At 41.7% G+C, this 144,179-nt stretch overlaps 2 long non-coding RNA genes across 3 annotated transcripts; one reads left to right on the top strand and one right to left on the bottom strand.

Moving 5' to 3' along the window:
• Positions 1-23,504: 23,504 nt before the first annotated feature.
• Positions 23,505-129,039, bottom strand: LOC142747955 (uncharacterized). The gene is made up of 3 exons (XR_012882105.1): positions 128,980-129,039; positions 24,935-25,026; positions 23,505-23,719 (listed from the first exon to the last, which is right to left on the bottom strand). It is a non-coding gene; the product is annotated as an uncharacterized LOC142747955 (long non-coding RNA).
• Positions 129,040-129,149: 110 nt separating this feature from the next.
• On the top strand, positions 129,150-143,079 carry LOC142747953 (uncharacterized). Of its 2 annotated transcripts, none has more exons than XR_012882103.1 (3): positions 129,150-129,244; positions 142,265-142,365; positions 142,918-143,079. It is a non-coding gene; the product is annotated as an uncharacterized LOC142747953 (long non-coding RNA). The 2 variants fall into 2 exon arrangements; XR_012882104.1 differs by having other exon boundaries at positions 129,150-129,248.
• The last annotated feature ends 1,100 nt before the right edge of the window (positions 143,080-144,179 follow it).

The following is a 144,179-nucleotide window of genomic DNA, read 5'->3' as shown; positions in this document are numbered from 1 at the left end:
TTTAAAAACAAAATTATGATATAATCACTAGTTTTGGCAACCACAATTCTCTTAAAATCTTTCAGGGTTATATGTAGCTGAAAATTGTGAACAAGTGCCCTTGAAATGTTGGTAGTGAAAGAAAGTGAGACAAATACCAGGTAGTTTTAAGAGAGCCATCTCATGTGGAATATTTCCACCCTTTTTATATGTCTTGGGTTCTGGGAGCAACAGATCCCTGTGGAAAGAGTTGATTTTCGTGATTTTAACTAAGAGGACTACATCAGAGTTCTTGCAAGGGTTTGCCAACTCCAGCCATTTATTTAGTTGTATAGCCTTACAACAGGAGAAACATCCGGAAGGCCAAGGCCACCAGCCTCTCTACTCTGAATAAGCAAAGCATGAGGCCTCTTTGTTACCAACGGACCATCAAAAAGAGTTTACAAACAGAGTGGAAGAATGATTGCGGGAGAAATATAGGATCTATTTGTAGTATAAATAAGGTAAGTCTTAAGTATAATGTATGTCTTCAATTAATTCTTCCTCTTTATCCAGGAAAACAACAGAATATCATAAGTTTTGTCAATCGGGCAATCTCCAAGATAAGTGGTGTGTATTTCAGTCTGAACAAGTCAGAGTGGTTCTTAGATAGGTGGATACCTAAATATTTTGACTGTTTGGACCACACAACGGGAGAGGCGGATCGCAAAGCCAAGGCTTCTGTATGTGAAAGGGTTATGTTTAACACTGTTGACACAATCATGGCCCAAAATATATATATTAGAGTGAAATTTGTATTGGGTATGTCAACTTTTACCCGCCCAGTGAATGTATCCAATTTCAAATCATAGGTCATAGGTTATCGATATATCGGAGAGAAGAGAGACAGAGACATTGTTTGTATGCTCAAAATCCAGACCGCTCATGGATGTATTTTCCATACCAGAGAGAGACTAAATAAAAACATCTAGCTTAGAAACAAAAACATAGAATTGTTTCAGACAATGCTGAAACAGATATATTAGCTTTAAAGCAACATGACTTATTAATCTCAAAATGGTTCTTTCTGGCCACAAAATTGATTCCAGCTATCTAAAATGGTCGCCACCATACAAGATGGAGTCCACAAAAAATGTAATCATTTAAACATGTTCTAATCAATTTCACAAATACTTCCGATTGTTTAAGCTTTCGTTTCAAATTTGATACTCTACTAAAATTTTCAAGTAAGAAGGTAAGATGTGTAGGGTCCAACTGTGGATTAGCAATCAGGAATAGGAGGCCATCTGCAAAGGCCGCTGTCTGCAACTCATATTGACCTGCCTCCCACATTGAAGCATTGTATTTACAACCAAGATAAATAGGGTCGAAAGAGGGGGAATCCCTGTCTTGTTCCATTGAGATCACAAATGCAAAATGACAAAGTCTCATTTACTGTCATTCTGCCATGAGGTTGGGAGTATAAAGTAAATATTGCCCTGATAAAGTCTGTTGGTAAGTTACATTTTTCCAGTGTGGCCTTCATGAAGGACCAATCCATCCTATCAAAGGCTTTCTCTGCGTCTATACCACGAAGGGCCAATGGGGGTTTTAGTTTTGTGGGCTAAATGTATGGGATGAAGAAGGCAAATGGAGTTGCCCCTACCTTCTCTGCCAGCTATAAATACTGATTGTTCATATTTTACTAGAGAGGGTGAAATGGGTGAAAGCATAAAGGCCAGTATTTTTGCCCATATTTTCAGGTCCAGGTTTAACAGTGATATGAGCTTGTAACTGCTGCACAATTGGGGGTCTTTCCCCTCTTTTGGTATAAGAGGTACATGTGCTTCTTGTACCTGTTTGTATAGGAGGCAACCTATCATTAAAGCATGACATGTCAGTGCCAAGTGAGGTAATATGACATTTTTTATAATAAATCAATGAGAACCAGGTCCTGGGCTTTTTCATGGGGGGGAATTTATTAACAACGGGGACATTTCTTTAGACTTAGAAAAATCACAAAAGACCGAAAAGTCGCAATTTGTGGGGAAAATTACGATTGTTAGGCAGCTTACACTGCTTTCGCCCCTTTTTAAAAAAACAAAGCCGGGTTTAGCTGAAATGAGCGGAACAACCCACGGCCCAATAAATTTTGCTACTATTTATTCCAGAAACTCGCATATTTTGTAGCAAAAATCTATGCAAACTGCTAATCGGTGTAGATTTCTCTCTATAGGGCCGCGTACCTTGCCCCCCCAATCAAAGAATAAAGTAAAATAAATAAAAATTTGTACTCGCCTCACCCTTTCACTCCCCCCTCCCCCAATCCCCTCAGGCTCTCACAATGTGTCACATCTGACTCCAGCGAAATGTTTAATAAGACTGGCATATGAAATCTAGGGTAATTGAAGACATTAGTGTTTCAGCAGTTTGATGATCTAAGGAGGGTAATTGCAGTGATGATAGGAAAGCTTTAATGGACTCGTCTTTATCAAAGCTGGAATGCAAAGACTGTGAGTCCTTTAAATTATACAGTTTGGAATAGAAGGATTAAAATGCCTGAGCTATCTGATTGATCCCTAGCTTTTTTAAATAATGCAGACATAAATGTCCCTCCTTAATTACCATGGGCCTAAATTATGTGTGCTTTTTGGTAATATTATATATATTTTTAATTAAATAAGTGATTTTAAGAACATATGATAGGAGTAATTAAATTAGATTTTATTTGATAAATTGATGTATAAAGATCCATTAGGCTTGGCTTACACTGTGCGTTTCTCTTGCGTTTTTAGCTAGTGTTTTTTGTTTTAGTTCATAAATTCCCATGGAGAGACATGGGAGTTTTGTCTACTAAAACAAAAAAAATGCATGCTTAAATTGCAACAAAAACGCACAGTATGAATCCAGTCTTAAAGAAGGAGTCACCTTCTATTTGGATATTAGAGCTAAATTAGCATATTTAAAAAAAAATGCTCATAACATTTAAAATAATAAACGTTTTTTTAAAACAAATCACACTGTAGTTATCAGCATCATAGCGCCTATTTAGTTAGGAGATAGGGAATTAATAAACTGGTGACAGATCTTCTCTAAAGGAGTTAGAATAAATACACACCTGAGTTATAGAAATTTATGAAACTTTCTCATTCTTTTAGATGGGACTTGCAGAAATCCATGCAAATGCTGCTGAAACAGCCGCATTTAGATGAGTGGAATGGATTTTTATGTCGCAGAAATTTCTTCAACAAAACTACCACGTGAGGTGAGGCGTATAAGTAAAAGAGATAAAATGCAGTGGCACACTATTGTTAAGATGTGAAAGTTCATAAATATCACCAGTTAGAGTTATATATAAATATTAAAAGTGGCAAGTCTTATCTAGTTTTATTATAATTTGTGCAGACAAAAAACTGCTAAATATTTAGTAAAAATACATTCAAAATATGTAAAAAATATGTAAGATTATTGAAAATGAGGACATTTTAACTTTAAACAATCTGATGTTTGATAATAAAAGTTTAAAAGTATGCAAAGTTAGTTCAAATTAAACCAGTAAAACAGGACAGGAATATAATTTTTTTTTACATTTCTCCCAGTATACAATACTAAATATTAAATTATCTAAAAATTTACATGAAAAAATTGAGAAAAAGTTATGGCAGACATAAATTGATTTTGAAAGTAAATTGTAATTTAAAAAATTTATTCCCTTGACATCTTGACTTTTATATATTATTTATTTTAAAGGTTTCACATTTCATACAGAATGCACTGTAGAAGTGTAATATAGATGTTAACTTATGTTAACAGCTGTCACTGTCAATAAGTATGTGTGAGATCTTGAATTGCTTAGTCTATGGAGAAATTGAAAATGCCTCTCTTTTGATTTTTAATGATCATATTTCTTATAATGTATTCCTCTATTACATATAAATTATTGTTGTTTATTTCTATGGCATCTTTACATCCATTTAAATTAGTTTAATGTTGTTTTATCGCTATTTTTGCATTGAACAACCCATTTTTGTTGGCAGGTTCCCCTGATGATCAATTGCGGGGAAATCTGGCAGCAAATGTTCAATTTTTAATTTTAAATTTAAAAATGTATTTTCTTAATTTCAATGGTCACTAACTTTTCAACAAACTTTTCATAAATCAATAATACATGCGATTATAAGAAACTTTGTATTTTATCTTCTTAGAGAAAAATGTCTCTTTCTCCAAACTATTAGCTCACTGAAGGATCAGGTTAGAAGTTGCCAATAGAAGTCTATGGAGAGAGTAGGGGCAGGAGCAGAGGGAGAGAAAGGCGGAGAGACACACAGACACTGCTGCAGCTTCTAGTATGTGTTATATCTCACCCAGTGCATATGTAATGATGGGGGTAAGGAAACAGACAAGTGAGCCCTAATCTACCCGCCACTCAGTCCCTGCCTACTTGCAACAACCCGCCCTAGGCGACGGGGTACAACTGGGCGACGGTCCCTACGCTCAATAAGTGCCCGACAGACAAACAGACAAGGGTACACAGAAGCAAGGGAAAAGGGGCAGTTGCCCACGGCAACACCGTGAGCAACTAGAGTGGTGAACGAGCCGAGTCAAACCAGGAGTGTACGAGGTACCAAACGCAGAGCAGGAGAGTAGTCAGTAAGCCAGGGTCGATATGAAGCAGGGTCAAATGGTTAAAGAAGCTGCAGCAGGGCCAGGAAACAAAACAAGAATCACAAGCAAGGAGGAACAGGAAAGGCAGGTATAAAAAGACAGAGGGCGGGAGCTAGCTCCGTCTGGCCAGGCTGTGATAGGCTCTCCCACTCCTAAGCCTGCCATCCTGAGTGGTGGAAGATGGAGTCAGTCTCACAGACATAGAAGTAGGTGCAGACTGATTACCTATGGGCGTGGATACAGAAGCTGTGCCTGGCAGATCCTTAACAGCATATTTACAGCTGAATTGCTCATTACTGCTGTATAATGTCCTCTATGTCGCTGTTGCCTCAATATGTGATAGATATAGATAGGAAATCAGGATTCTCCTTTTATCTGTATCCAGTGTATAGAAGACATGATAGCAGTTAGGCTCAGAGTTAGCTGAGAATTACAGATAAAGCCTGTGGAGGGGAAAAACTGCTGAAAAAATGCAGAATAAAAGTAATGTAATGAGTAGAAATAATTAGTTACTCCTCATGTATAAACATATGACAGCTTATTCTGAAAAGTCATCTAAAAGGTTTGGTGTGCTTTCAATAGATGTACATTGCCTTCTATATAAAACAGGTTTTCTAAACCAGAAAACTCCCTTTAACTGATTCAAGACCAAGACCTTTAGATGCCTTGATGTCCACAGCAAAATTTTACCTTTTGGAAAGCTCACATTGTAAGGGTTACATTTTTTTTTTTTTATTTTATACTTTTGCCAAACATTTCAGTTTTTTTCTGTTTTGAGGAACTGTTGGGGCTTTAATATTATACCAAAACACAACCAGTATCTTTTAATTTGTAAGTTATATATAGGAGAAAGTAAGAAAAAAATGCTAATTTCCTTTTTTTTTAAAAATGTCCTTTTATTTTTAAATATTCCTAATATTTGTAGTTAACCCCTTAAGGACATGGATTAGTTGGCACGTTCAGGATGCAGCCTCATTTTTCATATCCGACATTTAGTTTTTTTTTTAAAACCTTCAGGTTTGGATTAACCCCTTAATGACCAGCCTATTTTAAACCTTAATGACCAAGCCATTTTTTACGTTTTTCCATCGTCACATTCCAGAGCTATAACTTTTTTATTTTTGCATCGACATAGCTGTATAAAGTCTTGTTTTTTGCTGGACAAGTTGTATTTTTGAATAGCAACATTTAGAGGTACATATTATTTATTGATTGATTTTCGCGCCCTAAATCTACGCCGTTTACCGTGTAGTATAAATAACACAATAACGTTATTCAGCGTGTTGTTACGATTGCAACGATACCAAATTTGTATAGTTTTTGTATGTTTTACTACTTTTACACAGTAAAAAGGCTTTTTTTTTCAAAATTATTTGTTTTTGTGTCTCCATATTTGAAGAGGCATAACTTTTTTATTGTTCCGCCGATGCAGCTGTATGAGGGCTTTTTTTTTTTTGCGGGAAGACTTGTAGTTTTTATTGGTACCAGTTTGGAGTAGATACGACTTTTTGATCACTTTTTATCACATTTTTTTTAAGTCATGATTCACAGAAAACAGCAATTTTTCCATCGTTTTTTATTACATTTTTTACGGCGTTCACCGTGCGGGTTAAATAATGTAATAGATTTATAGTTGGGGTTGTTACGGAAGCGGCGATACCAAATATGCTTAACTTTTTTAACTTTACTTTGGTTTTTTAATAGTAAAGCATTTTGTAAGGGGAAAAAGTGGGTTTTTCATTTTTGTTCACTTTTTTTTTTAATTAACTTTATTAAACTTTTTTTTACTTTTTTACTAGTCCTACTAGGGGACTTTAATATGCGATTTTCCGATCACTATAATAATACACTGCAATACTTTTGTATTGCAGTGTATTACTGCCTGTCCGTTTAAAACGGACAAGCAACTGCTAAGTCATGCCTCCTTCAGCAGATTTTCGATCAAATATAGTTTTATCCAATTCATCATCAGGTTTTTAATATACACAATGCATATTAACAAACAATAAACATCACATATATTCGAAGTCGCCATCACTCTCTATTTATACCCTCACTACATACTTCCACTTCAAAAATGTCCACGTTCCATCAGCATCAACCTCTCCAAACCTCTTTTTATACCACCTATATATAGTGTACAATCTATCCAACACCATCCTCACACATTCTTCAACTGACACATCTTTTCTCTTAAAAACATATAGATTCCTCACATCCCACAACACTTCCTTAATAATAGCTAATATTATATACATAACCCTCTGATTTTTACCCCCTACCACCCCCACCCCAAACATGATAACCTCAAAAGACAACCTCCTAACCCCCACCAACTCTTTACATAAATGGTCCCAACCCTTTCCAAACCCGCTGCTCTAAATCACAATTCCAAAAAAGGTGCATAACACTCTCTCTCCCCCCACACACCCCTCTTGGACATACTTCACTCCCAATTCCACGCTTCATTTGAAATTCTCTCACCATTAACGCCCCATGCAAACTTTGCCGCACAATCTCTCTCTGTCTACTCGTTATCTACTCACGTTTTGACCTCTCACCATATTAATTGGACACTGAACTACTTTCTCGCTAATATGCTTCATCACACTTTTCTTATCCTTCAAAATGTCCTTACTCCCACCGTCTAAATCAAGATCTTTTATAAACTTCACAACAAATAAATGCCACTTTGGACTAACAAAAGCACAAGGCACTTTCAAATCTCTCTCCATCCACCCTAGTCTGTGCAAAACACACCCACTCAAATATCTCAACATGCATGCAAGTTTCTTCTCACCTCCCATCATCCCCTTTACTGCAAAAATAATATTAACCCCTAAATACACCTCAATTTTTGGAAAATTCTTTCATCACAGCCTCTCTCCTCACTCTTTACATTTTCGTACCCCAAAAAAAACACAAACAAAATCCTATTCAACTTCCTCAAAACCATATATCCAAGTGGAAACACGACCGCAATATACAGTAATATTGGCAAAATCACACTTATAATCGCCATCACTTTCCCAACAAAAGACAAAGCTCTCAATCTCCAAAAATGTAACATTTTTGCCACTCTATTCCCCACATTCTCCCAACTTTTACTTCCACCCAATTCCTCATTTAGCTTAACACCCAAAATCCGAATCGCACCTTCCACACATTTCACACCCAAATCTTGCACTGTTCCAATACTTCCAAACCTTTTATACCAAATTCACTCTAAAAGCGGATGCACCACAAAACAAGGAAACCAGTAACTTTCAATTTTTAAGTTATACTGTATATCGGAGAAAGTAAGAAAAAATGCAATTTTCCTTCTTTTTAAAAAAAAAAAAATTCCTTTTGTAATCTAATATTTTTAGTTAACCCCTTAAGGACATGGACTAGTTGGCACGTTCAGGACACAGCCCCATTTTTCAAATCTGACATGTGTCACTTTATGTGGTAATAACTTCGGAATGCTTTTACCTATCCAAGCGATTCTGAGATTGTTTTCTCGTGACACATTATACTTTAAGTTAGTGATAAAATGTTGTTGATACATTCAGTATTTTATTTTATTGTGAAAAACACCAAAATTTTGTGAAGAACTTCAAAAATTTGCATTTTTCTAAATTTAAATGTATCTGCTTGTAAAACAGATAGAAATACCACACAAAATAAATGCTAATTAACATTTCCCACATGTCTACATTAGATTGGCATAGTTTTTTGTACACCCTTTTATTTTTCTAAGACGTTTACAAGGCTTAGAACTTTAGCAGAAATTTCTCAAATTTTCAAGAAAATTTTATTTTTACAGGGATGAGTTCAGTTGTGAAGTGGTTTTGAGGGTCCATACAATGCAAACCCCCATAAATCACCCCATTTTAAAAACCGAACCCCTCAAAGTATTCAAAACAGCATTTAGAAAGTTTATTAACCCTTTAGGCGTTTCACAAGAATTACAGCAACGTAGGGATACAATTTACAAATTTAATTTTTTGTGCATTTTTAATCCTTTTTTTTCTGTAACACATGAGGTTTTACCAGAAAAAAGCAACTCAATATTTATTGCCCGTATTCTGTAGTTTTTAGAAATATCCCACATGTGGAACTAGTGTGCTAATTCACTGAAACACAGACCTCCGAAGCAACGAGCACCCAGAGGATTTTGGGGCCTCTTTTTTATTAGAATATATTTTAGGCACCATGTCAGGTTTGAAGCGGTCTTGTGATGCCAAAACAGTGGAAACACCCCCAAAAAGAAACCATTTGGCAAACTACACCCCTCAAGGATTTCATCAAGCGGTACAGTGGGCATTTTGACCCCACGTTTTTTTTTTGCTGAATTTAGTGGAATGAAGCCGTGAAAATGAAAATCTAAATTTTTTCCAATAAAACAAAGGAATTTTCTATTTTTACAAGGCATAAAGGAGAAAAAGCACCCCAAGATTTGAAAAGCAATTTCTCCCGATTACGGCATTACCCCATATGTGGTGATAAACTGCTGTTTGGACACATGGCAGGGGTCAGAAGGGAAGAAGCACCATTTGGCTTTTTGAGCTCAAGTTTTGCGGCAATGATTTTTGGGTGCATGTCGCATTAGCAAAGCCCCTGAGCGACCAAATCAGTGGAAACCCCACAAAAGTAACCCTATTTGGGAAACTACACCCCTAAAGGAATTTATTGAGTGGTATAGTGAGCATTTTCACCCCACAGTTTTTTTGCTGACTTTAGTGGAATTAGGCTGTGAAAATGAAAATCTAAATTTTTTCTAATAAAATGTTGAAATTTTGAAATTTTACAAGGCATAAAGGAGAAAAAGCACCCCAACATTTGAAAAGCAATTTCTCCCGATTACGGCAATACCCCATAGGTGGTCATAAACTACTGCTTGGACACACGGCAGGGGTCAAAAGGGAAGGGTCACCATTTGGAGCTCAAATTTAGCTGGAATGTTTTTTGGGTGCCATATTACATTTGCAAAGTGCCTGCCAAAATAGTAGTAACCCCCCAAAGTGACCCCATTTTGGAAACTACATCCCTTAAGGAATCTATCTAGGGGTATAGTAAGCATTTAGACCCCACTGATCTTTTGCAAAACTTATTTAGGCCGTAAAAATGAACATCAGCATTTTTTCCACTAAAAAGTTGCATTTTTTCATTTTCACAAGGGATAAAGAGAAAAAAGCTGCACTACATTTATAAAGCAATTTCTCCAGAGTACGGAAATACCCAATATGTGGTCATAAACTGCTGTTTGGACACACGGCAGGGCTCAGAAATGCAGGAGCTCTATTTGGCATGCAGATTTTGCTGGATTGGTTTTTGGGTGCCGTGTCGCATTTGCAAAAGCCTGAGGTACCAGAGTACAATGAAAGCCCCCAAGAAGGGACCCCATTTTGGAAACTACACCCCTCAAGGCATTTAAAATTTGCCTGGACATATGATAGAGCTCAGAAGTGAAGAGCAACATGCGCATTTGAGGTCCATTTTGGTGATTTTCACAGCATTGGCCCGCAATTGCAGGGCTCTGAGGTCAAACAGCAAAACAAACCCCTATATTGGAAACTACATCCCTTAAGGCATTTTAACGACTGATGTCGCAGGCTTGGCTTCTAAACTGAAACTGTCTTGAAACTGCAGCCGGGCGCCTTTTAGGCGGGACCTAGCAGGCTTCCGTTCTAGGCAGATAGGAGGCCATTGTTAGGCTTCTGCCGGAGCAGTCATCAGAACCCCGCAATTTCATTGCAGGGTTCCGATCGGCTTGTAAACACCATAGATGGAGGTCTCGTTTTTTAGGGCTGCATCTAAGGGGTTAATCGGCCGGATCGGAGGCTTGCTCCGGTCATGGCCTTGAAGCAGTGATAGCATTAAGCCATCACTGCTTTAAAACTGTGTCTGCAGACGTGTAGACACAGTACCCTGTTAATGCTGTGATGTAATAGTCCATCAGTTTGCGTTAACAGGATAACTCCTGTGACGTCACATAGCGGGAAAGGGTTAAACCAGGCAAATGTATTCCAATAAATAACACCCTTTCTCTCCCATGTATAACCATATAACATTTGTATACCTTGCCCAACCTACATCATCCCCATGATGCCTGAGAGCACTGGTTTTCACCTTTTTTCTAGTACGCCTCATGTCTTTATGTCGTATGTGGGATCTGTAACTTGGTGCAATGTACCCGTGTACAGAAGCGGCTAGGGAGCCCAAAACAAGTGAGGAGCCCAAAAAAAGTGCCAGGTAATTTGTGTGGATTTCATATAACATACACTCCTCACCATTGAAATTTGAACACCAAGAAGGAAAAGTTTTGGAATTGTGGAAATCACATGATAGACATGTTAATGATATGCAAATAATAAAAAAATGAAAACAAAATATTCCAAACATCTTGATTTATTCAGTGCCGAGTATGAGCACCACGCGCAGACATACATGTACTTTCACGCCTTGGCATGCCATCAATGAGGTTATTAATGATTGTCTAAGGAATGTTATGCCACGCTGAATGCACTTGGGAATTCACATCATCAAGATTGGCTGCTGGCAACTCCCTTTGCAATTGCCGACCAATGACATCCCAGATGTGCTAGATGGGAGACAAGTCCGGAGACGCTGCAGGCCATGGTAGGACATTTAGGCCACATATGCTGCTCACTGTAGCATGAGCAACATGCGGAATTATGTTGTCCTGTTGAAAAACTACTTCTGGGACAATGAAATGGCAGGAAATGACCGTACCACTGGTTCCACGACCAAATGAATGTGAGGCTGAGACTGGAGGGTTCCGGCTACCATATGTTATGCCACCCCACACCATAATCCCAGGATTATGTTATGCCCACGTGGTCTCCTGACCAATCTCCGGCTATTATTGCGTCTGAGACAAAAGCGGGACTCATCACTGAGGAGGATAAACCTCCATTCCAACCTTCATTGCCATCTCTTGTGCACCATGATAGCATTTGAAAGCGGTGGCGTGTAGTCAAAAAAACTTCTGTAGCTGGACGTCTTGCTGTAATGAGATGATCCATCCGTGCAGAGGTTCGCCTCCCCGCACCTCTTGCTGTCATTTCCTTTTGTTGTTCTCCAAATCTCCGGGACACGCAACGTTGAAGAGTGCTGACATCTCGGCCTAGGCGCGTATTGATTTCCCGTAGTGATAAACCAAGGTCTCTCAGTTCAAGGATTCTTTGAGGTATCGTGTGACTAAAGAAACGTTGCTTTAAATCTGGCTTTTATGCCCCTCCCACATGTCACAGCTTGGAGCTAGGTACTTGAAAAGTTGATCATTTACAGATCTTAGCGACACCTGCTGCAATCTGCTATAACCTTTCGGCTTGCAATTCCAACGTTGAGGAGTGTATATTGTGTGATATGAATGCATTATTATATGAATTCACGGCGTCCATGTCACATAGGATGGTTCCTGATGGTGTATTAGAAAAAAAAAATCACAAGCTTTTTATTTGTTCTATTATTGTTTTTTAATTGTTCATTTTTACTTTTTATTTTTTTTATTTCTGGGATTGGATGCCGGCATACCATAATCAGTGTTATCTCAGCATTCCTTTGTATGCAGGTCACAGATAATAGTGATCTAATGCCTGCTGGCCATTAGATTACTAGTAGCAGTAATCTGTATATATAGAAATACTGGAATGACACAGGCCATGTCTTCTCCGCATGCTCCTCTCCCCATGTGAGAATTCCGGGCCATGTTACATCATAGCGATGTCATGGGTTTCCATTCCAATGGCCGAATGCGGGAAGAGAGCTTCCTGCATTTGGGTCCTAGTGATGAACACAGTGCTCACTTTGAGCATTGTGTTAATCATTTTCTTGTGACAGAGAGCTGATCATTTCAGAGATCCTAGTGGTTTAGTATACTGAGGTAATTGAATATGTCTGAAGTTTGCAAATGAACATCTGGATGATTCTGAGAGTGATTGGGAGAAGGTGCTGTGGTCAGATGAGACTAAAATTGAGCTCTTTGGCATTAACTCAACTCGCCGTGTTTGGAGGAAGAGAAATGCTGCCTATGACCCAAAGAACACCGTCCCCACTGTCAAGCGTGGAGGTGGAAACATTATGTTTTGGGGGTTTTTCTCTGCTAAGGGCACAGGACTACTTCACCGCATCAATGGGAGAATGAACGGAGCCATGTACCGTCAAATCCTGAGTGACAACCTCCTTCCCTCCACCAGGACATTAAAAATGGCTCGTGGCTGGGTCTTCCAGCACGACAATGACCCGAAACATAGAGCCAAGGCAACAAAGGGGTGGCTCAAAAAGAAGCACATTAAGGTCATGGAGTGGCCTAGCCAGTCTCCAGACCTTAATCCCATCGAAAACTTATGGAGGGAGCTGAAGATCCGAGTTGCCAAGCGACAGCCTCGAAATCTTAATGATTTACAGATGATCTGCAAAGAGGAGTGGGCCAAAATTCCATCAAACATGTGTGCAAACCTCATCATCAACTACAAAAAACGTCTGACTGCTGTGCTTGCCAACAAGGGTTTTGCCACCAAGTATTAAGTCTTGTTTGCCAAAGGGATCAAATACTTATTTCTCTGTGCACAACGCAAATAAATATATATAATTTTGACAATGTGATTTTCTTTTTTTTTAAAATATAATCTATCTCTCACTGGTAAAATTAACCTAGCCTAAAAATTCTAGACTGTTCATGTCTTTGACAGTGGGCAAACTTACAAAATCAGCAAGAGATCAAATACTTATTTCCTTCACTGTATATATATATATAGTGCAAGAAAAATGATTGCTGCACCCTAGCAAGGTCCAGTAAAAAATCTGTGGTTTTATCTGACGATGTTTAGAGCTAAGCGACGTTTCAGTTCCACCATGAAACTTTTTTCAAACTCTTTCAATAATTCTTATATACACACAGTATATATATATATATATATATATATATATATATATATATATATATATATATGTTATCCAAGCTGGAGATACACTAAAAAGATACACTAAAAATATTATTTACATAAATTAATTGCCATGAATTGGTTACATTTTTATAGATTACCATATATGAAAATGTGTTTTTTCCCTTAAGAGTCAGCAGGGTATATACAGGACAGCAGGCTATATAGGGGGCAGCAGAGTATATATGGGGCAGCAGGATATATAGGGGGCAGCAGAGTATATGGGGCAACTGGGTGTATAAGGGGCAGCAGGGTATATAGGGAGAAGAATAGTTTATAGGGGGCAGCATAAATATCTTCATTTTATCTGTTCTTCTGTAATATCGAACACGCACAAAGAAACATAAACAAACACACACACACACACACCAGGATTACAGGCTTCGTGCAGGACAGACAGTGGGCATAGCTTTCTCCTCTTCTTTTGCTCCTCAGTTCTTATTTACTCTATGTGTAACTAAGAGCAGAGGACAGAGCAGAGGCAGAGCCCAGTGGCGCCCCCTACATGCTGGGAGAGTCCCCCTTGCCCTTTTATACTGAGGGGGTTATCCTGCTGAAGCTCAACCTCTTTCATCTTTTCCTATTTACTGTTTGAAACTAATATGGATTTTATTTTCATGAGTGAAGTTGTTTGCGAACATTGTTTACATAAGTCTGCATGCAGTAAAAAGGAAACTACTGGCTGCTGGAAGGTTAGCAAGATGCCAGTTTCTCTTATTATGACATGTTTTAAAATTTCATATATTAACCCCTTAAGGACGCAGCCTAGTTTGGGCCTTAAGGCTCAGAGCCCATTTTCAAATCTGACATATTTCACTTTATGTGGTAATAACGTCGACAAGCTTAAACCTATCCAAGCAATTCTGAGACTGTTTTCTCGTGAAACATTGGGCTTTATGTTAGTGGTAAAAGTTGGACGATATATTCAGTGTTTATTGGTGAAAAATTGCAAAATTGAGAGAAAATTTATAAAAAATAGAATTTTTCAGAATTTAAATGCATCTGCTTGTAAAACAGATGGTTATACCACCCAAAATAGTTACTAGTTCACATTTCCCATATGTCTACTTTAGATTGGCATTGTTTTTTGAACATTCTTTTATTTTTCTTGGACGTTACAAGGCTTAGAACATAAACAGCAATTTCTCATATTTTTAAGAAAATTTCAAAAGCCTTTTTTTTTAAGGTACCTTTTCGGTTCCGAAGTGGCTTTGAGGGGCCTATGTATTAGAAACTCCCATAAAACACCCCATTTTTAAAACTAGACCCCTCAAAGTATTCAAACCAGCATTTAGAAAGTTTATTTAACCTTTTAAAGCAGAAAATTACCACAGCACTGGACCACAAGTGGGTGCACGCCTCAATAGGACCGGATCCGTGGTCCCCAATATCAGATAGACAAAATAGACGAGGAGACAGCACTTCCAAAATATGTCAGCTTTTTAATCACCCGTGCGACGTTTCAGTCCAGCAGGACTTTTCTCAAGCATAGTGAACACAGCAGTACAGGAGTATTTAAGGACTCACAGAGTCAACAGTAATAAAAAATGTGTGATTAATACAAAAACAGTTTAAAAGGATCTGTGTATAATAAAGCAGTGTAATTTTAAATCACAATCAGACCACCTAGGTGCTTATGCATAGAACTATATAAGTTTTAAGGGACTGGTACATCAATAAGCAGTCCGAATAAACAAAAAATAATAATGAATAACAAACTCACCAAGTGTGTGTATAATCAAAAACGATTACAGGATATTGTATCAAGATGCCAGATGGAACTACTTCTAATGGATAACGGCGTCCTGGAAGTCCAGATATCCACGTGTATAGGTTGAATAACATTCTATACTTCCTGTATTCAAAATGTGCATACTCTCGCGAGACTATGCTAATTAGTTCCTGTACATGTGCAGTGCATCTAGTGACTGCACGGCGGCCATTTTGGAAAGTGGCAATGACGAACATTAGAGGAAAATAGGGAAAAATTGTCAGTATCATTTAAAAAGGGGGGGGGGGGAGAGAATACTCTGTAGGACAACTAGGAGTTAGGGACAATGATATACTAATCAGTATTAAATTGTAAAAAACAGCACACACATGCTAATGTATAAACATTCTGACAGGGTGTGTGTGTAAACCAATATCATTGAGTATATGTCCCACATAATCTCACAAAAAGTGTCTAATCCCACCAAAATGACAATATATATTTATATCCCTTGGCCTCATACGTATGGAAAAAATTATTATATCTAGCCACACATGTTTCACAAATATGGTCGCCACAGGAAGAAATGTATTCGCAGGATTCCGAAAACCAGAGAAAGCAGTCCATTCAACAAATCGAATCTGTAATAATAATAAAAAAAAATATGTATATGTATATATAGTAATAAGACATCATTAAGAATGTGTTCAATTCACATAAAAAGAGATGATGCATAAAAAAATCAAGCAAGGTACATAAGGGAAAAAATTTTGGCACCCATAGTATGCCTCAGGGTAGTGGGGCACAATGTGAATTTGCGTTGAATAAAGCAGGGCTTTTTAAAAAATCAGTTTGGCAACCATATGTCTGTGAACCAATTATAGATGCATTTACAACTATAGTCAAACAAAAAGTAAACAAACTTCGTGATGAGTTGGGTGAATCGTCATTGTTTCACCCTAATTTAACCAGTGCCGAATTGAGTGCTTTGAAGGACCTGTCTGGTGACGTGTCCCTGACGATCAAACCGGCCGACAAAGGCGGGGCCTTGGTCGTCATGGATACGTCGCTATACTTGGATGAAATCAGAGGCCAAGTTCATGACATTAATGTATACACAAAGGTCTCGGGTGACCCCAAGTTCAGGATCCAAAATAGGATCACACATATTCTCTCACAGGCTTTGTCAGTAGGGATTATTGATAAAGAGTTGTCAGAATTCCTTGTCGTTACACATCCAGTTACTCCTGTCATCTACTGTCTTCCCAAGATCCATAAGTGTCTAAATAAACCCCCAGGACGTCCTATAGTTTCGGGGAGAGATTCTATCTTTAACCCTATAGCAATATTCTTGGATAAGATACTTAGAGTGTATGCCATTTCAGCGTCATCATATATACAGGATACATCTGATTTTATAGTGAAATTAACACACATTTCCCTGAGTAGTGAGATCATTTTGGTGTCTTTTGACGTCTGTAATTTATATACATCCATTAACCATAGCCGGGGTCTTAGTGTAGTGAAGGACGCCCTGGGGAGGTCAGAACACTCGGCTGAAGGCATACAATTTTTGATGGACCTCTTGGAGGTGATTCTCACAGAAAATTATTTTCTATTTGCTGACTCCTTCTATGTTCAGAGGAGGGGGACCGCCATGGGCTCGAATGTGGCTCCCACATATGCCAACATGTTCATGGCGGCCCTCGAGGAGCGCCACGTCTATGTATCCCACCACTTCAGCCATGTTCTGAGGTGGTGGAGGTACATAGACGATGTGTTCGTGATTTGGACCGGTAATACGTCACAATTGGAAGACTTTTTTGGGTTCCTTAATTCCATCGATGATGACATAAAATTTACGATGGAATCATCAACTACACACCTACATTTTTTGGATACCCTAGTTTATAGGGAGGGTGACAAGTTAATTACTGATCTTTACAACAAAGTGACTGATCGCAACAGTTTATTGCGATACGATAGTCAACATCCCCGCCGAATGGTACAGTCCTTACCTTTTAGTCAGATGTTAAGGGTTAAACGTATAGTGACTGAACCCCAACAACTTACACTACGTTTAGATGAAATGAGTGACAAATTTGCCAGACGTAAATATCCTTTGTCCCTCTTACAAAAACAGAGGGACAGAGTTCAAACCATCACTAGGGAAGAATTGCTTATACCACATAGACGAGAATCATCTGATAGATTAACTTTTGTCTCTACATATTCAGATATTAGTAATAGAGTTTCTAGTATTATTCGCCAGGAGTGGCATATTTTTACAAATCTTACTAAATCTGGTCCTGAATTTGGTTGTCCTCCTAGGATGGCATTTAGACGACAAAAAAATCTAAGGGATCGTCTTGTTCATGCTGATGTCGGATCCTTTCAAATGAACCGCCAGTTGACTCTGGCTCCCAAAAAATTGGGATGTTTCCCGTGTCTTAATTGCGTCAATTGCAATAATATGATTAAAGGGAACACGTTGGTTCATCCGACTAATGGCAAGACTTACCCCATTAAACATTTTCTGACATGTGCATCATCTCATGTCATTTATGTTTTACAGTGTCCATGCAAGTTGCTATATGTGGGGGAGACTACCCAGGAATGTCGGGCTCGTCTTAATAAACATAGATCGACTATTAGAACTAAAAAATTGGATCTCCCAGTGTCCGCACATTTTGTATCAGCGGGGCATGTGGTCAGCGACCTTAAATTTTGGATCATTGACCATATTCCCCTACATCGTAGGGGTGGGGACAGGGTCTCCAGACTCAAACGGAGAGAACTTGAATGGATTTTCAAGTTAAATTGCCTTGCCCCACATGGTTTGAACATTGATTTTAAAGTCGGTGTAGTCACTTAAGTATGTCATATATTGTAACGTATTTTTCCCTTATGTACCTTGCTTGATTTTTTTTTTATGCATCATCTCTTTTTATGTGAATTGAACACATTCTTAATGATGTCTTATTACTATATATACATATACATATTTTTTTTTATTATTATTACAGATTCGATTTGTTGAATGGACTGCTTTCTCTGGTTTTCGGAATCCTGCGAATACATTTCTTCCTGTGGCGACCATATTTGTGAAACATGTGTGGCTAGATATAATAATTTTTTCCATACGTATGAGGCCAAGGGATATAAATATATATTGTCATTTTGGTGGGATTAGACACTTTTTGTGAGATTATGTGGGACATATACTCAATGATATTGGTTTACACACACACCCTGTCAGAATGTTTATACATTAGCATGTGTGTGCTGTTTTTTACAATTTAATACTGATTAGTATATCATTGTCCCTAACTCCTAGTTGTCCTACAGAGTATTCTCTCCCCCCCCCCCCTTTTTAAATGATACTGACAATTTTTCCCTATTTTCCTCTAATGTTCGTCATTGCCACTTTCCAAAATGGCCGCCGTGCAGTCACTAGATGCACTGCACATGTACAGGAACTAATTAGCATAGTCTCGCGAGAGTATGCACATTTTGAATACAGGAAGTATAGAATGTTATTCAACCTATACACGTGGATATCTGGACTTCCAGGACGCCGTTATCCATTAGAAGTAGTTCCATCTGGCATCTTGATACAATATCCTGTAATCGTTTTTGATTATACACACACTTGGTGAGTTTGTTATTCATTATTATTTTTTGTTTATTCGGACTGCTTATTGATGTACCAGTCCCTTAAAACTTATATAGTTCTATGCATAAGCACCTAGGTGGTCTGATTGTGATTTAAAATTACACTGCTTTATTATACACAGATCCTTTTAAACTGTTTTTGTATTAATCACATTTTTTATTACTGTTGACTCTGTGAGTCCTTAAATACTCCTGTACTGCTGTGTTCACTATGCTTGAGAAAAGTCCTGCTGGACTGAAACGTCGCACGGGTGATTAAAAAGCTGACATATTTTGGAAGTGCTGTCTCCTCGTCTATTTTGTCTATTTAACCTTTTAGGCATTTCACATAAATAAAAGCAAAGTAGAGGTGAAATTTGCAAATTTAATTTTTCTGTCCGAATTTCAATTGTATTCAATTTTTTTCTGTAACACAGAAGGTTTTACCAGAGAAACACTACTAAATATGTATTGTCCAGATTCTGCAGTTTTTACAAATGTCCCATATGTGGCTCTAGTGCGCTCATGGGCTAAAACACAAGCCCTAGAAGCAAGGAAGCACCTAGTGCATTCTGAGGCCTCTTTTTTATCAGAATATATTTTAGGCAGCATGCCATGTTTGAAGAGGTGTTGAGGTGCCAAAACAGTTGGAATCCCCCAAAAGTGACCCCATTTCGGAAACTACACCCCTCAAGGTATTAATTTATTGTTGTTATTACCATTTTGACCCCACAGTTTTTACACAGAATGTATTTGAATTGGGCTGTGAAATTTAAAAAATGAAATTTTTTCCAATAAGATGTCATTTTTCATCAAAATGTCTTATTTTCACAGGGAACAAAATACCCATTTTGTTGCCCAATTTCTTTTGAGTGCAGAAATACCCCATTTGTGGTGATAAACTGCCGTTTGGGCCCATGGGAGGCCTCAGAAGGGAAGGAGCGCTGTGTGCTCTTTGGAGTGCAGATTTTGCTGGATTGGTTTTCGGGTGCCATGTCGCATTTGCAGAGCCCCAGAGGTATCAAAGCAATGGAGACCCAGCAGAAGTGACCCCATTTTGGAAACTACACCCCTCAAGGAATTCAGTTATTGGTTTTATGACCATTTTGACCCCATAGTTTTTTCACATAACTTATTTGAATTGGGCTGGGAATTCAAACAAAATTTATTTTTTCTAATAATATGTCGTTTTGGCTGAAGATTTCTTATTTTCACAAGAAATAAAATACCCCATTTTGTTGCCCAATTTGTCCTGAGTGCGGCAATACCCCATTTGTGGTGATAAACTGCCGTTTGGGCCCATGGGAGGGCTCAGTAGGAAAGGACCACCATTTGGCCTACTGGGGATTTTCTGGTGTGAATTCATGTATGCAGAAGCCCCTGAGGTACCAGTACAGTTGCAGTACAGTTGAAACCCCCAAGAAGTGACCCTGTTTTAAAAACTACACCCTTAAAGCATTCATCTAGAGGTGTAGTGAGCATTTTGGCCAGAGACATACACCCCATAAACTGTAATGTGGGTTCTCCCGGGTATGGCAATACCCTCAATGTGGCTATTATCAGCTGCCTGGGCATGCAGCAGGGCTCAGAAGGGAAAGACGAGGGGGATAAGCTGTGCGGAGTGCATCAGGGTAAGTAAAACTAGGGTAAATTTAAAATCAAGGGATGTATGATACATTTTAAATCACTTTTTCATACAGAGCCTTAGTTTTTCGGGACACGTGTCACATTGATATATTGTGTCCTCCCTTATCCCCCTCTTATAGCAGACTTTGTATCTCTTTTGACTTTTTCCCTTCTTGCCAGTTTGGGGAACGTCTCCTTGAAAGTGTTGCCCTGGTACGATGTGTGTGGCCTCGCTTCCAGAAGTACTGGGTGCCTAAAAATTATTTTCTTGATAACCACCTATTGAAATTCCAGGAAAGTTCCCCTCTGTCCTGCACATCGACTTAGCAGTACAATGCCATCTGTATGATGTGCACGGCCAGCTTCTTATACCACACCACATGGCGCTTTAGGACTTCAGGACTTGATCTGACAAGTCCACCCCTCCCATGTACCTATCGTACGGGTACATGGGTACTGGTGTGGCCATGTATTGATGTCAATACAAGGACATCTCTCTTGCCCTTGTACTTGACACACAATATGTTGCTGCTAGAATGTGCCCTGCTCTCACCCATTCTTGTTTGCCCAAGCAGAGTCTTAGGGAGGCCTCTTAGATTTCTTCTAGCAGTGCCGCATGGCGCAGTACTTCTGGAAGCGAGGCACTTGAAGAGTGGGATGCTGGTATAAAAATTATCCAGGTAGAGGTGGTAGCCCTGGTCCAGCAGTGGGTGCACCAAATCCCACAAAATTTTTGCATTAACTCCCAGTAAGGGGGGCATTCTGGGGCTGAATACTGGTGTCCTTCCCTTCATATATCCTAAATTTGTACGTATACCCTGATGCACTCTCGCACAGTTTATACATCTTCACACCATACCTTGCCCTCTTACCCGGCAGGTACTGGCGGAATTGAAGCCTCCCTTTAAAATGTACCAAGGACTCATATATATAAATACAATTCTCTAGAGTGTATGCTTGGGAAAACCAGGCACTGAAATGGTCTAATAGGGGTCTCCGTTTATACAAACGGTCAAAACTGGGGGTCATCTCGGAGTGGGCGCTGCTCATTAGGAGAAGCGAAGGATTGCCTCATTTTTATTTTTTTTTAGGTTCCAGTTCAGTTCTGAAGTTGCTTTGAGGGGCCTATATATTAGAAACCCCTATGAAACACCCCATTTTAGAAACCAGACCCCTCAAAGTATTCAGAAAAGCATTTAAAAAGTATATGAACTCTTTAGGTGTTCCACGGGAATTTAGAGCAAAGTAGAGGTGAAATTTCCATATTTGTTTATTTTTGTCAGAAAATTATTTTTATACCATTTTTTTCTATCACACAAAAGGTTTTACCCGAGAAACGCAACTTAATATTTATTGCCCAGATTATGCAGTTTTGAGAAATATCCCACATGTGGCCCTAGTGCGGTAATGGACTGAAGCACCGGCCTCCGAAGCAAAGGACCACCTTGTGGATTTTGAGGCCTCTTTTTTATTAGGCACCATGTCCGGTTTGAAGAGGTCTTGTGGTGCCAAAACAGTGGAAACCCCCCAAAAGTGACCCCATTTTGGAAACTAGACCCCTTGAGGAATTCATTGTAGTTTTCATGGGGTGCATGCAGCTTTTTGATCAATTTTTATTCTATTTTTAAGTGGCGTGGTGACTAATAAACAGCAATTCTACTATTGTTTTTTTATTCTATTTTTTTACAGCGTTCACCGTGCGCTATAAATGACATATTCACTTTATTCTGCGGGGCGATACAATTACGGCGATACCAGATGTTTATAGATTTTTTATGTCTTATGGCATTTGCACAATAAAAATACTTGTAAAAAATCATTTACTTTTTGTGTTACCATATTCTAAGAGCCAGAACTTTTTTTATTTTTCCATCAATAAAGCCGTGCGAGGACTTATTTTTTGCGTAACGAACTGTAGTTTGAATCGTTACCATTTTTAGGTACATGCGACTTTTTGATCTCTTTTTATTCCATTTTTTGGGAGGTGAAGTGACCAAACAATTGTGATTGTGGTAAAGTTTATTATTATTTTCTTTTATGGCGTTTACTGCGCGGGATAAATAACAAAATAATTTTGTAGTTCAGGCCATTTCGGACACGGCGATACCAATTATGTATAATTTATTTGTTTGTTTATATATTTTTATTAATAATAAAGGACTGATAGGGGAAAAAGGGGGATTTTTACTTTTATCACTTTTAAAACTTTTATTTTCTTATTTTTACACATCTTTTTTTTACTTCTTTTTTACTTTATTACTTTGTCCCACTAGGGGACTTGAGGGCAGGAGGCCCTGATCGCTATTCTAATACACTGCACTACATGCGTAGTGCAGTGTATTAGAGCTGTCAGCTACTCACTGACAGCAAGCATAGCGGTTCCTGACTTTGTCAGGACCCACTAGGCTTCCGTCGATGGCATAACCGGACGCCATTGTTTGGCGTCCGGTTGCCATAGTCACCATCGCTGGCCGCTATTGTGTAGCAGGCCGGCGATGGTAGCTTAACCCCTAAAAAGCTGCAATCCCTATTGAACGCAAATTTTAAGGGGTTAATCAGCGAGGACACAGCAATCGGTCCTCGCTGTAGGAGCTGCGGCAACTGCTGTACGAGACAGCAGCTGTCACAGCTCCTGTATGTGTCGGGAAGACGGCCGAAACGGGCGTTACTCCCGTGACGTACTATTATATCATGGAGCGTGAACGATACAGCTACCATGACCTAATAGTACGTCCAGGAGCGGGAAGGGGTTAACACATACTACTGATTTGTATGCTTTATGTTATAAAAACAATGCAGAAATAAATAAAAATTATTTCTTTACTTTGAACATCATCTGACATTTATTTACTCATTTTAATTTATGCGTATCCCACTTTAGAAATAATAAATGCTGTACAGACATTAGTACTCTTTTAGCAAATTGTTTGAAGTATATTTTAAATGCAATTGGGACACAATAAGACACAGTTTATAAAAGTTTAAAGGCAATCTGTCAGCAAATTCATGCTGCCCTAACCATGGTCAGCATGAAATACTGACAGGCTTCCTCATAATGAAGAACTGGATGGCTCCCCTCTGTCTTCTCTATTCCTGGTTTGGCTTAATTGTGTCAAGGTCTGGAGAAGGTTTGGAATCCAGTGGCTGCAATGATCTGGCAGAAGGATAATAATAGAAAGAGTAGTCAGGGGTTGTAGCGTGAGGCAGAGATGTGGTCAGGAAACTATCCAAGTTTGGTACACAAATGACCAGCAACTGTTTGTAGCATGAGGCAGAGATGTGGTCAGGATACAGCCCAAGTTCAGTACACAAATGAGCAGTAACAGTTTGAAGAGTAAGACAGAAAGTAACTAGACTACAGGCATGAAGCTCAACAGTCTGGCAAGGAGGAAGTGCGAGGGCCAGACTTTCATAGTACGCCAAAATCTGTAAAATCCTGACAGATTGACAGGTCTGTCCCTATTTGCTTATAGAGAAACCAAGCCGATGTACATATATTCATATTTCTAATAGCTGACTTCCACTCAAACATCTTCTGCTGAATTGTGCCTGATGTGACATTTTAGTGTCTTACTATTCTCTCTTCCAATACACTCTACTAATGCTGCTTATTATTGTCTGATCTCCATTGTATAACTCTCAGAAAGCCACTTCATGTCCAAACCCTGGACCAACGAAGTACCTGTGATCGTAATGAGTTTTGTTTGTGATAACAAAATATTCTAGGTGAAATACATGACATACTTAATATTTTCCTTTATTACTTGGTGATATCACATTGTATCATGTATGTTACAAGCAAAGATGATCTGCAGGTTGCTAATGAAATGATACAATCATAAGTTCTTGGTACTCCCTATATTAATGCATTCCCTCCACATCCTGCTGATGAATAAGCAAGTGCTTGTGCTGATGTCATTTCTAGAAACTCCAACTGCAGTAACCCTCCTATACTAGGGCTCTGTTCACATTTGTTATGCTCTTTGAATCAGGGGTTGTTATATATTTGTTGGCAAAATATTGTATTGCACCGTCTATAGCATTATTCTTGCCACCAAAAATATTACAACCCCAATGAAAACCTGACAGACCCTAGTATAAATCAATGGATTAGTTGGAATATGCTTGAAAATGGATCTGTCATTGCTGACATGGCCCCATTATGAATGGAAGCCATGATGCTAGTATGAACAGATCCTTACATATATGGTTACTATAGTATAAAATAGTAAAGTACCTGCTGAGGTTTAATTAACATGACCAATACCACTGCCCAAACTAGACATTTACTTTTATTGTTGGGACATCAGACACGAAGTACATTATTACATAAGCCAAAAAAGAGAACCCCCTATTCAGTATTCTGTACCTGTTCTTTTTCCCTCCGTTCAAGCTAAATTAGGAGACATACACACAAAGAATAGTGTCTCATGATCATAGTCTCAAATGGATATGGTTGATCTAGAGGACAAATAGATTGATATAATGTTAGCAGAGTTTACTTTATTTTCCATTTCAAAGCTACACGAGATAAACATTGTCATTATGTTTAATATGAAAATGATTCGGTCAAGGGATACTTGACCGAATCAAATTGTTGCAAATGTATATTCAAAGAACAATGCCCATGAGACCACAATAAAATGTAACATAGTCGTACATAGAAAAATGTAATACAAAAGAACTTTATTTGCATGTTGCTTTTTCCTTTTACCATTTATCTTTGGCAGCATTTCTGAAATAGCTTTGACATAAACTTTCCACAATAAAACCAATTCAAAACGTGAAAAAAATCTATTTATCTTCACAATATACCATAAAATAAATCTGTCATTGCACACCTTGTAGTTTAACCCCAATACACCTTTTCATGGCAGCCGTTAAGGGTACTTATGGCTGAGTTCCGCCTTTTCACGGCTCTGTGTCATAAGCCCGGCACAGGTGTCCTGTGCCAGTAAAAGCGGGTGTCGTGCGGGCTAAAGACAGCCGGGCACCTGCTCTAATGAGCAGGATCGATTTCAACATCGATCTCACCCATTTAACCCCTTGGATGCGACGCTCAATAGCAAGCGCCACATCCAAGTGGTTTTGGAGGGAGGGAGCTCCATCTCTCATCCCACTGGCACCCTGCAATGGCAATCGCAGGGTGCCGATGGCTTCTATGGCAGCCGGAGGCTTAATAAAGGCTTCCAGATCTGCCTGTGATGGATGCCTGCTAGGCCATGTCTGAGGCATGACCTAGCAGGTACCTGTCAGTTTTACACTGACAGGCAATAATACGCTACAATATAGAAGTATTGCAGTGTATTATGAAAGCGATCAGAAGATCGCATAGTAAAGTCCCATAGTGGGACTAAAAATAAAGTTATCAAAAAGTTGAATACATTTTATAATAAATGAATAAAAATCCCAAATAAAAAAAATGAAAAACCCACTTTTTTCCTTATAAAATACTTTAATATGAAAAAACTAAACAAATATTAAAACATTACACATATTTGGTATCCTCGCATCCGTAAAAACCCCACCTATAAAGCTATTATGTTATTTAACCCGCATGGTGAACGCCGTAAAAAAATAAAATAAAAACCAATGTCAGAATTGCTGCTTTCTGTTCATCCTGCCTTCAAACAAATTTGATAAAAAGTGATCAACAAGTTGCATGTACTTGAAAATGGTACCAATAAAAACTAGAAGTCATCCCGCAAAAAATCAAGCCCTCAAAAACAGCTGCATCAGTGGAAAAATAAAAATAAAAAAAGTGTTTTTACTGTGTAAAAGTAGTAAAACATACAAAATCGATATAAATTTAGTATTGCCATAGTCGTAATGTCCCACTGAATAAAGTTATTATGTTATTTATACCACACAGTAAACAACGGAATTCTAAGATGCAAAAAAGAGTGGCAAAGTTTATGGGGTTTTTTCCATTACCCCCGCAAAAAAGCTAATCAATAAATTATATGTACCTGAAAATGGTGCTATTAAAAAATACAACTTGTCCCGTAAAAAACAAGACCTTATATAGCTATGTCGACACAAAAATAAAAAAAGTTATAGCTTTTGGAATGCGATGATGGAAAAACGTAAAAAATAGCTTGGTCATTAACTGGTTGCCGACACAGGACGAGAATGCTCGTCCTGAGCGGCGGGTACGTCGTGCATTAGGACGAGCATTCTCGTCCTGTGTCACAGCCATCTCTGCGCGCGATCGAGAGCGGGGCAACGGCTGTAATACACAGCCACGCCCTTGCTCTGACAGCGGAGAGAAGAGAAACATCTTATCTCCGTCGCTAACCCCTTGAATGCCGTGATAAATGCTGATCATGGCGTTCAAGGAGGGGGGAATTCACTTTGATTGCGTCACAGAAAATAACTGTGATGCGATCAAAGCCCATAACTTGTATGGCCAGACAGCCCAGGGTCCATTGAAGGACCCCAGGGCTGTCTGAACATATTTCCTGTTGTTAGGGCATACTGAGGTATGTCCTAACAACTGCCTGTGTACAATCAGTACACAGGCTAATGTACTAGCATATAGATATATTCCAGTACATTACAGTTCAAAAATCAAAATGAAAAATCCCTTTATGGGATTAAAAAAAAAAATTAAATGAAAGTAATTTTTTTTTAATGATAAATAAATAAATAAAAAGTAAAAATATACACAGAAACAAACATTTTTTTTTATAATAAATAAACTTTTTAAAATATAAGCCCCAAAAAATGAAATATAGACATATTTGGTTTCGCCACGACCGTAACAACCTGTACAACAAATGTATAACATTATTTATGATGATCGATGTATGGTGTAAAAAAAATAATTAAAACTGCAGCGGCACTGCTTTTTTTCTGCATTTTCGCCAAAATAAAAATTTACATAAATTAAACGATAATGTATTTGTACCAAAAAATGGTACCTCCATAAAGTACAACTTGTCACGCAAAAAACAAAGTCTCATACAACTACGTCGTACATAGAATTAAGAAGTTATGAGTGTCAGGATGCAAAGAGGGAAATATAAAAAAATTGTTCTGTCCTCAAGGACAAAATAGGTCTAAAATATGCCGGTTAAATATAATAATTTGCCGAAGTTATGAGAGAAGAAAATTTAAAACCACATGGCACATATAAAATAGTTAAAAGAGTACTTGATTTTGCTGTTTATTGATAAAATGCTACTGGCAGTGTACTACCAAAAGGTGAAAATAAACAATCATATACAAACTAAAATTGTATGTAAATCATCAATACATCACGTCAACCATCCATCTTTGTCCCCTAAAAAAATGGGGAAAAAGAAAAGAAAAAACTCTATACTTATAACTCCACTGTGAAACTATGCAGATTACTTATTGATAACATACACCCTAAAAAATAAAGGTTTGCTAGTCCAGTTTTCCCACCTTATAGCTAGTTGTGCATTATGAGAGTATCTAGAATTACTGTCTATCCAGAAATCATATAAAAGATATTCACTGAATATATCACCTCTTTAGAGCTCATTCCACTACCTCCTTTCCATTTCTTAGAAATTAATAATCGTGTAGCGGCTGATATTCTTGACACCACCCTTTTGGCTTTGAATGGAATTTGAGTGAGGCCTATATCCAGCAAAGCTAGCTCTGGTTTTGTCAGGATAATTGTGGAGGGAATGACATGCGCTCATCCCCACCACATTTGAAAAAGAGTACCTTCCTGTGAGCAGCCCTTAAAGCACAAGTTGGAATTGCCAATTGGAAACTGTGTAAATTTCAGTTGGTGAATTATGCCAGCGTAGTTGAATCTTACGAGCAATTTCCATATGGTTAATAGATTGCCTCATGGCAATTCAGTATAGTGAAGGCAATACCAAGATCTCTCTCCCATCTCAACATATGCAGTGTTTTTATGTTGCTCACTTTGTTTGATAGATGCTTGTATATTAAAGCTAATCCCTTCGGTTTTGAACTTACTTTTCGACACCAGGCGTCATTACTAATCAAACTTCTCAGTTGTAAATACTGATAAAACATATCTATTTTGAGATAATTAATTTTTTCCAGCTTTCCCAGTTTGAATGAACAGAAAGTATCTTTATCAAAAAATGTATTTAAAATTACAATGCAAGCCTACGTCCAGGAAAGGATTTTAAAATTCTGAATTTTTCATGTAATAACTATTAATTTGCAATCTTTGGGGGAATTTAGCAACCTTGCAACACCGGATTTCTAGCGTAGAAAACTTGCAAAAAGGGCCAAAAAGTTGCAATTAGTGGTGCAAATTGTAATTTTTTTTTTTGCCTTTTCATGCTGCCCTTGCCACTTTAGTGAAAAGGGGGTGTTGCTTCCTAAAGGAGGATGGGGCCACAGCGGCCCGACAAATGTATTATAATTTACGTCAGCAAACTGGCGTAAACTATAGTGGAAATATTTGCCAGCTCCTAGCTGGTGTACATTTCACTCTATGGAACGTAGCAAGGTAGAGGCTCGTGCTGGGTCCTGAACCTTGCTCCCCCTCATTACACTATCTCCCTCCCCTTCAGACAATTAAAGGGGAATGTAGCACCTATTTTTTTTTCCTATTTATAACCAGATAGTGAATTATAAATCTTTTTTTCTAATCTATTTATATTTTTTGATTGTAGATTTTTTTAAATTGTATTTTCTGTGCATGATTATGGGCGCTGCCAATTTCCCTGATCTGCTGTTAACAGCATTTAGAGATATGCTTTACAGCAGTCACATGGACTAAAGGAACCTGTGCCAGAAGGGGTAGAAAAGGAGCTGTGTCCCTCACCTAACCTATTGTCAATGGTGGATCCTGTGTTATCTATTTAGAGGTGTTACTTTTCATTGCAATCCTGCCTGTGATAATGATAATATGATGACTGCTGAGAAGTGATCTCTACAGAGCATGAATTTCAGTCTTTTGTGATGCTCAGTGACCAGAGTGAAAATTTCAGGATTATTTTTTTATATAGACAATGACAGAAAATTAAAAAAAAAAATCACAGCAAATTCCTAAAATATATGTTTAACATAAAAACTTGATTTAAGCAATAGGTCATTTTCTGATGATACATTCCCTTTAAACAGTAAAAAATTGTATAGAAAATATCTATATTCTTATCTCATCACCAGGAAATGCCAGTCTTAAAGACTGTGTAAACCTTCAAAAGTTGTTTTTTTGTGTGTTTTTTTAATAAAAAGTTCAATCAGTGTGATTGGTGCAACTTTATAATTCGTTTTTATTAAAAATTATTTTCACTTTTTGATATACAGCTGCTCTGTATTCTCTATACAAATAAGCTGTATTGTTCGCTAAATCCTGTTCCCGTCAGGTCCGCAGGACTGTTGGGTTCAGTAAAAGCGAGTCCTGCATGTCTCTGTCTAAGTTAGATGTGATGGATTACAGGTGGATCTTGCGTGTCAGGTCCGCGGGACTGACGGATTCAGGTCTTAGCGAACGGTACAGCTGCTTTGTATGCAGAATACAGAGTAGCTGTATCTCGAAAAGTAAAAATAATTTTTTAATAAAAATGAATTATAAAGTTTCATTAACCACACTGATTGACCTTTTTATAAAAAAAATAAACCCTTTCAAAGGTTTACATAGTATTTAAAATATTATGTCCTTTGTTTTTAAATAAAATCCATTTTTTCTTAACCACAATATCCCTCTAGGTTTCTTGTACAGATTGCAGTACGTACAAAGCCTGGTAGGGGCAAAGCATGTTGAGAACCAGTAGATCTCTAAACTTTTTTTGCCAACGGTATTCTTGTTCAATCTGCAGCCATTTCTGAGAAGGTGACTTCCTCCACCACTCCCTAATAAGTTCCAATAAAGCTGCCTCTTATTATGTACTATTAAGTACCCCCCATACCTGCTTTGCCTATCGGTATAAATACTATTTTTTTTTATGGACTCTAGGTTTTTCAAATAACCAAATAAATTTTAGCAATAGAGTCAGTATATCCGGGATGATATAAGACAGGGTTTTTAACCAATATTGTGCGTAAGATATAAAGCACCTTGGGCAGAATATTTATATTAATACTACTATTTCTTGCCACCCATTAAAAGTTTATTTTCCTTATATTCTAGTAACTGGTTCTTAATCCGCCTTTTAAGCTGACACCAGTTCACTTCTATTAATTTATTTATAGACAGGGCTATAAAGATCCCTAAGTATGGAAAACCCTTTTCTGACCATATATACCATAACTAAATATACACAGTCGAGTCACATTATTACGACCACCAGCTAATATCCAGAGTTACCGCCGTATTCAGCCCGGACATCAGCTTAACGGGCTGGGATTGACTCAATAAAGTTATTGTAGATTGTCTCAGGTATCTAGAGCCATGCTGACTGCAGTGCATCCCACATTTGCAGGAGGGTGCGTGAGGGAGAATCCATAGAGCGAACAAAACGATGGAGGTGGTCCCACAGATGCTCAATTGGGTTCAAGTCTGGTAAGTTAGGGGGCCAGGAAAGTACTTGGAAGTCTTGGTCGTGCTCTTCCAGCCACTGTCAGACATTTCTAGCCGTGTGCCATATCGAATTGTCTCGCTGGAAGATTCCATCTGCCCCAGGGAAGACAAACAGCATGTATGGGTGGACGTGATCTACCACGATGGATTCATACACAAAAAGGTTCAGAGTGTCTTCAACATGGATAAGTGGGCCCAGAGAATGGCATGAAAAAATTCCCCAGGCCATAACGCTGCCGCCACCAGCTTGTGTTCTACCAGCAATGGTTGCATGGTGTTTGTTCTCTGATGTTTCTTGCCTGACACGTCAACGTCCATCCGGTCGATTAAGCAGAAAACGTGACTGATCGGAGAAGGCAACCCTTTGCCAATCATCGGTGGTCCAATTCTGATACTGCAGTGCAAATGTAGGCCTTTTTCTCCGATGCCCTTTTGTTAGCATAGGAGCAGTGAACATCCGTCTACTTCAAAGCCCCATACACAGTAAGGTTCGCTGAACTGTCATATTAGACACACATATGGTAGCCCCCTGGTTGATTTTCACTGTGAGCTGTTCCACTGTAGTGTGTCGTTCGGCCCTCGCGCACCTTCAAAGCCGACGGTCACCTCTCACATTAATGCCACGTGGTGCTATGCAGTTTCCACGTCAGTTATTCCCAATGGTGCCATATGTCCACTAATGATACACTTTCACCACAGCAGCATGCGAACAGTTCACAAACTGCACTGTTTGAGAAATACTGCCACCCTTGACCCGAAAGCCAACAATCATCCCTTTTTGCAACTTTGATAAATTGTCCCTTTTACCCATGACAACAATGAGTGATATGTGTTCAGACAGCCTATTGCACAGCTTATATACCCAAAAAGCCAGCCCATGACACATCACTTCCTTCATGGGCTACACACTGCCGACGTCAAAAGTAGGAGGTGGTCATAATAATGTGACTTGACTGTGTATATTCCGTAATGATATACATCTAAATTACTAATATTTGCTCTATGTTCTTTCCATCTTCACTTCGTTACCCTTTTTGTAAGTTTATGTGTAAAGGGTTAAATAAATATTGCCTGATGGGAAAGTATAAACTAGCTTTTCTCATGTATCATTTGTCTGTTGTGCAACATATTGTCTATCTTCAGTTTGTCTCAACTCATTGTATAATAAAACTAAGCATTCTCCTATCAACAGGCGTGGTTTTTAAAGAAAAACTCTACTATAAGATACTTAATAAAATAAAGAAATAATATGGGAAAAATTAGAACATAGTATGACACACTAATAGAGCAATAAAAGTGGGTACAATCATACCCATTGAAAATCCCCCCAAATTGGGAAACAATGTGGCAAAAAGTGATACACTCCATGACCAATGTTCCCTCTAAGTCTTGGCAGCTCCTGAGCGGGGCAATTAGGGAGCAGGGCAAATCTCCATCAATGGTGGGCGATCTGATGACCAAAAGTAATATCCCCAGTAAACGCTAATATAGCGACTAAATAATAGAATAAGAAAACTTATTTTAAATTAGTTTGAATTACTTTTTAAAATACTATAATGTTACAAGTACAACTGTAAAATAGACGACAGTTATATACACAAATTACAGGCATCACTGAAAGAATCCCTCATTACACCACTGTCCCTGTAGATAGCGCCACACAGACCCCCTGTAGATAGCGCCACACACAGATCCCTGTAGATAGCGTCACACAGACCCCTGTAGATAGCGCCACACACACCCCCCTGTACATAGCACCACACAGACCTCCCTGTAGATAGTGCCATACAGACCCCCTGTAGATAGCGCCACACACATCTGCCCTGTAGATAGTGCCACACAGACCCCCCTGTAGATAGTGCCAAACAGACCCCCCTGTAGATAGTGCCACACAGACCCCCTGTATATAGTGCCACACAGACCCCCTGTAGATAGTGTGACACAGACCCCCCCCCTGTAGATAGTGTCACACAGACCCCCCCCTGTAGATAGTGCCACGCAGACCCCCTGTAGATAGTGCCACACATAGTCCCTTATATATATAGTGCCACACAGCCCCTTGTATATATAGTGCCACACAGTTCCCTTGTATATATATAGTGCCACACAGCCCCCCTGTACTTAGTGCCACATAGATATCCCCCTGTATATAGTGCTACACAGCCCTCCTCCCCCACAGCTCCTTAAAAAAATAATATTGTACTTACCTTGCCCCGTTCTCTGGTGGGACGCATGCGCAGACCGGCGTAATGTGACGTCATCACGCCGGCCTGTGTGACGCCCAGCACCTTATAGGCTGCAGGCTTAACTTGGCCTGCGGTCTATACAGGGGCATAGCTAAAGGCTCATGGGCCCCAATTCAAAGGTTCTACATGGGCCCCCCAAACTTCTCATGACCGATGGCCCGCAGCTTTCAGCTGCATCACTGGGTCTTCTAAGTGATCCAACAATGCAGCACTAACAGCCAGGGCGTCGCTAAGGACCTAAAACATGAGGGGGAATAGCCCAAATACATATACCCTCCAACAAAACGTGTGCATATATGTGTGTGTGTGTGCGTGTGTATATATATATATATATATTATACACACATATATATATATATATAGTAGAGGAAAACACAGCACTCAATGCAGACAGAACATCAGGCCATGTGCACGTTGCCAGTAGAAGGACGAATCAACTCCTTAGAATGGAATACCAAAGACAAAGAACAAGTAACAGCACCAGGACTTCAGCGTAAGGGAGATGTTGGTTTATTCACCACCAGGTGGAAGAGTGAGCAACGTTTCGGTTCACACCTGAACCTTTCTCAAGCTAATTCAAACAGTGTATAATACCATATATATATAGGAGGATACACAGAGTATACAGTAAACAGTGCAATTACATAATGTGCATAAAAAAATGAATCCATATATAGAGTATGTTCATACAATTAGTAAAAACATATATTAAAGTGACCGGTGCATTTATTTCAGTACAACATCTCTCAGTATAAGATACAAGTGTGTATATAACACAGGTAATACTATAATTACCCTATTCAGTGATATCATATCCTAATGAAGGGACGGAGCAGAGGAATCATATCCAAAATTAATTAGAATACAGAAAAATACGACTTGTACTATAGAACTTACATTGTCGGCTCTCGGTGAAGCATGGAACAAGCAATGGCGTCACACGGTCAGTGATGTGCATGCGCAAAATGGCGGACTGCCGGAAGTGCGTCACATGGAACGCATTTCCGGAACGCAGTACAGCCGCGCATGCGCAAATGGCTAATTCCGTCACAGCACATAATATGGCTGGACAGAATAACATTCAAGTACGGGAATTACCCGACAATGAACATTTTGATACAAATACCCTGCCACCAATGTATATGTATAATTATATGTCTATATATAATTCTAAGACTCAATATGGAGTCTAGAAAAATAGGGGCCACAGACTATAACATAAGTAGGGAAAATGGCTGTATCCAAATTGGACAAGCAACCATATGTCCTAAAACAAAGGTTAAGGTGGTATATCCCACCCGTTTATGGATTTACATAGGACCCTATAGATATTAGTTGTGGAGCAAGACGTATATACAGGTAGGGGATTCATATATAAGTTCAAAATGCCATAAAACTTTATTCCAAATCTTTTCACAGAGAGCATAGATTATACAAATATGTAAATAGTAAATAGTCTATAGAACATAACTAACTGAAAAAAACATAGCCTCTGCTCCCATGTTGTACATCCCTTCATATGGATCAGTATCTGTAATAAAAAAAGAAGAAAAATTTCATAGTGAGAAAATGAATGTATGTAAAGATATGAAATTACAATTCAAATCTAGGGTTACGTGAATTAAAAAACAATAGAATACTGGATAAAAATTATCTTTAGTATACTAAAAAACAACTTACCTATACTCAAGAAAATGTAGCAGAGTCATGGACTATTAAATATGTGGGAAATATGTGTAATCCACATTGAGCCCCTTTGGGGCCATGGTTTCAAGAGTGAATATCCACTCAAGTTCTTTTAGTTTGAGTGCCAATTCTCTATCACCTCCTCGTCTATGTTGGGGAACGGAGTCAATAATTTTAAAACGCATTTGGGATACATTATGTTTACAATCTATAAAGTGTCTAGATACTGGTAGATCTCTTCTCTTGGTTTTAATACTAGATTTATGATTCCTCATTCTGAGAGTTACTTCGGTTGTGGTTTCACCCACATAATATAGACCGCAAGGGCAACTCAATAAATAGATTGCAAAGGTAGTTTTACAAGTGTAAAAACCCTGAATTTTAAAAGTTTTTCCAGTTTGTGGATGACAGAAACTATCTCCTTTGATCATATGATTACACATGCTGCATCCCAAACAGGGAAAGCATCCACATTTTGGAGGGGCTAAAGTGCTTTGAGACATTTTAATTTTTGATTCAATGTCTGCCTTTACCAACCTGTGTCGAATAGTTTTACGCTTATGATATGCTAACAAGGGTGGTTTTTGAAATTCCTTGATAAAGGGAAAGGCCATGGTCAATAAACGCCATTCTCTTTTTAAAATATTACCAATTTCAGAACTGGAAGTCGAAAAAGTAGAGACAAATGGTATGCGAACATTATTCTTATGACTCGCTGACTGTCTATGTAGTAGTTGTTGTCTATCAATTGAAAATACTTGCTCTTTGTGGATATTGAGCATATCCACCGGATATCCCCTGCTAATGAATTTATTACACATTTCGTCAACTCTATTGGATAGCTGATCCTCATTACTCACAATTCTTCTAACTCTGAGAAGTTGACTAAATGGCAATGATCTCACCATAGCCCTGGGGTGTCCACTGTTATAGTGTAACAGACTGTTTCTATCTGTTTTTTTTAGAAAATATATCTGTGGATAAAATACCGTCATGTAGATGGATTTTGGTGTCCAAAAATTCAACAGAAGAGTCAGAGTAGATCATAGTAAATTTGATCCCCTGGCATATGTCATTCAAAAAGACATGAAAATGATGTAATTGCTCCTCTGAGCCGGTCCAGATGAGGAAGACATCGTCTATGTATCTCCACCACCATAACACATGTTCAAAGTGGTGGGACACATAGACGAGGTCCTCCTCAAACCGCCGCATGAAGATATTCACATAAGTTGGGGCCATATTAGACCCCATGGCCGTACCCATTTTCTGAAGGTAAAATTTATCACCAACCATAAAATAATTTTTAGTAAGTATGAATTCAAGTAATTTAATAACAAATTAAAAAATTTTGTGTGAGAACTTCAGATGTGTCAGGTAGTGAAGAGCAGCATTAATACCTAGAGCATGATCTATGGAGGTATAAAGACTTCCCACATCAAGGGTAGCAAGGATAGACCGATCGGGGACCCTGAGAGAGCCAATCCGAATGAGAAAATCAGTGGTATCCTTGATGTAGGAGTAACCGGATGCCTTACCTTCAAAAATTCACAAAGGTCTTTGTCAATGATCTTTAATGAAAAAGCCTCATCAACAAAGGATTTCAATTAATTCATGAATGAAAATTTTGGATCACCAGATAACTCAGTATATACATCATGATCATTTAATTGGATATCCATTTCCTGCAGATAAGAGGACTTGTCCATTATAACAATGGCACCCCCCTTATCTGCAGGTTTAACAGTGATAGAAGCATTATCAACCAATTGAATATTGAATACCTACAAAAAGAAATTGAGTTCATTAAGGTACGACTCAGCGAAAGGTGTGACCAACTTAAAGAGATGATGGTGACATCTGATTATGAAACATATCAGAATAAAATGTCCGATTTTCTGAGAAAATATCGGAATGAGATTGAGAGAACAAAACGCCAAAAATGGCAACGTGATCTGGACGATTATACGTCAGGAAAAATCTATTGTTGGCAAGGAGAAGACTCAGAATATAGAGGTCCTGTGAAGAAGAATAGAAATATATGGAGACGTCAAAAGATGACAGATACCTTCATCACGGATTCGGAATTATCAGATGATCCATACAGTGCTCCTCCTTTTTTAGGGGACAGTATCGAAACCCCAGGAGAAAGCAATCTCACAGGGGCGGTAGGAGGCATAAGAGAGCTGGCAATCAATATCAAATCGAGGGGGAGATCTGCCCCAAGTCGAGGAAAATTGCCATTACCAGACGAGGAAAAAGAATCGGTAAACCTTGTGGTTAATATTTAATCTATGTCTCTTAACCCGTTGCAATTTAATATCCTTAATCGTGGGCTATCCTTTTGCCCTACCAACAATGTTAACTGGTTTGAATTGGATCTTGATCTAAAACGTTTTTTTAGAGTATTGAGATTAAAGGCACATTTTTCAGGGCAACCAATTTTAGGTTCCTCTGATATCAATGTGCCTCTGTCTACTGATGTTAGTTTTGACTTGAAAAGTTTAGACCTTACTTTAAAAAGTAGATTTCAGCCTCCCCAGAGTTCACATGAGATTGAGGCATATATTTCATTGGTTGAGAAAAATATTCAAATGTTTAGAACTAAGCAAAACAAAAGGGATAATCATTAAAGGAATACGACACGTTTAGAACAAATAGCTCTGAATGAATTGGTTGATAATGCTTCTATCACTGTTAAACCTGCAGATAAGGGGGGTGCCATTGGTATAATGGACACGTCCTCTTATCTGCAGGAAATGGATATCCAATTAAATGATCATGATGTATATACTGAGTTATCTGGGGATCCAAAATTTTCATTCATGAATTAATTGAAATCCTTTGTTGATGAGGCTTTTTCATTAAAGATCATTGACAAAGACCTTTGTGAATTTTTGAAGGTAAGGCATCCGGTTACTCCGGTGCTTTACTTTCTCCCAAAAATACATAAGGATCCATTAAAACCCCCAGGTCGCCCTATTGTTTCAGGGAGTGATTCATTATTTGTTCCAGCAGCCATCTTTATAGACAAAATTTTGAGGCAGTTTGCTATGGGGCTGACTCCTACATCAAGGATACCACTGATTTTCTCATTCGGATTGGCTCTCTCAGGGTCCCCGATTGGTCTATCCTTGCTACCCTTGATGTGGGACGTCTTTATACCTCCATAGATCATGCTCTAGGTATTAAAGCTGCTCTTCACTACCTGACACGTCTGAAGTTCTCAGACAAAAAAATTTAATTTGTTATTAAATTACTTGAATTCATACTTACTAAAAATTATTTTATGGTTGTGATAAACTTTACCTTCAGAAAAGGGGTACGGCCATGGGGTCTAATATGGCCCCAACTTATGCGAATATCTTCATGCGGCGGATTGAAGAGGACCTCGTCTATGTGTCCCACCACTTTGAACATGTGTTACGGTGGTGGAGATACATAGACGATGTCTTCCTCATCTGGACCGGCTCAGAGGAGGAATTACATCATTTTCATGTCTTTTTGAATGACATATGCCAGGGGATCAAATTTACTATGATCTACTCTGACTCTTCTGTTGAATTTTTGGACACCAAAATCCATCTACATGACGGTATTTTATCCACAGATATATTTTCTAAAAAAAACCAGATAGAAACAGTCTGTTACACTATAACAGTGGACACCCCAGGGCTATTGTGAGATCATTGCCATTTAGTCAACTTCTCAGAGTTAGAAGAATTGTGAGTAATGAGGATCAGCTATCCAATAGAGTTGACGAAATGTGTAATAAATTAATTAGCAGGGGATATCCGGTGGATATGCTCAATATCCACAAAGAGCAAGTATTTTCAATTGATAGACAACAACTACTACATAGACAGTCAGCGAGTCATAAGAATAATGTTCGCATACCATTTGTCTCTACTTTTTCGACTTCCAGTTCTGAAATTGGTAATATTTTAAAAAGAGAATGGCGTTTATTGACCAGGGCCTTTCCTTTTATCAAGGAATTTCAAAAACCACCCTTGTTAGCATATCATAAGGGTAAAACTATTAGACACAGGTTGGTAAAGGCAGACATTGGATCAAAAATTAAAATGTCTCAAAGCACTTTAGCCCCTCCAAAATGTGGATGCTTTCCCTGTTTGGGATGCAACATGTGTAATCATATGATCAAAGGAGATAGTTTCTGTCATCCACAAACGGGAAAACTTTTAAAATTCAGGGTTTTTACACTTGTAAAACTACCTTTGCAATCTATTTATTGAGTTGCCCTTGCGGTCTAAATTATGTGGGTGAAACCACAACCGAAGTAACTCTCAGAATGAGGAATCATAAATCTAGTATTAAAACCAAGAGAAGAGATCTACCAGTATCTAGACACTTTATAGATTGTAAACATAATGTATCCCAAATGCGTTTTAAAATTATTGACTCCGTTCCCCAACATAGACGAGGAGGTGATAGAGAATTGGCACTCAAACGAAAAGAACTTGAGTGGATATTCACTCTTGAAACCATGGCCCCAAAGGGGCTCAATGTGGATTACACATATTTCCCACATATTTAATAGTCCATGACTCTGCTACATTTTCTTGAGTATAGGTAGGTTGTTTTTTAGTATACTAAAGATAATTTTTATCCAGTATTCTATTATTTTTTAATTCACGTAACCGTAGATTTGAATTGTCATTTCATATCTTTACATACATCCATTTTCTCACTATGAAATTTTTCTTCTTTTTTATTACAGATACTGATCCATATGAAGGGATGTACAACATGGGAGCAGAGGCTATGTTTTTTTCAGTTAGTTATGTTCTATAGACTATTTACATATTTGTATAATCTATGCTCTCTGTGAAAAGATTTGGAATAAAGTTTATATGGCATTTTGAACTTATATATTAATCTCCTACCTGTATATACGTCTTGTTCCACAACTAATATCTATAGGGTCCTATGTAAATACATAAACGGGTGGGATATACCACCTTAACCTTTGTTTTAGGACATATGGTTGCTTGTCCTATTTGGATACAGCCATTTTCCCTACTTATGTTATAGTCCGTGGCCCCTATTTTTCTAGACTCCATATTGAGTCTTAGAATTATATATAGACATATAATTATACATATACATTGGTGGCAGGGTATTTGTATCAAAATGTTCATTGCCGGGTAATTCCCGTGCTTGAATGTTATTCTGTCCAGCCATATTATGTGCTGTGACGGAATTAGCCATTTGCGCATGCGCGGCTGTACTGCGTTCCGGAAATGCGTTCCATGTGACGCACTTCCGGCAGTCCGCCATTTTGCGCATGCGCATCACTGACCGTGGGACGCCATTGCTTGTTCCATGCTTCACCGAGAGCCGACAATGTAAGTTCTATAGTACAAGTCGTATTTTTCTGTATTCTAATTAATTTTGGATATGATTCCTCTGCTCCGTCCCTTCATTAGGATATGATATCACTGAATAGGGTAATTATAGTATTACCTGTGTTATATACACACTTGTATCTTATACTGAGAGATGTTGTACTGAAATAAATACACCGGTCACTTTAATATATGTTTTTACTAATTGTATGAACATACTCTATATATGGATTCATTTTTTTATGCACATTATGTAATTGCACTGTTTACTGTATACTCTGTGTATCCTCCTATATATATATATGGTATTATACACTGTTTGAATTAGCTTGAGAAAGGTTCAGGTGTGAACCGAAACGTTGCTCACTCTTCCACCTGGTGGTGAATAAACCAACATCTCCCTTACGCTGAAGTCCTGGTGCTGTTACTTGTTCTTTGTCTTTGGTATATATATATATATATATATATATATATATATATATATATATATGAGACCGCATATCAATAGCAATACAACCCTATAGCTGTAGATAGAATTAGCTACAGGGGCTCAACAGACAATATCACACATGATAGGATTAGATATAGGGTCCAGCAGACAGTGTCACACATTATAGGATTAGATACAGTGGCTCAGCAGGCAGTATCACACATGATAGGATTAAATATAGGGCCCAGCTCACTGACATTGCAGCTCCAGTGCTGGACCCAGAAAAAGGTGAGTATAATTAATTATTTTCCTTTTTTATGTGTTACTAATTATGTTTGTGTGTTTGTGTTTTTTTACAAGTTCGGTTGTTGGACTACTTCAGATTCCAGGACTACTTCAATAAATGCGTTTTTTTTCTCAATAAAATGGATAATGAGGGTTGTGTGTAGGATTTTTATTTCAATAAAATATTTTATCTATGTCTTTGTATTTTTTTAAACTTATTACTACCACCATAGTAATGACTGCTGGCTGATTGACAACGCCCATTACTAAGGCTGGTCTTAATGTTAGACATGAAGAGGCTAACACTAACCCCCATTATTACCCGAGTATTCACCGCCACCAGGGGTACCGGGAAGAGCCGGGTTGTCTGTAGTGACACAGGGGCACTGGGGCGGCCACTTACTGGTATTATTAAGCTGGGAAAGCCCAAAATCAGTGGCCCTTTCCACCCTGGTAATACTAGGCTGCTGCTGTGTTGTATCTGGCTGGTTATAAAAATTTGTTGAACCCCACATCATGCTGTCAAATTATTTATAAAGAAAATGACGTGGGGTCCCCCCTCATTTTTTAGAACCAGCCAGATACAATGCAGCAGCAGCCTAGCATTACCAGGGTGGGAAGTGCCACTTTCCTAGCCTAATAATACCTGCCTGCGGCCACCCCAGTGCCCGACCATCACTACAGATGGTCGGCTACTGGATCGTACTGGGCTCTTCCTGGCACCCCTGTTGGCGGTGGGTACTGGGTAAGAATGGGGGTTAGTGTTAGCCTTTTCACCGGCTAACACTAAGACCCACCTTAGTAATGGATGCTGTCAATCAGTCAGCAGCCATTAGTAAGGTGATAGCGATACATTTTTAAAAAAAATACAAAGACATAGAAAAAATAGATTTATTGAAATTTAAAAAAAACCCACACAACCCTCATTAACCATTTTATTGAGAATAAAAAAGCTGTCATCTAAGTAGTCCTCGAATCTTACGTAGTCCAACGACCGAACCTGTAAAAAACACGCAAAAAACATTAGTAAAGGCCTGTTCACATCACCGCTGCCCTTCCGTTGAGGGTTTCAATCGGGTTAACCCCTCAACAAAAAGGCAAACTGAAACCTCCGCTTCCGTTTCCCTCACCATTGATCTCAATGGTGGCGGAAACGTTGCTAAAAGTTTCCGTTTGTCACCGCTGTGGCAGGTTTTCCATTGTTTTGCATTGTCGACTGTGCTATTGATTCCGCCAAAACAACCCATTCACTACAGTGACAAACCGGAACCATTAGCAAAGTTTACATCACCATTGAGCTCAATGGTGATGCAAATGGAAGCTAAAGTTTCCATTTGTCTTTCCGTTGAGGGGTTAACCCAACAGGACCCCTCAACAGAAGGGCAGCAGTGATGTGAACAGGGCCTTAGATACAGGGCCCATGTGCATGTATGATACTGTTTGTTGAACCCTGTATCTAAGCCTAAGGTACAAGACATAAAGAAGACCCCAGGTAGTTGGTGGGCGCAATATATAATTAACAAGAAATGGAAGAAAGATTGCCGGCAGGCAACCAAGCCCAATTTCCCAACTACCAAAAATGATTAGAATAAACTTTATTACGCTACGTATAGCAAGACAGACCACATAGATACATTTTTAAATTCTCACTACCTAAGACCGGACAAAAAGTAGTTTACCTGTAAAGGTACAGGCATACAATGAGTATTGGTAAGGAACGTATTCCTAACCTTTAGCAAGTTAAATTGTTAAATTGGCTAGTGGATTGACAGTGAGTCCGGTCGGCGGTAGGTATTAAAATATTAGAAGCCCCCCCGACATGTTTCGCTACTAAGTAGCGTCCTCAGGGGTACACGGGGCTAATGGCGGCGCGGCGAAGTAGAGACTCTTAATACGGACATGTCAGTTGACGTATGGGGGGGTGTGTCAGAAGAAGCGGCCAATCACGCTGAGGGAGACAGGCCAGTCGTGCAGGAAAAGGAGGCTGACAAATAGAAAACGAGATAAGGTAAGCCAATAAGAAACGAATTGGAGCGCATGCGCATAGGCTCCAAAGGGGATTTAGTGCATATATTGCGTCCTGGATTAATAATATGTATTCACTAGCGCATGCGCTGATGCACAGTTTTGCGACTTAGACTAGGAATCAGAGAAGACAGTAATAGCCGGAGATCGCGCAGGCGGGCAGTAAGAAAGGCAAGTCTTCTTGTCGATAGTCCAGCAGGGACCGGCGCAAGCGCACCAATATAATATCGAGACTTAGAGTAAAGAAGGATTCCTATATAGCAGCCGGGAAACAGGCAATAGAAGGAGCAAGACTTCTGTTGATAGTCTAGCGGAAAATGGCACAGGCGCACCAGTATAATAAATAGACTTAGAAGGAAAATTCCAATGTAACAGTCTGGTAGGTATTGAAAATAATAAAGTCTATATGTAAGAACTGACACTTTTAGGAAAATCCCCCCTTTTTTTTAGAGGAATATCTAGTCCATCTAGAGATTTACAAAAATAAGATATATGAATATATCATACATATGACAAGATGCCACCATGGCTATATAGTCAATGTCGTGAAGTTAAATATGAGTGGCGTATTAAAGACCTTCACATATCAATGTTTATGGTCAGTTAATGATCAGATGAAAACGTAAAGACTTAATTGGTATGAGGCAGGTAAAAAATAAAGACGCACAGTGACTTTGGTGTATCCGCAAGATTTTAGCAACGAGAACATTGATAAAGTAGAGGCGTAGAGTCAAAGAAACGCACTGAAGGTAAAACCCTCGTTCAGATCTGAGGGGGACATAGTGTTCAGGCGGTAAATCCACCGTGCCTCCTCCTGTAGGAGTCTACGGTCAAGATTACCGGCTCTGGGACCAATTTTGATCTGGGTGACACCCCAAAACTTAAGCAACCTTGGATTGCCCCCATGGAAATCATGGGTATGTCTTGAGAGAGTCGTATCTTCCTTATGATTGATGGTGCTAAGATGTTTAGATATACGTCTTCTCAACTCCTGCACCGTTTTTCCCACATATAACTTAGGACAGGGGCATCTAGCAATATAGATAACCCCTTTACTCTGGCAATTAAGAAACTGTTTGATTACGTATACTTTGCCCTCAGTAGGGTTGGTAAAGTCCTTAACAGTTGACATAAGAGGGCAGAAAGAACATCTACCACAGGGGTGAAAACCCTTGACTGATGATCTAAGCCACGTAGATGGAGTATTAAGTCGTGTTGAATAATGACTGTGTACCAAAAGGTCACGTAGATTCCTTCCCCTGCGGTAGGTAATACTTGGGTTGACAGAGACAGCATCTTTCAGATCAGGATCAGCGGTAAGTATAGCCCAATGTTTTTGTAGGATTTGAACAACCTGAGGGGAGCATACGTCAAACGTGCCTATACAACGGATGGCACTGGATGATCCGGTCTTAGTAGATTTGGTTCCCCTATTAGACAAAAGGTCAATTCTCTGGGATGCCCTCGCCCTTGCATAGGCCCTGTGTAGCCATTTTTTGGGGTATCCTCGTGCTCTGAACTTGCGGTAGAGTCCGTCACATTCAACTTGGAAGGATAGTTCATTGGAGCAATTTCATTTGGCTCTTAGATACTGGCCTATCGGTATCCCTTTCTTAAGGGCTGGGGGATGGTAACTTTCCCAGTGTAAATAGTTGTTGGTAGCAGTGGCCTTCCGAAAAATGTCAGTTTGGACACCACCACCAGGGTCCAAAGAGATCTTGAGGTCAAGAAAATTGATAGCATGATCGTGTATCTCGTAAGTGAACCTCATGCCAATGGAGTTAGTATTGAGTATAGACATGAAGTCAGTGAAGGTATTAGCATCCCCATCCCAAAGGATGAGGATGTCATCTATATATCTTCCCCAAAAAGAGATATGAGAGGTGAAAAAAATTAAATCATCGGAAAAAAACATAGTGTCTTCCCACCACCCTAAAAAAAGATTTGCATAAGTGGGTGCACAAACAGTGCCCATAGCCGTGCCCTTAATTTGGTGATAGTATGTTTTATCAAAAATGAAATAATTATGTGTAAGTAAAAAACGTAAGAGAGACAACACAAAGTCATTATGTCGTTGAAATTGGGTGCCTTTGGTGCTCAGAAAATATTTGACGGCAGTGAGTCCCAGATCGTGCTGGATATTAGTTTATAGCTACCAACAGTCTCGTGCCAATGTAAGCCTAAATGGAGGAGACAACATGGCCAAGTTTTCCACTGGTCCCCTTGCTACATTCCCTTTTTTAGGCCAACCCAGCCTACATTGGGGGACAAAACCATAACATCAAGCACACATGTGTCAAGGGACGAGGAGATGCAGATATTTAACTTATCCTCTTGTCAACTGAATCCCTCATCAGCTAACTCTATTAAAGAAGGGTCTTTCATATACCCCTACGCCACCCTTTGATGAATTTGTATGGGTAAAAGATATTAATCTCTTTGCAAGAAAATTAGCCCTACACAAACATTTTAAGGGCACCATTCCTGACAGTATTTGTCAAAATCATGTAGAATCCAACACACTGAGGGATCTGGAAAGTTTGCTCTACGAGAGCGAATTTGGAGTTACTGATGTTGTGGGGCCACTCTCATCCTTACGTCCGAAGTCGAAGCTCACTTCCCCTTTTTCTCAATATAATCATATTGACACTTTTGTCAGGATGGTCTGTAATGATCTCAAGAAGTTGAAGGGTAATAGATCCAAGATTTTTGGCAACCTCAGTGAGAATGAGATACTGGCACTGGATGATCTGTGCAAAAGCGATAATTTGGTCCTTAAGCCCTCTGATAAGCCCTCTGACTGTGTCAGCATGGTCCATAAACTACTTGACGATAATACCACCTACGTCACTCTGGGAGGTAATCCTACGGTTAGCTACTTATTAGAACTGTATAATCTCCTTAACGCTGCCAAGAGTGATAATCTCATCACTACTGATGAATTCAAACGTCTCTACAATTCCACTCCTACTCCTATTTTGGCGACTTTTTACGCATTGCCAAAGGTCCACAAAGCAATTTTCCCCCTCCCTGGAAGACCCATTGTGTCAGGCAATGACAACCTGACACAGGGAATTAGTCTTTATGTAAATGAAATATTATCACCTTTCGTTTCCTCTTTATCCTCATACCTTAAGGACACCAAGGACACCGTCACCAGGATCCATGAGATCAATGTAACTTCTACCACCATGATAGCGAGTATAGACGTGGAGTCACTATACACTAATATCCAGCACGATCTGGGACTCACTGCCGTCAAATATTTTCTGAGCACCAAAGGCACCCAATTTCAACGACATAATGACTTTGTGTTGTCTCTCTTACGTTTTTTACTTACACATAATTATTTCATTTTTGATAAAACATACTATCACCAAATTAAGGGCACGGCTATGGGCACTGTTTGTGCACCCACTTATGCAAATCTTTTTTTAGGGTGGTGGGAAGACACTATGTTTTTTTCCGATGATTTAATTTTTTTCACCTCTCATATCTCTTTTTGGGGAAGATATATAGATGACATCCTCATCCTTTGGGATGGGGATGCTAATAACTTCACTGACTTCATGTCTATACTCAATACTAACTCCATTGGCATGGTTTTGGGGTGTCACCCAGATCAAAATGGGTCCCAGAGCCAGTAATCTTGACCGTAGACTCCTACAGGAGGAGGCACGGTGGATTTACCGCCTGAACACTATGTCCCCCTCAAGTCTGAACGAGGGTTTTACCTTCAGTGCGTTTCTTTGACTATACGCCTCTACTTTATCAATTTTCTCATTGCTAAAATCTTGCGGATACACCAAAGTCACTGTGCGTCTTTATTTTTTACCTGCCTCATACCAATTAAGTCTTTACGTTTTCATCTGATCATTAACTGACCATAAATATTGATATGTGAAGGTCTTTAATACGTCACTCATATTTAACTTCACGACATTGACTATATAGCCATGGTGGCATCTTGTCATATGTATGATATATTCATATATTTTATTTTTGTAAATCTCTAGATGGACTAGATATTCCTCTCAAAAAAAAGGGTGATTTTCCTAAAAGTGTCAGTTCTTACATATAGACTTTATTATTTTCAATACTTACCAGACTGTTACATTGGAATTTTCCTTCTAAGTCTATTTATTATACTGGTGCGCCTGCGCCATTTTCCGCTAGACTATCGACAGAAGTCTTGCTCCTTCTATTGCCTGTTTCCCGGCTGCTATATAGGAATCCTTCTTTACTCTAAGTCTCGATATTATATTGGTGCGCTTGCGCCGGTCCCTGCTGGACTATCGACAAGAAGTCTTGCCTTTCTTACTGCCCGCCTGCGCGATCTCCGGCTATTACTGTCTTCTCTGATTCCTAGTCTAAGTCGCAAAACTGTGCATCAGCGCATGCGCTAGTGAATACATATTATTGTTTTGTTTTCAAACTGTTTTTATTAGTCATGAGGCAGACAATAAAAGTATAAACTTTGCAAAATAACAAGCGTATTACATCATACCCACACAACTGAATTTTTGTATACAAGCAAAAATAGAACATTGCATTATCAAGTTCGTACAATTTTTATGTTGATGTTCTGCCAAATTGACAAACGTGAAAGAAACAGATCCGTCCATAACGAACAAGGAACAGAAGGGAATTGGACGGACGGGGGTGGGAAAGGGAAGGGTGAACTCTGTCTAAGGTCCTCATTACGGTATACTACATAAAAGCTGATGTTTAACTAAACATATGTATCCTATGTCACATTTTGTACATATTAAGATAGAATTCAGCATGTAATATTCACTAAACAATATTCACTAAAGGCATTGTGTATTCTCATCCCACCTGGACGAACATTTGGCGACTGGATAACATTTCATCCTACATTATCCTTGAGTCAACCGAGTGTTATCTAAGTAAACCTTCCAGGGAGACCATATTCGTAAAAACTTAGCCCTAGTACCCTGCTCCCAATGAACCAGTTCTTCCATTCTGCATATTTCTTGGACCTTAAAGGGAATGTGTTGCCAGAAAAACATGTTTTTTTTAAAAAAATTAAACATTTAGTGTATGGGTGATTAAACATTGTTCAAATTTTTTTTATTTTTTTGCACGAGTCCAGGAAATATTATAAATTATTTCTAATTTATAATACTACCCATTTTTGGTCACTAGATGGAGCTGTTCCCAAAATTGCAGCATTGCAACGTTGGGTTAAAAGCCCTCGCTCTAGTGAGCTCTCAGCATTCCCCCCTCCTTTATCCTGGCTAGTGCCGGGATAAACGAGGGGTTTGAACGATGTAACCTCCTACACTGTGTGTCGCCATTTTTTGAGCTAACCCACAGTGTAGTAGGTTTACATACAGTAGTAAACACACACAAACACGAACATACATTGAAATCTCTTACCTGCTCCTGCCGCCGCGGCTCCCTCCGGCCCGTCCGCTCCGTTTGCTGCCGCTGGTGCAAGTGCACAAATCCGGAAGCCGCGACCGGAAGTAGTAATATTACTGTCCGGCCGCGACTTCCGGTCCACAGGAAAATGGCGCCGGACGGCGCCAATTTCGAATAGGACTGTGTGGGAGCGGCGCATGCGCAGTTCCCACACAGATGCCGTACACTGCAGTCAATGGGACGGGAGCCGTTCGCAGTCCCTATGGGACTGTGGCTGCCGTATTCCATGTCTGTATGTGTCGTTAATCGACACACACAGAAATGGAACAAAAAATGGCAGCCCCCATAGGGAAGAAAAAGTGTAAAAATAAGAAAAAGTAAAACACAAACACACAAATAAATATAAACGTTTTTAATAAAGCACTAACATCTTGAACATATGAAAAATTTTTTGGGTGATGACACTGTTCCTTTAAGTTCCCATTGTTTCCATTGTAGGAGGAGAAATACTTTTCCACCTCAAGGGAATGAGAAGCTTTGCTGCTGCAATCAAAAATGTGGGGAGATCATTGCGTTTTGGTGTGAAAGAATCCACAGGCAACCACAAAAGAACCACAGTTGGCAATACTGGGACAGAAGAGGAACAAATTGTGTTAATCTTGTCTATCACATCCACCCAAAATGTGTAAATCAAGGGACATTCCCACCATATATGTAATAAAGATCCTGTGTCTCTTTGGCATCTCCAACATGTTGCAGGGATATTCGGATTAATCATGTGTAACCATTCAGGAGTTCTGTACCACCTAGAGAATAGTTTATACGAATTTTCTCTAATTTTAATGCAGTGGGAAAACCCATGTGAGTGTTTCAGCATAATCTTAAAATCTTGTTCACTAAAGGTTGCCTGCAAACTCCTCTCCCAATCTTTCATAGATTTGATTGGCCTTCCACCCTCCAACTGTAGAATATACTCATATGAAGCAGCTAACGGTCTTTTCTGTAAGGCCCCACTCTGCAAGCGGATTTCAAATTGAGTAGGAGAATATGACAAGGTATAAATATCAACATATTTAGTACAAACATTTTGGAAATCATTAATATGAATGAAGCCTTTCAGCATGAGACCCGTCTTTCTAAGCAATAGATTCGTGAAACCTAGGTCCTCCGTATCAAAAAATGATGAAAGGGTGATCCCTCCTATATTATCCCAAAAACTGGCTTGTGGGGGGCGTTTAGGATGAACTAGATAAGGCAAAAGCTCTAGGGGCATTAACGGCGCGTTCATGGATAAAAGTGAGTGAGAGTGATGAATCTCTTGTCCAACTCTAAAGGCCCCTTTCAAAAGTACACTAGAACAGGGCGTCAATGGTGAGAAGTCCCTTAAATGCCATAAGAATAATTTATCAGACAGTGGGATTAGTTCTTTTTCCAGTTCCGAATATAAAGTTTGTGAGGAACCTTTAGCAAGCTCCATCCACCTATTTAACTGGTTAGCTTTATAATACGTGTAAACATCTGGAACCCCTATACCTCCCAGTTTTGGTTTTTGAATGAGAGATTTATATTGGAGTCTAGGCCTACTATTATTCCATAAGAATCTGGATAACAACTTTCTTGTTTTATCAAAAAAGGATCTTGGTAACCAGATGGGTAATGTCTGCAGAAGGTACAGAAATTTAGGCACTATGAAGGTCTTGAGTAGATTCTTACGACCCATCCATGAAAGAAAAGGGACCTTATAACTCTGTAGAAGTTTTTGCACAGATGTTAATAACGGGAGATAATTACATTGGTATAATTTAGAGGGGTCCTTAGTGAGATGTATGCCCAGATATTTTATAGATGTGGTTGGCCACCTATAGGGAGAGCTAGCCTTAATACGATCAATAAGTGTGGTAGGTGTAGAGATATTTAGTGCTTCCGATTTTCCAAAATTTACCTTAAAATTTGATATTTTCCCAAACTTTTCAAATAATTGTGTAACATGTGGGATAGAGACAGCTGGATTAGTAGTCAAGACCAAGAGATCATCCGCAAATGCAGCTATTTTATGGGTATAGGCTCCCACCTTTAATCCCTCTATTTTAGGATCCTGTCTAATCCTCTGCAAAAGGGGTTCCATTACCAGTACAAACAATGAAGGCGAAAGGGGGCAGCCTTGTCTTGTACCATTACAAATATTGAAGGGGTTTGAAAATGTTCCATTCACCCTAATTTTAGCACTGGGGGACTTGTAGAGAGTAAAAATGGCCTCTATAAATATTTGAGGGAACCCAAACTTCCGTAATGTAGCTGCAAGAAACGGCCAACTAACCCTATCAAAGGCCTTCTCAGCGTCTGTCCCTAGAAGGACCAAAGGCACCCCTTTAGCTTTGGCTAGCTCCATTAACCTGATGACCCGACATGTATTGTCTTTCCCTTGTCTGTTCCTCACGAAGCCTGTTTGATCACCTCCAATCAACCCAGGCAATATCTGACTGAGCCTGGACGCAAACGCTTTGCCCCACCATTTTACATCCGTATTAAGTAGAGATATCGGTCTTTAACTCCCGCAAAGGGTCGGATCTTTCCCATCCTTAGGTAGGATAGTGATATGGGCTTCAAGGGCCTGTCTAGGTAGGGAGCAGCCATTAAATAAGGAGTTGCACATAGCCGTGAAATGTGGGAGCAGGATAGTTTTAAAAGATTTATAGTATCCGATCGGGAAGCCATCAGGACCAGGGCTTTTCCCCGAAGGGATAGTAGAAAGCACCTTCTCCAATTCAGCCTCTGTGAAAGGGCGCACTAGCAACTCTATGGCCTCACCTTCTAATGTTGGTAAATCAACTGAATTTAGGAATGAGTTCACAAGTTCAGTATCTGTAGTATCCTCTAGACCCGTCCCATTTTCCTTGTTTAAGTTATAAAGACCCTGGTAAAATGACTGGAAGGCATCTGCTATAAGCTTAGTATCTGTTTCCAACTTCCCGCCATCTGTCTTAATCTCAGAAATAAAAGTATGTCCTTGATGTTTGCGTATCATAGCTGACATCATTTTATTCCCTCTATCTCCATGTGCATACTGTTTAAACTTTAGGATCTGAAGCATTTTGGCCGATTGAACATTGAGAACATCTTTAACTCTATCTCGGAGAGCTGACAGCTCCTTCAAGGAGGAAGCAGCCTTGGTCTTTTTATGCGTCCCCTCGAGGCGCGAAATCTGAGCAAACAGAGAATCAAGGATTTTGTTCCGTTGTTTTTTCACATGGGAGCCCAAAGAAATTAGCTCACCCCTAATGACAGACTTGTGTGCCTCCCACAAAATAGACGCCGTTATTGATTCAGATACATTCTGAATAAAATACTGAGACAAATGGCTCTCCACAAGATGCGCATTAGAGGCCTCAGCAATCAGGGTGTTGTTAAGCCTCCAGCTCCACTCTCCCTTTGGGGTGTCCGCCATTCTCAAGACTAACGAGACCGGAGCATGATCTGAGAGTATAATATTACCAATGTCTGCAGCCTGCACCCAGGCAATACACTTTTTTGAAAGGAAAATATAGTCAAGTCTGTGGTATGTGTCGTGTGTGGGAGAGAAGTATGTGTAATCTCTTTCCGTGGGATGATATAATCTCCACACATCAACCAGATGTAAAGATTGTAATATCTTATTTAGTCTAGATAGTTTTCGAAAAGACACGTGCTGAGAGCCCGTTGTATCCAGCATAGGATTCAGAGGGAGGTTAAAGTCTCCACCTACTAATAATACCCCTTCAGCAAAATCCCTCAGTAACTTCAAAGTCTGGGCTATCCAATCAATTTGATTTGCATTTGGCACATATAAGTTAGCCACAGTATAAACAGTTCCCCCAATTTTCCCCTTTACAAATATGTACCTGCCCTCCAAATCCTTCTGTTCTGCCATAAATGTGAAAGGAACTCTCTTGTTAAAAGCAATGCTCACCCCTCTAGCTGCCGTGTGAAATGTGCTATGGTACCATAGGGCAAATTCCCCTTTTGGAAGTGAGGGAATTTTATCATGCTTAAAATGTGTCTCCTGAAAAAGGACTATACACGCTGCCTCTTTCTTCAATAAACGAAGCACTTGGCTCCGCTTCTGCGGTACATTCAAACCTCGCACATTGTGCGAAACTACCTTAAGAGTCGTCATGTTCTAGAATCATCATTTAGATCTATCATTAAAGATACAGCCATCAGTAATGCAGGTAAAGATATTTTGAGGGCCCGAAAGACAGAGGAGTACGGGAGGAAACCATATAAATGCTGAGTTGCCATCTGTCGTCTCTCAACCCTGGAGACCCAGTACACAACCCACAACAATATTAACATATTTCTGAAGAAACTTAGCTCCTTCATTGTGAAGGAGTGGGGATCTGTTATAGAAAATGAGGTTGACCCACATCGTGACAACCCGACCAGGCCTATAAATCTAAACACTTACAGCCTGTAATAATATATACAGCAGGAGTGCTTAACATTTCAAAGAGAAGATCTTTCAATGAGCTCAATCATCTGTGCAAAATACATTTGAACCATAATATGCATAGATGTAACAGCGCCTCAGCGCACAGGATAAGCGACTCTGATCTTATGCGAGGATCTCTTCCCCCCTGGGGAGCTATGATGGGGAACTTCCGACCACGTGTCCGGTGCAGGTAAAGTAGGAAATCCAGAAAGTTGAGATAAAGGAAGCCATGAGGGTATGGCGATTGGGTTTATACCCAGCAGTTCCCAAGCCGATTCCAAATCCTCTGGTCTCCGGATCACAATATTCTTCTCATTTTTCGTGATAGACAGGCCAAACGGAAATAACCACCGGAACGGCAGGTTGTTGATTCTCAGTACCTCCAATAAAGGCCTTAGGGTACATCGCTTAGCCAATGTAGATGCTGCCAAATCTTGGAAAAAGATAATGGATGATCCTTCATATTTGAAATCAGGAGATGCTCTGGCCGCCTTTAAGATAGCTGCTATATCAGTGTAGCTTAACATACCACAGATAACGTCCCTTGGTGGATCATTTAGACGCGGTTTAGCACGTAGTGCCCTGTGAATCCGTTCAATTTTAATAGCTGCTGCCATCTCCGCCCCTACCAGGGAGTTAAAGATCTCGATAGCCACCTTAGGTAGATCTTCATATGTTATATTTTCAGGCAAACCCCGTATTCGGACGTTTTTACGGCGACTTCTATTCTCCTGATCCTCCGATTGTAATAGCGCCATGTTAATGTGGTCTTGTTGCATTTGGAGGGACTCATATACTGCAGAACCAAAAGTAAGCACATCGTTATGTGCAGTCTCAAGCGTCTCCACTCTATCCCCCATATGACGTAAATCTGCTTTGATATCGGCAAGATCCTTAGCAAGGGGGCTCAGGGCTTTATGTAGAATGCTCCTTATAAAATCCCTGGATACAGGGGCAATATCCGACTCACCCCCCGCATCGGAGCGGTCTCCCATGCTCTCCTCATCTGAGTCAGCTTCAGCCGCATGGTCCGGCACCATCTTGGAAATTCCCGCCGGAGTCTTGTCCAGCCGTTTGCGGAGGAATTTGTCTAGATCAACTTGAGTTTTCCCCGCTTTTGGGGTGGCAGAAGGTTCCCTGCTCTTCTCCCTAGTCGATTTCCCCATCGTGATGCCAAAGTTCCTGCTGTATCTGCTATGTTCGGTCGGGTTGTGCGAGGAGCTCCGAACTAAGCTGCCGTTCTCGCTCGCGGTCAAGCTCCGCCCCGTGAATACATATTATTAATCCAGGATGCAATATATGCACTAAGTCCCCTTTGGAGCCTATGCGCATGCGCTCCAATTAGTTTCTTATTGGCTTACCTTATCTCGTTTTCTATTTGTCGGCCTCCTTTTCCTGCACGACTGGCCTGTCTCCCTCAGCGTGATTGGCCGCTTCTTCTGACACACACCCCCATACGTCAACTGACATGTCCATATTAAGAGTCTCTACTTCGCCGCGCTGCCATTAGCCCCGTGTACCCCTGAGGACGCTACTTAGTAGCGAAACATGTCGGGGGGGCTTCTAATATTTTAATACCTACCGCCAACCGGACTCACTGTCAATCCACTAGCCAATTTAACAATTTAACTTGCTAAAGGTTAGGAATACGTTCCTTACCAATACTCATTGTATGCCTGTACCTTTACAGATAAACTACTTTTTGTCCGGTCCTAGGTAGTGAGAATTTTAAAATGTATCTATGTGGTCTGTCTTGCTATACGTAGCCTAATAAAGTTTATTCTAATCATTTTTGGTAGTTGGGAAATTGGGCTTGGTTGCCTGCGGGCAATCTTTCTTCCTTTTCTTGTTAAGCCTAAGGTAGGCTTAGATACAGGGTCCAGTAGACAGTAATCTTATACAGTATAAGATTACCGTCTGCTGAGGCCTTGTATCTATGCCTAAAACACATTAAAGTGGTTTTCCAGTCCCTAAACATTGATGGCCTATCCTCAGGATAGGCCATCAATAGCTGATGGGTTGGGGTCCAACTCCCAGGACCCCCACCAATCAGCTGTTTTGAAGGGGGATCAGAGCTCGTACGAGCGCTGCTTTCCCTTCATTTCCCTCACTTGCTCACACTGTGAATCGCTGACACGTCCATATCGGCAGTTCAGTGTGAAAAAGTGACTGGAATGAAGGGGAAGTAGCGCTCATACAAGCTCTGCACCCCCTTCAAAACAGCATCCTCACTTCATCGTGTTTTGGGATGTTGTGCGCAGTGCATAGCATCGTGACGTCATGCAATGCGCAAAGAGCTGTGACGTCAGAACCTCTGCTGCGCTCCGGAAAGAGTGAGGGTAAGCACTGTCAGTTACTATAGTAACAGGGGCCCGTGTAGTTCATTACATAGGCCCCAGTTACTATAGCAACTTTTCATTGATGTGGTGCGGGGGGCACTGATAGTATTACACCACTGATAGTATTAATTTGTATGTATATATACAAGTGAGTGTGGCTGTCGCTAGCACCGGAGCCCCCTCCGGTGCTAGAGATGCCACTGCATCCGCCCGCTGCCCGTGACAGTGTGCAGGCTTTAAACTTTACTGAGCGGGTGGGCTGTAAAGCTGCGCGGCCACGAAGCCGTGCTCCTTATAGGGAACACTGTCCATGACTCCTCAGAAACAGGAAACTCCTTTTCAGAACTGCTGTCTGGATGAGTGAGATCATGTGAAACACCATATGACTCCACAGAGCCACAAAGTGCTTTCTTTTCAGCCCCCCTGTTTGACATTGGGGCTTTGACTGGATGTAATTGTACCTATTAGTATAACCGTATTAGGGTATCCATTACGTATAAATTACTAGTTATGGGAAAAGCCTCATTGCTCTTTATTTTCACCAGTGCTGGCTGACTAGCTGCTTTTAAGCTCCGCTGCATTAGAACATAATGGAAGACTGAATTTTGTCATAGGAACCTGAAGTAGTCTAAAATCCACCTCCTGTCTCTTCACTGACTCAGGCTGCTTCTATTTTCACCCCTGTTTTGATTCCTTTGGAATAGCGGCTGCAGAGATGATTGTACAGACAGAGACAGTTAAATTTAAAGGCAGTTCTCTGGTACTGTGTGACATGCATCCTGCTCCCCTTCACTGCAACCACCGGTAGGTGGTATCATCATTACCATCATCACCTATTTAACTTAAACACCAGTAAAAAATGGAAATGATAAAACTTAAAGAAAGTAAATGCACAAGAAGACAAGACTATTTATTCTCCATGATTCTTCTGAAAAAGACGCAGAGGTCTGCCTATCCTTCCAGGCTCTCCTATGCTAAAGTACCCGACATGGTCCCATCATTCTGATGGGGAACAGGAGGGCATCTTACTGCGATGATGAATGGGAACCCACTGTCTCACTCTCCATCCCCTCAGACTATTGTCGCTCACTGATACTGATATATCTGTTTTTGCTCATTTGTATTTATATGTTTTATACTGTAAGAATTCCTTCACAATTAAGTTGATCCAGAAGACGGTATAATACATATATTGACCATGTTCTTACCATCTCCAGGGTTGCCTTTGCTGGTGTGAACTTGGGCATAGATGGAAAAATCTGCCCCATGACTGTAAAGAGCGGGTGAAGTGTTATTTGAAAGAAGCACCATCAGCTTGCAGAAGGCAAAATTCAACAGTTAGAAAGAAAGGGATTGTGCCAACAGCAAACTAGCCTGAAGTCGGTACTTCAGATGCCAACAGATGGCTGGAGGCATAGTGTTATTTATGGGGTTCAAATTGGATATACTGTTTTCTTGTCATCCTGAAGGTCTGCTAGGGTTAGGCATTTAATATTCATGTTTTTTTGTATATTTTTTGATACTTATTAGAGATATTACTTTGCGTGTATACTCTTCTGGGTCTAAGGATGGTAAGTCCCAACAATGCAGTGGTAGTTCAGAAAATTTACACTAGTGTTGTTTATGGGCTAAAACTTGCTTCAGAGCTGGCTGGTGACATCCATGGGAAGATATAGGTGAAAGATAAGTAGACTGCTACCTTAATAGCACTTCTGATCATCACCAAGTTAAAATCCCCCCTAGGTGATGCCCAACAGCATTGTTAAAAGCAGCTTTACTAAGAGTAAGAGCGGCAGCAGCAGCAGTGGCTGCACCAGCACCAACAGAACATGACATTAATAACATAGTCCCTCTATTGACCTGGGAACTGGAACTCGACAGTTGTTTTGAATGTTCAGGAGGAAGTAGGAAGAGACTGTAGGTTTTTTTAGTTTTTTTTTGCTCCTATGTTTCTTATCATTCCGTGATGATGAAGCAAGTGAGACAACATGAAAGTTGTGTCCAAATGTGTGCCAACATAGCCTTGGCAAAGCTGCTCTATGCCCAACCATGAAATTAGAGATTTCAGCAAGGTTTCTCTGCCTTTTTGCCAATGTGGTAAGTTAATACAGCAGATGGTGCACTGTAGTCAATGAGATTTTCTAAAATTCAAATCAAACAAGGCAGTTTAAAAATGTATGTTTTTTAGGACATGCTGCAGTTTCTGAAAATAACAACCATAGAAAAACGACAACAAAAATCTCAATGGTTTGCAGTAATGGAGTACCTTTCTGCCCTTTGTGCAGGCAAGCAAAATGTCGTATTTTATGTATTAATAACGAAGTAAAACTTTCCAATTTTTATATGCATTTATGTCTGTCTGTATGTATTCATGTATTCGTTTTTGCTGGTCATCAGTTTGAAGAATCCTGTTATATAGTGTTGTACACTGTATATACTATAGTATAGTGTTGCTGATTTATATCTTAGATAACTGCATTTACTAAAGTGTTACTGATATTTTTAGATCCACTTCATTCATTTTCTGTTTCAATATTTTTTTTTAAAAGATTGTCTAGGCTCATTGGTGATGACTGATGGAAACTGACACCAGTTTCTTTTAAATTATGATTAATTCTTCCCAGGACTGCAAATAAAATAAAGACAAATTGATTCATTGAGCTCATTACTTTTAACCCAACAAACCATGAGATTTGTATAAGCAGATATCCTAGTTAATTTAGAAAAATAACATGTGTGATCCATATACGACACAAAAACATTTTCTTTGATTTAACTGGAAGGAAAAAAAAGTTACGATTATTCATGGTTGAACTATCACCTTCTCATATTATTTTCTAAGGTAAAAACTAGAGTGATCTGTTGACAAATATGAGCTCATTTGGAAAGGTTAGTGATCGACATAAAACCGGAGCTATTGAGGAGGAAAAATAGAATTTAATGATATTTCTACATCATGCAGAATTGTAAGTAAAAATAGGAACATTGGGGATCCTAAATTCCTGTAATTTAACTTGCTCTATGTAGGCTTTGTTTTTACACAGTGTTTGTATCTAAAGAAGATCCCAGTTCGGGCTCGAAACGCGTAATCTTGTTCACTGTTTACTTTTTACGTAATAAAATGCTTTTATTCTACTTCAAGATAAAAGAGCCTTTGCATTTTTTCCTGTGGAACAGTGCCGCAAAGATTCTCAGAGTATCTACTCATTTTTAAACCTTTTTAGTCCTATTCTTTTTACACCTGGCACTGTACAGTAGTCTACATAAACAGTAATGTGGGGGAAAACATTGTTTAAATGCATTATAGGATCTCAGCTAAGCAATTAGGCATCTGCCTGATAACAAGCCTGCTGATAGTTTCCAATAACAGCCAATAAAACTGTCAATCTAGCTCTGCACTGTGTATTTCTATTATAAAATTTGGCACAATTCTCACCAGCTACCCTCTCCAATTGAATTGGTTCAAAATATGCCATCTTTAATGGTGTTTTTGTGGTTATTGGTATTCTTATTTAAAATGCAGCATGCTCTTGGTATGGTTTTTATAATGGCATTTTCCTCTACAGACTTCTATAGGCTTTTTCATAAACCTTAAAAACACATGAATAAAACATAGAGAAAAAAAACTATACACAAATGTGTTTTTTATTTTTCTTATTCAAAATTTTTATTGAGTTTCAGAACACAAAAGTTACAAAACATAGTGGAGGGGAGACCTCCACACCTTAAATAAAAAACAAACAAGGTCAGTGGACCAAAGCAAAAACAAACAAAACACCAAAGGGAAAATCAATAATGTGCATCACATCTCAACATGCAAAAGAATGGTCGGTGTACAACAGTATCATGAGTAATCCTATAGGCATAACAGGAGGTACAGCTAGACCACTTAATTCAAACAGAGAAGAAGAGGCACATTACCCTAGACAGGGGAAGAGAAAGTATAGAGAAAGGCCCCAAGAGAGGGAGGGATAGGAGGGAGGGAGGGGAGAGGACAAGGGGATCCTGGACTCCAGTTCCGGCGTATTATGAATGAAAATCAGCAACGAGCAAAAGCCATAGTACATTTCACAGGGGCATAAGCCGACTCAGGTGACAGCCGTGAGGTAGGAAGGAGAAGAAAGAAACACTATCCAGGGAGACCATGTAGACATGTATTTTACCACAGCTGCCGGGGAGTGAGCCACCAAGTGTTCCATTCGCTGTATCAAGGCAACTTCCCGAAACCACTCATCTAATGTTGGGGGTATGGCCGTTTTCCACCTGCGCGGGATCACTGATTTTGCCGCCTGTAGGAGATGTCTAGTTAGGGAGCTTTTATAAACGTGTATTGGCATCGGGAACATGAATAAAAGAGCTGCTTCCGGAGAGTTGGGGACAAAGACTCCAGTAACCTCCACTATTAATTTAAGTACCGCATCCCAAAAACTCCTCAACAAGGGACAACTCCACCAGACATGTGACATGGAGCCTCCCGCAGCACCACAGCGCCAACATTTGTCAGGCACAGACGGATACCATTTATGAAGCGCAGCCGGGACCCTATACCATCTAGAGACAATTTTGTAGCTAGTTTCCTGGGCCCTAATGGCTATAGAGGCTTTTTGTGAGAGGGAGAAACACCTCTTCCATTGTGCGTCAGTAAATGTAGTATGTAATTCTCTCTCCCAGGCCCCACAGAAGGAGGGGAGTTGTTGGGCACGCTGTGAAAGGAGTAATTTATATATTGTGGATATGGTATGGGTAGGGGGCTGGGAGGAGACACATAGGCGCTCAAAGTCCGTCAACACCCTGTGAAGATGTGCGCGTCGGTTAACTGGTCCATAAAAATGTTTTAACTGGGCATATTCATATATATGGCGAGTGAGGGGCACGGCATCGGGATAGATGGAGGTTAGAGGGAGAAGAGAGGAAGCGGAGAGGACCTGAGCAAAATACATGGGGCCGGTGGACGACCTGCCTAGGAAGGAGCGACCAGCTTTACCAGCAGGAAAGTCTGGATTATCTGTGATAGGAGTTAACCCCTTCAGGACTGAGCCTGTTTTGGCCTTCAGGACGAAGCCGATTTTTCAAATCTGACATGTGTCACTTTATGTGGTAATAACTCCGGAATGCTTTTACCTATCCAAGCGATTCTGAGATTGTTTTCTCGTGACATATTGTACTTTATGTTAGTGAAAAAATTTGGTTGATAAATTCAATATTTATTTGTAAAAAACACCAAGATTTGGAGAAAATTTGCAAAAATTAGCATTTTTCTCAATTTAAATGTATCTGCTTGTGAAACAGATAGTAATACCACACAAAATAGTTACTAGTTAACATCACCCATATGTCTACTTCATATTTGCATTGTTTTTTGAACATTCTTTTATTTTTCTAGGACGTTACAAGACTTAGAACTTTAGCAGCGATTTCTCATATTTTCAAGAAAATTTCAAAAGGTGATTTTTACAAGGACCAGTTCAGTTCTGAAGTGGCTTTGAGGACCTTATATATTAGAAAGTCCCCATAAATCACCCCATTTTGAAAACTGGACCCCTCAAAGTATTCAAAACAGCATTCAGAAAGTGTATTAACCCTTTAGGCGTTTCACAGGAATTAAAGCAAAGTAGAGGTGAAAGTTACAAATTTCATTTTTTTTTTACAAAATTCATTTGTAATACATTTTTTTCTATACCACAGGAGGTTTTACCCGAGAAATTGAACTTATTATTTATTGCCCAGATTCTGCAGTTTTTAGAAATACCCCACATGTGGCCCTAGTGCGGTCATGGACTGAAACACCGGCCTCAGAAGCAAAGGAGCACCTAGTGGATTTTGGGGCCTCCTTTTTTTTAGCATATATTTTAGGTACCATGTCAGGTTTGAAGAGGTCTTGTGGGGCCAAAACAATAAAGACCCCCAAAAGTGACCTCATTTTGGAAACTACACCCCTCAGGGAATTTATCTAGGGGTATAATTAGCATTTTGAACCCACAGTTTTTTTTGCTAAATTTATTTGAATTAGTTTGTGAAGGTGAAAATCTACTTTTTTTCTGAAAAAACGTAGAAATTTGTAATTTTTTCAAGGAATAAAAGAGAAAAAACACCCCAACATATGTAAAGCAATTTCTCCTGATTATAGCAATACCCCATATGTGGTAATAAACTGCTGTTTGGACCCACAGCAGGACTCAGAAGGGAAGGAGCACCATTTGGATTTTGAAATTCTGATTTTGCTGGTATAGTTTTCAGTGCCATGTCGCGTTTGAATTGCATTGGAGGGAACAAAATAGTGGAATCCCCCGGAAAGTGACCCCATTTTGGAAACTACACTCATCAAGGAATTTTTCTAGGGGTAAAGTTAGCATTTTGACCACACGGTTGTTTTGCTGAATTCATTGGAATTATTCTGTAAAGGTAAAAATCGACTTTTTTTCTGAAAAAAGGTAGCCATTTTTAATTTTTACAAGGAATAAAGGCGAAAAAGCACCCAAACATTTGTAAAACCATTTCTCCCGATTACGTAAATATGCCATATGTGGTAATAAAGTGCTGTTTGGACCCACAGCGGGGCTTAGAAGGCAAGGAGCGCTATTTGGCTTTGGGAGCTCAAATTTAGCTGAAATGGTTTTTGGGTGCCATGTCGCATTTGCAAAGCCCGAGAGGCCAAAACAGGGGAAACCCCCCAAAAGTGGAAATTACACCACTTAAAGAATCTATCTAGGGGTATAGTGGGCATTTAGACCCCACAAGTCTTTTGCAGGATTTATTAGAATTGGGCCATGAAAATGAATATCACATTTCTTCCACTAAAATGTTGCATTTTTTTCAATTTTACAAAGGATAAAGGGGGTAAAAGCTGCCCAACATTTGTAAAGCAATTTCTCCCGAGTACGGCAATACCCCACGTGTGGTCATAAATGGTTTTTCATTAGAAAGTAATTAACCCTTTCTGGACTGATCCATTTTTTTCTTTTCCTTTTTAGTTTTTTCCTCCCCGCGTTCCAAGAGCCACAACTTTTTTATTTTTCAGTCAATAGAGCGGTATGAGGGCTTATTTATTGAGGGACGAGCGGTCGTTTTTATTGGTACCATTTTTTGGTACATACAACTGTTTGAGCACTTTTTATTACATTTTTAGCTAGAGCGAAGGTGACCAAAAAAACAGCGATTTTGCCGTTTTAAATTCTTTATTTTTCACGTGAGACGCTCGATACATCACCCCCCACACTAAGACATGCTATGTTGTGGTGCGCGAAGGGGTTAATACGCAGCGCATGGTGCGGAGTGAAAATTACAATTTTCCACTCATATGCCACTTTAGTGCACTATATGTTATGCCCAGTTTGTGCCACTGAAGACAAATACCTCATAAAATATTAACCGGGTTCTCCCGGGTATGGCGATGCCATATCTGTGGACGTAAACTGGTGTTTGGGCACGCTGCAGGGCTCAGAAGGGAGGGAGCGTCATTTGGCTTTTGGGGCGCAGATGTAGCTTGGTAGTTGTTCTGTTTGGGGTTTTACTGGTGTTTCAGTTTGTAATGTGGGGGCATATGTAATCTGTGCGGGGTACATCAGGGTACATGTTATCTGTGCGGGGTACATCAGGGTACATGTTATCTGTGCGGGGTACATCAGGGTACATGTTATCTGTGCGGGGTACATCAGGGTATAATAAGAGGGTATAATAATGCAGTAAATAAATAATAATCCGCAGATATGTGACCGGTGTCGCACTGGTAAATGGCGCCCAATCTTATCTGCTTTTGGAACACTCCGCACATTTTGCATCGCCATATTCTGAGAGCCAGAACGGTTTTATTTTTTCTCCACCGGAGCTGTGTGAGGGTTTATTCTTTGCGGGACAATCTGTAGTTTTCATTGGTACCATTTTGGGGTACCAGAAATTTTTTTGATCACGTTTTATTCCATTTTTTGGCAAGCAAGGTGACCAAAAACCATCAATTCTGACAATGTTTTTTATTCGTTTTTTTATGGCCTTCACCCTGGGCTATAAATGACCATTATACTTTATTCTGCGGGTCGATACGATTACAGCGATACCAGATGTATATAATTTTGTTATGTTTTGCAGCGTTTGTGCAATAAAATCACTTATTTATAAAATAAATACATTTTTGTGTCACCATATTCTGAGAGCCATAACGTTTTTATTTTTCAGTCAAAAAAGCGATGTAAGGGCTTGTTTTTTGCGGGACGGGATGTAGTTTGTATTGGTACCATTTTGGCGTACGTGCGACTTTTTGATCACTTTTTATTGTATATTTTGGGAGGGTTGGTAACCAAAAAATTGTGATTCGGGCACTGTTTTTTGTTTATTTTTTTTGCGGTGTTCACCGTGCGGGAAAAATAATATTACAGTTTTATAGTTGGGGTCGTTATGAACGCGGCGATACCAAATATGTGTACTTTTTTAACGTGTTAATTTTTTTCCTATAATAAAAGACTTATTATAGGAAAAAAAGCATTCTTTGTTTATGTCACTTATAACTTTTATTTTTACACTTTTTAAAAACATTTTTATTATCTTTTTTTTACTTTTTTTACTTGTCCCACTAGGGGACACTAAGACTTGCAGCTCTGATCGCTGCTAGAACACATTATACTACACACGTAGTGTAATGTGTTCTAACTGTCATTGTGACGTGACAGTCACACTGACAGGAAGCATCGGAGGACCGGCCGGAGGCTGATCCTCCGAGGCTTCCGTACATGGCAACCCGGAGGTCATTGTCTGGCCTCTGGTTGCCATGATAAGGATCGCCAGCCCCCGCAAATACATGTGGGGGGCTGCCGATCCGCTGTAAACCTCTTCGATGTGGTGATCGCAATCGACCACCGCATCGAAGGGGTTAATTGCCGATTTCAGCGGCGACAGGCCGCTGATCGGCAACGGGGAGAGCAGGGCTGACACCCTGCACAGTTAACCGCCACTGCGGTGTAGCGCCGCGCGGCGGTTAACTGTTAAAGCGCGGACGTAACTGTACGCCAAGGTGCGCAAAGTTACTGCTCACCTGGACGTACAGTTACGTCCAGGTGCGGGAAGGGGTTAAAGGACCCAGAGGGTCTATAAGCGTACTTCCAGGCCCTAAGGACCTCAACGCCATGAGGTTATGGTAAACAACAAAGGAGGCTTGAGTCGGTCTATTCCCGGGCAGGATCCACGGCAGGGATGATAGGGTACTGGGACATAGTTGTTGAGCCAAACGGACCCACAATTTTGATTCACGGTTATGAAAAAAATCTAAAACCCGTGCGTGAGTTGCCGCCAGATAGTAGAGCCGACAATCCGGCAGACCAACCCCACCCGTACCCCTGGAACGAGTCAGCAGAGCCCGGCTCAAACGTGGACGACCAGTTGGCCAAATGAAGGAGCCGAAGCATCGCTGAAGCCGCAACCAATAGGAGGATGGGATAGAGATGGGGATCGTCTGCAGGAGATAAAGTAAGCGGGGGAGGAGAGACATCTTAATAATATTGATACGACCAAACCAGGAAAACTCAGTCTTATGCCAGGAATTAAGATCAGTGCGAAACTTGGCCAGTAGGGGGATAAAATTATTTGTAAACAATTGTGTAAGATCCCCACTTATACGGGCACCCAGATATGTAATACCTCTGGAGGGCCATGAAAAGGGGAAATTACTTTGGAGAAGCGATACTAATGGGCCTGGGAGAGAAACATTTAACGCCTCAGACTTGGAGAAATTGATTTTGAAATTAGACCATGTTCCAAAACGAGACAACTCGGACATCAGTGAAGGAAGAGAGACATGAGGGTCTGTTAGATAGACCAATAGGTCATCAGCAAATGCTGAGCACTTGTATTCCTTCCCTCCAATATTAATACCCTTAATATCCGTGTTGCTCCGAATGGAGGCCATGAGGTGTTCCATAACCAGGACATACAACAGGGGGGATAGGGGACAGCCCTGTCGTGTGCCATTGTAAATAGGGAAAGGTGCCGAGAGGGAGCCATTTATTTTTATTTGGGACGAAGTCGTGCGATACAATGCCATAATTTTTGCCAAAAGAGAGGGTCCTATTCCCACATGCCGAAGGGTTTGATAAAGGGCAGGCCACGATATTCTGTCAAACGCCTTTTCAGCATCTAGGGACAGGATCATGAGCGGGATTCGGTTAGTCTGGGCGTGGTGAATGATATCAAAAGTTTTAAGGGTGTTGTCACGGGCCTCCCGACCAGGCACAAACCCCACCTGGTCCGGGTGGATTAGGTCAGGCAGGTATTTATTCAATCTATTGGCGAGCAATTTAGCGTAAATTTTTAGGTCTACATTGAGCAAGGAGATGGGACGATAACTGGAGCATAGTTGAGGGTCCTTACCCGGCTTAGGGATAACCACGACATGAGCCAAGGTGGAGATAGGAGGAAACAGGACCTCCGGGGAAATAGAGTTAAAAGCTAACAACAAAAGCGGTAGCAACCGGTCCGCCAACACCTTGTAAAACTTGGCAGTGTAGCCATCCTGGCCAGGACTCTTTCCCCCAGGAAGCTCGGTTATAACCATGAGGAGCTCCGAGGAAGTGAAATCCATATCAAGTTCCTCAGCTATCTCCCCCGACAACTGTGTGAAGGGAGATGGGAAAGAATCCCGGTCCGGCTGATGGGAGGGGGCGGAGGTGGGAGGGTCAAGGTTGTAAAGATCAGAGAAAAAACTATGGAAGCACTCCGCTATCTCTGGGGTCGTGTGAACAACTTGGCCAGAAGGAGCCTTAGTATTTGGGATGTGTGACTGGGCGATTCTATTTTTTAAAGCTCTGGCCAACATACGTCCGCTCTTATTGCCAAACTCGTAGAATTTACTGCGACAGACTTGGAGAGCGCGCTGCTGGGCAGAGTCCAACAGCCGTCTAGCGTCCTGTCGGGCAACCTGTAACTCCCTTAAAATCGGAAGAGACAGCGCACGTTTGTGAGCCAGTTCAAGAGCGCTAATTTTTTGGAGAGCAATTTTAAGGGAGTGGGCCCTCTCTCTTTTAAGGCGCGCCCCGTGTTTTATGAGGACTCCCCTGAGAACGCATTTAAGGGCTTCCCACCGAACCAATGGGGACGTGTCATCCTGGGCATGATCAAGTGTGAAATGTTCCACCGTTTGAAGCAAATCAGCCTGGCACACCCCATCCAGGAGCAGGGACTCATTCAGTCTCCAAGTCCAGGGGCCTTTAGTGATTAAGGGTGAGATGTAAGGTGCAATATACCGGGGCATGGTCAGACCACAGGATACTGCCAATGGACGTAGAGGCTACCCAGGGGAGGGCATGTTGCTGAAGGAAAATGTAATCCAAGCGACTGTAGGTGCCATGCGGATGGGAGTAAAAACTATAATCCTTATCCGTGGGATGTTGAATACATAGTTACATAGTTACATAGTTACATAGTTAGTACGGCTGAAAAAAGACACATGTCCATCAAGTTCAACCAAGGTAAGGGAAAAGGGAAGGAAAAATTACTACACATAGGAGCTAATATTTTTTTGTTCTAGGAAATTATCTAACCCTTTTTTAAAGCCATCTACTGTCCCTGCTGTGACCAGCTCCTGCGGTAGGCTATTCCATAAATTCACCGTTCTTACTGTAAAGAAGCCTTGTCGCCTCTGCAGCTTGAACCTTTTTTTCTCCAGACGGAGGGAGTGCCCCCTTGTTTTTTGAGGGGGTTTTACAAGGAACAGGATATCACCATATTTTTTGTATGTGCCATTAATATATTTATATAAGTTAATCATGTCCCCCCTTAGTCGTCTTTTTTCAAGGCTAAATAGGTTTAATTCTTTCAACCTTTCCTCATAACTTAAATTCTCCATGCCCCTTATTAGCTTCGTTGCTCTTCTTTGTATTTTTTCCAACTCCAGGGCATCCTTTCTATGAACTGGAGCCCAGAACTGAACTGCATATTCTAGATGGGGCCTCACTAATGCTTTGTAAAGTGGCAATATTACATCTCTGTCCCGCGAGTCCATGCCTCTTTTAATACACGACAATATCTTGCTGGCCTTTGAAGCAGCTGATTGACACTGCATGCTGTTATTGAGTTTATGATTTACAAGAACACCCAGATCCTTCTCAACAAGTGAATCCGCCAGTGTAGCTCCCCCTAGGACATATGATGCATGCAGGTTGTTGGTACCCAGATGCATAACTTTACATTTATCTACATTAAACTTCATTTGCCAAGTGGACGCCCAAACACTTAGTTTGTTTAAATCTGCCTGTAATTCATGAACATCTTCCATAGTCTGAACTATATTACATAGCTTGGTGTCATCTGCAAAAATAGAAATAGTGCTATTAATCCCATCCTCTATATCATTAATAAATAAGTTGAATAATAGTGGTCCCAGCACTGAACCCTGGGGTACACCACTTATAACCGGTGACCATTCAGAGAAGGAATCATTGACCACAACTCTCTGGATACGGTCCTTGAGCCAATTCTCAATCCAATTACAAACTATATTTTCTAAACCTATAGTCCGTAATTTACCCATTAGGCGTCTATGGGGGACAGTGTCAAATGCCTTTGCAAAGTCCAAAAACACTAAATCCACAGCGGCCCCTCTGTCTAGACTTTTGCTTACCTCTTCATAAAAACAGATTAGGTTAGTTTGACAACTTCTGTCCTTAGTAAAACCGTGCTGGCTGTCACTTATAATGCTATTTATTGTCACATAATCCTGTATATAGTCCCTCAATAGCCCCTCAAAAATTTTCCCCACGATGGATGTTAAGCTTACTGGTCTATAATTACCCGGGGAAGACCTAGAGCCCTTTTTGAAAATAGGCACCACATTTGCCCTGCGCCAGTCCCTTGGCACTATACCAGTCACTAGAGATTCTCTGAATATTATGAAAAGGGGGACAGAAATAACTGAACTAAGCTCTTTAAGAATTCTAGGGTGTAACCCATCTGGTCCCGGAGCCTTGTGCACATTTATTTTATTTAATTTAGCTTGGACCATCTCTACATTCATCCAATTCAGTATATCAGCCGATATATTAACAGCACTGGCAGCGGCTACATCAGCTGCTCTTTCTTCTGTTGTATATACAGAGCTAAAGAACCCATTTAGTAACTCTGCCTTCTCTTGATCCCCTGTGATCAACTCCCCATTACCATTATCTAGGGGTCCTACATGTTCAGACCTTGGCTTTTTTGCATTTATATGCTTGAAGAATTTTTTAGGATTTGTTTTACTATCCTTGGCCACCTGCCTTTCATTTTGTATTTTTGCTAATTTTATTACATTTTTACAGATTTTATTAAGCTCTTTATATTTTACAAAGGCTACAGCTGTACCCTCAGATTTGTATTTTTTAAATGCCCTTTTTTTGTCATGTATTGCCCCTTTCACAGAAGGTATAAGCCATGTGGGGTTTAATTTGAGTCGTTTATACTTATTACCTGTAGGAATAAATTTTGCACTATAATAACTCAAAGTAGATTTGAAAATCTCCCATTTATCATTTGTTCCATTATTTGACATTAGTTCTTCCCAGTCCATATCCTGAATTGCAGCCCTCATCCTGGGGAAATTGGCTTTCTTAAAATTAAATGTTTTTGCCCTCCCAGCCTGCGTTTGTTTTTTACAGTATAGGTAAAATGTAACTATATTATGATCACTGTTACCGAGGTTTTCACGAACATTGACATTCCCAACAAGATCTGCATTATTAGAAATGACCAGATCCAACAGAGCTTCACCTCTAGTCGGGTCTTCCACAAACTGGCCCATAAAATTTTCCTGCAACAGGTTGAGGAAATGTCTCCCCTTTGCAGTTGAAGCCGAACCATGACACCAATTAATATCCCGGAAATTAAAATCTCCCATTATCACTACAGTACCCGCCTGTGCAGCCCGCTCCATCTGTTTATATAGCTGAACTTCCATCTCCTCAGTTATATTGGGGGGTCTATAGATTACACCAAAAGTAATTTTTTCAGTGTTTACCTCCCTTTCTAGTTCCACCCACAAGGTTTCAACCTCCTCACAGTATTCACCCACTATTGTCTCTTTCACACTCGCCTTCATATCACTTCTCACATACAGACATACACCACCACCTTTCCTATTTGTCCTGTCTTTACGAAAAAGTGTAAAACCCTGTAGATTTACAGCCCAGTCATGTGAAGAGTCCAGCCATGTTTCAGCAACACCAACTATATCTATATTTTCTTCCAGTATCAAGGCCTCCAGCTCCCCCATTTTACTTGCTAGACTTCTGGCATTTGTGAACATACACTTTAACTTGCCTGTCAGTTTTTCACTTTTGTTATCAGAAATGTGATTTGACATTAATCGTTCCTTTTTATTTACACTGATGTTTTGTAACGAAAGGATCTCCTTATCCTGTTGTCCAGTCCTCTCCCCACATTCTGTTTCTCCCCCCACCAATATAGTCTGACCCCTCTCTAACCTGGCTACCCCTTTTTTTTCTACATTGACCTCCCTCCTCAGCCCTAGTTTAAATACTCCGCCACCCCAGCTAGAATTCTCTCCCCCAGCACAGCGGACCCCCTTCCATTTAGGTGCAAATCATCTGCAGAATACAGTTTGTACCCCAATGAAAAGTCAGCCCAGTGCTCTAGGAACCCAAATCCTTCTCCTCTACACCAAGACTTCAGCCATGCATTTAACTCCCTAAGCTCCCGCTGTCTATCCTGTGATGCGCATGGCACAGGCAGTATTCCTGAGAATACAACCTTGGAGGTCCTTCCCTTCAGCTTGTAGCCTAGTTCTTTAAAATTATTCTTAAGGCTCCTCCACCTACCATTTATTCTGTCGTTGGTACCGACATGGACCACGACAGCTGGATCATCACCAGCCCCTCCCAGCAATTTGTCCACCCGTTCCACCACATGCCGAACCCTGGCACCAGGGAGACAGCAAACCATTCGGTTGAGGTGGTCTTGGCGACAAATAATTCTATCCGTCTTCCTGATTATAGAATCCCCTACGACTATCAATTGTCTTGGCTTACCTGCATTACCATCCCGCCGACTACTAGCTGGGCTGTTCTCCCGGCTGTTAGGGAGATCAGTATCCACTAGGGCTGCCATTTCTGAGACTGACACCCTCGCATCATCACCCAACTTGGCAATTTTGCCTGGAATGTCAGAAACCGGATCGGCCTTCCTTGTCTTTGACCCCTTTCTACTGCCCCTAACTACATTAACCCAGCTACTTACCTGATCCTGCTCACCCATGTCTTCACCCTCCAGTTGTAACCCACTAACTGCATGCTCTGTGAGCAGCAAGCTCCGTTCAAAATTGTCTATCCTCCTCAGTGTTGCATTCTGCTCCTCCAGATCTCTAATACGAGCTTCCAGGTGAACAATATGCTCACATCTGCCACAGAGATATTCACCCTGGAACTCCGGCTCCAGTCGTGCATACATATGGCAAACTGTGCACTGAAGAAAACCTCCAATCTTGCTGTCCATTATCCCAGTTGCAGTTGTAGGAGAGCACGCTTCGCCCGCCTAATAGCACCGTATGCAACACTAGAGCGACCAGTAGAATTATCCACCGTCGGATCCAGAGTAAGGTTAAAGTCTCCACACAGCACCACAGTCCCCCGGACCACCGGAAGGGCGGTTTCTATAAGATGAAGAATGAAGGGCACCTGACCCTGGTTAGGAACATAAGCGTTAATCACCGTGAATTCCCTCCCACCAATATTAAGCACTAAGATGAGGTATCTCGCATCGGGATCCACAACAAGATTGACAACCTGATGGGGGAGAGACTTGTGAAGGGCTATGGCAACTCCACACGATCTGGAAAGGGGATTATTACTGAAATGCCACGTAGTGTAATGTTTGTGCTTGATAGTAGTGGTATGTCCCTCCTTAAAATGTGTTTCCTGGAAGCATGCGATGTGTACCTTACGCTTGTGTAGATGGTGTAAGATTTGCGCCCGCTTTTCAGGAACATTCAGCCCCTTCACGTTGAAGGAGGCAATAGTAAGGTCAGCCATGGATGCAGACTAAACGGCTCGCTGAGGTATGCCGGGTAGCGCACAAAGGATCGGAGTCCAGGATCGCCAGGAGGGAAGCAGAGGAGGGAAACAAGCTAGGAGTAAAGAACAGAGCATTAGAGAAAAACACAGACATAAAATCAAACCAAAAAGGCAGTACGAAAATCACTGCCGCACAAGCTAAGCGCACAATTACGGAGGACCAAAAATTCGGTCCAAAACCTACAGGGGGAAGGTGACAACTACGCATAAGAGTTATCCGCACTCCTTAGCGTACAATAATATAAGTATTAACAGCTTAACATCATTTGCACATTTTAAATAACGAGAGAGGAAGACATTGGAAGGCATCTGAAGGAAATACTCAGAGCAACAAGTAATCTTGAAATCAGACAGCAAGTAAGTAAAAGGAGGAATTCCAGGAGCGGCAGTCCGGGTCATCACGCCGAACGGGCGGATTCCATGGGTGGAGTAGGGTCCCGTTCTTGTCGGCGCCTAGATCGTCTGCGAGGTCCACGCGGAGGGCGACCCTCCACCCCAGCCAGGGGCCCAGAGAACAGGCGTCTCCCCCGCGATCCCCCGCCAGCAGAGGATAACAACGAGGGCCACTCCGGTAGTGCAACATGAGGAAGGTTCAAGTCCCGCAAGAAACCAGGCAGGTCGGCCGGGGATCGCACAGTGTAGGTACGGCCCTCCTGTCGGACCATCAGGGCAAACGGGAAGCCCCACCTGTAGATGATGTCCCGATTCCGAAGCACCTCCAGCAGGGGTTTGAGAGCAGCTCTTTGCGCCAGCGTATGTCGAGACAAATCCGGCAAAATACGTAACTGCGTGCCTTGGTGGAGAATGATGGGCTGCCGTCGGATTTTTTGGAGGATAGAGTCCTTGATTGCGTAAAAATGGATTCGGCAGATGACATCCCTCGGCCGAGGATCGTCAACACTTACAGGGCGGAGAGCTCTATGCGCCCGGTCGATCTCTATATGGGTATTCGGCGGACGGCCAAGTAAAGTATTGAAGATGGTGGAGAGAGTCGAAAACAGATCAGACGCAGGAACAGATTCGGGCAATCCTCGAACACGTAGGTTGTTCCTCCTATTGCGGTTTTCAATATCATCAAGGTGCTGCTGCAAAGTGAACAACTGAGCTGAGTGCTGCTGGATAGTGGATTGGATATCTGCAATAGTGGCATTATCAGCAACCCGGTCCTGCGTAAGAGTGTCCACCCTCGTAGAAAGTGAGGAAAGTTCAGCACGAAACTGTGTAAACTCCATCTTGCATTCTTCAACGATCTGTCTGGCAAATGAAGTCATATCAGCCCTAGTAGGCAACAATTGAACAAGTTGGCGGATATCTGAGAGAGTCGCCGGCCGATTTTCACACATAGATCCAGACGACGGGTCGGTAAAACTTAATCCACTACTGGCTGTCGTGTCCGCTTCAGGGGACGGGAGTGGGTGTACTTGAGGACCTTGGCCACTTGCATGTAATGCAGGCATATTCCCAGGGTGCTTGGGAGACCCCACAGGCAGGGTCAAGGCTGTGGTTGTTGGGGCATTGGGGAAGCTGTGCCATGAAGAGCCAGAGGACCACGAGGGAGAGGCCACCACCAGCCCAGGGTCCCTGGGCGGGAGGGGAAGCACTGGAGCTATCAGTCCCATAGGGTGTGAGGTGAGCTGGGTGATGGGAGGCTCAGGGCCTAGGTACTCACTGTGCCTCCTAGCTAGCTCCTCCAATTGCAGAACTGCAGGCTGGGCAGGTGTGGTGTCTCTCATTCCCGGGGATGGAAGTAGGCCGCTGTCGGGTCTCGGCAGGAGAGGGCCCGCAGGCCATGAGAGCAGTGACGGGGGAGGGTGGCGTCCCGGGATGCGCAGGCCCTCCAGAGAGCCATCTTGAGAGGCCTCATGGTCTTGCGACAGGGGAACGGCATCCGCCGCTGCAGGGGCCCCCAATGCCTCCCAGCTAGACCGGGGATCTGGTGCCTCTGGGTCCGGTACCTTCTGTGCTGGTCCTCTCTCTTCCGGATCAGCTGAAAGAAGGGCCGTGCTCTCCAGAGCAGGCCCGCATCCGCGCGCCTCATGGTCCCGGCGGCCATCTTGGAAATCGGCAGGCGTTGTCGACCGTGCCGCAGGAACTATCACCGCCCGGGAAGGAGACAGAGGACCGGGGACCTTCAAGGGCTGCACCTCAGAAGGTGAGTGGACTTGTCCTGCTGTCGTCTCCGGCGCCCCTGAGCACTGGGCCGTTGAAGCTGAAGAGGTCGGGCGGCCATCTTGACCACCGGCCTCGGCCCGCGTCGCAGCCCGCAGCTGCATCTGGGGCTGTCGCCCAAAATAATCCCCGATATCGCGCTGGGGCGATGAGGGGCATGAAGGGGCTGCTGCCTTTGTTTTTTTGGAGTTCTTCCCCATATCTGGGAGTGGATGTCAGCCGATTTTGGACACGCTGTTAGAGGAGCTGGAGAGAGCACGTCTTCACTCTCCCATAGCTGGCCACGCCCCCCTCCACAAATGTGTTTTTGAAGGCATTTGTTATACAATTTCTTAAAGCAAAAAAGAAAAACTTTGTGAGCCCGGCCTAAAACAGACTATAACTTAAATTAGTTTTTATTAAAAATTATTTTTAGTTTTTGAAATACAGCTGCTATGTATCCTGTATACAGTACAGCTGTATCGTTCGCTAAGACATGAATCCCACAGGTCCACGGGACTGACGAGTTCAGTGTCAGTGGGTCCTGTGTGTCTCTGACACACATGTTCCACCTGTAATCTATCACATCTGCGTTATGAACATAGATGTGATCGGTAACTGCTCGATCCTGCGTGTCAGAGACATGCAGGACCCGCTGACACTGAACCCGTCAATCCCGTGGACCTGACGGGTAGAGGATTCAGTGTAAGATACAGATTCTCTGTATACAGGGTACAAACCAGCTGTATTTAAAAAAATTAAAAATAATTTTTAATAAAAACTAGTTTGAAAGTTACACCAAACATACTGACTGACATTTGTATTAAAAAAAAAGAAATCACTTTCAAAGGTTTACATAGCTTTTAAGATCAGCACAAAATAATTAATGCAGTATAGCCTTATATACAAAATGAATACATTTTTATTTTAATTATATATGGCTATTTTGTGCGACAAAAACTGAAATTCTTAGGTCAAACTAGTTCGGCACTCCGTGCAGAGAAAAATATATGCCCTTTATTCAATTCAACTCCAATAAAACTCCCAAAAAATTAAAACTTAAGATTTACTGATTATTTTCATCACAAACTAATTACATTTTTGGAATTGAGATTATGTTAAAAGGTCTTAAATAATTGCATAGACACATGTATGTATCACAATGCAATTATGGAGAACACAATTTTACACGCCGACAACTGTTACTCGAAACACACAATGAAGGCAAATCCAGTTGGAGAATTATTTAGGGCACAACGTAACTTTAGCACAGAACTCTCCTTTAGTATGCAATCCGCAGAAATGCTAAACAGATTTGCACAGAGAGGATATCCACAGTGAACGTTGAAACACTCTCAAAAAGAATTGCAAATACATGAACACAACATGAAATTATAAAAGGTATAAATAAAAATGCACGAAACAAGCCAATAAAAGCAATAGGTTCTCTAATGAGCCTTACAGATCTATGTTTGTGACTAAATATATTCCAAAATTTGTACATATTAAAAACAAGTACTGATCTCTACTGTTTGATGATGACATCCTAAGGGCCAGTTCACACGTTGCGTAAATACTGCAGATTTTCGGCAATGGAATTCGTTGCGGAAAATTCACAGCAAATACAGTAGCAGCAAAGTGGATGAGATTGAACAAATCTCATCCACACTCTGCGTAAATACTGAGCAGAAATACCGCTTAGAAATTGACCTGTGGTGTAGAAATTCATTCTGCAGCATGTCAATTGTCTTTACGTAAATGCTGCTTATATGTTGCGGGATTTTCCCATTGAATTCAATGGGGATGGAAATCTTGCTTCAAATAGCAGTTCAGTTTTTTGCGGCGGATTCTCAGCAATACCGTCGTAAAAAACGGTGGGAACTCAGAAAAAATAAATAAATTAAACTTACCTAGGAGTCTGTGTTTCATTCTCCTGGGATGACGCTTCATCCCATGTGACCGCCGCTGCAGCCAATCACAGGCTTCAGCGATCTCCTGGGATGAGACATCATCCCAGGAGGCTGGTCTGCTTGCTTGCCGGCTAAGTGTTTTTCGGAGTGGACATTCCAGGCGAAAAACTGCACCACAGTTTGGTGCGCTTTCTCGCCCGGATTTCCCTGCAGTGCACAGGGCAGATGCGGTGCGTGCTATTACGTAGTGTGTCCGCCACGTGTGAACTCAGCCTAAGGGACAGTTGCAAGGAGGGTTGACATTTGTCGTCATGGAGGGTGCCCAATTTAATTTGCATTTTGCCTCGCAGTTTGTTTTTGTCCCAGGGATTTTGTATGTATGGAGTTACAAGATGTAAACTATGCAGATATATTATCCTCACAACATTTTTCAAGGATGTAATATCAGATAAGGTATTTCACATTAAAGGTAAGTTCTTAGCGTGGCCACCAGAGTTTGGATATCATAACTGGCGCTCGTACTAATTGGTATTTTCTAATATCTTTTATAATAATATCTTCAATATCTAATAGACAAAGAAAAAATAGTCTCCTGAGGTGTCGGTGGGTCATACTGCAAACGAAACGCGGTGAGACACATATGAATACGCTAATGTATATTCTGAGTACTATACCAAATATGGGGCAGGAACTAGGTTGCTAGATTGTACAGCCGTGAGTTCAGACAGAAATGCACTTTTCATGGGTCTGATTCTCGATAGCAACAATTCCCCCACAATAAACCAATTATTTTAGGTGGAATAAAGAAAGGAAGCTTTGTGCTATCTTTAATTTTTAATATATATTTAATAATAGTGAGATTTTATTTTATTCCATCCACAAGAGAGTCAGTGAGTTGATCTAGCAGAGGTGGATAACCATATTATATCTAGTAGTACAGAGAATTGTTTATAAGTTCACACATAGCATACATGCTGCAGATTTTCCGCAACGTATAATACAGCATAATAATCACAGCTTTTCCACCGCAAAAGACGCAACATCTGCTATTTGTTGGAGGTTTTTACCTCCCCATTGAATTCAATGGGAAAAACCCGCAACACAAAAGTAGCGATTAGACAAATACAATTGACATGCTGCGAAATAAAAAAAAACGCACTGAAGGTCAATTTCTGAGCGTTTTTTCCGCTTATCATTTACACAGCTTGTGGATGAGATTTGTACAAAATTCATCCAATCTGCTGCTACTGTATAATGCTGCTTATTTTGAAATCTGGCAATATGCTAGAACATCTTTGCTCTAACTTTCTTACTGTAATTTGGACTTGCAAAACAACACTTTAATAACAGAATACCAATTCTAAATTAAAGTGGGTTTTAAACAGATTTCAAATGGTATTAGTGTGTGTATATAGTGTTTACACTATGTAATATACACTGTGATAACATCTTGAGAGCTTCTAAGGGCATGACCACACGTGGCGGATTTCCTCCGCAACTGTCCGCATCAATGCCGCACAGAATCTGCGTTGCAGATTCTGCTGCGGATCTGCACAAAATGTGCAGTAAATTGATGCGGACTAGCTGCTGCGGACTGCGGGAAAAGTGCTTCCCTTCTCCCTATCAGTGCAGGATAGAGAGAAGGGACAGCACTTTCCCTAGTGAAAGTAAACGAATTTCATACTTACCGGCCGTTGTCTTGGTGACGCGTCCCTCTTTCGGCATCCAGCCCGACCTCCCTGGATGACGCGCCAGTCCATGTGACCGCTGCAGCCTGTGCTTGGCCTGTGATTGGCTGCAGCCGTCACTTAGACTGAAACGTCATCCTGGGAGGCCGGACTGGAGACAGAAGCAGGGAGTTCTCGGTAAGTATGAACTTCTATTTTTTTACAGGTTGCTGTATATTGGGATCGGTAGTCACTATCCAGGGTGCAGAAACAGTTACTGCCGATCGCTTAACTCTTTCAGCACCCTGGACAGTGACTATTTACAGACGTCTCCTAGCAACGCTCCCGTCATTACGGGAGCCCCATTGACTTCCTCAGTCTGGCTGTAGACCTAGAAATACATAGGTCCAGCCAGAATGAAGAAATGTCATGGCAAAAAAGCAAGACGCATCCGCAGCACACAACATGTGCATGACAGCTGCGGACTTCATTGCGGAACTTAGAATCTCCATTGAAGTCAATGGAGAAATTCCGCCATGAGTCCGCCACTGCTCCGCAACAGACAGAGCATGCTGCGGACACCAAATTCCGCTCCGCAGCCTATGCTCCGCAGCGGAATGTTATGCATCGTCTAAACGAACACTTCTAAATAGAAGTGGAAGTCAATGCAGAAACGGCTCCGCTGCGGATTAACGCTGCGGAGTGTCCGCAGCGGAATTTAAGTGAAATTCCGCCACGTGTGAACCCAGCCTAAAGGATGAAGAAGAAGGCAGAGGGGGTACAGAGACATTTTACAGAATCTGCAGCCAGCCATGTAAATGCTAGTGGTTCAAAACACAGGGGTTGCTTAAATTATGTAATAGTAATGATAATGTACAGTGTGTAAAAAGATTCATCCTTACAACCTGCTACTTGTAAATGTTCGTTCTGCTACAGAAATTTCTGCAGCTAAAATCTTCCTCTTGTAAACTCTCGATGGTTCCCTCCATATCTCCAGCACTCATTCTGCTATAGAAATTTCTGCAACTAAAATCTGCCACTTGTAAACTCTCGATGCCTCCCTCCATGCCTCCATGGTTCGCTCTCATTTAACACCATTTGATATTAGTTTAATACCTCTTTAGGCTGGCTCCATAAACATTGTAATTAGGTTTTTGTGCCAAAAATGGCACTGCCAGATGTTTGATGTCAATAAATAGGTAAATATTACTTCCTATTCACAAGTACCGGTGATCCTGGTGTTGTTTTTCCAAACTTGCAGCATACTCTAGGTATAGTGTTTTGCAGGCATAGCCTTCTCCTTTTATAAAATAAATGATCAAAAAAAAACACAGCTGTTTTGTTTTTTTGCATTGCAGTTCTTTAAACATTTTTTTGTATTTTATGAAGCAAACAGAAAAGTGAAGAAGACCATAGGTACATCATTTTTTATGGAGAACATATGAAGTAGCGCCTAACATCAATATACAATACTAAAGAATTTAACGTTTGCTCATTTGTAACAATTCAGACCTTTGCTCCTTCAAAGGGAAAGTGTCGTTAGAAAAAAATGTATTTTTTTTTTTAGTTAAACAATTAGTGTATAGGTGATTAAACATTGTTCTAATTTTTTTAATTTTTTTCACAAGTCAGGAAATATTATAAATTAGATTCTAATTTATAATATTTCCCAGCAATGGTCACTAGATGGAGCAATTCCCAAAATTGCAGCATTGCATGTGGTAAAGCAACCACATTGCTTTATGCTGCAAAATTTGAGAAAACTCACTCGCTCTAGTGAGCTCTCAGAATCCTCCCTCCTTTATCCTGGCTAGTGCCGGGAGAAACGAGGGGATTGAACGGTCAAACCTCCTACACTGTGTGTCGCCATTTTTTGAGCTAATACACAGTGTAGTAGGTTAACATACAGTAGTAAACACACTAAAACACGAACATACATAGAAATAACTTACCTGCTCCTGCCGCCGCCGCTCCCTCCGGTCCATCCGCTCCGTCTGCTACCGCCGCTCCAAGTGCACAAGTCCGGAAGTCGCGACCGGAAGTAGTAATCTTACTGTCCGGCCGCGACTTCCGGTCCACAGGAAAATAGCACCGGACGTCGCACAGTTAAACTTGGACTGTGTGGGAGCGGCGCATGCGCCGTTCCCACATAGACGGCGTACAGCATAGTGGATGGAACGGGCCCCGTTCGCATTCACTATGGGACTGTATGTGCCGTATTCCATGTCTGTATGTGTCGTTAATCGACACATACAGAGATGGAAAAAAAAATGGCAGCCCCCATAGGGAAGAAAAAGTGAAAAAATAAAAAAAAGTAAAAACACAAACACACAAATAAAAAAATGTTTAATAAAACACTAAAATCAAATTGATCTAAAAAAATTTTTTTTCGTGACACTGGTCCTTTCAATTTGTATTTACTGTATAGTCAACTTTCTAGTCTTGTCACATTTAAATGAACTGATCAGGACTTTTAGACTTTATGTCTATGTAATGGAGAGTAGTGATAGTACACTCTGCAGGCCATACTCTTCCAGAGCCGTAATGTATGCTTTGTCCAGATAATTGAATCTGCTGTGAAAAACAATTACCCTGTAACATGCACTGATGTGAATTATATCATACTGCACATTTCCAAAGCAAATATGTAATCTCTTCTATTTAAAGTCTCTGTTGCTGTTTTATGAACTCGGAGTACAATATTTTTCACGTTCCATAATCATGAATTCCTCAGTGAAGGAGCACTTAGTGCCTTGTAATTTTTTTAAAAAACCACTATGAATTTCAATCATTTTTCATTGTGTTTTTTACAAGAATTTTTTTTATAGCATATTTGAAATTCTATAGAAAAGCCTATAGAAAAAAAAACTACATACTCAGAGTAGGCTTTTGGAAATAACACCACTGAACTCGAAAACGCCACCAAAATGGCACAAACCAAAATGCTACGTAAGTAGTGTTTTCTATATTTCGTTATAGACTCTAAAGTAACATCTGATCATATCGTTTTCGACCCATCTAAAAAAACACTGTAAAAACTACAACAAAAACCCCATGAAAAATGCAACAAAACTTTGTGTGTGAATCCAGCCTAGAGGGTTTGAAGTAAAAGCAGAATAATATATAATAATGCAACGAAAAGATTTGTTAGAGCCTTTTATAATGCTGCATAAAACTTTCTTGTATAACAAAAGTTATAGAGTTGGATATTTTAAATGTTTTAAAGTTAAGTTATAAACATAGTTTTTTTTTAGGTCCAAAATTTTGTGTTACTTAATTTCATAATATATATTAATAAGGGTTGGAGCACTATTTTATATTGCAAAGATCCAAATCCACTTCTTCCTTTTACACAGCCATAGAGTGACCCTTTAGTGACCAGTCAATTTTGGGCAATAATGAGGGAGCGATTTATTTCAGTTTTTTGTTCCTCGAATTTCAAAAGTCCTAACTTTTTTAGCTTCCTGTAGACCCTTTTCTGTAGGAATAGTTTTTTCCAGGTTGTATTTTTTTTATATTTTGGGGTACATATAGTTTAATAATGAATTTTTATTAACTTTTTTGGTGGATTTTGCAGAAAGAACAGACATTTTGCCAGTTGGTTTGCATATTAAAGTTACGCAGTTTACTCTGTGGTATAAAGAGCATAACTTTATTCTGCGGGTAATTCTGATTATGGCGATACCAAATTTATATTGTTTTACTATTTTACACAATAAAAACACTTTTTTTTTCCACTGACATAGCTGTATCAGGGCTTATTTTTTGAGGGACAACTTTTGGGTTTTATTGGTACCATTTTGGGGAACATATAGAATTTTAATTACTCGTTATTTAAACATAGTTTGGGTTGTTCCGGACACAGTGATACAAATTAGAATATGTGTGGCAAAGTGCGCTAGTCAGGTTGCCTAGGGGTATGCGGATCCCGTATAATGTCTTTGTAGGAGTCTGAGTCCTGAAAAACAATCCATGGAGCCCATGTCTGACAGAACTTGGTACTTGAGTCGTAGATAACGGAGGTCAAGTCCTCCATATGTATAATGTCGTTCACCTGTGAAACCCAGAGGGACAATGTAGGAGGAGAAGGGTCTTTCCATCGTAATGGGATACAGTGACGGGCTGCCATCACTAAAAAGTGAAGCAGGGAGCGCTTATATATATTCACCGGGACGTCGCAGTGATGAAGAAGGAAGAGGGCCGCGTCCAAGGTTATATCTGTGCCTGTGACCACAGTTATCACTCGTTTTATGCCTTCCCAAAATGGTGGTAAGAAAGGTGCATGACCAGAAGGTGTGGAGGAGGGTACCAATGTCCTGCCCACATCTCCAGCACAAAGGGGATGCTGTAGGAAAGATGTGGTGCAACCGAGCTGGGGTCCTGTACCAACGAGACAACAGTTTAAAGCCCGCTTCTTGATATCGTGAACTAATCGAGGTCTTATGGGCCATAATGAGTATACGCTGGCTTTGTGTGGGGGAGAAGGAGATACCCAGATCCGTTTCCCATTTAGAAAGATAGAAAGGGAGGGGGAGATCCGGGGGGTCTATGAGAAGTTTGTATATTGTGGACAGTGCATGCATAGCCAATTCAGAACCAGTACAAAGGACCTCTAGAGGAGTCCTGTCCCTTTGGTAGGAAGTAGGGGGTGAAATAGAAGAACAAAAATGACGTAGTTGGAGGGAACGCCAATGCCCTAGCGGCGGGAGGTCAGGGACCTGGGCCATGTCCGCCATGGAGAGCCAATCATTGCCGTTCAGAAATTGGGCTGCTCGAAACCATCCCGAGGTCTGCCATGAGCGGAAGACTGGGTCCGTCATACCAGTGGTAAAAGCGGGGTTGCCCAGTATGGGATACATTGAGGAGTGAATCGGGAGGAGGGATGACCGAACTGAGAGAAGGGAGCAGCACATCAGTGTTGGGCCTATAGTGGGGTGATGACGGAGGTGTTTGAGTTGGTTACGATGTAGCCAAGGGATAGCCTGTAGGGGTATAGATGAGAAACTCTGTTCCAGGCCCACCCATGGTTTAAAACCTTCGTGTTTACACCAATCCACCACTCGAGCAAGATGGGATGCAGTATAATAAGAGCGGACGTCAGGGAGTGCTAGCCCTCCTGATTTCCTAGATCGACATAGGAGCGTGCGTGAAAGTCGAGGGGTTTTACCGTTCCAAATAAAAGAAATCTGGAGAGAGTTGACCGCTTTAAAAAAATTAATAGGTATAGCAATGGGAAGGGTCTGGAAGAGGTAGAGGAGTCTTGGAAGTGCATTCATTTTGAAGATGGTGCACCGGCCCATCCATGTAAAAGTGCCTTTTGACCACCGGGCGCAGTCCGCCTTAAGATCAGCAAGAAGTGGAGGAAAGTTCAAATGGAAAAGATCCTTTAAATCTTGGGGAACATGGACCCCCAGGTATTTCAAGGCTACCGGAGCCCACTTAAAACTGAAAGATTGTTTCAGGGACAAGAGGAGGTGGGGAGGAAGAGAAATATTCAGTGCTTCGGATTTAGAAAAATTAATCTTGAAGTTGGATAAGTTGGAAAAGCGCTGAAATTCCCGCATGAGATTGGGAAGGGAGACGGTTGGGTTAGTCAAGAAGAAAAGTAGGTCATCAGCATAGGCTACCTTGCTGACTGAGTTATGTGTCTCCAAGCCCCTCACATCTGGATTAGCTCGAACATGGCGTAGGAAAGGCTCCAATGTCAGTACAAAGATCAAGGGGGACAAGGGGCACCCCTGCCTGGTGCCATTGTAAATGGAGAACCCTTCCGAGAGGATGCAAGTCTCTGGCTGACGTGGAAGGGTTAGTTGAATCCGTATTATACAGGGAGGCGTAGAATTCCCGAAATGTGGAGGCTATATCCATAGGTAATCGGGCACGTGTTTGGGAAGAGGACATAATCGAGGGTATGTAGCTCTGGGCTTGTTGAATGCGTAATGCTCTGGCAAGCGATTTACTGCTTTTGTTGCCGTATTCATAATAGTAGCGTTTACATTTGGAAAGCGTGGCTTTGGCCCAGGACAACAGGAGGGTTCGAAGTTCCTCTCTTTTATGAAGGAGGGTAACCCGACAATCCGGATCACGGGAGCGTTTATGATCGATCTCAAGGATTTCAATCTCCGATAGCAGACGGACAGTAGTTGCAGCATGTTCCCTCTTTAACCGGGCACCGTGTTTGATAAACGTACCCCTAATCACGCATTTGTGTGCCTCCCAGATAATACGAGGATTAGTGGCCTCTGTGGCATTATTCGCAAAATAGTCATCTATGGAGCGTTGAATATCTGCGTTAACGACCGAATCCGAGAGAAGAGACGGGTTCAATTTCCATTGTGATTGGTGGAGGAGGGGGAAGTGTAGAGAGAGGATCAGGGTGACGAGGGCATGGTCCGCAAAGGAGATCGTGTCAATGTCCCCAGAACGGATGGAGTGGAGAGAGTGATGTTTGGTAAAAAAGAGGTCAATTCTGGAGTATGTGTCATGCACTGCGGAATAGAAGGAGAAGTCCTTGTCAGCTGGATGAAGGAGTCACCAGGCGTCTACCAATTGGCGCTTGTGAAAGGACCTTAGAATACGAAAAAGATGACGACCCACTTGATGTATCTAATGTGGGATCTAGCACTACATTAAAGTCCCCGCCCAGAACTATGGTACCCTCACCAAATTCCTCCAGAGCATTTAAAAAGCCAATAAGGGCTGTGCCCTGACCAGAGTTGGGCTGGTAAAAAGAGGCAAAGGTGTATACTTGAGAGTGAATAGTTCCCTTAAGTAAGAGCATCCTTCCCATATCATCACTGCGAGATCCCAGGAGTTCCCAGGGGAGGGATCTGGAGATCAAAATACTTGTCCCTCTTGATTTCGTATCAGGAGAGAAACTATGGTATGCATTGGGAAACCAAGTATTAGACAACTTAAAGGGCTTCTGTTGACACAGATGAGTTTCCTGAAGGAACACAACCTGTAGGTGTTTGCTTCTCAGCATATTGAAGAGTATGGATCGCTTTCCAGGGCTATGTAAGCCCTTGACATTTAGTGATCCTATTTTCAGGTCCACTTGTATATGTTGCGCCATTTTCGCTGTGGGGTGCAATGGAGGGAGGGAGGGAAAGGGGGGGGGAAGGAAAGGCGGGGGTAGAGTAAGTGAGAAAGAGAGAGATAAAGAGAGAAAGAGAAAAAGATCGAGACTACACAAAAGAAAGAGGCCCAAGGGCCGGCTCCTCGTAGGTGCGAGACCTGTGGAGAAAGGGTGTTAAATTTGTGGGGACCTGGAAAACCACGGGGGGGGGGGAGCCCCGCATAGCTAGCACAACCATCAAACAGTAAACAATTTCTTCCATCACTCGCCATAGGGAGAGCGACGGAGGCACATACATTCATAGAACCGAAATCAGCGACTCAGTCCCTGTCGGACTGGGGCGGGTTACATAGGTCCTGCAAACCTTGGTGGTGTGCAGTCCAATAACCTGTTCCAGATATCAGTAAAGTAGTACCCAACCGAACAATAAAAAGAGGCTGTCATGACCGTATGTCGAACGCAAATCGGTACGCATACTTGTCGTGGGAGCCAGCAGCATAACGAGCAATATACGCGGCAATATCAACAACATAAGCCTGTGAATATGAGCTATAATAATAATGACTCCCCCAGTTTCTTAGGGATGATGTGAGGTGCAGGGGGTACTGTTATAAGTGGCATATAATGAGTAACAGGTAATATCAAACCCCAAAATCACCCACGGATGTTAATCATGCATGTGCTGTTCTACACGATGTAAGGAGACTAATACGTTGCAGCCGTTAGTCGGTCCGAAGTGAGTGGTTAAATATCTGGAGCGGCCATAGTTCCTAAATAGGAACTATGGGCACTGATGGGTTTTACTGAGAGGAACATTAGCTGTAAGGAATCAAATAAGAGAACCAGAGAAATGCATAAACAGGACATAACATATTAAGTCCTTGGGAAGCCATAATTGCAGGCAACATCATAGAAATAAAAGGATATCGGCGCGTGTGGTCATTCTTAGGCCTCAGGTGGGATCCTGTGGGATAGATCCACTAGCGGTAGATGTGGCGTCCCAGGGATAGATCTGTTGAGGGGAGGCAGCTGGTTCTTCTGAGACGGCGTCTTTGAGATAGTCGACTCTCTCCAATGCTAACCAGTCGGGAACTGGAAAGGGGTCGATTTGAAGAAATCGAAAGAGACCATCAAGATCAGAGAGGTGACGTAAAAGGTAGAAGACAGAGTTATTCTTGACGACAACATGGAACAGGTGGCCCCATCGGTATGTAGTGCCTGCCGCCTTGATTTTTTCCAGTAAGGGGTGGAGAAGTCGTCTCATATAGAGTGTTCGTGGCGAGACATCAGGGTATATAGTGATCGTACTACTCTCCACAGACATAGGACCATGTGATCATGCGCCCCGGATAATTGCATCTTTGTCAGTGTAGTAGTGTAGACGGCATAAAACGTCCCGTGGTGTGGACGGATCGAGCAGGCCTGGCCGATAGACTCTGTGAATGCGGTCTATGAGGAAAGTCGCATCTGGCGGCCTGTTGGTGAGCTTGTTGAAAAGAATAGGGACCCTTATCGATAGCTCATCTCGTGGGCCCAGATCTGGGAGGCCTTTCAGGCGGACGTTGTTCCTGCGTCCCCTATTTTCCTGATCATCTAATTGAAGAGCCAGGGACTGTAAGTGTGTTCTAGTGTCAATGGCAGTCCGTTCCAGGGAGGCCACTCTGGAATCAATAGTAGATACAGTTTGCTCAGTAGAAAGAGCCCTAGAATCAATTCTGTCTACTTCCAGGCGTAGCTCTGCTATGTCTTGTTGGTGTGCATGCTCAATCCTGGTAACCAGGGAATCAAGGTCCTGTCTAGTGGGGAGGGCCTGGATCATTTCCCTCAGCAGATATAAATTAGCGTATAAGCTCATGGGCTCATTTTGTACCTCAGAACCACGTGGGAGCGGTATAATGGCGGGCGATTCCCTCATGGGAAGTGTGGTGAGTGGGGATGCAGGGCTTACCGCATTCTGAGCACTGCAGGAGAGAGGATCAGCGTCTGGATTCATGTCTGCTAGTGCAGGCCGGGACCGAGGAGGAGGAAGGAGGGGAGCCGACATCTCAGTGGCCGGAAGCGGTGGCAGTGCATCCGCCATTGCTGCTGGAGAGGCCGAGGCTGTTTGTGAGGAGGAGAGGAAGCGTTCCATGCTCTTGCAGCGGCCGGAGAAACGGGGTAAGGAACGAGAGGCTCCAGGGCAAGTTCCCCTTCGTTTACCTGGCATCGCCTGCCGGGTTTACCCGGTGTTAATTGCTGTACTGTGCCTGCTTATCCGGAGCTCCCCCAGGATGCGTGCTCACAGCTCCATAGCTAAGCCACACCCCCCATCTGCATTGCTATTGACCGCAGTATCTAGGGTGTTAAATTGCAAGGAGCGGAGTGAACTGCGATCCCAGCAGTTAAAGAAGGAGCCCTGCTGCTGTCTTTCGACTGCCCGACACCCGCTTTAGCCCGCATAGGAATACAATGTCGGGCTTATGAAACAGCTCCATGAAAAAGCGGCGCTGTGGCATAAGTGTCCTTAAGGACCACAGTGAAAAGGTGTATGGGCAGTCATTAAGGGATTAAATAATAAAATCCTGGTTGCTTGCAGCTGCCAAATGGGGGAACCTACTTAAGACAGATTATTTTTTTTATTGAGTTTAAATGGAGCTGTATCTATCTTTATTCAGTTTCCCTTAATGATCAATGCAAATAACCAGAATTTTGCCATTTATCTTTGCAGCTATGTAAAGGGAAGCAGGAGATTTGGAGCTCTGACTCCCTACCTATAAACATACACCGTATTATGAAATTAATCAGCTCTGCATTTTGGACCTATTTTACAGGAAATTAAAGGTTAGGTACACCAAAAGAGAAATTTACTTTAGAACAACACTTCACATTTTAAAGCTATATAAAGTATCATCATATATATTAGGGCGAGGACGTGGTGTCCGAGGCACAGTTGAGTTTTTTTTTACTCAGCTGCTTTTCTCTCTATTACCAAATACAACCCAACTCTATGATACACGCAAAACCTAATTTCTCTCCTTCTTTCCAATTCCTTAGGGTATGTTCACATGCTAGACTAAAAATGGCTGAAAATACGGAGCTGTTTTCAAGGGAAAACAGCTCCTGACTTTCAGACGTTATTTAAGCCACTCACGATTTTCTTGGCGTTTTTCGCTGCATTTTTTATGGCCGTTTTTGGAGCTGTTTTCAATAGGGTCTATGAAAAACGGCTCCAAAAACGTCCCAAGAAGTGACCTGCACTTCTTTTTTGTGGCCATTTTTTTAATCAACATTGTTTTTTATTGAAAAATTTTTCAGTACAAATTATGCATTGCAAGGACAAGAATAACATACTCATCATCACATAAAGTTTATCAAAACAAACAACTGCATCAAAAAAATTATGCTTAAGATAGAGTAATTACATATTTAACTCTTGGGCCTATAGCTTCCCAGGCAACCCCTAAGCATCATGGAAATATACAGTTCTGAGGAAGAAGCAACCACCCCCTCCATTCCTCTGTGAATCTTGTAAATCTGTGAGTTTTATATGCTATCATTTTTTCATAAGCACACGTAACATTCAGCATAGTATGAATCTCATCAATGGACGGAATGGTTGTACTCCTCCAGTATCTGGTTATTGCTAATTTGGTAGCTAATAAAAAATGAGCAACCAGCACCCTAAACTCCCTTGGTATCTCCTCAAGACCCAGTAAAAGGAGTGCCAGAGACGGTGATGTGTGCAAATTAGTTTTACATATTCGGGAAATAGTTCTGAATATCGAGGACCACAAGGACTGAAGATAAGGACATGCCCACAATATATGAATCAGTGTGCCCCTATGTCCACATCCTCTCCAACATAGATTGGAAGAATTAGGATATATATGGCTCAACCTATCAGGCGTATAATACCAACGCAGTACCGTCTTGATAGCAGACTCGTAATGCGAGACGCATGTAAAAGTAGTAGTGATGAATTTCAAAGAGAATTTCCACTGGGATGTTTCAAAGACCTGTTTCAATTCCTTCTCCCATGCCAGGAATGGAGACGTTTTAAGAAATAAGGACTTTGAACCCATGAGTGAGTAAATAGGTCTAAGGCGGACTGGAGTACTTGATGGGGCTGACCATAGTTGAAACACCTCCTCGTTGGCTGTTAATTGAGTATAGTCTCCCGTAGATAGGAGGTGTCTTATTCTTAAATACTTATAGAAATCTTTATGGGAGATGCCATATTTGTGTGTTATATCGGAATATGGAGCTAATTGAGCCTCTTCCATCATATCATTGAGGTATACAATGCCTCTTTCTTTCCAGGGTCTCAAATCCATATCGCTTAAGGCTATGCAGAAAGTCTCGATAGGTGTTACCTTCTGAATTGAAAACTTTGTATTCGGACTACGTGAATGAAACTGTTTCCAATAATGCAAGGAAGTATGTAGAAAGTAAGGAAGAGAGGTAGGTATGGCTATGGGCATTAGTGAAGCCAATAGTAAAGCCCTCAAGTTATGGCTAGGTGCCCAAAAAGTCTCAATATGTATCCAATGTTGTGAGACATCACCTGTCCACCAGTTTCTTAAGAGCGAGACTTGAGTTGCACAAAAATAATCTTGAATATTGGGTAGACTCAAACCTCCACATTTTTTATCTCTACTCAAGATCGAGGAAGCGATTCTGGGTCTTCCCGGCTTCCAAATAAATGTATTCAACAGTTTCTGCACCTTATTGAAGAAGGAACTCGGTAGTTTAATAGGGACCGTTCTAAATATATACAGCATTTTTGGTAGAATTAGCATTTTAAAGGCCGCTATGCGACCCACCCAGGATATTTCGGATTTATTGTACAACAACATATCTTGTTCAATGGTTTTTAACAGTGGGATATAATTATATTTATATAACGCAGGTATAGAGTTAGTAACTGCTATACCTAGATAGGTAACATGGTGTGATTGCCAATCCATGGGAAACTTAGATTTAAGTGATTGAAGAGTATCCAGAGGAATGTTAAACGGTAAAATTTGAGATTTATTCTCATTAACTTTATAAAGAGATAGTGTCCCAAATTCTTTAATAATGTTTAGTGCTGTCTCTAAAGACTTCTCCGGGTGTTCCAGTGTCAGCATGATATCATCTGCGAACAACGAAATGCGATGTTGTCTATTTCCTATGCAAACCCCAGTGATATCTTTGTTCAGTCTAATCGCTTGAGCTAGCGGTTCTATTGATAGTATGAATATCAAGGGGGAAAGTGGACACCCCTGCCTAGTCCCATTAGAAATATCAAAGTTATCTTAGAGTGCCCCATTAACATACACTCTCGCGGAAGGTGCAGAGTATAACGCCTTGATAGCCTGCAATATCCCACCTTTTATGCCCATAGTCTCCAACACCGAGAAGGCAAATGACCAACGCACTCAGTCGAACGCTTTTTCAGCATCTAGTGTCACCATCACTGAGGCTTCCTTTGAGCCCTGGACATAGTCCAATATATCCAGAACCCTTCTGGTATTCTCAGTTATTTGTCTGCCCTTGACAAATCCTACTTGATCTCCTCCTATCAGGGAGGGTATTAATGGTGCCAGTCGGTTAGCCAAAAGTTTTGCATATATTTTGAGATCTGTATTAAGTAACGATATTGGTCTAAAGTTTTGCGGGATATCTGGGGATTTCCCAGGCTTTGGAAGTGTTATGATTAGAGCTGAAAGCATTTCTTTTGGAAATGAGCCCTCTTTAAAGGCCTGTGTTAGAATATTATGCAAATGAGGGATCAGAATATCTATAAATGTTTGATAGTAGCAATTTGTGAGGCCATCTGGACCTGGTGCTTTCTGCAAGGGAAGTGCTTTAACAATGTCTTCTATTTCCGACAGTTGTATCGGGGAATTTAGGGCCTCCAGCTGTCGTTTAGGAAGGATAGGTAGGTTTAATTTTGTTAGAAATTGGCTAATAGAAGTCACAGGGACAGATGGGGAATTTGAAGACCCATCCAAATTGTAAAGACTAGAGTAAAATTCCATAAACTCATTGGCTATATCTCGGGGGTCATAGAGCTTGGACTGTGTAGATCTTCGATGTAAAAAGGGGATCCTAGTCTTATATGATTTTGCCTTTAACCGTTGAGCCAGTAATCTGCCTGCTTTATTATTTTGTGAGTAGTACTGGGCCTTAATTCTGGTGAGGGATTTTTCATATTCATGTAGTAAACAATCTCTCAATTGTATTCGTAGATCTCTAAGCTGTGACACCTGTTCGGCGGATACTGAAGATTTGTTTAGATCTTCTAATGTACGGATGTTCTGCATGATATCTTGCATCTTTTTTTCCCTTTCTACCTTAGCTCTGTGTCCTAATTTAATGAATACTCCCCTGATTATGGCTTTATGAGCATTCCAAATTGTGAAGGGGCTAGTAACTGAACCCACATTTAACTGGAAGTATTCTTTTAAGGCCGATTCTATCTCAGTTCTATATTCCGTGTGGGCTAATAGGAAGGGATTACATCGCCATAAAGACGTATTGGATGCCACATAGGATTCTTCGATTTGAAGTGATATGGAGGCATGATCTGACCATTTAATAAGGTCAATGGTAGTGTTAGTAACAGTATGCAACAAGGACTTCTGTATCAAAAACATGTCTATGCGTGAATAGGTTGCATGTGCGGAGGAGAAAAATGTATAATCCCTCTCATTTTCATGGTGAATGCGCCATATGTCATATAACTCATTCGTGTGTAAAAATCCGCCCAAGGGTTGGGAGGCCGATCTCTGCTCCGCTGTAGAGTCCAGAGCCTTATCGTGGATAGTATTAAAATCTCCACACATGACTAAATGACCTTGTTGAACTTTTTTAAGTTTCCGAAAAAATTTACCCAAGAACCGGATTTGATGCTGGTTAGGGGCATACACCACCCCCAGTGTGTACAGAGTGTTGTTCAAATTGCAGACATGTATGATAAATCTGCCATTTGGATCTACAATTGTCTCAATAGACTTATGAGCGACTGTGTCTTTAATTGCCAACATTACGCCTCGTTGTTTTTTAATGTGGTGTGATTGTATAATACACGGGAACTTATAATGTTTGAGTCTATGTGCATCCTTAGCAATGATGTGCGTTTCTTGCGCACACAATACATCTCCCCTGGATTGGATAGCCTCTTTCCACATATACGAGCGTTTATGCGGACTATTCAGTCCTTTGACATTTAAAGAAAGAAATTTAAGAACCATGAGGACTATAAATACCAGATATTACTACCATCATTACATCTGCATAAAAAGCTTTAGAAGATAATCGGTACCTAGATATGCTCTCTAAGAAAAGGTACACTTCGTTGGAATAGAGACCCTTCTTTGAATTCGCACCCATTACTCTGCGTACACAAAATCTTTCCGTTTTATACATCCTGCAATGCCCAAAAGAAAAAAAACAAACCTGTGAAACAATAACAAAGGAGAACAAAAGAAAATGGTAAAACATATACAGCCTCATCTGCTGTATCCATAGAAACGGGTACCCACTCACGGTTACACACCGAGAGGGTCAGAGAACTCTCAATGCACCATTTGAAGTAGCGAACAGAGTTCAATGCTTGGTGCGTCTTCCATGTGTCACGGTATGCCATTCTTGATGTATACGAGTCGATGATCCTCCATTATCTCCACTTTTCTCTGGTGCTGGAAGATTCCACATCTGCAGTAATTTAGCACCTTCCTCCAGTGATGAAATAGAATGCATAGTCCCCTGGCGTAGAATCAGGATTTTGACCGGGAATCCCCAACGATATGCCACTTTTTGATCACGTAGTACGGTCGTAATGGGCGCAAGTTGCCTCCTCAAGCGTAGCGTAGCTGCAGATAGGTCCGCATATAACTTCACATGCTGATACGGAGTTGGAAGATCTTTTGTTTTCCTTGCAATATCCATAAGATACTCCTTAATGTGGAAGAAATGTATTCTCGCCAGAACATCCCTCGGCGTTGTCTCTGGCAGATGCTTTGGCCGGGGGATTCTGTGAGCTCTATCTATAATAACGTCATGCAGGGAGCACATAGGCATCATTGCTTTAATGAAGGATTGCAAATACTGTTGTATCTCCTGCTGTGTCACCTCCTCCGAGATTCCTCGAAATTTAATATTATTTCGCCTAGAGCGATCTGCCAGGTCATTGATTTTCATATGGATCTGCTCTATTTCTTCTGATAAAGCATTGTGCGAATCGACCAGATTATTATGAGAGGATGCAAAATCCGCCATTTTATTTTCCACATGATCAACTCTCACTTCTAGTTCATTAACTGTGGTGTGAATTGGTAAAAGAAGCTGTGCAAATTCTTTGTGCATGGATGCACTAAACGCTACCAACATGTCCCTCAGTAAAGTGCCAGAAGCTGGTGCATCAGTAGTGTGAAAACTCTGCAGCGTTGCATTGACATGTGCTGGGGAGGATCTCACCTCAGATAGTGAACCCGGCTGCTCCTGGAGCTTCTGCTTCTGTTGGGCAGGAGCATGAGCTTTACCATCAGCCCGCTCGGGGGAAGGGACATGCCTGTTCTCAGAGTTTAAACTCCCCTCTCTCTCTGCATGCTGTCGATAGCAGCCAGCACTACTGTTTCCCTCCTCTGCTCCTACCTCTTGTGATGATTCCGGTTGCTCTTGTCTGGGCGAGGAGCACGACGGGGGAGATGTCCCAGAGTGAGAGGAAGATGGCGACCTGCCCGATTTCGCGCCTTTCACTCCCCGCTCTTTATCAAAGAAGAACTCCAGTTTCTCCTGCTTTTGATGCTGTCTCTTGCCGCGGGTCATCATCAGGGATGAATCTGCTTCACCGGGGGAAGGTTTGTAGAAAGTGAAAGTAGCTTTATACGCTGTGTCAGTCGCTCGGTGCCGGAGCTCTCTGTTCAAGCTGCCATCAGTCTCGGCTGCCAAGCCACGCCCCCTTGTGGCCATTTTTTTTTAAAAAAACGCTGCGTAAAAAAACGGCCCGTCGGAACAGAACGCCGTTTTTCCCCTTGATTTGAATGGGCAGGTGTTTGGAGGCGTTCTGCTTCTGACTTTTTGGCCATTTTTTGGGGGTTTATGGCCCGAAAAATGGCTGAAAATAGGCCAAAAATAGGCCGTGTGAACATACCCTTATTATTACTTCATTTTGACGATAGAAGCAACAAGAACAGGTAAGTGTTACTGGACGTGGTGGACAATCGAGTTGAAACGTAGGATTTTCGAGTGGGAATGTTGGACAATAAAGTTGGAGCGTAGGATTTTCAGGTGGGAGTGGTAGAGTAATGGATATTCGAGTTGAAGCGTAGGATTTGAGTAGGAGTGGTCGAGTGGGGGATATTCGAGTAGGAGTGGTCGAGTGGTGGATATTCGAGTAGGAGTGGTGGGGGTGGTCGAGTGGTGGATAAGAGTGGGATGGGGGAAAGCCTGAGGTGGTGAAGAGGGGGAAAGCCCGAAGAGGCTAATAAACGCTCGTAGAGGCTAATAAACGCCCAAAGAGTCTAATAAAAGCCAGAAAAGGCTAAAAAACGCCGAAAGAAGCGTAACCACGTGGCATATCTGCTCTAAGAAGCGAAACAACCTTAAAAGGCATAATTGTTTTAAAGAGTATAATTGCCTTAAAGGATGTAATTGCACTAAGAAAATGCCGCCAAAAAGAACAAATATGTCCGAAGTCGACATGATCGCAAAAAGACAAATTAAAACAGAAACTCAGAGAATAAGAAGAGCAACTATGGGTGCAGTGGAATGCCAGGAACAACGAGAAACCAATTCCCAAAAAAACAATACTTATCATCATTACTCTTGCTAGCAAACCCGTGTAACGGGTTTTCAATACTAGTCTAATATATTTGGAAATAATTATTACTAATTCTATTGTAATGACGGGGAAGGGAAACAGACAGGTGAACCTTAATCTACCCGCCACTCAGTCCCTGCCTACTTGCAATGGCCCGTCCTAGGCGACGGCGTACAACTGGGCGACGGTCCCTACGCTCAATAAGTGCACGACAGACAAACAGACATGGGTACACAGAAGCTAAGGGAAATGGGGCAGTTGCAATAAGAGAAGTGAACGAGCCAAGTCAAACCAGGAGTGTACGAGGTACCAAACGCAGAGCAGGAGAGTAGTGAACGAGCCGAGTAAAACCAGCAGTGTACGAGGTACCAAACGCAGAGCAGGAGAGTAGTGAACGAGCCGAGTAAAACCAGGAGTGTACGAGGTACCAAACGCAGAGCAGGAGAGTCAGTAAGCCAAGGACAATATGAAGCAGGGACAAATAGTTCAAGCAGCAGCAGCAGAGCCAGGAGACAGGAGAATCACAGGCAAAGGAGGAGCAGGAAGTGAAGGTATAAATAGACAGAGGGCGGGAGCTAGCTCCGTCTGGCCAGGCTGTGATAGGCTCTCCCACTCCTCAGCCTCCGAGCCTGATTGGTAGAAGGAGGGGTCACTCGATCAGACTTAGGAGCAGGTGCAGACTGACTAACCACGGGCGTCGACACAGAAGTGGTGTCTGGCAGATCCTTTACATCTATGGAAAAAAAAATTCTCCATTCTCCGTATTGCATTTAGGATTTTGCTGGATTCCTGTTATCAAAATGCAGTCTATTGTGGGGACTCAGATCACACTTATGCAGTTAGAGATAGAATTCAGGGTACATCAACATGCAAAAACAAACAAAAAAAAAAAACACTATACTCACCTCCCCACTTTCCTGCTACTGTATTCTGCTGTTGATTTTCTGTCCGCGAATCTGGATGAAAAATTTGCAGCATTTCCACTACGAGTGAATATACCCTAAAACAAAGTATACTTATCCCCAAGTTTTTCTTAACTGAACAGCACCATACTGCCTTTTACTAGGTCACAGCTGATTCCTGAGCTGGCCAAGACAATGGAATAGCGATGCCACATGGGAGTCTGCATTGGAAATATTACAATTGTCAACTTTATCACACAATAATATCGTTTGTATTGAAAATTAAAATAGGAAATACTCCAACATTATGATGGTAAATTCGCAACTACTGAAAAAAATTGCCAGTAGAATGCAAAAAATTGTGTGAAATCTTTTAATTTTGCATTTTATTATCTGATGTATTTTAAGCCTCATTCAAATTACTGTGTTTTACTTCTATTTTAACTTTGTATATTTTGGTCCGAAAATTGTATTTCATCAGAGCAGATGTTTTTTTCAGCGATGGAATTTGATGCTGTTTTTTGGCACAAATCTTATGAAGTTTACTTGGATTGGAAATAAGCCTACACAATACAATTGTTCTCTTTTGGATATGTTTCTTCAATATACAGTATAGAAGATACGACTTATTCCTTGATGAAAATAACAGAAGTTTACTTGCCAAATGGAGCTATTCTAGCTACCTTTGACATATTAATCTTATTAAATAATTTAGAATTGCTGCGGAGTGTTAAAACGATATTCTAAGGGTATGTTCACACGGCCTATTTACGGACGTAATTCGGGCGTTTTTGCCCCGAATTACGTCTGAAAATAGCGCCTCAATAGCGCTGACAAACATCTGCCCATTGAAAGCAATGGGCAGACGTTTGTCTGTTCACACGAGGCGTAATTTACGCGCCGCTGTCAAATGACGGCGCGTAAATAGACGCCTGCGTCAAAGAAGTGACCTGTCACTTCTTTGGCCGTAATTGGAGCCGTTATTCATTGTCTTCAATGAATAGCAGCGCCAATTACGTCCGTAATTAACGCGGCGTTCAAGCGCCTGCACATGCCGTTACGGCTGAAATTACGGGGATGTTTTCAGGCTGAAACATCCCCGTAATTTCAGCCGTTACGGACGCCCTCGTGTGAACATACCCTAACCCTACTAAATCTGGTACTGACATGTAATTATTTTCTATTTGGAGATTATATTTATACCCAAATAAAATGTATGTAAATATTTTTCATAATGGAGAAGATGTCGATATATGTTTTCCACTATTTCCCCCGAGTATCGAGGAGGTGGAAATACAGTACATAGACAATGTCTTTCTTAATCTGGTAAAGTACTGAGAATGAACTTCTCGAGTTCCATTCCTTCTTGAACTTGATAGATCCTTATATTAGATTCACCTTATAATTTACTAGGGACATGATTCAGTTCCTAGACAATAAGGTATTAATAATTGTTGTTAGTATTCAAACCGACCTATTTGTAAAAGACATAGACCGCAATACTCTTCTTAGGTTTGACAATTGTCATCCAAAGAAAATGGTAAAGACATTACCATACAGTCAAATATTACACGTAAGATGCATTGCCGATAATGATAATAAATTGGAGGAAGCATTAAATGCAATGGTTAAAAATGTCAGGGATAGGAGGTTACCGTAACAAAATCACTCGAGTAGATATGGTAAAGCATACCAGGAGACAACGGGTCTTACGTAAATACAAGAAACCAAAATAAGCCGAAACAAAAAATAAAGACCTGTTCACACAGAGTTTTTTGCAGGAGGAAAATTCTGCCTCAAAATTCCGTTTGTAATTTTGAGGCAGATTTTCAACTGCTGCAGGCCATTTGCCGCGTTTTTCACGCCATTTTTCGCTGCGTTTTTTGCTTGCGCCAATTGAGTGCCATGGGCAAAAACGCAGTGAAATACGCTTTCTCTGCCTCCCATTGATGTCAGTGGGAGGTCAGAGGCTAAATGCCCCAAAGATAGGGCAGGTCACTTCTTTTTACCGCAAGCGTTTTTTACCGCTCACAGTAAAAAACCACGTCCCCCTCCCATTGAAATCAATGGGAGGCATTTGCGGCTGTTTTTTGGCAATTTTTCTGACGCGGTTTCCGCGTCAAAAAAAGTGTAAAAAAACCTCAGTGTGAACAGGGCCTTCGTAAGAGGGCTGAAACGTTGCATTGTCTTCATATATTTGTAAATAAAACCACACAATTTGAACTTATCTGAAAGTGCTGCGAGTTTCTACAATATATATTTGTGGATTCAAGGTCAGCATGTGGTCTACTGACACACAATCGTGGATTTCTATATACAGTGCAGCTTTCTTTTTGCATTTAGATATCTATACCTTTGTTTCAGAATAGAGTAGTCCAGTACCAGTGGATGTCAGTAAAATCTTCTGCTTTATTTAACAGCACATGGTTAAAATCCAAACAGCAATACAGAAGATACTATAGTGCAAAAGTCTGCTTACCAACTTCCAGCAAGCAGCAAGCTCTTAGATCAAAAAATGTATTTATATACATATCTATCTATCTATCTATCTATCTATCTATCTATCTATCTATCTATCTATCTATCTATCTATCTATCTATCTATCTATCTATCTATCTATCTATCTATCTATCGTAGCAGTGCAGCTACTGGACAGTGCAGAAACTGTCAGGTTTTAAGCAACCAGGGTGCATGTACAGCAGAGAGGGTTTTCCAAGCTGTTGCTTCGGTGTAAAGCCCGGATAGGGTATGGTTTGCTGGAGTGTTAAGGAGAAGGGCGGCTTCCACTCCATACAGACAGTCTGTGTCTTGGGCCGTCTGATGAGCCTAGTTAGGCTTCACATGAGGCGGCTCTTTAATTGAGGTGTGTGCAGTTCACACAGGGCTCTCAGTCTGGGGAAGACAGTCATGCTAGCCTGTGAGAGTCACCAACGTGTAAGGTAAAACTGCCTATGTCTTGAGGTACTGGGCACAAGGCTCAGGGTCTCTTAGTGAGGGTCAATTAATGTTTAGTTAGAGGCTGGACGGCCTAGGGTTTATTCTGTATGTTTTTGTTGTAACACTGCTTGCTGTGGTAAAGACAATAAAGCTAGCTGCGGCTGGTATAAACTTTTATTCCATGAGTTGGAGTGAACTTTATAAATGTGCCAACCATCTCACCCTGGAGATGGCGATCCTGTGAGCTAAGTGGTCCCCAAGATGTCACAATATATATATATATATATATATATATATATATATATATATACAGTATTAGCAGCCATTTTGTGTAGATAGATAGATAGATATATATGTAAATACAGTATATATATATATATATATATATATATATATTTTATAGGGTGATTCAAAAAGGATGGTGCAAAATTATAGCCTTGGTATTCATAACCGAGAGAACATAACACAAATTTATTAACATGAATAGACACACTATCTATTCAAGTTTTGTCTACACTATAAATGTTCAAAGTGATTGGTGACACGGCAGATGTCTAAGTTCCTGTCCAGTTCTGTCCAGACGCGTGCCGGCATATCCTCGTATATGGACTCCTCTGTTTCAGTGATGCATTGTCTCCGGTCATTCAGTTCCTGTGGGTGAGGCGGCAGATAATCTAAGTCCTTGATGTAGTCCCACAGAAAGAAGTCACAGGGTGTTAGATCTGGTGAGTGTGGAGGCCAGCACAACATTGGTGAATCGTTGCTTCTGACGCGGCTAATCCAACGTTCCGGTAGAGTTTCATGCAGGTATCGGCGAACATCAGGGCCGATACCAGCTTTTCTGCTACCTGATGTGAAAATTGGAAGGGTTCTTCCCAGATCTTGATTGACATCACCCTGGCTGTTCTACATAACTAGCAGCCTTGTCCTACTCTTGCAGATGCAACGTTGCCTTGTACTCCCCTGGCATGCCTCGCTGCACTGTGCATGCACAAGTAGTACAAGGAAATGGCGCATCCGAGAAAGTTGGAGGAGGCTGCTAGTGATGCATAACAGCCAGGGGGATGTCAATCAAGGATGGAAAGGTGGGTTTGGAGGCAGGACTATGTGACTCTTCAGGATAGCGGCACCATCTCCAGGAACCTTTAATGAATAGTGTGCGCCGTTTTAAAAGTTGATATTATAGATTTTGCTGCATATGAAAAAAACATAATGGGGAATGTTTGGAAATACTGTCCAGTCACGTATTACCGCATGGTGACGGTTCAGGGGGTCAAAACTACATGATAGGTTTCCATTAAATATACAATAAATTGAAAACAATTCCATCTGCCCTGCAATTTTGTTATTATAAATATATCCTATATAAGTACCGGTCCAGAACCAAGCTCATACATATATACAATACCAGTACCAAGCTCAATACATATATACAGCACCAGAGAAAAGCTCAGTACAAAAATACAGCTCCAGAACAAAGCTTAGTACATAAACACAGTACCAGAACCAAGCTCAGTACATAAATTCAACACCAGAACCATGCTCAGTACATATATACTGTACTAGAGCCAAGCTCTCTACATATATACAGCACTATAACCAAGCTCAGTACATAAATACAGCCCTCTGTAGATAATGTCCCACATATTGCCCCCCCTGTAGATAGTGCCCAACATATAGCCCCCCTGTAGATAGTGGCCTACATATAGCCCTTTGTAGATAGTGCATGTCATATAGTCTTCCCTTGTAGATAGTGCCCCACATATAGCCCCCTGTAGATATTGCCCCACGTGTAGCCCACCTGTAGATAGTGCCCCAAGTGTAGCCTCCCTGTAGATAGGCCCCACATGTAGCCCCCCCGTAGATAGTACCCCAGATATAGCTCCCCTATAGATAGTGCCCCCTGTAGATAGAGCCCCTCTGTAGATAATACCACTCACACTTTTAAGAGAAAAAAAACATTACATACTCATCTGAGCAGTCCTGTGGCAATGCCGGCCTGCTCCCTTCTGAGCAGGTCTGCTGGGGCTGAACGACGCTTGTGTCGTTAAAAGGTGCTGAATGACAGGGCAAAATGCAAATCAGCGCATTTCATCCACGTAAGCGCCATTAAGCGCTTATGCATGTAAATATACCTGTGTCCTATAGACGCTGGTACAATTGCAGGATAGGGTGGTGGCGGCTGCTTTCAGTGGTGCCTCCGCCCCCTCAGAGAGGCAGCAAGCCGCCTCCTGAGGCGAGAAGCTCATCTCTCCTCATGGACAGTGCGTCTCTGGCGACCATCCAAATGGAAATGTGGAGGTGCACCATCCCACTGATAGATGATGTTTGGCAGATCTTCCTTTATCTGAGTCATAAGCCATTCCTTTAACATGTCCAGGTTGGAGTGGCCAGTGACAGTATCCTACGCAAAAATGAAGGGACCGTAGACTTTGGCCCTGCTCATTGCACAGAAGACGTGTACTTTGGGTGAGTCCCTCATGTGCTCGATAGGGGCACATGGTTTTTCGAGGCCCCAAATTCTAATGTTGTGGCTATTGACCTTCCCACTGAGGTGAAAGGTAGGCTCATTGCTGAACACCAGCCTCTCAGCAAATTCGTCCTCTTTTAATTGGCCCTGCAAGTTAATGCAAAACTCCCGGTATTTCGGTTTGTCGTCTGGTTTCAGCTGATGAAGACGTTGTAATCTGTATGGTTTATAATGCAGATGTTTTCGTAGGATACACCATACTGTGGTTTGTGACACCTGCAGTTCCATACTAGTCAGCCTGGTTGACTTTCTAGGACTACGCTCGTACACGGCTCGAATCTTGTTCACTTTCTCTTCCAAAGTCTTTGGGCGGCCCGGACTGTTCCCATGACATAAACTTCCAGTGAATTCGAATTGCTTCACCCAATGTGAAATTCATTTCTATGCAGAGCACATTTACCAAATGTATTCTGAAAGTTTTGCTGTACTGTCACAACAGACCCAGTTCTTGTAAATTCCAACACATAAAAAGTTTTTCTTGCTTCAATATCACCATCTTATGTCACACTATATAAGCACATTTCAAATTTGGCTCTTGAAAATGAAAGCTGTGCTGTGATTGGTTGCTATGGGCACTATACCAGTTTTGCTTTGATTTTCAGTCACTGGCCATTTACCACTGATGTTACTTTAACTACAGGCCTTTACTTTTACACCATCCTTTTTGAATTACCCTGTGTATGTATATACATATTGTGACATCTTGGGGACCACTTAGCTCACAGGATCGCCATCTCTAGGGTGAGATGGTTGGCACACATATAAAGTTCACTCCAACTCATTGAATAAAAGTGTAAACCAGCCGCAGCTAGCTTTATTGTCTTCAACACAGCAAGCAGTGTTACAACAAAAAAACATACAAAATAAACCCTAAGCCGTCCAGCCTCTAACTAACACATTCAGTGTCCCTCACTACGAGACACTGAGCCTTGTGCCCAGCACCTCAAAACATAGGCAGTTTGTACCTTACACGTTGGTGACTCTCACAGGTTAGCATGCCTGTCTTCCCCAGACTGAGAGCCCTATGTGAACAGCACACACCTCCATTAAAGAGCCGTCTCAGGTGAAGCCTACCTAGGCTCATCAGACAGCCCAAGACATGGACTGTCTGTATGGAGTGGAAGCCCGCCCTTCTCCTTCACACTCCAGCAAACTAGGCCCTATTCCGGGTTTTACACCAAAGCAACAGCAGAGAAAACCCTCGCTGCAGTACATGTTCCCTGGTTGCTTAAAACCTGACAGTTTCTGCACTGTCCAGTAGCTGCACTGCTACATATCCCCCCCTTTGATAAAGGCCGTAGGACTGATCACATTTCAACCTCCCTCCAGGGTCAAAGCTCCTACATTGGGACATAATCACACTTAAGGTCACTTCTACAGTAACAGTTTGATAATCCACCGTGGGTGTATTATATGGGTGCTCCAGCAACTCTTCTATGTTAGCAATCATGGCATCCTCATCCCTTGTAGGCACTACTAGTTTTTGCTGATCACAGCCGTATTTACATGTGTTGTGCCCTACATTCAGGGACCTTTCCGCATCCATGATGTGGCTTTGTGTTGGTTTAGACACTGGCTCATTGTGTTCAGTAACACTCAACTCATAAGTTGTGGTATACCCTGTATCATCTACAATACCACTTTCAGATGCTATACTCCTCTCCATCTTGGAGTTTTTCGTCTCAGCATTTATACGCTCAGACTGTCCGTCCAGAGACAATTTTTCACCGCACTGACCAGACCTCTCTGGGTTACTTCTATCTGACCCAGTAGTGGTCATCTCTTCAGCAGTGTTAGGGCCCTCATCCTGCTTAGTGGTATAGCACCGCTTGTTGCCCTTAGCAACCTGTCTTCTGTTACATGCAACTTCCATGGCTAAAGCACACTCTGCATCAGTATCCATTGAACAAGCCTGGAAGACCGCCTCTATGGCTCCCCGCACCTCCTGGGAAAGTGTGGGCGCTACATGGGTCTAAATGTCTGCATGTGAAAGACCTGCAGGGGGCGGAACTTCTAAGGGTGAAGCAGTAACCCTTCTCATACTATACATGACAGTAGTGTCCTTATTGGTACCATTGACAGCCCCAACCTCTAGGGAAATGTTTTTACGTACCTCTAGTTCACTACTGGCCGGTTCATTAGTGACCGAGGCCACAGCCACCAGCGCACACACCTCACTGACTCCACTGTCCAGGAACTCATGTGCAACACTTAGGGCTACATTCACACTGGTGTGGGCGCTCAAATAAAAAGATAGATCACTGCTGCTGGATTCATCTGACTCGGACGTGACCCCAACCACATTCTCAGACCTGTAGAGTTTATCACCATTCCACTCACACATAGCAGCAGTAAGCTCATTGTCATCCATCTCAGTAGCATACAGCTGGTGGCCATTAGGAACAGTGCACACATCACATGCAACAGTCTTGTTATTGTGAACCATGACCTCTAGGGGCACACTTGAGCCATTAGGAACCTGTTTTACATCACATGTAATGTCAGTGACAGAAGCATACACTATAGTAGCATCCACTGAACATGGTTTGAAGTCTAACTCCTGTGCTTCACCCACCCCCATGGAATGAGTGAGCGTTACATCAGTCTCAGTTTCTACAGCATAGGAATGACCTGTAGGGGGCAACATTTCTAAAGGCGCTGCAGTCACATCTATTGCACCACGCACATTTTCCTCACCATCAGGTATGGCAGGGCTGTCCTCCAGGTTACCACCATCAACAAACCCAACCTCTAGTGAAATCTCAGATAGACCTGGCACATCTGTTTTCAAGGACACACTCTGGGTTACCATTAGTAACTGTACGCACTGTGACACTCTCGACTTTCTCAACTACGGCCTCAATGGGCACACTTGAACTAATACCCTCTTCTGTTTCGGCTGCTGTTTCTTTAACAGCCTATTCACACAATGCATTAACCTGCTCAGGCTGTGTGACATACGCACGGGTTAAAGACATGTTAGGCACAATTTTTGACATTTCACTAGTGTCATCACATAAACGTTGTGCATCAAATACATGTGCGTCATTTTTAGCAGGCATTTCCTGAATCACATTATCACTTGACATCATTACAACTGGTGCATTTTCCCTTTTTGGCAGTGGAGCAGCACACCCTGCGGAGTACTTTTCCCTGTAATGCTTATAGGAGATATTGCCTTTCTCCCACAACTGCCAAAAATGAGGGAAGTCCCTTCCCAGCACAAACTCCTCATCAAGTTCCTGACATTTTATAAGTCTGTGCTGCACAGTCTCCAAATCAGTTTTAAAGTCAATCAGAACAGTCTCACCCAACTCAGGATCCTTCTTCACAAACCGCAAAATGTCCGGATGCACCCTCGAGACCTCTTGGCGAAGATTCAGACGGACCAGTAGCGGAATCCCACCAACCAACACTTCACTTGTTTTCTCTTGCGCTTTCTCTGGCCTCCTGACCAGAGAACAATAAGGTGCACATCCATCTGCTCGATGGCATCTCCAACAGCTCTCCTTCTGCTGAACAACAGCCACCACATGCTGTCGAGGTTGGTTTCTCCCAGCAACCACATCTGGGCAATTCAGCACACTTGACTTTTTAACAGCTGCCCCACGTTGCTTGGGTACACCTTTTAAATTCACATAATCCGCTCTCAAACATTTCCACCATGAGTCCGGGTGGTTGCCCTTAGCAACGGTACTCTCAGTTTGTATCACAGGTATGCATGCTCTTTGCTATTCTCCGCGAACTGTCTGTAACACATCCGGAGTACCCGACATCAATGCAGCTGGTGTTGAAAGGCATCCACTTGGCTTGGAAGGCTGTGTATCCTTGGACAGTACTTGTGCCCTTAAAGCCTCTCCATTTGCTTCAAACTGTGCCAGGAACCTCTGGTTATCCTCCCTCTGCTTGGCATTTGCTTCCTGCAGCTCCGCATTTGTTTGCACTATTTTTTTGAGGAGTTCCTCCATAAGACCCATTGCAATGGAAAAGCAGTCTCTTTAATTGGGCTTCTGGCCCTTTAAATTTCACTGCACACTTCTTGTGCCATTTTATTGCCCAAAGCAACTCTCCGCCATCTCTAGGGTGAGATGGTTGGCACACATATAAAGTTCACTCCAGTTCATTGAATAAAAGTTTAAACCAGCCGCAGCTAGCTTTATTCGTTCCTAATTTAAAAACACAAACAGAAAAAATGGGACATAGATATCATCAAAACCACAAAAAAGGCCATACTTACTAGGTAGGTGGGTGGGTGAAAACTCGTTCCCATCAGGACGCAGACGGGTCAAAAAATGCTGCAGAAGGAGTGTGCATTAAATAGTGATAGCCCCTCCCACTAGTCTTGAGGGGAGTGGCGAACTAAGTGCTCAAAGGTGTGCGATAAATGAGTGTCAGTGTAGTGCTAGGGTGTGAATGGATGGTAAAAAATAAATATGTATGTATGAAAGTGTCAGAACTGTGTAATAATGTAATAAAAATAAATAAATAAATAAATAAATGTGATGAATAGGGGTCAGTGCTGTGAATAGTACATGGGGTGTCAGTACTATGTGTAATACGTGGAGGGATAATGTGCTGGTCGTCAGGCACGGCGTATCTTGCCGAATAACAGCCTATTTGTAACACCGCTACTGTTAGCTAAAGCGGGCTGCTCTGCATTCCAAACCAAACGCCAGCACATCATGCCCTCCCAGCATATAAGACCCGGCTGCGTCCTGAAAAAAAGTGTAGTATACGTAGTAAGAAATATCCATGAAACATGGGGTATTAGTTGTTATTTTGGCCAAAATACGCAAAGCTCGCAACCCAACGTCAAGGGTCCCCAGTGCCTTGCGAGTCCCTAACCAGAACTTTTCGTTCCTAATTTAAAAACACAAACAGAAAAAATGGGACATAGATATCATCAAAACCACAAAAAAGGCCATACTTACTAGGTAGGTGGGTGGGTGAAAACCCGTTCCCATCAGGACGCAGACGGGTCAAAGAATGCTGCAGAAGGAGTGTGCATTAAATAGTGATAGCCCCTCCCACTAGTCTTGAGGGGAGTGGTGAACTAAGTGCTCAAAGGTGTGCGATAAATGAGTGTCAGTGTAGTGCTAGGGTGTGAATGGATGGTAAAAAATAAATATGTATGTATGAAAGTGTCAGAACTGTGTAATAATGTAATAAAAATAAATAAATAAATAAATGTGATGAATAGGGGTCAGTGCTGTGAATAGTTGGGTTGCGAGCTTTGCGTATTTTGGCCAAAATAACAACTAATACCCCATGTTTCATGGATATTTCTTACTACGTATACTACACTTTTTTTCAGGACGCAGCCGGGTCTTATATGCTGGGAGGGCATGATGTGCTGGCGTTTGGTTTGGAATGCAGAGCAGCCCGCTTTAGCTAACACTAGCGGCGTTACAAATAGGCTGTTATTCGGCAAGATACGCCATGCCTGACGACCAGCACATTATCCCTCCACGTATTACACATAGTACTGACACCCCATGTACTATTCACAGCACTGACCCCTATTCATCACATTTATTTATTTATTTATTTTTATTACATTATTACACAGTTCTGACACTTTCATACATACATATTTATTTTTTACCATCCATTCACACCCTAGCACTACACTGACACTCATTTATCGCACACCTTTGAGCACTTAGTTCACCACTCCCCTCAAGACTAGTGGGAGGGGCTATCACTATTTAATGCACACTCCTTCTGCAGCATTTTTTGACCCGTCTGCGTCCTGATGGGAACGGGTTTTCACCCACCCACCTACCTAGTAAGTATGGCCTTTTTTGTGGTTTTGCAGCTAGCTTTATTGTCTTCAACAAAGCAAGCAGTGTTACAACAAAAAAACATAAAAAATAAACCCTAGGCCGTTCAGCCTCTAACTAACACATTCAGTGTTCCTCACTACGAGACACTGAGCCTTGTGCCCAGCACCTCAAAACATAGGCAGTTTGTACCTTACACATGCTAGCATGCCTGTCTTCATCAGACTGAGAACCCTGTGTGAACAGCACATACCTCAATTAAAGAGCCACCTCAGGTGAAGCCTACCCAGGCTCATCAGACAGCCCAAGACATGGACTGTCTGTGTGGAGTGGAAGCCGCCCTTCTCCTTCACACTCCAGCAAACCAGGCCCTATTCCAGGCTTTACACCCAAGCAACAGCAGAGAAAACCCTTGCTGCTGTACATGTTCCCTGGTTGCTTAAAACCTGACAGTTTCTGCACTGTCCAGTAGCTGCACTGCTACAATATATATATATATATATATATACATATATATATATATATATATACATATGCACACATTATTAGGTTTTATATGTTTGAATTTGCAGTGCATTAACAAGAAGAAAACAGCATCTAAACAAGACTTTAGACCGTAGAAACTGCATGTCAGTGTCCTTTCTGTATGTGTTAATTTATTCTTCAAATGTAAAGTAATGTACTGCGTTTTTAAGCACTATAAACTTTTCCTTTCTGAATGTATATATTTTCCTATTTTCTTCTCTGACTCAAATTTTACAAGCTCTAGCACATGCCTTCTTTAAGCTTTCTCCAGCCTAATAATGAAGAACATTAAGTTTATGGTAATAATCACAAAAGTTACGCCTGACCAAATTCTCCTTCAGATGTCCATTACTTCTCACTAAATACTTTCAATTTTCTTTTGAATTATTATATTCATAGAAATACATATGCACATTTGTCAAGATAATTTTTTTTCAGTACCTTCCCTACCATGAAAGGCAAGAGGTTAGAATTCATCATGACTCTTGCTATTATTATATGCCTAAAAGCTATTGTTGATGACTGTTTTTACTCACATTTAAATGCAGACAATTGCACTGTTACATGATCGAACAGGTAACTCTGTAAATATGTATCTTCTGTCCTCACAAGCAAACACACTGAGCACAACAGGGATTCTTGTTGCAGTGCAGCAAGGACTAAATGATGTTTGAAAATACTTTCATCTAATTCCACCACTTTTATCCACTTAACAATGTAGCATCAGGGTTTGTACTCAGCGGTCTAACATCTTATGATCCTTTAGGGAAAAATTCAGATGAAGTTATCGGTGACTGGCTGGTAAATTACTCCTAACCACTAGGGTCCTATTCATTTAAAATGGCTTCTAAAGAAAAATGATGGCATCCTAGACCTGGGCATTTATCTTTTTTTCCCCCATAGATACAGGTTTTTGTACAACATAAAGTGAATCTAAAAAAAAAATTTTAAGAACATATAATTGTATAATATTGTTATTAAATGTCACTAAAATAGCAAACATCAAATATAAATGTGTACATAAAAGAGAAGCATATACACAACAATTATCATATTATTTTGATGTTTCAATGAAAATGGTGAAATACAAGCAAGCAAGCAAAACTCATACAGTTAAAACATAAATGCATTATTTGTTTTTTTAATATTTTGACCCCATACATCAAGTCATCATGGATATATAGCTGAACTGGTATAGTGACAGTAGAGAGCACCCGGAGTAAAGATTCAGTTTGCCCCCCCCCCCCCCAACCTCTTTCCCGACCTTTCCTTCCCCTTGCCATGTTTGCTTTCCCTACCAATCAATATTAAATTTTTTATTTATGTAACTTGAGCATAAAACCATTTCTACATTTTACAAGCAATACAGTTATATAAGGGAGTTAACATAACAGGAAATTAAAAGAAAATAAATAAAGAGTTCAGTGCACAGATTGTATAACTTAGGCTAATGAGAATATATGGTGACATAATGAACATCTTCCTCTTGTAGACAGTGCCACACAGCCCCCCGTAGAAAGTGCCACGCACCTCCCATGTAGATAGTGCCAAACAACACCCCTGTAGATAGTGCCACAACCTCCCCTTATAGATAGTGCCACACACAGCCCCCTGTAGATAGTGCCACACACCCCATTGTAGATACTTCCACATTTTCCCTCCCAGGAGATAGTTCCACACACGCCACCTTGTAGATAATGCTACACACGTCTCCTTGTAGATACTGCCAGCACCCTGTACATAGTGCCACACAGCCTTCCTTGTGGATATTGCCACCCTCCCCCCTTGTAAATCATGCCACAAACATACCCCTTCTGTAGATAGTGCCACACACACCCTCCTTTAAATTGCACTACACCCCCCTCCCTATATATAGCGCAACTGGAGCTCCCTAGAGGAACCACTGACGCCACTGTCCGTATATGGATAGAGACGTCAGGGGCTTCTCCAGGAGTGGAATCCCTAGGAAGAGCGTCGGCAATGCTTTGGCTGGGGATTCCTCTATACCTCCCAACTGTCAAGTATCACAAAGAGGGCCAACTGAACAAGACAGTATAATGCCCTCTAGCTGCCCCACACAGTATAATGCCCCCATAGCTGCCACCATACAGTATAATGCCCCCATAGATGCACCAATATAGTATAAAGCCCACAAATATGCCCCCATGCAGTATAATGCCCACACAGATTCTCCCATTCAGTATAATTCCTACACAGATGCCCCCATACAGTTTAATGCCCACGCAGATGCCCCCATGCCGTATAATGCCCAATCAAATTTGCCCAATCAAATTCCCCCATACAGCATAATGCGCCTATAGCTGCTCCCATACAGTATAGTGCCCCTATAGCTGCCCCATACAGCATAATTCCTCTATAGCTTGCCAAAACAGTATAATGCCCCTATAGCTGCCCCATACAGTATAATGGCATATAGCTGCAGTCATACAGTAGAATGCCCCCACAGCTGCCCCATACAGTGTAATGTGCCTATAGTTGCCCCCATACAGTATAATGCCCCCATAACTGCCCCATACAGTATAATGCCGCCTTAGAGGCCCCCATACAGTATAATGCCCCCTTAGATACCCCTAGTGCCAGTGCCCTTAAAGTAACACTGTGCCCGGGGAGTCTTAGGCGAGCGGAGGAGCGCCATCTGCTCCTCCGCTCTGAAATAATGCTGAAGCAGGGTGCTGACTGTTCTTTGCTTCAGCATTAGGTTCAACTGTATATGTGTCCTGAGGACGCAGATACATTTGACTGTGGAACATACCCCAGGCCGTCCGGGACAATTGGGAAGTATGATTCCTCTCCTGGAGGAGGAGCCCCTGACGTGACTGTCGATATATGGATAGTGATGTCAGGGGGGATTCCGCTTTAGGAGGAGTATTTAATTGTATCTGCACCTGGCCCATTGCCCCCCTTACCTTCTCTCCCAGTTGCGCCCGGGGCACATGCCCCATCTGCCCCCCCTAGCACATGCCCCATCTGCCCCTGGACAGTCTACTGACATTCATCTAATAACATCTCTTAAATGGAGTGACATAAAGTCTGTTTCAGGTGAAAGACTAAACTCTGTTTATGCTGGAGATTGGACCTCTTTTAGACACACTTGTAGTTATTGTAAGTATAGTAGTATAGATTTGAACTTCGATATTGTAAGTTTTAAATTACATATATATTGGAGATATATATATTAGTATAGGTTTAGTATTGCAATCAATGGCTTGTCTGAAGTATAGCTGTCACGTTCCTGGGGTATGTGCACCCACTAGGCCGCTCCACCATAGCAGAGTGTCAGGTGGCCAAACAACAGTCTATGCAAAGTCAATTTAAAGTCTTTAGTACAAGAGTACCTGTAAGAGTCCAGACCGACATGAGGTGTATCAGGGGCTTTGGCACAGATGGATATTGACGTGGCAGATGATACCAGACGTGGCTGATGACACAAGACGTGGCAGATGATACCAGACATGGCAGATGATACCAGACATGGCAGATGACACATTTGACTCCAACTAAAGGCTTAGGCTCAGAAACAAACACGGCAACGGGATACACGATACAGGAAGCAGGATACGGGAACACTGGGAGCAGGAAACAACTAAGGGACCATTTGCAATACATACATGGGTAGACAACAACAATGCTCAGGCAAGGAGTGGAAGAGTGGGGCCTTTTTTATAGTCCAGGATGATCTGGGATTGGTTAGGGAACTTTAGTATGTGGGCGTGCTGGCCCTTTAAGGCCAGGAGTGAGCGCTCGCATGCACCCTAGGAGGCAGTCCAGAGCAGGCATTTTTTTACCACCTATGTTTAGCAAAATTACGGTAATTTTGCAGTTTTCACACTGGTCACAGAGTTCTCACAATATGTTAACACTTTTTGTTATGTATACATTACTTTTCTAGTTCAGCTGTGTACACTTGTGGCAGGTGGTAGATCAAGGAAAATGCTTCTCTGCCTTCCCTGCAGGAACTCAGCACAATGGACTGCACCATTGAGACACAAAGAGAGAAGGCGCTCATACATGTTATTTACTGTGTGTGTAAGAAATCTGTTCTCTATAGACTCCATGACCTGCTGGATAAAAACTATTTATACCTGCACATTATACACATTCCGGAAAATATGAGGGAGGATTGCCAACATCTGCTATTAAGTTCACACGCAGCCTAACATTTATGATTTATGAAAGTCTTATCAAATTTTAAGATGGATGTAAAGAGGATAAAAGAAAAAATAGGGGAATTATGTTTAGTACACCATCCAGAATAGAAATATGCTATTATAACCAATATTATTTCTTGGGTCATGAAGGTTAATGTGTGTGCCAAGTCCATGTTCTTGTTGGAAAACCCCCTCATGTGCACATTAATATTACATTGTGGATTGTAATTATGTAAAATGTTTTTAGGGGCCTGAAATGTGCTTAATTGTAGGGCAGTACTGTGCAGTTCAGTCTGAGATTTTTGCTGGCAGAATTCTGTCGACATGTTTTACATGGAACCTAACTGTTAAAGATTTATTTGTATTTTACATTGACTGATTTCTAATTACTACTATTTCTATGTTAATGGGAGCCATGGAGATTATGCCATTCTGCATTACTAAAATTTAGTAATAATTATTCATCTCTCATTCAAAGGCATCTAAATAAAAACATCACAAGTCTAAAATGTGATGCAGAAAATTGCTTTGGCCTTTAGAATACCAAAGCATTAAATTATGAAGCATCTGGTTAATATTTTATACAACCAGAAAAATGATTTATTTTTCTTTGCTTTCTCTATACTGCATAACAATGACATTTTTAAAGATCAAATAAAATGTTTTAACTGCATATAATTTCTTAAATTGATGTTTACGATGATTTCCTATAACCTAAGTTGGGTGGCACAGGTTTCTGTTGAAGAACTTCAGAAAGTTGATGAGCTTTTAGATAGATCAGCTCTTTAATTCTGCTTCTTTGGTAAGTAAAAATTACCTTTGATTATACAAGAGATGGTTTGTTAAGATATTGTCATAATACAAAACTGGTTTAATATAAAATATGTTACTCTGTGTACTAGAAGTGCTTAAAGCAGTAGTGGTTAACCTACCACCCACATTATCGTGTCCTCAGAAGATCCATCCAAGGGCCACTCATTACATTCAATGTCCTATGTTTTCAGCTGTTTGAGATGTGGCACATATAGTATACACAGTCAGTTACCATAGTTTATTGGATAAATAGAAACAGACAAGTGAGCTTACTTTTTGTTTGTTCTTTTGCTATATTGCTTCTAGGGGAGAATATCTTAATACCACTGTAAGGGCAGGGGGGTAGGGAAACAGACAGTGAGCCCTAATCTACCCACCACTCAGTCCCTGCCTACTTGCAACGACCCACCCTAGGCGACGGGGTACAACTGGGCGACGGTCCCTACGCTCAGTAGGTGCACGACAGACAAACAGACAAGGGGACACAAGCAAAGGGAAATGGGGCAGTTGCCCACGGCAACACCATGAGCAACAAGAGAGGTGAACGAGCCGAATCAAACCAGGAATGTACGAGGTACCAAACGCAGAGCAGGAGAGTAGTCAGTAAGCCGGGGTCAGTATGAAGCAAGGTCAAATAGCTAGGAGCTGCAGCAAGGCCAGGAAACCACACGAGAAGAATCACAAGCAAAGGAGGAACAGGAAAGGCAGGTATAAATAGACAGAGGGCGGGAGCTAGCTCCGTCTGGCCAGGCTGCGATAGGCTCTCACACTCCTAAGCCTGCCATCCTGAGTGGTGGAAGATGGAGTCAGTCTCAGAGACATAGAACCAGGTGCAAACTGATTACCCATGGGCGTATACACAGAAGTTGTGACTGGCAGATCCTTTACAGTACCCCCGCTTTTATAAGGGGCCACCAGACCCTTTCTGAGTGGACCTAGTTTATTGGGGAAACGAAGGTGGAACTTCCTGACCAATACCCCAGCGTGAACATCCTGGGCGGGTACCCAAGTCCTCTCCTCAGGCCCGTATCCTCTCCAATGGACCAGGTACTGGAGGGAGCCTTGGACCATCTTGCTGTCCACAATCTTGGCCACCTCGAATTCCACCCCCTCAGGGGTGAGAACGGGAACAGGAGGTTTCCTCGAGGGAGCCCAGGACGGGGAGCAGCGTTTAAGGAGGGAGGCATGAAACACGTCGTGTATACGAAAAGATGGGGGCAACTCCAGTCGGAAGGAGACAGGATTGAGGACTTCAATGACCTTATACGGCCCTATAAACCGGGGAGCAAACTTCTTGGACGGGACCTTAAGGCGCAAGTTCTTAGACGATAACCACACCAGATCCCCGACCATAAACAAGGGGTTAGCAGAACGTCTTCTATTAGCCTGAGTTTTTTGTATACTCTGGGACGCCTCTAGGTTCTTCTGAACATGGGCCCAGACTGTGCACAGTTCCCGATGAACGACCTCTACCTCGGGATTGTTGGAACTACCAGGTGAAACGGAGGAGAACCGTGGACTAAACCCAAAATTACAGAAAAAGGGTGAGACCCCTGACGAGTTACTGACCCGGTTATTAAGGGAAAATTCGGCGAGGGGAATGAATGAGACCCAATTATATTGACAGTCAGAGATAAAACACCTTAAATATTGTTCTAGAGACTGATTAGTCTTCTCAGTTTGGCCATTAGTTTCAGGATGGAAGGCAGAGGAGAAGGACAGATCAATCTTCAACTTTTTACAGAAGGCTCTCCAAAACAATGAAACAAATTGTACCCCTCTGTCCGAAATAATATTGACAGGGACCCCATGGAGACGCAGGATGTGTTTGACAAACAAGGTAGCTAACGTCTTAGCAATGGGTAGTTTCTTGAGGGGCACAAAGTGGCACATCTTACTGAAGCGGTCTACTACCACCCACACCACCGACTTGCCTTGAGATGGAGGCAAATCGGTGATAAAATCGATGGAGATATGGGTCCAAGGTCTCTGGGGAATGGGCAAAGAACGTAGTAAGCCCGCTGGTCGGGACCTGGGAGTCTTGGACCTGGCACAAACCTCACAAGCGGCGACGTAGGCCTTAACGTCTTTAGGCAACCCAGGCCACTAATAGTTTCTGGCAATGAGGTGTTTGGTACCCAGGATGCCTGGATGACCAGATAGTGCGGAGTCGTGATTCTCCCTAAGTACCCTTAGCCGGAGTTGCAGGGGAACAAACAGCTTGTTCCCGGGAGCTGAACCTTGATCAGCCGCAATTTCAGAGACTAAATCAGAATCAATAGAAGAAACGACTATACCAGGAGGCAAAATACAAGCAGGATCTTCCTCCGAAGGAGGGCTGGCCATGAAGCTACTCGACAGTGCATCGGCCTTAATATTTTTAGACCCAGCCCTATAGGTAACCAAAAAGTTGAATCTGGTAAAAAATAGCGCCCATCGAGCTTGTCTCGGGTTTAGCCTCCGGGCAGATTCTAGGAAAACCAGATTCTTGTGGTCGGTAAGGACCGTTACCTGGTGCCTAGCCCCCTCCAGGAAGCGGCGCCACTCTTCAAATGCCCATTTAATGGCTAAGAGTTCGCGGTTGCCAATATCATAGTTACTCTCAGTGGGCGAAAACTTCCCGGAGAAGTAGGCACAGGGACGGAGATGGGTGAGGGACCTGGTACCCTGGGACAAGACAGCCCCCACTCCCACCTCGGATGCGTCAACCTCCACGATAAATGGCTCCATTTGGTTGGGCTGGACCAGCACCGGAGCCGAGATAAAGCACTTCTTAAGGACCTCAAAAGCCTGGACAGCCTCAGGAGGCCAGTGGAGGAGATCAGCACCTTTGCGAGTGAGGTCCGTAAGAGGCTTAGCGATGACCGAGAAGTTAGCAATAAATCTCCTGTAATAATTAGCGAACCCCAAGAAACACTGTAACGCCTTCAGGGAGGCAGGTTGGACCCATTCCGCCACAGCCTGGACCTTGGCGTGGTCCATGCGGAATTCATGAGGAGTGAGGATTTGACCCAAAAATGGTATCTCTTGCACCCCAAACACACATTTTTCAGTCTTAGCAAACAGTTTGTTTTCCCGAAGGACCTAGAGCACCTTCCTGACATGCTCAATGTGGGAGGACAAGTCCTTGGAAAACACGAGTATGTCATCAAGGTACTCTACAAGAAATACCCCCAGGTAATCTCTTAAAATCTCATTTATGAAATTCTGGAAGACCGCGGGGGCATTACACAACCCAAAGGGCATGACGAGGTATTCGAAATGACCTTCGGGCGTGTTAAACGCAGTCTTCCACTCATCCCCCTCTTTGATGCGGATAAGATTATATGCCCCCCGTAGATCAAACTTAGAGAACCATTGGGCCCCCTGGACTTGATTAAAGAGATCAGGAATCAAAGGAAGGGGATACTGGTTCCTTACAGTGACCTTATTCAAGTTACGGTAGTCAATGCATGGCCTAAGACCACCATCCTTCTTCCCTACGAAGAAGAAGCCAGCACCTACCGGAGAAGTAGAGGGGCGAATGTAACCCTGGCAAGGCATTCCTGGATATACTCTCTCATGGCTTCACGTTCGGGACAAGAAAGGTTAAATATCCTACCCTTAGGGAGCTTAGCTCCTGGTACCAAATCGATAGCGCAATCGTATTCTCTATGAGGAAGTAACACTTCGGAGGCCTCCTTAGAGAAAACATCGGCGAAGTCCTGAACAAACTCAGGTAGCGTGTTCACCTCCTCAGGGGGAGAAATAGAATTAACAGAAAAACATGACGTCAAGCATTCATTACCCCATTTGGTAAGCTCCCCAGTATTCCAGTCAAACGTGGGATTATGCAACTGCAACCAGGGAAGGCCTAAAACCAAATCGGACGATAATCCCTGCATCAACAGTACAGAGCACTGCTCCAAATGCATGGAGCCAACAAGGAGTTCAAAAACAGGGGTATGCTGAGTAAAATAACCATTAGCAAGAGGAGTGGAGTCGATACCCACTACCGGGACAGGTTTAAGCAAATCAATCAAAGGCATAGCTAGAGACATAGCAAATTCCACAGACATGATATTAGCAGAAGACCCTGAATCCACGAAGGCACTGCCGGTACCAGACCTACCACCAAAAGAGACCTGAAAGGGAAGCAAGATTTTATTACGTTTCATATTTACGGGAAATACCTGTGCGCCCAAGTGACCTCCACGATGATCACTTAGGCGCGGAAGTTTTCCGGCTGCTTATTCTTACGCCTAGGACAGGTGTTCACTTGATGTTTGTCATCCCCACAATAGAAGCAGAGACCATTCTTCCTGCGGAACTTTCTACGTTGTCGGGGGGACACGGAGGCCCCGAGTTGCATAGGTACCTCCGAGTCTTCCGTGGAAGAGCGAAGCAACGGGACCTCGGGAGGCATCATGGGGGAGTCAGAGGGGAAACACAAAACCGTTCAAGTTGTCGTTCCCTGAGACGTCGGTCAAGTCGTACCGCTAAAGCAATAACCTGGTCTAAGGAGTCAGAACAGGGATAGCTAACTAGCAGGTCTTTCAGGGCGTTCGACAGACCCAACCTAAACTCGCACCTTAAGGCAGGGTCATTCCACCGAGAAGCTACGCACCACTTCCTAAAGTCAGAGCAATACTCCTCCACAGGTCTCTTACCCTGACGTAAGGTCACCAGCTGACTCTCGGCAAAGGCAGTCCTGTCAGTCTCGTCATAAATGAGTCCGAGAGCTGAAAAGAAACGGTCAACGGAGGAAAGTTCAGGGGCGTCAGGAGCAAGGGAGAAGGCCCATTCTTGGGGCCCTTCCTGGAGCCGGGACATAATTATACCCACCCGCTGGCTCTCAGAACCTGAGGAGTGGGGCTTTAAGCGAAAGTAGAGCTTACAACTCTCCCGAAAGGAGAGAAAAGTCCTCCGGTCCCCTGAGAACCGGTCAGGCAACTTGAGGTGGGGTTCAAGAGGTGAGGTGAGGGGTACTACCATGGCAGCGTCAGGCTGGTTGACCCTCTGAGCCAGGGCCTGGACCTGTAGGGAGAGACCCTGCATTTGCTGAGCCAGGGTCTCAAGGGGGTCCATAATAGAGTGAGGGACCAGGGTAGCCTAGGTATATGGGCTTGTGATTATGTAATGGCAGGGGGGTAGGGAAACAGACAGTGAGCCCTAATCTACCCACCACTCAGTCCCTGCCTACTTGCAACGACCCGCCCTAGGCGACGGGGTACAACTGGGCGACGGTCCCTACGCTCAGTAGGTGCACGACAGACAAACAGACAAGGGGACACAAGCAAAGGGAAATGGGGCAGTTGCCCACGGCAACACCGTGAGCAACAAGAGAGGTGAACGAGCCGAGTCAAAGCAGGAATTTACGAGGTACCAAACGCAGAGCAGGAGAGTAGTCAGTAAGCCGGGGTCAGTATGAAGCAAGGTCAAATAGCTAGGAGCTGCAGCAAGGCCAGGAAACCACACGAGAAGAATCACAAGCAAAGGAGGAACAGGAAAGGCAGGTATAAATAGACAGAGGGCGGGAGCTAGCTCAGTCTGGCCAGGCTGCGATAGGCTCTCCCACTCCTAAACCTGCCATCCTGAGTGGTGGAAGATGGAGTCAGTCTCAGAGACATAGAACCAGGTGCAGACTGATTACCCATGGGCGTATACACAGAAGTTGTGCCTGGCAGATCCTTTACAACCACAGTGCCATATAGAGGAACCATACAATGGCACACGGAGTGCCGCAGGGATACTGTGTGCCTCAGGTCAGGCTTTGTAGGCATGAGGACTGAAAACGAATGCACTTAGCAAGCAATATTCATCTACTGATCAGTCATGATAAGGTGTATTGAGAAAGGGGCCACATTGAGAAATGTTATTGTGTCACTTTCCAATTTTATGTATAAAGTGACAGCTGCATTCCACATGTAATTTAACTCCTCGAACTACCATGACTTGTTTACAATACTAGATAATACTGGAGGCTTCTTATGTGGCAGAGGGACCTTTGGGCCGCCTCAGGCACCGGGGGCCAGGTACAAATGATACATCTGCACACCCTATAGCTAGGTACCTGTTAGTGGTGTATTGATATGTTGTGGTTGGTTTGAAGTTGAGTTGCAGCTTTTACTGCCATTTTTGCTAAATCACAGTGTTTTTACAAAAAACAAACAAAACATAGATAAAACACAATAAAATCACATGAACATACCCAGCATAAAAGGTTTGAGTCATAGTTTATCTAGCAGTGATATTAGGGCCTATGGGCGTCATATTCAGGGATCCTAGCTTACGACCCCCTAACTGTGAGCGATTCCATTGTTACATAGACAGCCACTGGAGGGGAAATGTATGCCTAGCCCCAGTTTGTAAGCCGGGCACAATACGATCAACTGATCACCAGGCTGGCTTCAATATAAAAAGGGGACATCAGGTGGGCAGCACGGAGTACCATTAGTGATTAGCGCTGTTGCCTTGCAGGACTAGTCAAATCTGACCAAGGACAAATCTGCATGGGTTCTGTATGTTCTCCCCATGATATCATGGGTTTCTTCAAGGTACTCCGGTTTCCACCCACACTCCAAATTTAGACTGTGTACCCTAGTGGGGACAGTGAGTGACTGCAACTGTACAGCACTGCAAAATATGTTGCCACTATATAAGCAATAAATAGAAATATAAGTTAAAAAAAAAGGGTTATCGTGTTAAGACAATTCTTTTAACTTCTTGGCATATCCTGTTGTAAATGTGATGGATTGACGCCTTAAGGTTTCCATGACGTACCTTAGGCTCCCACTCTAATGGTCGGTATCAGAGAAACTTCTTATTGTGGCTGTTTAAAGTCCTTAATCCCTAGTCAGTAACTGCACGTCCTGGCGAGAGGTTGCTTCCCGCACCAGGACTTACAGTTACTAAACCGTTCCCGGAGCTCAGTGTCCTAACGGACAGTGTCCAGGTTCAGGTACTGAGAGATGACCTGTTTCTGAACGCTGATACGCCCCTGTCACCGGCATGTGGTCCAACGCCGGCAATCACTGCAATTAACCCCTTAAATGCGGTCAATAACAACAGCTGCCTTTAAGGGGTTTGTAGCAGATTGGCACACCCACAACGTGATCACGGGGTGCTGTTGGTTGATATGGCAACCAGAGGCCTGACAATGGCCTCTGTGTCTGCCAAGTATGGAAGCCTATTAGGACCCGCATCTGGCAGGTCCTGATAAGCCTGCTGACAGTGTCACACTAATAGCTCTTATACATTGCACTACGTAGGTAGTGTAATGTATTAGTATAGAGATCAGAATTGCAGGCCTTCAAGTCCCCTAGTGGAACAAAAAAAAAAGTTTAAAAAAAATTGTATAAAGATAAAAAATAAAAGTTTCAAGTCAAAGGGAAACGTTCACTAAGCCCATACATGTGCAGCACAGTGCACCATATAAAAGTCACTGCTGCACAGACCTTGTGTCACTTTAAAGGAACAGTGTCACCAATTTATTTATTTTTTATATCAGTTTTATGTTAGGGTTTTATTAAAAACGTTTATATTTATTTGTGTGTTTGTGTGTTACTTTTTTCTATTTTTACACTTTTTCTTCCCTATGGGGGCTGCCATTTTTTTTTTCCATTTCTGTATGTGTCGATTAACGACACATACAGACATGGAATACGGCAGCTCCAGTCCCATAGGGAATGCGAACGGGGCCCGTTCCATCCACTATGGTGTACACCGTGTGTGTGGGAACGGCGCATGCGCCGCTCCCACATAGTCCAATTTGAAATGTGCGCCGTCCGGCGGCTTCTGGACTTGTGCACATGGAGCAGCGGCAGCAGACGGAGCGGACGGACCGGAGGCAGCGGTGGCGACTGGAGCAGGTAAGTGATTTCTATGTATGTTCGTGTTTCAGTGTGTGTTTACTAGTGTATGTAAACCTTCTACACTGTGTGTTAGCTCAAAAAATGGCGACACACAGTGTAGGAGGTTAGACCGTTCAAACCCCTCATTTCTCCTGGCATTAGCCAGGATAAAGGAGGGGGGGATTCTGAGAGCTCACTAGAGCGAGGGATTTTTTCCCAATTTTGCAGCATAAAGCAATGTGGTTGCTTTACCACATGCAATGCTGCAATTTTGGGAATTGCTCCATCTGGTGACTAGTGCTGGGAAATATTATAAATTGAATCCAATTTATAATATTTCCTGACTCGTGAAAAAAATAAAAAAAATTAGAACAATGTTTAATCACCTACACACTAATTGTTTAACTAAAAAAAACAAAAAAACATGTTTTGCTGGCAACACATTCCCTTTAAACTATGTTTCTAGCCTCCTCCATTCTTTAGATATCGGTGCTGTTATATTTGTCGCCCGATATACAGTATAAATGACTCCCTATTCCGGCAATGAGGCGTTTCTTTTCTTGGAAAAGGCAGGGGGGGTGATATTTAGCTCTCTGACACCTTCCAATCAGCTATAAACAGTGTCAGAGCAGCTTGTGCTGTGTGATCTCTCTCGCGCGATCACACAGTCTTTCCTTTACTATCTGACAAGTGCTAGAGAGAGGAGAGCGTGCACAGCACTGCTGCCATGGAACAGAAGAGGAGAAGAAGAATGTGAATTCTTCTTCTCCTCTACTGTTCCGTAGCGGCGTTGGAGCTCTCCTCTTCTCTCCAGCTCTTGTCAGACATTGAAGGAAAGACTGTGTGGTCGCGCGAGAGAGATCACACAGCACAAGCTGCTCTGACACTGTTTATAGCGGATTGGACAGTGTTAAGTATCACGCCCCCTGCCCTTAACAAGAAAATAAATGCCCCATTCACAGTACATTTACATATAGGGCGCCAAATATAACGGCACCGATATCTAAAAAACGGAGTAGGCTAGAAACATAGTTTAAAGTGACACAATGTCTGTGCAGCAGTGACTTTTATATGGTGCACTCAGCTGCAAATGTATGGGCTAGTGAAAGATTTCCTTTAAAGAAACTAAAAATTGCCTTTTTGCCAATAATAACTGTTTTATTATTGGAAAAAATAAAAAAATAAAAAACTATAAATAATTGGTATCACAACATCCGTAAAGACCCGAACTACTATAAAAGTGTTATGAAATGTATCAAGCACGGTGAACACCATAAGAAAAAATTATAAAAACCAAAGCCATAATCGCTGTTTTTAGGTCTCTCAAAAAATTGAATAAAAAGTGATCAAAAAGTTACATTTACCCCAAAATAGTACCATTAAAATGATAGCCAAAAAATAAGCCCTGACACAGCTTTGACAACACAAAAATAAAAAAGGTATGGGTTTTAGAATATGGCGACACAGAAAAGGAATGATCTTTTTAAAAAAGTGATTTCATTGTGCAAACACTGTAAAACATAAACAAACTATGTACATATGGTATCACTGTCATCGTATCGACCCACAGAATAAATGTAACATGTAATTCATCGCGCAGGGTAAATAAATTCCAGAATTTCTGTTTTTTGGTCATTTCCTTTTGCCAAAACTGAAATAAAAACTGATCAAAAATTTGCATGTGTCCCAAAATGGTACCAATAAAATACCTTACTATGCCCTGATGTACTTCACCCAGCTTACATATGCCCACACATTATGAACTGAAATACCATTAAAACTCCAAACAGAACTACTACCAAGCAGAATCTGCACTCAAAAAGCCAAATGGCCCTCCCTCCGTTCTAAGCCCTACAGTGTGCCCAAACAGCAGTTTACATCCATATGTATGGAATTTTCATACCCGGGAGAGCTCAATTAACAATTTTTAGGGTAAGATTCTCCAGTGGCACAAGCTGGGCACAAAATATTGTGCAGTGAAATGGCATATTATTTGAAAAAATGCAATTTTCACTTTGCATCATCCGGTGCGTATTAATTTCTAAAAAAAAAAAACCACCTCTAAATGCTCACTACACCCCTTGATAAATGCCTTCAAGAGTGTCGTTTTTAAAATGGGGTCACTTTTGTTTTGGTGCATCAGGGGTTTTGCAAAAGCGACATGGCGACTGCAAACAATTCCGGCAAATACTACGCTCCAAAAGTGAAATGGCACTCCTTCCGTTCTGAGCCCTCCCATATGTTCAAACAGCAGTTTATGACCACATATAGGGTATTACCATACTCGAGAGACATTGCTTTACAAATATTGGGGTGTTTTTTCTCCTTAAATGCTCAAGGAAATTGGAAAAATAAATGTTTTACTTTCCCTGCCCAATGCTAATCAATTCAGAAGAAAACTTGTGGGGTCAGAATGCTCACAATACCCCTAGATGAAGTCCTCAAGGTGTGTAGTTTCCCAAATTAAGTAATTTTTAAGGGTTTCCACTGTACTGTTACCTCAGGGGCTCTTCAAATGTGACATGGCGCCCAAAAACCAATCTTCAAAATCTGCGCTCCCAAAGCCAACTGGCGCTCCTTCCCGTCTGAGCCCTGTTGTGGGTCCAAACTGCAGTTTATTACTACATATGGGGTATTGCCATAATCGGGAGAGATTTCTTTACAAATGTTGCGGTGCTTTTTCTCCATTATGCCTTGTAAAATGTAATAAATGTCAGTTTTCATTTTCACAGACTAATTCCAATAAATTCAGCAAAAAAATCTGTACCTTATACCCCTAGATAAATTCCTTGAGGAATGTGGTTTCCCGAATAGGGTCACGTTTGTGGGCTTCTACTGTTTTGGCACCACGAGACTGCTACAAACCTGACATGGTGCCTAAAATATATTGTAATAAAAAAGGAGTCCCCTAAAAAACACTAGATTCTCCTTTGTTCTGAGGCCTGTGTTTCAGTCCAGTAGCACACTAGGGCCACATGTAGGACATTGCTTTAATTCCTGTGAAACGCATAAAGGGTTAAGAAACTTTCTAAGTGCTGTTTTGAATACTTTGAGGGGTACAGTTTTTAAAATTGGGTAATTTATGGGGAGTTTCTAATATATAGGTCCCTCATAGCCACTTCAGAACATAAAAAAAATTGGTTTTGGAAATTGTATTGAAAATGTGAGAAAGTGCTGCTAAATTTATAACGCCTTAAAAATATAAAAGGATGTTCAAAAAATGAAGCAAACATAAAGTAGACATATGGGAAATATTAACTAGTAACTATTTTGTGTGGTATTACTATCTGCCTTACAAACAGATACATTTAAATTTAGAAAAATGCAAACTTTTGCAAATTTTCTAAAAAAATTTGTTTTTCACAAATAAACACTGAATGTATCAACTAAATTTTACCATTAACATAATTACAATGTGTCATGAGAAAACTATCTCAGAATCATTTGAGAAAATAAAAGCATTCCAAAGTTATTACCACATAAAGTAACACATGTCAGATTTAAAAAAAAACAAACAAAAAAACAACTGTGCCCACAAGGCAAAAACTGTCTGTGTCTTAAAGGGTTAAAGGTTGTTAGCATCTATTGACAGAGTAAGGAGGTGTGATTGCGGCGTACTGCTGAGTTACCATGGTATCTTGGGCCTAACAAGGCCGCCAGTTCTGCCTACTAGGCAATACATATTTGTTACCATTGCAATTGTAAAGACCAGTAGAATAAAGTTTATTTATACCACATGGCGTAAAAAAATATAAAAAAAATTAAATGGATAGTTTGCCATTTTTTTTACAATGCCCCCCGCCCAATATTTTAGTCGTGAATCCAAAGTGCCCGATTGCCCTGAGAACACGTATGTGACTCTTTGATGTCATCTAGGACTCTGTCCAACCCCTGTTATGCTCTTTAATGCCAAGCCAGCATTAGCAATGTCAAAGTGACAGCAACATATATGGGTAGAGGGTTGGAAAACTGCAGTGCAGTTTGGTAAGGCTGCCTGCAATGCATTATGGGGAAGCCCTCTTTAGGTCATGTGATTCTTTTTCTAATCTTTAAATTAGACGCAACGTGATTCATGCGCCACGAACCCCAAAAGTTTTGAAATTCACAGAGATCAAAACCTTTCCATAAAGCATGATTTTATTGTGCAAAAATACTAAAACCTAAAAAATATTTAATTTGGTATCGCCATATTTGCACAACAGCATGAAAAATCACAAAAAACACAGTAGCAGAATTCCTGTTTGGTTTTTTTCAATTGCCTCGCAAAAAAAAATGAATAAAAGTTACAGTAAATTATATGAACTCTAGAATGGTAGCAAAAAAATTACAAGTTGTCCTACAAAAAAAATAAAAAGCCATGACTGAAAAATAAAAAAGATATGGATCTTAGAATGTAACGTCATAATAGGCCAAGCCTTAAGGGGAAAAAGAATGCTAACAAAACACATATCTATAAGGAGAAATTAAAATTGCTTATCTATTACATCACCACAACTGTTTAACACTCCAATATTATGAATGATTTTCTATGTATTGGATATTCGTACATTGACCCTAATTTGTATGCATAAACAGTGCCATATTACTAGTATATAAAGGTACTAGGAGACTTATAATAACTATCACTGCTACCCTATTATTAAAATACAATGACTGCAATTTCGTTTTATTTCCACATAGACAATCTAGTTGACATTTAAGCATAAAACATGATATGTGATACACTATTAATTAATTTCTAACAATGCAATTTAATTTGACACAAATAAGTTTATGGAAAATGAAAGCTGACATTTTGAATGGAATTATTACTATGTTCACTTTTTTTTCTTTGGCTTAACTAAATTTACATATCTTCTTACAGTGTAATAAATATTTTAAATAGAGGAGAAACACATGAACATAATTAAAATAAATGTTGTATCACATCCTTATACATATTTTATATATTTGTACATTAAAATAATATGAGCTTGAGTCTGATATGCATTGAAAGTATCTGTTGAATACTTTAGAAAGGGTAAATTAATTTTGATGAATAACAATGTATACAAAGTATAATACAACAATATAAATATTGCATTTGAAAATCTCGATAAGGTTGCATGAGTTTGAGATATGTTATAAATATATTTTACTATTTGGGGTGTCCTACCATTCAAAACGTTATTATTAGTTTTGCGCATCCCTGTTAATATCACCGGACATAAAAATGCATATACGTGCATATGAAAATTTGCATTCTCAAGTGAAAAGCTCTGCCCTGACTTTTTAGGAACTGGAATTAGCTTTATGACATAGAAAAAGCTTCTTGACAGAGTAATAGTAGATCAAAAACAAAGCATATTTTGAGTTTATAACTTGAATAAATTGCTAAGTGTGAATGATCAAAACCACATTCACTCATGTTTTACATCATAACTTCAGCCGCCTAAAACCTAAACACAATATACATGTAATGTTCAATTGTATCCATGCATATCAATTCTATTACTTACTGTAGAGAAAACTTTGCTAAAATGTTGACAAATTACATTACACCGCATTCCAAATTATTATGCAAATGTTATTTTTCGCTGATTTTCTTAAATAGTCGATGCAAATGACAGTCAGTATAATCTTCAAGCTATCAATCGTTGGAGTATAATGCAAATTTTGTTGAACAAATCTCCTAATAACAGATTTTTTTTTAGAAGTAAAAACTCAAAATGCACTGTTTCAAATTATTATGCACAACAGAGATCAAAACATTTTAAAGGTTGTAAAGAGAACTAAAATGGTAATTTGTTGAATTTGCAGCATCAGGAGGTCATATTTACAGAAATCAAAAGCTCTTTCAATCAAAAAAAACTTAGCAGGTCAAGTTACATGTTAGCATAGGACCCCTTCTTTGATATCACCTTCACAATTCTTGCATCCATTGAATTTGTGAGTATTTGGACAGTTTCTGCTTGAATATCTTTGCAGGATGTCAGAATAGCCTCCCAGAGCTTCTGTTTTGATGTGAACTGCCTCCCACCCTCATGGATATTTTGCTTGAGGATGCTCCAAAGGTTCTCAATAGGGTTGAGGTCAGGGGAACATGGGGGCCACACCATGAGTTTCTCTCCTTTTATGCCCATAGCAGCCAATGACACAGAGTTATTCTTTGCAGCATGAGATGGTGCATTGTTATGCATGAAGATAATTTTGCTACGGAAGGCACGGTTCTTCTGTTTGTACCACGGTAGAAAGTGGTCAGTCATAAACTCTACGTACTTTGCAGAGGTCATGGACCCTAAAGGGGCCTACCAGCTCTCTCCCCATGATTCCAGCCCAAAAAATGACTCTGCCACCTCCTTGCTGATGTCGCAGCCTTGTTGGGACATGGTGGCCATTCACCAACCATGCACTACTCCATCCATCTGGACCATCCAGGGTTGCACGGCACTTATCAGTAAACAACACGGTTTGAAAATTAGTCTTCATGTTTTTCTGAGCCCACTGCAACCGTTTCTGCTTGTGAACATTGTTTAGGGGTGGTCGAATAATAGCTTTATGCACACTTGCAAACCTCTGGAGGATCCTACACCTTGAGGTTTGCGGGACTCCAGAGGCACCAGCGGCTTCAAATACCTGTTTGCTGCTTTGCAATGGCAGCTGCTCTCCTAATCCTATTAATTTGTCTGGCAAAAACCTTCCTTATTATGACTTTATCCGAACTAACCCGTCTGTGCTCTGAATCAGCCACAAATCTTTTCACAGTACGATGATCACGCTTAAGTTTTCTTGAAATATCCAATGTTTTCATACCTTGTCCAAGGTATTGCACCATTTCACGCTTTTCGGCAGGAGAGAAATCCTTTTTCTTTCCCATATTGCTTGAAACCTGTGGCTTGCTTAATAATGTGGAACGTCCTTCTTCAGTAGTTTTCCTCTGATTGGGCACACTTGGCAAACTAATTATCACAGGTGTCTGAGATTGATTACAATGATCCAAAGAGCCCTAAGACACAATACCATCCATGAGTTTAATTGAAAAACTAAAAATTAAATGTTTATGACACTTAAATCCAATGTGCATAATAATTTGGAACACGGTGTATATGCAATTCCCAAAAATACAGTCATTAGCCAAACTGCTCCTACTTTAAACAAATGCCATATACTAAAGATTTGTATTTGATGACTTTCCACTGACTAAAGGTTCATGAAAGTATTTCCAGATTCCTCAGAATTACCTGTCAAATAGTAAAGGAACTGATTTGGCTTGAGCATTGGGTTCTCCCACTGATATTGGACAGACCATAGGATTTATGTGAATGGTAACAATCTCGGCACAGCTCTGTGGAATAGGTTGGCACTATATAAGCTACAGGAAATAAATAGATTCTAGCTACAAACTTTTCAAACAGTTGTACTGAATTACTGAGGCATACAGAGGACCATGTTTTTGCCCCACCATTTTATTAGATCCTAAAAGTGGCAGACTTTTTTTTTTTACTGACCCTTTATACTAAAAACCCTATTCTGGCCAGTCCATGCTATTGATCATTATTGCATGGCTCTCACTGCTCAACAACTAATGACAGGTTAACATATAAAGAGCATTAAATGCAAGAAAGCTGACTAGTTAACTAAGTAGTTGTCACGCCTGTTAAGTATGTGGACCCACTAGGCCGCTCCGCCATAGCGGAGTAGCAGCTGGCCAAACAACTGTCTATGGGGTAAGAGTACCTGGGAAGATGATCAGGCACATGGTGTAGCAGATGACACTGGCACAGATGATGCTTGGAGTGGCAGATGACACTGGACGTGGCAGATAACACTGGACGTGGCAGATGACAATGGACGACTCCAAAACTAGCTTACAACTCAGGAACAAACACAGTTACAGGATACAGGAAGAAGGATACGGGAACACTGGGAGCAGGATAAGGAGTGGATGGTCAGAGCCTTTTTATATTCCAGGATGTTCTGGAGATTGGTTAGGGAACTTTTTACATGTGTGTGCACTGGCCCATTAAGGCCGGGGATGAAACGCACACTCTAGCGGACACTGCAGAGCAGTACGGATGTGTGTGCTGGCATCTCCGGCGAGGGAGACGCCGGCAGGAATTCAGAGGTATGCGGTCACGGCCGCCGAGAGGTGAGAGAAGGCGGTGCTCTGTGACCGCAGCGGTTACAGTAACTAACTAACCAGTGGTACCAGGATACAGTCACTGCTCTAAAGAAGAAAAAAGATCAACTTTACAGAAATTAAAGTGGCAAAGGCCTATGTTCTAAAGGAAGTCATGCCTATGTAACTGCAACTATCGTGCTTAGTTCCATAGCTGAATAGAGCTGGGCTCATTGTTTGATTCGATTGGGCCATCAAATATAGAGAGGAAACCTTAGGGCAAATTGCAACCAAAGTGCCTATGCCTCCATGACAAGACCCTGTTCCAGTTATTTCACCTCCTACCATACATATTGATATGGCCCATTAAATAAATTGACTAAGATATGCCTAGACTTTCTACCATACATATTGATATGGCTATTTAAAAAAAAAAAAAAAAAAAAACTACTAACAACCACTTCTGAAAGAACATAAATAATTCATTTGGACAGATAAATATAAAAAATATGAATGCAATAGGTATATTATATGTTGCCTTAATCAGAGCTGGAATAGGATGAATACTTGAATCCCCCCCCCCCCAAAAAAAAATTAATAAATTCTGAATCTCCTGTATTTAATAAGTTCTAAGAAATAGCTTTTTCCTATACAGTATATGCAGTGCAAACGGAACTAATTTCTTTATATAATTGCCTAGAGCCTTTTATATATAAAATAATAAAGGTATGACACATCATATGATTACATATTTATTCTATAAATCTGCTATACGAGTATCAGATTGTATTTCATTCTGATTTCTACTTTAGATTATGATGAAAGAAAAGTATAAAGCATCTTTTTTTTAGGTAGAAAAATAGAATATGGTTTTTCATTGTATAATCTGAAATCAAAGCAATTAACTGAAAGTTATTGGAATATAACATTTTCCTATTGCATATATGTAATGCTGGCGAGTTTCAGTCCACTTTTTAAACTAGCTTTTACTGACAAACTTCAAATGAGATTTTTAAAGAACCGAGTGATGTTTCATTTCCATTATCATAGAATCATGTGGAACATGATTCTTTTATTTTCCTGACAGGAAGGAATTGCGTCTGAATATCAAGTGGGGTGCTGACAAGTGAAAAACATCAGCAGCCTTCACATAAGTAGAAATAAACCAGCCTTGACCTAACATGAATTGGATCTTAAGATCAAAAGTTATTTTAAATTTCTTATAAAAATTCAATATAACCTCTTATATGGAGCTGAATTTGAAACCCAATATAAAATATAAACCCAAAGGTGATCTACAAAGATTTTAAAACATACCAATGTTTATTTATTTAATGGGGGTTATTAAAAATATGCACAGCGCTACATATTGCATATTGCATTCATTTATACGTATAAAATGAAATACTTAAAGGGTCTTTTCTTTTGGAAAACTTCTGTATAAGCTGCATATTGCTAAAAAATAGGCGCATATTTACCTTGGAAATCCCCTATGTCTTCCGTGCTGATGGTTTAAGTAGTCTTTATTTACTTGGCCTCAGCAATGACGTGCTGTACTCAGCACACGACTACGGAATCCAATTACTTTCTGCAGCTGTGATGTCACTATTGACACCACGTCACTGATGCAGTTGGTGAATACCTTCCTTGGTCATGTGCTGAATATTACACAAAATTTCTGAAGCCTATTAAACCAGACTAGAGGGGGTCAGGGAATCACTGGCACAGCGGAGGATTTGAAAGGCGAGTATGTGCCTAAACGATATTTATTTTTACCCATTTGTAGCTATTTCTGAGGTTTTTCAAAAGGTTAGAAAGCCCTCTGTAAGCTAGATGCTGTATTCAGCTGGTAAAATGTAATATGATTGATTTATGTTCCATGTAACTGCTAATAATGATATCTGACAGTGTCCCAATTCGCCCCACCCCTTCCCCCATGTTGCATATTCCAATTGAAACTAATGTGCATGGAAAACTTTGGTAAAAAATTAAAGACTTGAAAAAGATTGGTGTCATACGAAAATACATCCAGTAATTCAGTTTTAGGAGCTCATATACTTGGAATTGAGAGAAACTCCACTAACCGCATAGTGGATAGAAGTTAAAAACTGTCTTTTAATGAAAAAACATGAAAAATCCATATGTGCATGTATAAAAAATGGAAACAAAGCGCTGACACGTTTCGGACACCCTGTGTGCCCTTAGTCGTAACCAATGTTACTGAGACAATGGACAAGTTAAATACCTAAAAGGGGCAGTGCGTAGGGATCACATGATCCTCAGGTTAAAGGTCATGATGACAACACTGAAACAGGTGTATGGATATAGCAAATTGCTAGTATAACAAAAGGATGGATTATCCATAGTAAGACAATGCAAGTTACTCTGAAAATGATTTAAAAAATAATACTAGAAAAGTGAAAAAATTATTAATAAAATTACATGAGATCAGATTTTAAATTAAGACCTGCAGGAGAGGGTGTACTTAATTTTAGAATATAGAAGGCTTCTCGTATTAGCAGCGCTCTCCTCCAATCCCCTCCTCACCTGGAATAATGTATTCTTTCTATGGCCAGAACAGACAGACCCTGTGTGGTGGATTTGTTATGCCAATCTCTAAAATGTTTGGAGAGACTGGAAACATTGTGGGTAGTGGTCATCGCTGTAGTGTGGATACCATTAATATTTTCTCCTAGGCGTGTTTTGAGTTTTCTTATGGTACATCCCACATATTGTAACTGACATATAGTGCAGGTTGCCAAATATACCACATGGGTGCTGTTGCAGTTTGTGTATTTTTTGATTGGATGTTTCGTGTCAGATTGTACAGAGGAAAAATCCTGAGCCTTCTTCATATATTGGCATAACTTGCATCTGGGCATTCCACAGCAAAAATTACCTTTTTGTCGCAACCATGTAGAATTGGTATGTACATTGCTGTGTAAATTTGGAGATAAAATATTTCCCAGGGACTTGGATTGCTTAGGCACAAAACTACAGCCTTTTCTCAAAATATTTTGCAATGTAGGATCTTGATGTTTTGAAGGATAGAAACAATTTGTGTGTAGTTGGGGCTGTACATGGTGCTGAAGGTTGGCACAATAGCTGTATCCTCTTGTTTGTTATCCAATTTACTAGAAAACAAAAGTTCTCTTCTGGTTCTGGAACTGGTGATATTACGAGTAGAGATGAGCGAACTTATGAAAAGTTCGGTTCGGCTGGTTCGCCGAATTTCATGGAAAAGTTCGATTCGGACCGAACTAGTTCTGACCAAACCTGTAATTGGAGCTCCCGTAATGACGGGTGGCTACATGTGTGCACCCGGCATTACGGCAGCGTTGCTAGGCGACGTCAGTAAATAGTCACTGTCCAGGGTGCTGAAAGTGTTAACTGATCGGCAGTAACTCTTTCAGCACCCTGGACAGTGAATTCCGATCACAATATAGAGCAACATGTAAAAAAAAAAAAGACTTTCGTACTTACCGAGAACTTCCTGCTTCTTCCTCCAGTCAGGCCTCCCCGCCGTTGCCTTGGTGACGCGTCCCTCTCGATATCCAGTCCGACCTCCCGGGATGACGATTCAGTCCAAGTGACCGCTGCAGCCAATCACAGGCCAATCACAGGCTGCAGCCAATCACAGGCCAATCCCAGGCTGCAGCGGTCACATGGACTGCCGCGTCATCCAGGGAGGTCAGGCTGGATGTCAAGGGAGGTCGGACTGTATGTCCAGCTTTTCCAGGAACAGATGATTAGAACGCTATTTAATAATTTTACACCAGTCCTAAACATGCAGTGACCCCAATGTTTGGAGAAGGGGTTAAATAAATCCCTGGTCTGTGATGGGAAAGTGCAGGTCATTGGCATCAAAAGAAGCTGGACCGGGGATGCCAGGGCCAGATGGTTAGCTGTGCCATGCAATGCCCAGTGCATATCGTCTCAAGACAATGCCATCCTCCATGACACTTTTTCTCCCCATTGACATTTATAGAAATCATTAACCTCCAAAATGGAATAGGGCCCCTCTATTACACCCTCAACCCCAGGACAGGGGGGCCCAGAGCTTGTTAGACCTTTCCATCCCTTGTAGAATAGGGTGACATTACCCTCTGGGCATTTGCAGATCTATCCAGGGGATAGATCTTAGCGAGGAGGGATAAGCTGGGCCCCTTCTTCTCAAGGGCCCCATAGCAGCAGCATGGGCTGTCTGCATGGTACATTTGCCCTCGGGCACCCACAGGCGCAGTTCCCATTGGCTTATATGGAATATGACTGTCCCTTCTACATTTATGTATAGTGGTTAACCCCTTCACGCTCCTTGACGTACTATTACGTCATGGCAGCTCTATCGTTCGCGCTCCATGCCGTAATAGTACGTCTTGCAGTTAGAACAGCGGTGCGCGCGCCCGGCGCGTTCATGCGCTGTGATAGCTGCTGTTTCTGACAGCAGGCTATCACGGCATAATGGGACGGGACCATTTACTATGGTCCCGCCTCGCCGATCGCCGCTATTGGCTAGTCAGTGAGTAACTAGCCAATAGCAGCGATCGGTCTCATTCAGCACAGCAGTGCTCGAGCCCGGCGTTCCTGAGCTGTGATAGCTGCTGTTTCTGACAGCATGCTATCACAGCATAATGGGCCGGGACCATTTACTATGGTCCCGCCTCGCCGATCGCCGCTATTGGCTAGTCAGTGAGTAACTAGCCAATAGCAGCGATCATTCTCGTCACTTCCTCTCTCTGACCTCACATCCTGCTGCAACCGCCCTGAACGCCCTGTTGGAGTTAGCGAGGCGTTGAGATCGGTTGTGAGCAGAGAGTCAGAGAGAAAAGAAGTGAAAAAAAGTGAAAAAAAGTTTCTAAAACAACGTTTTTTTTGCTTCCCACCACCCCATCCACTACCCACTCCTGTTCCCTTCCTCTTTGAGTTCTACCCACGTTTTTTGGTCAGTGATCTCCTATCACTGACCACTTTTCAGTCTTCAGGACCACATTTCTTGGTCCCTGGGGATTTTTTTTTCATTTTTTTCTATATAAAACATAAAACAAAAAAAAAAATATAAAAAGAAAAAAAAGAAACAAAAAAAAATAGTTAGTTTAGCCAATTTTGAAAATTTAACTGGTTAGTTTAGTATTAGCCCCTTCCCGCTCCTTGACGTACTATTACGTCATGGCAGCTCTATCGTTCGCGCTCCATGCCGTAATAGTACGTCTTGCAGTTAGAACAGCGGTGCGCGCGCCCGGCGCGTTCATGCGCTGTGATAGCTGCTGTTTCTGACAGCAGGCTATCACGGCATAATGGGACGGGACCATTTACTATGGTCCCGCCTCGCCGATCGCCGCTATTGGCTAGTCAGTGAGTAACTAGCCAATAGCAGCGATCGGTCTCATTCAGCACAGCAGTGCTCGAGCCCGGCGTTCCTGAGCTGTGATAGCTGCTGTTTCTGACAGCATGCTATCACAGCATAATGGGCCGGGACCATTTACTATGGTCCCGCCTCGCCGATCGCCGCTATTGGCTAGTCAGTGAGTAACTAGCCAATAGCAGCGATCATTCTCGTCACTTCCTCTCTCTGACCTCACATCCTGCTGCAACCGCCCTGAACGCCCTGTTGGAGTTAGCGAGGCGTTGAGATCGGTTGTGAGCAGAGAGTCAGAGAGAAAAGAAGTGAAAAAAAGTGAAAAAAAGTTTCTAAAACAACGTTTTTTTTGCTTCCCACCACCCCATCCACTACCCACTCCTGTTCCCTTCCTCTTTGAGTTCTACCCACGTTTTTTGGTCAGTGATCTCCTATCACTGACCACTTTTCAGTCTTCAGGACCACATTTCTTGGTCCCTGGGGATTTTTTTTTCATTTTTTTCTATATAAAACATAAAACAAAAAAAAAAATATAAAAAGAAAAAAAAGAAACAAAAAAAAATAGTTAGTTTAGCCAATTTTGAAAATTTAACTGGTTAGTTTAGTATTAGCCCCTTCCCGCTCCTTGACGTACTATTACGTCATGGCAGCTCTATCGTTCGCGCTCCATGCCGTAATAGTACGTCTTGCAGTTAGAACAGCGGTGCGCGCGCCCGGCGCGTTCATGCGCTGTGATAGCTGCTGTTTCTGACAGCAGGCTATCACGGCATAATGGGACGGGACCATTTACTATGGTCCCGCCTCGCCGATCGCCGCTATTGGCTAGTCAGTGAGTAACTAGCCAATAGCAGCGATCGGTCTCATTCAGCACAGCAGTGCTCGAGCCCGGCGTTCCTGAGCTGTGATAGCTGCTGTTTCTGACAGCATGCTATCACAGCATAATGGGCCGGGACCATTTACTATGGTCCCGCCTCGCCGATCGCCGCTATTGGCTAGTCAGTGAGTAACTAGCCAATAGCAGCGATCATTCTCGTCACTTCCTCTCTCTGACCTCACATCCTGCTGCAACCGCCCTGAACGCCCTGTTGGAGTTAGCGAGGCGTTGAGATCGGTTGTGAGCAGAGAGTCAGAGAGAAAAGAAGTGAAAAAAAGTGAAAAAAAGTTTCTAAAACAACGTTTTTTTTGCTTCCCACCACCCCATCCACTACCCACTCCTGTTCCCTTCCTCTTTGAGTTCTACCCACGTTTTTTGGTCAGTGATCTCCTATCACTGACCACTTTTCAGTCTTCAGGACCACATTTCTTGGTCCCTGGGGATTTTTTTTTCATTTTTTTCTATATAAAACATAAAACAAAAAAAAAAATATAAAAAGAAAAAAAAGAAACAAAAAAAAATAGTTAGTTTAGCCAATTTTGAAAATTTAACTGGTTAGTTTAGTATTAGGGTTAGTTAGTGTCAGGGAACCGTCAAAAAGCGTAGTTAGGTATAGTGTCAGGGAATTTAGCGTCAGGAATCGGTCACCGTAGATAGGCTTAGCGTTAGGGATCCATCACCGTAGTTAGGTTTAGCGTCAGGGAAGCTCGGAATAATTAGATAGGTTTAGTGTCAGGCACCCGTCACCGTAGTTAGGTTTAGTGTCAGGGAAGCTTGAAATAATCTAGATAGGTTTAGTGTCAGGGAATCGTCGCCGTAGTTAGGTTTAGCGTTAGGGAAGTCCACATAAAATTTAGTTAGGTTTAGTGTTAGGAACCCTCGCCCTAGTTAGCTTTAGTGTCAGGGAAGTCCACTTGCTCTCTAAAAACAAAACACACATTTGTGCTAGTTGTGCTATCCTATTGCTCCCAGTTAGGGATTTATTTTTTTGCAGTATATAAATTTTGTCTTCGCACAACAAGCATGTCCCAACGGACATTTACTGCTGAAGAGGCGTATGCATTTCTGGCCTCCGACACAGACTCGTCGGATGGCGATACACTATTTTATTTGTCTACCTCCTCATCCAGCGATGAAGAGGAGGGACCCCCTAGGAGACGCCCCAGGACCACCACCATAGTAGAAATCCCTGAGAGAAGTGACCCCACAACAAGTGATACCCCTGAGCGAAGTGACCCCATTTGGACGCCCACACCAGACCATTATGAACCCCAAATCCCTGAGTACACGGGCAGCCCAGGCATCAAATTTAACACGGCAGGGTTCAGTGAGATGGACTTTTTCAAGTTCTTCTTCACTGATAACTTTATAGAGCTAATGGTCACCCAGACTAATTTATATGCCCAACAGTATATCACCAAGAACCCCAACTCATTTTATGCCCAATCCCAGAGGTGGACTCCTGTAAACGCAGCAGAGTTGGGCAAGTTCTGGGGACTGCTCTTGAACATGGGGCTTCTAAAAAAGCCATCCATTAGGACCTACTGGAGCACGGACATCCTATACCACACCCCGATGTACCGTATGGCCATGTCCAGGATGCGTTATGAGGCAATACTTCGCTTCCTACATTATGCCGATAATGAGCAGTGCCCACCCCGAGATGACCCCAGTTTTGACCGTTTATATAAACTGAGACCCCTATTAGACCATTTCAGTGCCCGGTTTGCCCAAGCATACACCCCCGAGAAGTGTATTTCCATTGATGAGTCCCTGGTACATTTTAAAGGGAGGCTTCAATTCCGCCAATACCTGCCAAGTAAGAGGGCAAGGTATGGCGTGAAGTTGTATAAGCTGTGCGAGAGTGCATCAGGGTATACATATAAATTCAGGATATATGAAGGGAAGGACAGCAGTATTCAGCCCCCAGAATGCCCCCCCTTACTGGGAATTAACGCAAAAATTGTGTGGGATTTGGTGCACCCACTGCTGGACCAGGGTTACCACCTCTACCTGGATAATTTTTATACCAGCGTCCCGCTCTTCAAGTGCCTCGCTTCCAGAAGGACTGCGGCATGCGGCACTGCTAGAAAAAATCTTAGAGGCCTCCCTAAAACACTGCTTGGGCAAACACTCAGAAGGGGTGAGAGCAGGGCACATTCTAGTAGCAACATATTGTGTGTCAAGTACAAGGACAAGAGAGATGTCCTTGTATTGACAACAATACATGGCCACACCAGTACCCATGTACCTGTACGAGGTACCAGTACAGAGACCCCCAAACCAGATTGCATCCTGGACTACAATAGGTACATGGGAGGGGTGGACTTGTCAGATCAAGTCCTGAAGCCCTACAGCGCTACGCGGAAATCGAGGGTGTGGTATAAGAAGCTGGCCGTGCACATCATACAGATGGCATTGTACAATGCGTACGTGCTACGTCGATGTGCAGGCCAGAGGGGAACTTTCCTGGAATTTCAAGAGGTGGTTATAAAGAACCTAATTTTTGGCGACCAGGAAGGAGGGGCACCCAGTACTTCTGGAAGCGAGGCCACACGCATCGTACCAGGGCAACACTTTCCAGGAGAAGTTCCCCAAACTGGCAAGAAGGGAAAAAGTCAAAAGAGGTGCAAAGTGTGCTATAAGAGGGGGATAAGGAAGGACACAACATACCAATGCGACACGTGTCCCGAAAAACCAGGGCTCTGTATGAAAGATTGTTTTAAAATTTACCATACATCCCTTGATTTTTAATTTACCCTGATGCACTCCGCACAGCTTATCCCCCTCATCTTTCCCTTTTGAGCCCTGCCATGTGCCCAAGCAGCAAATAACAGCCACATGTAGGGTATTGCCGTACCCGGGAGAACCCACATTACAATTTATGGGGTGTATGTCTCCGGTGGCACATGCTGGGCACAATATATCGGACACTGAAATGGCATATATGTATAGGAAATTGCAAATCTCACTTTGCACCATCTACTGCGCATTACCTTTTACACAATAACTGTTGGGTCAAAATGCTCACTACACTCTAGATGAATGTCTTAAGGGGTGTAGTTTTTAAAATGGGTTCACTTCTCGGGGGTTTCAACTGTACTGGTACCTCAGGGGTTCTGCCTACATGACTTAGCACCAGAAAAGCTCCAGTAGGCTAAATGGTGGTCCTTCCCTTCTGAGCCCTGTCGTGTGCCCAGGCAGCTAATAACAGCCACATGTAGGGTATTGCCGTACCCGGGAGAACCCACATTACAATTTATGGGGTGTATGTCTCCAGTGGCACATGCTGGGCACAATATATCAGACACTGAAATGGCATATATGCATAGGAAATTGCAAATCTCACTTTGCACCATCTGCTGCGCATTACCTTTTACACAATAACTGTGGGGTCAAAATGCTCACTACACCACTAGATGAATGTCTTAAGGGGTGTAGTTTTTAAAATGGGGTCACTTCTCGGGGGTTTCAACTGTACTGGTACCTCAGGGGTTCTGCCTACATGACTTAGCACCAGAAAAGCTCCAGTAGGCTAAATGGTGGTCCTTCCCTTCTGAGCCCTGTCGTGTGCCCAGGCAGCTAATAACAGCCACATGTAGGGTATTGCCGTACCCGGGAGAACCCACATTACAATTTATGGGGTGTATGTCTCCAGTGGCACATGCTGGGCACAATATATCAGACACTGAAATGGCATATATGCATAGGAAATTGCAAATCTCACTTTGCACCATCTGCTGCGCATTACCTTTTACACAATAACTGTGGGGTCAAAATGCTCACTACACCACTAGATGAATGTCTTAAGGGGTGTAGTTTTTAAAATGGGGTCACTTCTCGGGGGTTTCAACTGTACTGGTACCTCAGGGGTTCTGCCTACATGACTTAGCACCAGAAAAGCTCCAGTAGGCTAAATGGTGGTCCTTCCCTTCTGAGCCCTGTCGTGTGCCCAGGCAGCTAATAACAGCCACATGTAGGGTATTGCCGTACCCGGGAGAACCCACATTACAATTTATGGGGTGTATGTCTCCAGTGGCACATGCTGGGCACAATATATCGGACACTGAAATGGCATATATGTATAGGAAATTGCAAATCTCACTTTGCACCATCTGCTGCGCATTACCTTTTACACAATAACTGTGGGGTCAAAATGCTCACTACACCACTAGATGAATGTCTTAAGGGGTGTAGTTTTTAAAATGGGGTCACTTCTCGGGGGTTTCAACTGTACTGGTACCTCAGGGGTTCTGCCTACATGACTTAGCACCAGAAAAGCTCCAGTAGGCTAAATGGTGGTCCTTCCCTTCTGAGCCCTGTCGTGTGCCCAGGCAGCTAATAACAGCCACATGTAGGGTATTGCCGTACCCGGGAGAACCCACATTACAATTTATGGGGTGTATGTCTCCAGTGGCACATGCTGGGCACAATATATCAGACACTGAAATGGCATATATGCATAGGAAATTGCAAATCTCACTTTGCACCATCTGCTGCGCATTACCTTTTACACAATAACTGTGGGGTCAAAATGCTCACTACACCACTAGATGAATGTCTTAAGGGGTGTAGTTTTTAAAATGGGGTCACTTCTCGGGGGTTTCAACTGTACTGGTACCTCAGGGGTTCTGCCTACATGACTTAGCACCAGAAAAGCTCCAGTAGGCTAAATGGTGGTCCTTCCCTTCTGAGCCCTGTCGTGTGCCCAGGCAGCTAATAACAGCCACATGTAGGGTATTGCCGTACCCGGGAGAACCCACATTACAATTTATGGGGTGTATGTCTCCAGTGGCACATGCTGGGCACAATATATCAGACACTGAAATGGCATATATGCATAGGAAATTGCAAATCTCACTTTGCACCATCTGCTGCGCATTACCTTTTACACAATAACTGTGGGGTCAAAATGCTCACTACACCACTAGATGAATGTCTTAAGGGGTGTAGTTTTTAAAATGGGGTCACTTCTCGGGGGTTTCAACTGTACTGGTACCTCAGGGGTTCTGCCTACATGACTTAGCACCAGAAAAGCTCCAGTAGGCTAAATGGTGGTCCTTCCCTTCTGAGCCCTGTCGTGTGCCCAGGCAGCTAATAACAGCCACATGTAGGGTATTGCCGTACCCGGGAGAACCCACATTACAATTTATGGGGTGTATGTCTCCAGTGGCACATGCTGGGCACAATATATCAGACACTGAAATGGCATATATGCATAGGAAATTGCAAATCTCACTTTGCACCATCTGCTGCGCATTACCTTTTACACAATAACTGTGGGGTCAAAATGCTCACTACACCACTAGATGAATGTCTTAAGGGGTGTAGTTTTTAAAATGGGGTCACTTCTCGGGGGTTTCAACTGTACTGGTACCTCAGGGGTTCTGCCTACATGACTTAGCACCAGAAAAGCTCCAGTAGGCTAAATGGTGGTCCTTCCCTTCTGAGCCCTGTCGTGTGCCCAGGCAGCTAATAACAGCCACATGTAGGGTATTGCCGTACCCGGGAGAACCCACATTACAATTTATGGGGTGTATGTCTCCAGTGGCACATGCTGGGCACAATATATCAGACACTGAAATGGCATATATGCATAGGAAATTGCAAATCTCACTTTGCACCATCTGCTGCGCATTACCTTTTACACAATAACTGTGGGGTCAAAATGCTCACTACACCACTAGATGAATGTCTTAAGGGGTGTAGTTTTTAAAATGGGGTCACTTCTCGGGGGTTTTAACTGTACTGGTACCTCAGGGGCTTCTGCCTACATGACTTAGCACAAGAAAAGCTCCAGTAGGCCAAATGGTGGTCCTTTCCTTCTGAGTCCTGCCATGGGCCCAAACATCAGTTTATCACCACAAATGGGGTATTGCCGCACTCAGGACAAATTGGGCAACAAAATGGGGTGTTTTATTCCTTGTGAAAATAAGAAATTTTGAACAAAAATTACATCTTAATGGAAAAAAATATCATTTTTTTAATTCACAGCCCAATTCAAATAGGTGCTGTGAAAAAACGGTGTGGTCAAAATGATAACAACAACCATAAATGAATTCCTTGAGGGGTCTAGTTTCCAAAATGGGGTCACTTCTGGTGGGTTTCCATTGCTTTCATACCTCTGGGGCTCTGCAAATGCGACATGGAACCCGAAAACCAATCCAGCAAAATCTGGACTCCAACAAACACATAGCGCTCCTTTCCTTCTGAGTCCTCCCATGGGCCCAAACGGCAGTTTATCACCACAAATGGGGTATTGCCGCACTAAGGACAAATTGGGCAACAAAATGGGGTGTTTTATTCCTTGTGAAAATAAGAAATTTTGAACAAAAATTACATCTTAATGGAAAAAATATCATTTTTTTAATTTCACAGCCCAATTCAAATAGGTGCTGTGAAAAAACGGTGTGGTCAAAATGATAACAACAACCATAAATGAATTCCTTGAGGGGTCTAGTTTCCAAAATGGGGTCACTTCTGGTGGGTTTCCATTGCTTTCATACCTCAACACCTCTTCAAACCTGGCATGCTGCCTAAAATATATTCTAATAAAAAAGAGGCCTCAAAATGCACTAGGTGCTCCTTTGTTTCTGAGGCTTGTGTTTTATTCCACGAGCGCACTAGAGCCACATGTGGGACATTTCTAAAAACTGCAGAATCTGGACAATACATATTTAGTAGTATTTCTCTGGTAAAATCTTCTGTGTTACAGAAAAAAATGGAATAATATTGAAATTCAGCAAGAAAAATGAAATTTGCAAATTTCACCTCCACATTGCTTTAATTCCTGTGAAATGCCTGAAGGGTTAAAAAACTTTCTAAATGCTGTTTTGAATACTTTGAGGGGTCTAGTTTTTAAAATGGGGTGTTTTATGGGGGTTTCTAATACATAGGCCCCTCAAAGCCACTTCAGAACTCAAGAGGTACCTTAAAAAAAAGGCTTTTGAAATTTTCTTAAAAATATGAGAAATTGCTGTTTATGTTCTAAGCCTTGTAACGTCCAAGAAAAATAAAAGAATGTTAAAAAAACGATGCCAATCTAAAGTAGACATATGGGAAATGTGAACTAGTAACTATTTTGGGTGGTATAACCGTCTGTTTTACAAGCAGATGCATTTAAATTCTGAAAAATGCAATTTTTTCAAAATTTTCTCTAAATTTTGCAATTTTTCACCAATAAACACTGAATATATCGACCAAATTTTACCACGAACATGAAGCCCAAAGTGTCACGAGAAAACAATCTCAGAATCGCTTGGATAGGTTTAAGCATTCCGACGTTATTACCACATAAAGTGAAATATGTCAGATTTGAAAAATGGGCTCTGAGCCTTAAGGCCCAAACTAGGCTGCGTCCTTAAGGGGTTAAAATTCAGCCATTGTTATATCTGTCTCTGGGAAAGCTGGGTGACAGACAATATGGCCGCCATTACTGCATCCCAGCTTTATAAGGCACTTACCCAGAAGAGTTTTCAATGTATTGAATGTTATATCTTCCATTACTGTGCTGCATAACAAGGCAGATCTGCCTTACAACCCAGCTTTCATCAAGAGAGGGACACGTCACCGTTGCCTTGGTGATGCGTCCCTCTCGACATCCAGTCCGAACTCCCTGGATGACGATTCAGTCCAAGTGACCGCTGCAGCCAATCACAGGCCAATCACAGGCTGCAGCGGTCACATGGACTGCCGCGTCATCGAGGGAGGTCGGGCTAGATGTCGAGAGGGACGCGTCACCAAGGCAACGGTGATGCGTCCCTCTCTTGACATCCAGCCCGACCTCCCTGGATGACGCGGCAGTCCATGTGACCACTGCAGCCTGTGATTGGCCTGTGATTGGCTACAGCGGTCACTTGGACTGAATCGTCATCCAGGGAGGTCGGACTGGATGTCGAGAGGGACGTGTCACCAAGGCAACGGTGATGCGTCCCTCTCTTGACGTCCAGCCCGACCTCCCTGGATGACGCGGCAGTCCATGTGACCGCTGCAGCCTGGGATTGGCCTGTGATTGGCTGCAGCCTGTGATTGGCCTGTGATTGGCTGCAGCGGTCACTTGGACTGAATCGTCATCTCGGGAAGTCGGACTGGAGGAAGAAGCAGGGAGTTATCGGTAAGTAGGAACTTCTATTTTTTTTACACGTTGATGTATATTGTGATCGGAAGTCACTGTCCAGGGTGCTGAATTAGTTACTGCCGATCGTTTAGCTCTTTCAGCACCCTGGACAGTGACTATCTCCTGACGTCGCGTACTGGAAAATCAGTGACTCATAAGGTGCCAGTCAGTCAGGGAATGCTGACTACGCAGGCGCCAAAATTTAGCCGGGTTCGGTCAAAACGTGTTTGGCCGAACACGGTGAAGTTCGGATTCGCTGTGAATCGAACTTTTCCCGATGTTCGGACCGAAACCGGGTTCGGTTGTCCCGGTTTGCTCATCTCTAATTACGAGCTCTATGTAAAATATTGTGATGATATCCTCTTTTCTGCGATCTGGATTCAATAACTTCACACTCTTTGTTATAATTTGTTTCAGTGGAGCAGACATGTTTGGCTCTGATGTATTCATCTATTGGAAGGTTTTTGATGGTGTGCTTGGGATGACTGCTTTTGGCATGTAACATTGTATCGCTGGAGGTAAGCTTTCTGTATAAACAGGTATCCATTTTATTTGTCTCCGCACTGCCTTTTAGTAAAATGCCTAAGTAGGGAATCTCCACTGGATTGATTTCATAGGTAAACCTGAGATTGTGAGAGTTGTGGTTGAGATAACAGATGAGATCTTGTATCAAAGTAACAGAATCTTGCCAGATTATTACAGTCATCAATATATCTTCCGAACCATTTAATGGCTTTGACAAAAGGATTTTGGACATGATAGATATATGCTTCCTCCCACGAGGAGCACTGTATAGATACAGTAGAAATAAAATATTTTGAGTAGTACATATGGTCTTTACACCAGTTTGAGATGTACTGAAATCACCCTTTGTGAGGAATCCTATTGGATTTTGCACACATTCATTTGACTGTTACAAATTATAATCTGGCACTTGGTGTTCCCTTGTTATCAGACTTCATTTATAGTGCTGTTTTTGTTATCTAAACATCAATATACTTAGCAGCTTTCTGGTTGTGATTTATCTGTTTGTTTACTTGCTTGATTTGTTTTACAAAATATCATAAAAGGGCCAAAAGCATTACAGCATAGGAGAAAACTGGCTAACGAACAAGAAAATAATCCCGCCGCCCCCAGTGTTTGTCACACTGAGAAAAACATTTTTAAAAATTCAGAAAAAGGAAAAGAAAAATCATAGGGCCTTTTATCATGCTACTTATTCATTAAAGATTCTGTAGGGGTGATGACCTACCAAACAGAGGACTGCTATTTTGGTTTTTCATACTCGTGTCAAGGATTTATAGAAAATATTTCTATGGGAGCTAAAGAATAACTCATTTGTTAAAAAAAAGCAAAGACAAGTAGGAGTGTCACAAAAATAATGCAGAACGGTTCCCGTTAATTGTACCACCCTAAGTGCCACCATTAAAAAAGCCAGCCACAGGATAAATGTTGTGTTCACAGATTGCCCTACAGATTAACAGTATGAACTCAGTGTAATGTCTCTGTGAGGCATTACATACCAAAATTGCATCTATGGGGGAATACCTCATTAATACGACATGCATTGAAGAAAAACTGTACCAAGTATGAAATCAACATTTTGCCAACTATCCAGCTAGGTTGGAGGATCTTTCATATGCTATTGAATGAAAAGTGCTCATACCATGAACTTTACATATTTACTTTAAAGGCTATGAACAACTTTGCACAGGCTATGGACATGTTTGTTCTATAAATGCGAAATTAAGCAGCTATATAAATAGTCTACATTAGAATATCCTGCCATTTTGCAGATGTATACTTTTTTCCTGTACATAGCAGGGGTTGCTGCAGATTCTGCCATAGATCTAACAGCACACTGCTCCTGGCTGTGTTGGCTCACTCTATACATGGCAGATCAGAATGTGGAGAGGGAGAAAAGCATTGAAGTCTTCAGGGAGCGCAGATCACACAGGCTGTCCGTATCAGAGCGAAAATTGGAAGCAAAGCACACACATGGTAGTCTGCAGGGGGAGGGGTGGAAAGATCGCACTGGTTGTGTAGCATCCATGGTAGGCTCTGCAGGGGGAGGAAGTGGGGTATCCCACACTTCTCAGCATCAGTGTTTGTCAGCACAAGAGAGAAGAGAGCCTTGATGGAATGTAGAAGGGAAAGCAGTGTGAGGAATGAAGCAGTGCTGATACATGAGAGCAAGTCAAGGCAGCAGCATCATGGACACATAGACCTCATCTCCAGCACGTATTACTGGGAGAGTCATGCACACAGGAGAAAAGTGTGAAACCAGGAGCGTTTGCAAACTGAATATCAAGGGGTCTGAAAATAATTTAAG

Source organism: Rhinoderma darwinii, chromosome 3, assembly GCF_050947455.1.
Source record: "Rhinoderma darwinii isolate aRhiDar2 chromosome 3, aRhiDar2.hap1, whole genome shotgun sequence".
Taxonomy (NCBI): Eukaryota; Metazoa; Chordata; class Amphibia; order Anura; family Rhinodermatidae; genus Rhinoderma; species Rhinoderma darwinii.
The sequence above is the reverse complement of the archived record's forward strand: the minus strand, read 5'-3'. Positions and strand labels throughout refer to the sequence as shown.